This window comes from Cnephaeus nilssonii (genome assembly GCF_951640355.1).
Source record: "Cnephaeus nilssonii genome assembly, chromosome: 13".
Classification (NCBI taxonomy): Eukaryota; Metazoa; Chordata; class Mammalia; order Chiroptera; family Vespertilionidae; genus Cnephaeus; species Cnephaeus nilssonii.
In genome coordinates this window covers 7,327,977-7,466,109 of record NC_137084.1, presented here as the reverse complement: position 1 = coordinate 7,466,109, position 138,133 = coordinate 7,327,977, and the positions used below count along the sequence as shown (strand labels likewise).

The following is a 138,133-nucleotide window of genomic DNA, read 5'->3' as shown; positions in this document are numbered from 1 at the left end:
GGGCCCGCGCTCCCCCCAAACCAGGAGGCCATGCCGAGGGCGGGCGGCCCCACGGGCAGCAGCGATGTGTTGTGGCCCAGACCACCGCTGGGCCCTGAGTTCCAGGCAGGGCTCTACCAAGTGCCCACCCTGCGGCCAGGGGCCTGGGCCAGGAGCTCAGGACAGCGGGGCGTCTCCTAGGCCACGCCCACACCCAGGGCTGGCCCTGCCCCCTCCGCAGCCCCCGAGCAGGCCACGCTCCGGCCCAGGGCCTCCCTGCCCTGTGAGAGGACAGCGCGGGGACGGCGAGCGGCCTCCGTGGTCAAGAGGCCCGTGCAGCATTCATCCGGAGCGAACGGCTCTCGGGGCCGACAATGACCGCATTGTCAGGGCCCAGGGCGGGTGGCTGCCCAGCCTCCCCTCTGCCCGCGCCCCCTGCTCGCCAGCGCTGACGTAATCCGCAAACGTCTCCGGCGGCAGCTGCTGGGCGAAGCTGGCCACCTTCTCCGGCTCTTTCAGCCGCCCACGCCGCTCTTCCGCCCCCGAGACAACGGGCCCTTTCTCTCCCCAATTAGCGATCACTCCGGAGGCCGCGCTGTCCAGCGCCGTCTCTGCAGCAGCAGCAGGCCAGTGGGGTGGGGGCAGGGACGCCGCGCGGTGGGCGCCGGGCCCGGTGGGGAGGCCAGGAGAGAGCTGTGCAAATGGAAGGGGAAGGAGAGAGGGGGAGAGAATGAGGACAGGCCCCTCGAGCCCAGGGGGACCCCAAACACGGCTCAGTTAGCACATGGGCTGCCAACTCCCGCCCGTGACAGTGAGAGGGTCGTGCAGTGTGAGACAACACAGCCCAGAGAAGGACTCCCAGCGCCTCCCTGCCCACCCACACCAGGGGACCAAAGCCGGGACAAGACCCACGGCCGGGGCTGGGCGGGACAGTCCTGCGGGGCCCCCTCACACCCCTCACAGCGACCCTTGGCCCGAAACCAGGTTCCACTGCAGACTCACTGAGTGACCTCGGACAAGCTGCTCAGCCACGCGGGGCCACGGACTCCTTATGGGGAAGCGAGGCGAGGGACGCGTCCGCCTGCGTGTCTGCGAGAGGATCGGGCAGAGAGTGTTCACGCCAGGACCACACGGTGCCCAGGGTCAGACTCTCCGGCCTCCCTCCTCTCCCCCAAAGACGAGGCCCTGAGAAATGTCTGCCCACCCTTCTCCGCCTGACACACACACACACACGAGCACACACATGCACATGTGAATGCTCACATACATATGCATGCACACATGCACACTCACCAGGACACACACCTGTGCAGACTCGGCCCACCACCAAGTTCAGCTCTGGCCTCTCAGAGCCAAGTTTCTTTCGGGGGAGACACAGCCCAGGCCCCTCCCCTACTCCCACCCTACCACCCCTTAACTCGAAGGGGCCCCATGGAGCTCAGGGCCCCACGAGGAGCGCAGGTCTCAGGCGCCCCGTCCGGGAGTCGGGTAGAGTCCGACCCACAGGTACCTGAGCCCGAGAGAAAGCTAAGGGACCCCCAGGGCTGCGGTCACCTGAAGCAGTGCCCGGAGCCCTTTGCCTTCAAAATAACAATGGGCTCCCACCCAGCCTTTCCAGAAGATTCTACAGAGCAAATGCAAAGGCTTGGGCGGGGAGCACACCTGACGATGGGCAAAGGCGCCGGCTGGCGCCCCCCTTCGTGGTTTTCATACGACCGTCCCAGCGAACCCCAGGCCCACGCCGAGCTCCCCACTGCTCCTCCACCATCACCCGGCCCTGGGCCCTGGCAGCCTGGCCACCACCCACTGGCAAAGGCCGTCTGGACCCTGTGCTGGGCCCCGCCTTGCTCTCTGGGGGGCTGAACCCTTTTCTGTCCACAGAGCCCCAGGCGTGCCCCTGGCGGGGGGTCCAGCGCATTGGCTGCAGGGCCCTCTCAGCTCACGTTCAGCTCTGGGTCTATTCGCACGCGCAGAGGTTTGACGATGACACACACACACACACACACACACACACACACACACACACGGGAACTCAGTCGGGATCACAGCCAGCTTCCGCGGGATGCGCGGCTGACGGGCTTCCAGGGCCTCGCGGAGGCTCCTCAGACGCCTCGCCAGTTGCCTTCCTGAGACACCCACCTGCCTGCGGGGGGACGGTGCCGGGAAGGCGGCCAGGAACTCGGGTGGGAGAAGAGGCTGATTCCCAGCGGCGTCTCATGTACCCGAGAGGCCAGAGTCTCCGGCGGGCGGCCTGTCGGAGCCGAAGGCGCCGGGCACACGCAGGGCCGGCCCGCTCTCAGCCGCCCACCCCGCAGCTCCGACCCTGCAGGTGCCTACAGGCGGCCCGGGATAAATCTGTTTGCCCAGCTCACGGAGCCAACAGTGCCCGTCACGTGACGTCGCACAAGGAAACTCAGGGTCACAGAGGCCCCCCCTTCCTGCTAGGACGTCCCCGGCTCCTGGGAGTCGGCGAGGCCAAGGTCAACAAGCCCTTCGGGGAAGGAAGTGAATGGCCCCTGCCCTGGGCAGGGTCATGGCCGTCCCGGGGCTGCCGTTCTGAGAAATAGCTACCTGCTGCAGGTGCAGGGGCCTTCAGTAGATAAGGGGGCGTCACCCACAAGGAAACCATAATGAGATGGCAATAAACGCACAGCACACGGGCCAGCTCTGAAGGCATTGCTCACTCGGTACCCAGTCTCCATGGAGTGGGCGCCCGGTGCTCCCCATTCCCAGGGAGGAAGTGCCCCAAGACACCCCACAAGTAGTGACGGTGGGCCTGGGGCACGATCAGGGCTCCACCCCATACCTGGGACCCCGTCACCCACCGCTGTGCCCCGCCCTCTGACTTCAAGGTCCCTTCACTCTCCACACAACTCTTCTTGGGGGGATGTCCTCAGCTCGGGGAGCCCCCTAGCACATGGAGCCGGAGCACCCCGGGCTTTCCACCACCACCTCCCCTCCCGCCCAGGCTGCCCTTCACCAAACACAGGCCACACGGCGGGTGATGAGAGCTCTTGCTGAGTTAGGACAAACTCAAAGGCCAAGCTTAGCTTCCAGAAGTCCCCTCGAGACCCTGGTGAGCCTGGGCTGTGCCTGAATCACACCCCTTCTTGGCTTTTCCCCTTTTCCTCCTGCCCTCCCCACCCCCATTGCCTCCTGGGTGCGCCACCCTCCAAGCACCTGCCAGCATGCAGCCGTGACAAAGATGACAGAGGGGACGAGCGTCCCTGTCAACAGGAGCTGGTATTGGCTACAACTCACGGAGCGGAGCCGGTGGGGGCTCCTGCCCTGGCCGCCAAGGACAGATTGGGGGCCCGGGTTAAATTCAGGGTGCAAATTGCTTGGAGGCCTTCCTACACCCGAACGTCCCCCCGGTGAAGTGGGCACCTGCATGTCCTCCCTAGTCGTCCCTTAACAAAATGCTCGGCAGCCGAGCCCTATCCACAGGCGAAGTCCGTGGTGGAGGGCTGGGGATGGAGGCACAGCCTGGTCCCCACCCAGGACCCGCTCTCGCTGGGGTGCTGTGGTGACAGTGCCAGCACCAGCCCCAAGGACCCCATTCGAGTTGCTTGCTCTACGGAAATCAGGTCTCCATCAAGGTGTCCCTGCCGTGCTCCGGGCCTCAGCTTCCTCATCTGTAAAATGGGACAATAGCCCCTCCCCCGTGTTCTGTACACAAGTCCCGGGGAGCGGCGGGGAGATGAGGGGGAGGGAGAGCACTCTGCAGGGGGGAGATCACTGCTCGGATGCCATAAGGACCCGGGGAACTTGCCAGACTCAGAGGCAGGACTGTGAGTGACATTGAGTCCTCTCACGCCGGTCCCATCCACCATCATATCACCCTGGCTTTTGGTTGGTTGGTTGGTTGGTTGGTTGGGGCTGGGGGCGGGGGTTGCTTTCATCAAAGCACCTGGGGTGTATTTCTGGAGTGGGAGCTCTCACCACGTCCCCCCGGGCTGACGCGGCTCCCGGCACCCGGAAGGCACGCGGGAGGAACGTGTGGCATGCACAGCGTGGGGAGCCCGAATTAACGGAAGCACGTGTGCTCCCTGGGCCCGATCTGTGGACCCGCCAGCGGCTCCTGTGCTCAGCCCGAGGTTCTCAGCAGCGTTGGGATCCCAGTGAAAACCATTACCATTGTTTTCTTTCTGCACAAACCAGACGTGCTGCTGTTACACAAGTGAGGCGGTCACTGGGGACGTGTGTGCGTTAGAGAGCCACGTCGACGGCTGTTTCTGCCGAGACGGGCGCAGGCTGCTGGGGACACCGAGGCCCGGGGCGAAGGTCTGTGGTCAGTTTGCCTCTCCTCCGCAAACACCACAGCTCCACACCCAGCACGTGCATTTCAAACCCAGTTCCCACTGGAACTCTGCTCACGGGCTCCCGTCCTCTGAGATCTTGTGTGTATGGCTGGAATGTGAACACTGATTTACTTTCTTCCCGCATCACAAAAGCAGATTACAATTCCAACACGGAGCGCTTCCCCGGGGAGCGAGAGCCCTGCAGCCCTCGCCTGCCTCCCAGGGCAGCCCCCCTCCCCGCCCCTGCCCCTCCGCATCCCCCACCGCGTCTGGGGCCGGAGCAGGGAGCCAGACGGAGAATGCACTTGAGAAAACCGGCGCTGCGCCGCTAGGCAGTTGAAAGCTGGTGTGTAACTTCGCTCGCGGTGATCAAACAGCTAGTCAAGGCCGCTGTCAGGAACAGAATGAAATTCCAAATAAATTAGCCATGTCCGAGAAGCCAATACAACACTGGATTAAGGCTCACAATGGAAACGCAATTTATTCAGCCTACCTTGTCAGAATCCTTAATAACCCGCTTCATGGTTCTCACCTCGGGCTGGGAGTCCCCGGCGGGAGGGGACAGAGCGAACCCCACTCGGAACCGGGGGCTACGGATCCTCGGGGGCACGGTGTGTGCTCAGGGCCTAAGGGAGCGTCTGTAAAACTGTGCCATTAGGGTCATGCCGCAGAAGCTGTGCATGGCGCGCAGAGAGGCAAGCTGTCGCCAGGCCGAGCAGCTCAGACGTTAGAATATGGACTTGGGGGCCAAAGAGAGGAATAAGAACCATTTTGGCTTAACTCTTCGGGGGGGCGGGGGTGAGGAGCGGCACCCTGCCCGCTGGCCTCGCCAGTGAAGTGCGTCTGGCAGGGGGTGTCTTTACCGGACCCTCATCTTTCTAGGCAACAAGTAGGTGAAAGGTAACCATTGCATTTTGCAAGTACGAACTGTCCTCCGATACAGCTCAATCATCTACTCAGGGGCCCTAAAAACAACACCTTTTCTAATCAGTGAACCCAGGCGGCTTTCAGAGCCAACAAACGCCCTTTGAGAGAGTGAGTCGGCATTGGCCTGTGTGTCCCAGGAGGCACCCTGCAGGCTCGGGGGGGGGGGGGGGGGGGGCGGTCTCTGCTTTGCCCAAACACCTCGGTGAGAGCCCCGCAGGGAGGGGTGGGATAAGGGGGAAGGCATTTGCAAGGATAAAAGCAGCAGGGGCTTGAGAGGAGCTGGAAGGAAGTGATGAGGTTAGCCTGAGAAGGAATGTCTAGATGCCTGAGAAATACACAAAATAAAGATTTCCCCAGAAAATTAAAAGAGAGAGAGAAAAAGAGAGAGAGATGACCTAATGGCATTAAGTTTTTTTAAAAATATATAAAAGAAATGTGCAGCGTGTAGAGGAAAAAGCCTCGGCCGTTTCCCACGTGTGGCCTGACCTCGGTCTCTGAGTAAAATAGGAAGCAAGTGGTGGGCACGGGGACGGGGACACCTTGAGGCCTGCCCGGCAGGTGCAGAAGGACTTTTTTGAGGTGAGTCTGGGTGTCCCTCGGATCGGGCCTTGTGCCGGAGGGCGGCGGGTGCGAGGGTTTGGTGACATTTGTGGGCTCCCGACGTTGGATGGAGCCACAGGATGGGATGATTCCTAGAGACAGAGGGTGAGTCACCCGCCAGCACATTTCTCAGATACAAACCAGCCACCCAGAGCGTGAACCCCAACCACCTTCCATGTGTGGGACTCCCGCTCAGGGCCACTGTCCCTGCCCTGATCATCCTGGGAGGGACCAGACCACCAGGACCGCCCTGTGCCCAGGGACCCCCGGAACTCCAGAACCAGCCGACCCCGCCTGCTCGCCCTGCTCGTGTGCTCCTTCCACGGAAACCACAGTCAAGGCTCCTGCCCGCCTCTCCCCGCCCCTCTGCCTCCTCACCGACTCTGGTGCTTCCACATGCGGCCCCCAGGGTGTGGTGTGGCCCCCAGGGTGGCATGCCCTCTGCTGGGGACCTCTGAGTCACAGGCTATCCTGTGGCAGCCGTCTCCTGGTCTGTTGGCTTTGCCACACCTACATGATAAAACCCACATTAAAACGTTCACTCCCTTCATGCTAATTCTTTGTCTGTCCTCAGTATCTCCTCTCAGCTTTGTGGTTTGTCTTTTCATGCCTTTTATGCTGTCTTTTGATGAACATAAGGTCTGAATGTAATGCGAATTTATCACGTGTTCTAGAGGCCCTACCTGGGACAGTATGGTAAGAAAAATAAGTTAGACCAGCCGGCATGGTTCAGTGGTTAAACACCGACCTATGAACCAGGAGGTCACAGCTCGATTCCAGGTCAGGGCACATACCCAGGTTGTGGACTCGATCCCCAGTAGGGGGTGTGCAGGAGAGGCAGCCGATCAATGGTTCTCTCTCATCATTGACGTTTCTATCCCTCTCCCTTCCTCTCTGAAATCAACAAAAACATATTTTTTAATTTAATTAATTAATTTTTAGAAAGAAAGAAAAATAAGTGAGACGGACCGAGATTGGAGAAGACACAGTGCTGTCATTATGCCCCACTTACAGAGTGAGGGGGACCCCATGACAAGCTCCCCTCGGGAGCGGCCTGCCCCACTTCTGCTCACACCCTCTTGGCCAAAGCAGGTCGTGTGTTCACGCCTGACACCAGTGCGGGAGAGTCCCTCCCGTGCCGTTATATCATACAAGACGCCGTCGTAGCAGAGGATGAGGGTCACCTGCTGGCTCTGAAGAAGCGAGCTGCCAGGTTGCGAGAGGAGCCGGCCACCCAGTAGGACCCGAGGACGGTGCCCCCAGCTGGCAGCCAGTGAGAAAACGGCAAAGGACTGAATTCTGTCCACAACCACGTGAGCTGGAAGCGGGTTTCTCCCGGAGCCTCCAGTGGAGACCACGTCCCCGGTGTCTGGTGAGAACCTGAGCAGAGAGCCCAGCGGATAAACAGGCGTTGCGTTAGCCACCGCGTTTGTGGCCATTTGTTACAAAGCACAGATGACGGATGCAGATTTCGGAGGGATTTGCAATCCCACCATGTGCCTGAGATATTTAGAGCCCCAAATATTCCGTGGACAACACTGGTGACCGCCACAGATCCCTGCCTCGCACTTTATACAAAAATCCATGCCAGGTGGTTTAGCAATAAAGGTGACAGACAAAACTATGCAACTTTGAGAGGACAACACAGGAAAACAATTTTATCTGAACACAGAAAATACAAACTACGCAAGGAAAGACTGATCAATTAAATTTAGACAAATGAAATTGATGTTGGCCACTCACAGACTACCAGCAATGATAATACCAAAAAGAAATAATCACAGAAGGAAGATGTAAAATGCAAGAAAGACATCATGAGCAAAGGCCATGGGGAATAGCTAGGTAAATCTAAAAAAACCACCAACTGCATAAAGCAGGAAAAATCAGGTCTAACGTGGGGACATTAAAATTAGAAATATACTATATGACACCATCGCATATAAATCAGAAGAGCGGGGATATACCCTAAGGTCTCCTATCATTTGGAAGGAGTATAAAATAGTGGTAGACTTACCAGTAGACAGTTAAAAGTTAACCACGTCTGGTAAAGTCTTTAGGGTCACCCCTGAGAGACTAGAAATTGAATATGTAAGTTTCAAACAGCAGAAGAGGAGAGAAGGAAATGGGAAAAGACCGAGCATGGGGCAAGCTCAAAATAAAGGGCAGAGATAAATCCCACTGCCCCAAGGTTACACTGAAGGAAACAGTGACTGCTCTGAACTTGACCTTGAGACGGCACCCTGCTGAGCCTTACCAGGCCTTCAGGGCCATTTCCTCCTCCACCTTCAGGCTGCGTCTTTAATTTCACCTTCTCAGAGAGGCCTCCGCTGACCTTCCTACTGGCCGGTCTCCAAGCTGCCTGTTTTCTCTGCCGAGGCCCCATTTACTGAGCTCCATCCGTCCATCCTCATTGTTTGTGCATTCCATACCTGCGAATTCGCCTGCTCACTAACATTTATGTGTAACCCCAGATCAAAACTCGTACCCGGTCATGGTCATTCGAGAACACAGGTTCCAGGGGAAGGCTGAGCCAAGCTGCATTCCGCCTGTTTCGGTGCACACTGTAAATAAGGGTCCTTTTCCTAGTCTATTTAGTACCCGTTTTTGCATTTTTGTGCTTTGTGTTGGTGGTTTTGGCATATGAGATGGTCCGAGGCACACTGCAACGTGCCTCACAGAGAAAACGTGTGTTAGATGAGCCTCATACAGGCATGAGTTATAGAGCTGTTGGCCGTGGGTTCAATAGGATGAATCAAAATATATATTAAATCAGGTGTCTTTAAACAGAATCACACGTAAAACAAGGTTGTGGGTGGGTCAGTGGGAAATGTGGCCTGAGGTTCGCAGGAGCCTCAGGGGCGGTGGTCCAGTGTTTGCAGAGAACAGTTACGCGAGAATAAACAAGTCATCTTTTCTGTCAAAGAACAGTTTAGACAGTCGCCATTTTGGACTGCGTGACTTGGCAGCCGCCATGTTGGCCGCATGGCTTGCAGCTCCTCTGGGGGCCGCCATCTTGAAACAGCAAAGGCCAACCCCTCCCTTTGAATTAGCCAATCACGAAGGACTGTGCGCCTGAGCTCCAATCAAGAGCAAGGGACAGGTCACATGCGTCAGGGGTTATAAAGCTGAACCGCCCACCTGCTCGGTGTACGCATGCTTCCAGACCACGTGTGCGCACCCTTCTATGTAGAAGTAAAGATGTTTGCCTTGCTGTCTGGCTCCCGAGTATGTTTTGTGTTCTACCAGGACCCCTGACTTGGGGGGCTTGCCTTATTTCTAATAGTTACAACCCAGGGACACTTGCAAAAGGAATGAGTTAAAGGGCACCTGAACCTTCATTCATACTCTCAAGGTCCCAGGACCCTGGACACAGGATCCCATCCCCTGTTTCAGGCCAGGGAGCTTTGAGGGGGTTCTGACTGGCCTGAGCACCCAGTGTGCTTAGTTTGAGAACCAGTCACCCCTTATTGAGCATAAGGCAAGTGACTCCCTCTCTCTGGGCCTCGGAAGCCTGGAAAAGAGTGAGTGTAGTTTTTACTAACTTTAATTAAGCATCTACTATATGCCAAACACTGCAGGCATCGGTTAGGGAGTATCTGAAACTCTAGAGAGGCTTAACCCCTGGAGGGTTAACTTTCTTTAACTGGCAAAGGTTGGGGCAGCATGCCACCAATGTGTAAATGCATCTGACCCCATCATCTTGACCTTGTCATTTTCGCCTCATGGCCCAAGATGGCTGCTGCACCTCCAGCCCTTACCCTAAACTCCAGGAAGAAAAAAACAGCCCAGAGGAGGCAGCGATGCCTGCATCAGGAAAGCAAACGCTTATGGGGAGACCTCGTACACTTCCACTTCTGTCCCCACTTGGGCAAGAATGATGTCACGTGGCCCTGGATTCCAAGGCAGCAGGGACGCCAGGGGTCCTCGCTGGGCACTTTGCAAGGGATTTTGCTTGTTTTCCTGTGAGGCAGTTCTTTTTAACAAACCCCAGCACCCAGAAGCTAAGTTCCTCGAATCAAACCCACAGAGCTGGGACCGGAACCCACATCAGAGTCTCCAAACGCTTTCTCGGTGCCACTGGCTCCAGCTCTGCCAACCTCTCCAAAGGGGGCATTATGTGAACTTTGAACTCTTCCCCTAAATCAGTCATCCAACCTGCGCATCCTGCTCCTCTCTGACCTCGATGGAGCCCGGCCCGCCTGCCCGCTCCTCGGCACGGTGACCTGCGTGCAGCCGCTGCACCTGGAAGAAACGCCCAAGTTCCCCGTCAGGCCCGCGGGCGTGGACCCCAGCCTGTCACGGCCCCGGGTGCAAGCGAGGCACCCCAGACTCCGAGGGCCCGTCCTAGGGCACACGTCCACTCTGTCCCAGAAGGTACCTGTGACCGTGGGCTGACGCGGCGGAAGGCGGCTGAGTGTCTAAAGCTGCAGAAACTGCAAACCCCTCGTGAGACCGCAGTCACAGCTGCCCTGGGGGCGTCCGGCCACCCCCGGGGCGAGGGCGCCTGCCAAGAGGAATTGTGTTTCCCTGCCTCCCTCCGGGGAGCCCCCCACCTCGTTTCCGACCCTCCTCGCCCAGGTAATCTGAAATCACACGTTCGCCAGGCTGAGCCTGGGTGCCGCTGCTGATGTTTCTGAGCAATCGGTGTGGACGTGCTCGTCTGTGGGCTCCCCGGCCAAGGCCCGTTGCGTAAGGCCCAAAGGACGGCTTTCCGCTCATCAGGAAATGGGCCTCCTCCCATCACAATGGGAGTCTATGTGGCCGGGGGTGCTTGGGCTCCTAAAATCTCTGTTTGTTTTTGTATGTACACATGTACCAAGATTTGTTTCCGGAGCAGGAGGGGCTCAGAGGAAACGCAAAGGACACCAGGGATTAAGATAACCCTCGCCAGGGCTGCCACTGCTCCCAGGACACTTCCTGCTGAGCTAAGGCCTGGGTTCTCACACGGCCCTGGGTGGCTCTTCCTGACAGGTGTCAGCCCCAAACCCAGCGAAGCTCACGGCCCCCCCTGGGGCGGGGTCAGGAGCTCACAGGGGCGGCCTGGGTGCCGCTGCACCCCAAAGCCAGCGGGAAGAGCAGTAGGCGCGACAGCAGAGCAGTGGCCTGGTGCCCAGCCACCCCTTCCGAGGACGTGCTAGATGGGACAACAGCATGGCCCTGCAGGTGCCAGCCGAGAGGTGGCAGGACCCGTGGGAGCGTTCCCGGCCCACTGAGACCCGGTCCATTCGGCACCTCCCACGATGCACTGAGAACCACTGACTTAGGCTCGACAGCAGTCCCTCGTCCTTCGAGGAGCTTGTCGAACGGCGTCACTCCATAAAGCCACACCCAGGTGGGAGCTGGTTTTCGCACCATCACCCAGCACGTCTGATTCTTCTTCCTTCAGACCCTCACAACCCGGGCTCCTGGTGGGTGGTCTTTCCCCTCCAATCCTCTCTGCACGGCCTTGCCACATTGATCTTCCCAAAACACCATGCACGTGACACACACACACACACACACACACACACACACACACACTCACACTCACACTCACACATCTCCAAACCCTTCAGGGATGACCCTGAGCCCCTCCCATTTTATCAGGTCCCTTGAAAAGTACCTAACTCACATTATCACGCTCAATCTTCCCGACAGCCTGGTGCGGCACCCATATCTCCCTTTCACAGATAAGGAAACTGAGGCTCAGAGAGATTAAGTGACTCCCCAAATCCCCCACAGAGGCTAAGCGATACTGCTTCCCTGATCAGTGAAGCCAGGAGGGGAGCCCAGGTCTCTGTGACAGCTCTGAGCCACTCTCTGCCCCGGGCCCACACCTCTGCACCTGGCCTTGGAGTTCCCGCCGTCTGGCCATTCTACCCCTCACCCCTTTTTATGCAACTTCACTCTCATAAACCAGGCTGCACTCCTGCCTCCCCAGACACAGGCCCTGTGCCGAAGCACTCCCCACCTGGAACGCCTCTCCGGCCTTGTAGCCAGTTTCCAAGATAACCCCCAGCCATCCTCACCTCCTGGTACTCACTCCTGGTGCAGTCACCTTCCACTCTGCATAGGACTGACCTGTGAACCAGCAGGATGTTGCAGAAATGATGGTGTGTGATCTCCGAGTCTGGATCATAAAAGACATTGTGGCTTCCATGAGATCACTCACAGTGGGGGAAGCCAGCCTCCATGGTGGGAGGATGCTCAAGCAGCCCTGTGGAGAGGTCCATGCAGTGAAGAACTGAGGCCTCCCGCACCAGTTGGTAAACACATAAGGAGCTGCCTTGGTAGCGAATCAGTCCAGCTCCAGTCGGGCCTTCAGATGACACCGCCTCAGCTTGGACTGCAATCTTAAGAAAGACTGAGCCAGAACCCCCTGGAGAGGCCACTCCCAAATGACCCACAGAAACTGTGAGATAAATGTTTACTGTTGGTTTAAGGTGTTACACTTTAGGGAAATTTGTTGTGCAGTAAGATAACTGATCCACTCTTCATCCCCCCAAAAGAAAAGTGGGGGGTGGGGGGGTGAAGAAGTAAGCGGATAGCAAGTGAAAAGATGCTCAGCACCGTTAGACAGCACTTGACACTCATTAAAATGGCTAAAATGTTAAACTGACAATACCAAGTGTCAGCAAAGAGGCGGGGCAGCCAGAACGCTCATACATTGCTGGTGGGAGAGCAAAATGGTGCCACCATGTTGGGAACCAGTTTGGCAGTTTCTTACAAAGTTAAATATGCATTTATGCAATCCGGCAATCCCGCTTTTACTGTCCACACAAAGACCTACGCCCAGGTGCACATAGCAGCTTTACTCACATTTGCCACAAATGAAAAAGACGCAAACATCCATTACCTGGTGGACGCGACAGCAATTGTGGTCTAGTTACCAGTATACAGTTGAGCATTCATGCCCTACTCCTGCCATGGAGGAAGTAAGAACTACGGACACAGGCACAGACGTGGGTAAATCGCAAGTGCACTGCGCTAGGAGGTGGGAGCCTGGCACAAAGGGCTGCATTTGCGTGGTTTCACTCACGGGGCGTTTTGGAAAAGGCAAAACCACAGGAACAGAGAACAGATGCGTGGTTTCCAGGGGCTGGGGTGGGAAAGGCTTTTGGGCATGGTGGGACAGTTCTCTACCTCAGCTGTGGTGGTGGTCACACAACTGTATGCCTTTATCAAAAAGGCATTAAACTGTACAGCAGGCAGCTTTTCCCGCATGGAAACTATAGCTCAGTCCCCTCCCCCCAAAGGCCATGGTCCTCGTGACTGGAAGCAATAGAGCTGGAGGAAGGGACGAGCTCATTCATGCAGCAGACACCGTGCCAGCGACTAAGGGGCGGGGTCTCCTGTGGTCAGCGTCCACGGGTCCCGTGAACCCATCATACAGATGCGTAGACTGAGACCTGGAGAAGGCAGGTCACGAGGCGGCAGCAGCAAGGATGCAATGGAGTTGGGACTCCAGCGTCCACAGCCCAGACCACTGAGGCTCCTGGGGGAGACGGTGGGACCGCTCAGCTTTCCGGGGAGACGGTGGGACCGCTCAGCTTTCCGGGGAGGACGAGACCTCAGGGAACTGACTGCCCAGGCTCGTAATTTGAAGGACAGAATCTGGAGGGAACCAGGTCTCATTGGTCAGCACCCACCTCCTACAAGCACCTTGGTAACAGGACAGACCCCAAAATGTGAGGTGGAATGGAGATCAGGGGCAACACCTGAACTTACTGCCCTCAGGAAGCTCCCAGCTGCATCTGGCCCCCAGTGACCTCCCAGACCAGGACAGGTGGCTGCCCAGACACCCCCACAGTTCCTCCTGAGAGCCACCCTTCAGCCCAGGGGTGACGGAGGCCAGAGCTGCCCTTCCCCCGAGGCTGAGGTACTGGGAAGGGAGGGAGGGTACTCAGGTCCTGTCCGGCCTGTCCAGGAGGGACGGCAGCCCCTGGCGAGGGTGGGGGGGGTGTCTGGGCACCCCCTGCAATCGAAGCACAGCCAAGTGTCTGCAGGGAGGGGCTACAGTGGGGGGCTCGCTGAGGGACCCTTGCACCCCATCCCAGTTCTGACTGAAAGTTCTGGAAGCAGGAAACTCCAGCACTAAGCCCTTCAGCCTGAGCATGCAGCTCGGGGTGCAAAGCTTCAGGCCCAGCACGAGCAGAATGCCCCACCTAGAGGCAGGAACGGCCCCGAGTCCCTGGGCCACCCGGCTCCTGCTCTCCCGGCTCGTCTGAACCCCTGGGTGGGGGTGGGAGGGGAGGGAGCGGCCTGCTCTCCCACGGTGACCTCTTTGCCTGGCTGTGCGGTTTACAGGCAAGACCAAAAGCCGCTCCGTGCCTCAGTTTCCTCCTCTGAAAGGTGAGGGTTGAAATCCTGTCTGCACCCGTCTCTCCAAGCTGCTTAATGGCGATGAGGTCTGAAAAGTAAGACGGTGTAGGCCCGGCACATGGTAAGTGCACCTGTGCCCGGGCCCACGGCCTGGAAGTCCGGAGCCTCTGGGCCGTCTCCCATGGAAGGTGGGCGTTGGCGTCGGTGCCAAGATGCCAAGATATCCCAGTCTGGGAACCCTTCTGGGCCACCCTGGGGGCTGGGACACTGCTGGGGCGTCATCCAGCTCATGTGGAGGCCCGGCGGCCTGGACAGGCCTCTGTCCCCGAAGCTTGCCAAGGCCCCCGGCGCTGGCAGGTGCCTGGCCTGGACACACGGCCAGAGGGAAGGGGCTTCCGGCGGGAGAAGCAGGGGGACAGCCTCCTGGGCCCCGTTTAGGACCCGCGTGGCACTGAGCTGACCGCGAGGACGAGACCCTCCAGGGACAGGGCCCGCAAGCTGGACGAAGGCCGGGAAGGACGTGCGGTCAGACTCTCCCCGCAGAAGGAGGTCGGCTCTTTTCAAACGCGGGAATGCCCAGGTAGGAATGTCCCCCTTTAAAGGGCCTCCCGGCCGCCGCCCACAGGCGCCGGCACAGCGACATGGCCCTCGCCACCCCCGAGCTGTGAAGCCGGGCTTCCAGAACACAATATTGACCTTTCTCACTGCCTCCTCCTCCGAGCGCCCTCCAAAGCAGGCAGCTAACAGAGACGGAAACTGAGGCTTAGCGAGGTCACGTTCCTTCTCAAGGTCACCCGGCCAGGAAATGTGGAGCCAGACCCAGAACCCAAGATTCTCACTACGGGGCCCATCTGTCCCCTCGACCCCCTGCACTGGTGCGGGGTCCCCTCCCTCAGGGAGCCCCCAGCGCCGCCAGCGCCGCCCCAGGCCAGGACGTGCATTCCTCGGAGAAGGGCCAGTCTTCTCACCTTGAATTAAGACTTCCATGAGCCTCAGGCACTTGTGCTTTCAAGGGCTCCTTCTCTCATAAAATAATAATAATAAAATAATGCATGTTCATAACTGCACTGGGACAAACGCAACTTAATAGTGTATATTGTGTTACTTTCCTGGGGCTGCAAACCAGAAATCGATTCTCTCACAGCCTTGAGGCCCCAAGTCCAAACTGCAGGGGTCTCAGAGCCCCACGCTCTGAGGCTCTGGGGTTCCTTCCTGCCTCGCCCAGCTTCCCGGGGCTGCAGGCGGCCCTGCCTGTCACCCCATCCCTCCAACCTCTGCCTCCGTCCTCACATGGACTTCTTAGAAGGACATCAGTCATTGGATTACAAGCCACTGTCCCCACTGCGACCTCATCTTAGCCAATTCCATCTGCAAAGCCCCCGAGCTCTCTACCTACAGTGAGACGTTTTCTTCAGTGTAAAAGGTTGTATTTTTATTCCGACTTTAAAACATTCTTTGTAAACCCAGGCACCGCGCTGCCTGGAGACGTCACCCTCATGTCTGGCCACCCCTGGACCCAGCCCGTTCACCAGGCGCACAGTAGGTGCTGGCCGGGCACCAGGCACTGGCAGGCAGGTCTTGGCCACTGTGAGGGGCAGGCCCGGCCACCTTTCTGCCCAGCGGGCTGTGCGCCTCTCCCTCCCCACAGCGCTGGGCGGGTGTTTCTCCGCCGTCATCTCTTCCGTCCGGGGCGCCTGCCCACTGGCCACCCTTCACACACAGCCCCGCTCAGGCGCCACCCGCCCGCTCCCGGCTCCTGATATGAATGCGGAGGTTAGATTTTCCTGACACCACTTTAATTTTTCACATAGCAATCGCGTTACCAAGCACATGGGCACCTGGGCCCGGTTCCACCACGACTTGGCAGGCCCTGTGAGAGCGGCTGGCAGTGATGGATGCGGTGCCCCTCGGCACACCCCCACCCTGCCTGCCCGCCCCGATCCACCCGGCCACCCGTGCCAGCCTGGTGACCGCACGCGGCCAGCCCCTGGCAGCTGCAAGGCCTGAGTGCCAGGACGCCGAGCGGGCTTCTCCCGGCATCGGGCTCAGGCGGGGCCGCTTCCTGGCATGGCCTGGGCGCCCCCCCCCCCCGCCCGCCTCCCGCTCAGCAGAGAGCTGCCTGCCCCCTGGGGGAGCCCCGCTGCAGGCCAGGGCCCCGGGACCTGAGCAGGATGCATAGCAGAGCAGTGAGTCAGCAGCAGCCGAGAGCAGGCAGGCTCCGCAGGGCTGCGGGGCTGCGGGTGGGGAGCGGGCGTGAGGGCAAACCGTCCACGCAGAACGGGGAGAACCAGCCCGGAACCAGCCCTCGGGCAGCGTCCTCCCCGCCTGCCGGGAGCGGGGCATTGGGAAGCACACGGGAGGGGAAGGCACTGGCCAAGGTCGAGCGAGGACTCCAGGCCGGGACCCTGGGCTCCCAGCACCGCGCTCCCTGCGGGCAGCCAGGCGCCCGGGCACAGCCACCCTCACACGCACACTGCAGGGTCTCAGAGGCATTTCACGCCCTGGGTGCTGACGCCAGACAGGGGGCTGAGGAACCTGGTTCCAGACATGGCCTGGCTCCGCCTCAACCCGGCTGTGTCCTGGGCGGCCACTTACATATCTGAGCCTCCGTCTCCCCATCTGGGAAATGGGACAACAATTCTACTTCCCCAACCAAGACGTTCGGATCAAATGCGATAAAAGTTAACGCACCCACTATGCGCCTGGCACCCTGTGGGGCAGGGCTGGGGAACATTGGGCCCGCGGGCCATATAAGGCCGGAGAAATCATTTGGCCTGGCCCTGCCAGGGTATTAGGGGCGAGTTAATTAAATGTCTGACCTAAGAGAGCAGGCTCATTTTTAAGTTGATGATTTTGTGTGGCCCTCAAATGATGCTATAAATATCCAAGTGGCCCTGGACAGAGAAAAGATCCCCACCCCTGCTGTAGGGGCTTCGCATGAGCTATCTGACCTGAGATCCACGTTACGGGGGTGGAAACTGGTGCCAAGATGCCAGGACCCACCTGACCACCGCGCCCTGCGAGGCCCTCGGGGCCAGAGGCGGACACGGGAGGTGAATCTGCAGGCCAGTCTCGCCCGAGGGCTCTGTGGGGCGGAGGACAGCGGACCCAGGGACTCACCTCCTGACGGGAGGCAGGCACCGAGGTGGAGACGGGGCGTGCATCCCAGCCCGACCTCAGTGGGCAAGTCCCTTCACTTCCCTGAGCCCCAGTTCCCTCGTCTGTAAAGTGGGAGACGGTGTCCGTATCACAGGACTGGGGCGAGGCTTCCGGGGACGCTGACACGCGCCTGGCACACTCGAGGTTCTCAAAAGTGACCCACAGGTCTGCCCCAGGAAGCCCTCGGAGGCCCTGGGCTGCTCTCTCCCTTGGCTTCCAGCGCACCCCACACCACCCAGGTGTGCTGAGACCCCTCCCCCCAAATCCTCATGTTCTGGGAGACAGGAGCCTGTGCCACGTGTACCAGTCAGGATGAAACGTCCACGTGTGGCTTTCCGTCCTGATGAAGAAGCCCAGAGGCAGGGGGTCCCGTGCACCAGGACCCAGCAGGGCCCACAGGAGAGAAGCAGCAGGGGTCCCAGAGTAAGTGCAGACGGCTGCTTGTCCGGAGACACGGGCCCTCATGTCATCACCCCGAGTCGTTAGCAGCCTAACACCCACGAGCGAGCCTTGGGGACGAGGAGCAAGAACACCCTGGGAACCCACAGGAGTTTGCACTCTGGGCCAGGAGCTGGGCGTCCCGGGCCAGGGCCCCTCTGTCCCCGTCTCCACCTCGGTGTGCCCAGCTGTGACATGGACCGGTTAGACCAGATCCAGGGTCCCAGGCAGGGTGGGAGGGAAGGTGCCCAGCAAACTGGTGAGTGCCCGCCCCATCCACAGGCCACACGCTTCTGCTGCCCCCCTCTCGATGCCACAGGAACGCCAGCTGGCATGGCCAGGTCCTCTGACTTCCCCAAGACAAATCGGAATCCAGACTGATTTGTGAAACGTCCAGGAGCAGGGTGAATGGTGGCCCCCAAAAACAGACACAACCAAGTTCTAACCCCTGAACCTGCGCGCGCGACCTTCACGGGAGAAAGCCCTTGGCCGAAGCAGTGAAGTTCTGAATCCTGAGGCGAGATGGCCCTGGAGTGTGCTTAGAGGAGACGGAAGACAGGGAACAGGGAAAGGGAGGCCTGTGAAGGCAGACGCAGGGGCGGGAGCACGCCCCACGCCCAGGAGCACCAGGAGCCCCCGAAGCTGGAGGAGGCAGGGAGGACCCCCGCCCCCCGCACCTTCGGGGGCAGCGTGGCCCTGGGACACCTTGATTTCTGTGGGTTTAAGCCCCGTTTGTGGTCCTTTGTTACAACCGCCCCAGGACACTCACACTCCACCCACATACATATGCAGAGGTTGGCTCCTCTCTCCCATTATCACTAAAGGAATCAAACATACACACACACACACACATACACACACAGGTGGCCCCGCGCCAGGAAGCCCTGGTCAGCAGGCCCTGGGGTGGCCCAGCGAGGCACCTGGGTGATCACGACTCAGCCTGAAACGTGGGGCCCCTCCTGCTCCTCGCGGGGCAGCTGCGAGGCTGGCTGTGGCCGGGCTCTGGACACCGCGTAGTGCCCTCCCGGCTCGCTGGTGGCCGTGACCAAAAGGCCTTTGGGTTCCCATCTCCCGAGTGCGATGGAGCTTGTGCATCCCTCTTCATGCCACCCTCCCTACCCCCACCCCCACTCCCCGGTCAGAAGTGGCAGCGCTCGGGCAGGGAGCGGGGCACAGAGCCGGGCACGGGCGGTTGGGCAGGCGCAGGCGCCCTCGGGCGGCACCTGCCTGCCCCAGAAGAGCGGCCGTCACATGGCCGAGGTGCCAAGCTGGTGAAAGGCCACCCTCTGGCCCCTGGCACCGCTGCCCACTGCAAACGCCCCGCCTGAGTTGGTGCCAGCAGCTTTCGGGGCTGTCATGCGGCCGGGCTGCTGGCGGCCAGCCGGTCAAGCGGCCCTGCCCTCCTTCCCGCTGGCACACCTCTGCCCCGCAGGAATGTGTGTGTGTGCTTTGTATTCCTTCAAGGGGAAAAAGCTCCCTCTCCGCAGAATTCTCCCCTGGACCCCGCGGCTGGCAGCCGGATGGCATCCGGGGGCCGTGGCTCCTCGGCAGGGACCCCGCCCCCATCTGCCCTCCTGTTCCCTGGAACCACAGGTGCCCTCACTCGGGAAGGATCGGGGGAGGGGGGCCCCAAGGTCACAGGGCAGGCTGGGGAGTCACCTCTGAGAGTGTAAGTCCTGGACGTCAGCTGTGACCTTGACATTCCTCCCGAGCCTCAGACTGTTCATCCCCAAAGTGGGCACAGCCACAGGGCATCGCACAGGGGCACGCACGTGGGAAACCGTGTTCTCGATCGTCCACACGGGGCACTTCCGGGTTTTCACTTTTCGGGGGGACTGTTCCGATGACGCCAGGGTGAGGGGCGTCCACCGGGACTCTGCGGCTTTCTGGGCTGTTTGTCGGGCGCTAATTAAACACGATAGCGCACATTAGCGCACACCAGTAAGATAGCGCACTTGGCCGTCCTCCTAGGGTAAGCGACGGGCACGCCTATTTCTCTGAGCCTCGGCTGCGTGCCCAGCGGGTCCACAGTCCCATCGGGCACAGCCTCCTCCCGGGTCACTTGGAGGTGCGTGTCTGTGGGGCCGGCCGTGTAGGGTCAGGCTCCACGACGGAAGGGCAGCCTCCCTCCTTCACGCGGAGACACCCGTGAGGGCCGGGGACACGGGCCTTTGTGTCTGGTGTTTCTCCTACTGGAAGCTGGAGCTGACGCCGGGTTCATCCCGGCACCCGGGGTCCCTGATAGCGTCGCCCTTTCCCGGTGGGCGGGCCTGTGGGAGGGGCTGGAGGTCCTAAGGACAACCCACAGGCTGTGCTGTGGTCACAAAGGGGGCCTGCCCAGCCTGAGGCGACTCCTAGGGAACCCCCGAGGGCACGGAGGCAGCCTCCGTGTGAAAAGTGGGGGCAGGGCCCCCCATCCCCATCATCCAGCAGAGACGGATGGGAAGCCGGTGCTAAGGAGAAGCAAGACAGCATCTTCCCATAAAGCCCCCTCCTGGGTGCCAGCTTGGACTTTTTACCCCAAATTACTGCCCCCCACTCTCCACCCCAGGGCCCTGGCCTCCCCTCAAGCCCAGGCACTGAGCACCCACTGGGCGGGGCCTCCGGAAGAGCTATGGCCACTCCTGCTTCCACAGTGATGGAAACATGGGGCACAGAGAGGTTAGGTAACTTGCTTGAGGTCACACAGCCGGGGCACAGGCCCGAGCCCAGGTCTGGCTGCTCCCCTGCCCTTGCTTTCCGCTGCCCAGCCACCCGTCTGCGCACCCCTGGCTCCCGGCGCCCGCTGCCTCTCGAGTCTGTCCCACAGGAGCGGGGCGGCCACCCGCACCAGAGCCTGAGGACAGGTCTCTGCAACCCCCACCCCACGCTGTGCACGTGTCTGCCCGTTCGTCCTCAGCAACGGGGCTCAGAGGTGGCTCTGGCCCGAAGCGCACAGAAGAGAAAGGGCGCCCGGGAGCCCCCCTCTCAGGAAGGGGAACAGAGCGTGGGGACTCAGGTGCTGGTGCCGCAGGGTGAGGTCCCAGAACCTTCTAGGACCAAACGAGGGGCTGGGACTATTCTCTTAGATGTGTATCCTGAGGAGCCACAGGAAGTTCCAAGTTCAGGTGATGAACTTTGCCATGCGGAAGTGTCCCCTGAAGGCCCGGTGCCCAGAGGAGAAGAGGCCTGGCGTGGAGCAGGATGGGGCGCTGAGCGGGGACGTGGGACCACGGGCACTTGTCCTAAGGAGGCAGGGCTGGCAGGCATGCAGGGTGGGCAGGAGCTCGCACACAGTAGGCACTTTTTTAAATGCCCTGCAATTGCCTTTGGGTTCCACAAGAAAAGGATGTTTCTGGAAATTTGATAGAAAATTTGAAGAATGCAAAAAATGAGCAACGGATTATGAGTGTGCCTCCCCTCCCCCCCGCCCGCGCCTCACCCTGGCTGAGAATTCGGGAAGCCCCTCTAGGAGGCCTCTGACCCAGCCGCACGCTGTGCTGGGCCAGGATCGGGTATAGAAAGACCATGGGAAACGCCGGCGGACGAGGAAGACAGAGGCCCGGGGCTGAGCCACCGAGAGGAGACCAGGCCCGTGGTCGGCCAGGACACGTGTCCGTGTGGGCTGACCAGACTCCCATCGCACGCGGCTTCTCAGGGATGCATGCCCACGTTGGGCAGCTGGCTCATGGGCAGCAGGACCCACAGAGAGGACACGGAGCCCTCGTACCAGTGCCCCAGGGAGCTGAGGGCCACCTCAGGGCCGCCCGCCGGCATGGGAGTGGGGGGTGAGGGAATTTGCCACGCCCACAGCAGGGGGGCGCCGCCCGGCCATGGCCCAATGGGCAGGTGGAATCAGCACGCCGGGCTGAGCTATTTGGGCCAGAATTTGGAATGCCACATGTAGCAAACAGTTAATGATCAACTGCTCCCCCTGTCCATCAGGCCCGGGCTGACAGGGCCATAAAATGTGTAAAATATCTGCCCCCCGACCAGACTAGACATGACAGCTCGGGGGTGGGCATTTCTCGGTTTCCCCTCCCGATGACCGGGTTCTAGAGGCAGGCGCGTGGGAAAATGCTCCCTCCAAGCCATTTACCTGGAAAGGATCCCCACGCCCCGGCTCACACCTCCCCCTCCAGGGCCAGGACCCCTCTCCCCGCGAGGCCGCCGCGGAGGGGACACCTGTGCTCTCCCAGGTGGCATGTTTGTGGAGAAAGCCTGGTTTTTCAGCAGAGCCTGCCGTCTGCCGCTTGAAGGGAAACGGAAGGGGCTGGATGGGCAGACGATGCCGCGCCGCGGCCTCCGGCCACCCTGCCCGCCACCTGGGGAAGGGCTTTCCAGAGGAGCTGCTGACTTTGGCCAATTTATATGCTAATTCCAGAAATGATTCTTCCTACATCAAATAAAAGCTGAGGAATGTTCCAAAGGTCTGAACAGATTGTACCATTAACAGACAGGGGAGAGCCCCGCCGCGGAGCTCGGGGCGTGTGAACTCGCTTGCCGCACACACGCGCCTCGCTTTAAGCCCGCGTGCTCCTCAGCTGACTTGGCCAAAATAAAACTGCTTCGGCATCCAAAGCCTCCAAGTGCCCATCTTGACCTTGAGGTCCCCTTTCAAGCAACCTTCTGAGAAAGCAAAGCTTGTAAACAAAACTGGACGGGTCCGCCCTGAGCCGAGCCCCCGGACTGACTCTGAGTATGTCAGCGTCTTCCCCTGATCCTGAGCCTCCTCCTCACTACCCCCCACACCCCCGACACACACACATGCATGCACACGCACCGGCTTTCTCTCTCTTGTTATCTCACCCAGACCATTCTGCTTCTGAGGCTTTGCACATTCTGTCCCCCCATCAAGATCACCCTTCTCCACTCTCAAGAGTCAGCTTAGAGAAGCCCACCCTGACCACCCAACGAGGCAAGGCCCCCGCTACACACCCAGTGGGCACTGCACCTTCCTTCCTGGAGCTCCTCGCACTGTGTGTAATCATCTCTTCAGTGTCTGTGGCTACCATTCAACCGTGGGAGAAGGGACCAGCGTCTGGAAGCATGCTTGCCATGGAATGCAGGGAGGGAGGGCAGAAAGGAGGGAGGATTATTTGGATGGATAGACATTGGATGGATGAATGGACATTGGGATGGGTGGAGGGATGGATGGATAGATGGATGGATGGGTGGATGGATGGATGGATGGATGGATGGATGGATGGATGGATGGTTTGATGGATGGACATTTGGATGGGTAGGTGGGTGGATGGATGGATGGATGGATGGATGGATGGATGGTTGGATTGATGGATGGACATTTGGATGGGTAGGTGGATGGATGGATGGATGGATGGATGGATGGATGGATGGACATTTGGATGGGTAGGTGGATGGATGGATAATGGATGGATGGATGGATGGATGGATGGATGGATTGATGGATGGACATTTGGATGGGTAGGTGGATGGATGGATGAATGGATGGATGCTTGAATGAAGAGAGAGAAGGAAGGGAGAGGGGAGAAATAGGAGTTTGAATGGATGGATGGATAACACTGATCATCCCCCAAAAAGACCGTTGTCTTGATAGAATAATTAGCATTTCTTGCTTCGTCCTTCCTAGAGCTGAGCAAGGATCTCAGTTGAGGAGACCCCAATAGGCAGTGTCTCCCACTCCTGGCCTTGGAGACAGAGCTCCCACCAGGCCACCCCCTTGTCCCCGTGTCTCCCTGGCTGGGCACTGCTCACATAATCCCCTGCTAGAATGCCCGCACCTCCATTACCCCATCCGAGCCCTGCCCGCAGCTCAAAGCCCTCTTGCCCAGGGACTCTAATCTCTTCTCCCATCTGGGATGATCACATCATTCAACCCCTTAACTGGATCACATCTGCAAAGACCCTTTTCTCCAAAAAGGTCACCTTCCCAGGTTCAGGAGTTGGGATGTGGACATCTTTGGGGACCTCTACAAAAGTTGTGGGGAAGCTTCGATCCTCCCACAGCCAGGGAGTGGGGCACAGGTCCCTGTCTCACAGGTGCGAGCCGCGGGGAGGATGCTATTGTCCGGAGCAGCATTCAGGCAGCGTCCGCACCTGCCACCTCACCACAGCCCGCTCAGTGCCCAGCACACCGACAGCACAAGTGCCTGGACAGCGGGGCCCGACCGTCCCAGCCTGGGACCCTCCCAAGTGAGCCCTGGGATTGGGGCCAAGGGGGCCTCTCCCAGCCGGGCAGCCTGGGCGGCTCCCTGCCTCCTGGTCGCGGCTTCCCCAGCCCAGGGGCCTGCGTGCAGGTCTCTTCGGGCCCTTCCCCCTCTGCAGGTCTCCAGTTCCGAGAGCTCCAGGGACTCGCCCATGAAAACCCGCTCACTCACTGCCTTACCCTATCTCCGTGGTCGGCAAACTGCAGCTCATGAGCCACATGCGGCTCTTTGGCCCCTTGAGTGTGGCTCTTCCACAAAATACCACAGCCTGGGCGAGTCTATTTTGAAGAAGTGGCATTAGAAGAAGTTTAAGTTTAAAAAATTTGGCTCTCAAAAGAAATTTCAATCGTTGTACTGTTGATATTTGGCTCTGTTGACTAATGAGTTTGCCGACCACTGCCCTATCTGCTCATTGGCTCCCTGGGCAGCAGCCCCACCTCTGCCTCCTCTACCCCCACCCCAGCCACACACACTCACACACAGACACACACATACTCACACAGAGACATACACTCACACACCCACACACAGAGACCCACACACATACACACATAGTCACACACAGAGACACACACATACTCACATACAGACACACACTCACACACAAACACACAGACACACCCCAGACCCCCTTCTTCCTCTCCTCGGACACGCCCTCTGCCATCATCCTCTCTCAGAATCCTTTCTCCCCCCCAGAGGCTGTGGTCCCCGAAAACCCCAATGCTGCCATTTGCTGTCCCTGCCTGCCTTTCTGTGGCCGGGCCCCCACGGAGCCAGACAGAGTCTGACCCCTGCGGCCGGGAGCTGTGGCCTCTGCATGGCCCCGAGCGGAGACAGGGAGGGAGGCCAGGCCCCGGGGCTGGGAGGCTGATGGGCTCAGAGAATCGCCCCGAGGCACCTTCCCACGGAGCCCGCCCCGGGCGGCAGGGCCCGCGGCCGGGGGACTGGACAGCGAGGTTTCCCATCGTGGATCCGGATGGACTGGAAATGCAGGAGTCCACGCCGGGCACCACACCAGGCCGGCAACTGGAGCTGCTTCAAAGAGCCGGGAGCAGGGGCGGCCAGTTCTCACGGCCACGGCCACGGCCATGGCCGAGCCCAGCACAGTCACTCTCGCCCCTGCCCCTCAGCCCCCAGCCCCCAACCCTGCAGGCAGACGGGGCAGGGGGGTGCTCCAACCACCAGGCCAGGCCTCCTCTGCGCAGATATTCACCCCGATAGTGATCAGTGGAGGCGACTCAGCCCGCGGCCTGGCGGGCCTCCAGGCCACCTCCAGCTACAGGAAAGACGAGGGTGGCAAAAGGGATCCTTGGCAAGGGACCGCACATTGTCCCTGGGTTGTGGGAAAGTGCTCAGTGTGCAAACATTTCCTCAGAGCGGGCTTACAAGGAAGCGTTCACCGTGGCCTTATTAAGATCATCAGGCCGCCGAGCGGGACAAAAATAGCCGGCCATCCGCTTCCCAGACTCCGGCCGGAGAGGTGGCCCCGTCAGGCATCGCTGCACCAAAGCGGGTGGGGTGGGGCGGGGGTTCACCATTTACACATGCTCTTAGTTGGGGGGACAAGCCCACACCCCCTCCCGCCCCAGTGCCCTGAACGCTCACGGGGGTGCGGCTGGCAGAGCTGGGTTGTGGGCCTCGGGCAGTGGGGGCCTCCAGGGCCACCACACAGGAATGCCGGGGCCTGGCTCAGGTTCTGAACCTGCCATATGGCCCTGCGTCCTGGGACCCAGGCGGGGAGCCAAGCCGAAGCCTGGACTGGGTCCACAGCCCCCCAGGCCCTCCATGAAGCCATTTGTCAAAGGTGCTTCCACAGGCTTTCTCCAGGGAGCTGCCCGAGAAGCTGGCTTGGGCCAGAGCCAGGCAGAGGCATGGGGGGGAGGGGGGCTCTTGGCACAAGTGCCAGCCATCCTGAGATCAAAAGTGCTCCCTTGGTCGTCCCTGCTTCTCTGTGCCAGGTGAGCCAGCCGAGGGGCACCAAGGCCTGGGCTCAGGTGGGACTGTTCTACCCAGACGACAACATGGGGTGGGGGCTGACCACGGGGTGCCGGCTGATCCATGAAACAGTCACAAAAGCACGTGGCACGGCCCTCAGAAAGGAGCTCTCCTGGGACACGGCTCTGCTTGTTCGGGGGCATTAGCTGTAGAGGGTCGGGGCCTGCCAGCTGACATGGCGTCGGCATCTGGAAGGGAAGACGGTCGATGCGGGCACGAGGGAGTCCACTGGAACTGGCAACAAATCACTTCCACCCCTGGAACGAGGGGGGCTGGGTGCACGTGAATGCCTTCTTTGCTGTGCGGCACAGGCCCTGAGGACCTGGCTGTCACGCCGTTTCCTGCAGACAAACCTGGTGGGGACTCCGTGGGCATGGACGCTGCATGGCCCCGGGTCCGAGGAGCGGGCATCTAAGAGAAAGGCTCTGGGATGTCACTTCTGCCGGAGCCCTGCATCTCCCGACGTCCCCCTGCGGCCCATCTAGGACCAATTTCATCTCCAGATGTGGCCGGGAACGAAAATGGTCACCCCGGTCTGCCTCGACGGCCAATGATGCCAATGAAACCTGTGTTGGGACTGAGGGCTCTGGGGCGAGGGGCAGATTGGCAGGGCTCTCCTTGACCGTCTCCAAGGGGCTGGGACCAGAGCCGGGCATGCAGCGAGCTGACCTGCACAGGGAACCGGCCCTGTGGCCAGGCACCGGGCACTTGTCTCATCTGTCCTCAGTGCAAGCGGACCAGGGGACTCCTGTGACTCATTCTGCAGATGAGGCGACCGAGGAGCAGAGTTTGTGCAGCCAGTGGGCCGTGGGACCTGGACCCCGGCCGTGCCCGAGGACGGTGCTCCTGGTCTCACACCAACCATCTTTCTCTGCCCCCCCCACCCCACCCCCAACCCCCTGCTGTCACATTTGCTCCAGAGAATCAGCCTGGCATCAGGGCAGCAGAGGGAACAGCAGCCCACTTTACAGATGCAGACACTAAGGCCCAAGTGGATTCAACAATGCACGCGAGGCCATGGCAAGGCCAGGAGTGGGCCCCAAATCAGGCACCCGAGTCCATCCTGCCTCCGTCCCGATTCCTGCCACCCCTCCTGTCCAGCACGTGGCCGCCGGCAGCCTGCTGGGCTCCGCGGTCACCACATACAGCAAGCTGAGCTGCCCACTTATGGACGCTACGAGAGAAACACCTCTTCCGGGGTGAATCCGGGTCCAACCAGGACCTCGGAGCGGGGATCTTATCTGGATACAGAGTCTTCCCAGATACAGTCAAGATGAGGTCACCCCGGTTAGGGTGGGCCCTAAGTCCCATGACAAGAGTCCTTATAAAATATACTGAGAAGGAGACCATGTGACCACGAAGAGAAGACGGCAGCGACATGCCGGTCAAGGATGCCTGCACCCCTGAAGCGGGAGACGGTGGGAAGGAGCCTCCCCCAGGGCCGGTCTCGGGCTCTGGCCCCGGATGGAGAGAGAGGCCCTGTTGTTTAAAGCCCCCCATTTGTGGTGCTTCGTCACAGCGCCCAGGAAGCTGGTACAGAGTTTCCCTGCCTCCTAGCTGTGCAGGGAAACTCTGTACCGATGGAGAGCAGGGCCCGACGGCCCGACGGCCCCCAACACGTCCTCTGAATCTCAGAAACGTGCTCAAGGCGTCTGATCAGCGTGAGACTGTTTCCCGGGAGGGCTGTCCGCCGGCCTGTGAACCTTCCACAAGCCCAACCCCGAGGCTTCACCAGGAGCCAGTGCCAGGCCTGACCCCTGCCTGCCGCCCGCTCCCGGCAGCCCGGCCCACACGCCAACTGGGACACCTCTGCTGGTTCCGAGCTGACATGCTGGCCCGGTCCTCCCTGGGTGAGTCAGCCCCGACGGTCCCCCAGCCGGGTGCAGCTCCTTCGGTCCAGGGTAGTGGCCACTCCTTTGGTTTCTGGAAGCAGCTAGCCCGGGCCTGCACAGGGAGTGGGGTGTGAATGCTGCTGGGGAGGGGGTTCCAGGACATTCTGAGCCCCAGCTCCTCCTCCGGGAGACAGGGATGAGAAGGCAGGGGCGTGCGTGGGCACGCTGACACACAGGAGAGCGGACGCCGGAGAGCCCTCTGACGCTGGCCCAGCACCCAGAGGTTTATTGGGCCATTTCTCCAAGAATGTGGGTTTAGGGGGCCCCAGGGCCAGAGGGGGCCCTGCCACCACCCCGCTCTCCAGGCGACCCGCTGGCTCCGTGGGCGAGGGCAGCTGCGCACTGTCACACTGCCCCAACAGACAGACCCAACCATCCTCCGCCCACAGCTGCAACTCGGCAAATATTTATTATGGGCCCAGGGCAGGTCACGGCCACCGCAGGTCCCCAGCCTCCGTTAGACCAGGTAAAGCAGTGAGGCGTGAGCGCCAATGGAGGTAGAAAGGCTGCAAGGACCAGAGGGAGTTCCCAGAGCTGGCCTTGGGGTCAAGGAAGGTGCTGAGGAGGAGACTCCTTTGCAGAGGAGGAAGAAGTCCAGGCTGGGGTAGCTGCCCCCGCCCTCAGGGCTGCACCTCCTGGGACACCTGCTGCGGAGCTCTGCTGCCCTCCGCTGGCCGGCCCTGGGACTGCAAGTGAGCCAGGCAGCTGCCCTCCAGGTGTGTGTGTCTCCTACTTGGCCCTGCCTCCGGCCACTCAGGGCCGCCGCTGCTGCAGGGCCCTCACCTGTATGCAAATCACCTCTGGGGGCCCCATCCCACTGACAGCAGGGGCAGCATAAAGATCCTGCATTTCCTGTCACCTAAGCTGGCTCTGCGGGTGTCTGGTGAATGGGCAAGGTGCCCGCGCCAGGCCCACAGGACCCCCTCGCCAGCTGGGGCCAGGGCAGGTGTCAAAGCCCGCCCTCAGGTGCCGGGTCTGCACAGGTGCTGCGTCCCTGGTGCACACCTCCAAGGTGGGGGGCGAGGGGCTCAGAAGGTGCCACCTCACCCCTGAAACAAAGGCCCAGCACCTGTGTGCAGACCCGAGAGGGCGGCGCCCAGTAGGGAGAGGCCGGCCCGCACCCTGGCAGTGCCTGCCTGGTGCCGGGTGAGGACAGCAGCACCCCAGGGGCTGTCACCTGGGAGCTTGTCAGGGACAGACTCCTCCCTCTGCTCCGTGTCCAGGCTCAGGGACAGCAGCCTCATGAGGAAGTGCCCGGCATGGCACACAGCGCTTTAACTTGCCTCACCCCCTTTTTATGTCCCAAAACCACGTGAGGTAGATCACTTCCGGTCCTTCTCACCCCCAGGGAACTAAGGGCAGCAGAGAGAAGGGCCAGTTTCCAAAGCACAGGCCGCGCCTGCAGGCGGGCCAGCACTGAACCCCGTGTCTGAGGCGGAGCACACACCAGGCCAGCACTGAACCCCGTGTCTGAGGCGGAGCACACACCGGGCCAGCACTGAACCCCGTGTCTGAGGCGGAGCACACACCAGGCCGGCACTGAACCCCGTGTCTGAGGCAGAGCACACACCTGTGGGCACCTCGGCTTTCTCTGGGACATTCTTCCAGCCCCCCACCCACCTCCTTTTCCAAACAAGGTCATGGCAGGTGGGGCCCAGACCCCGCCGAGGACGCCGGGTGCCCCGGGCTAAGACGGGGGACAGTCACCAGGAGCCCCGCCTGCCCCCTGAAGCACATCATACCTGGCACCTACCACCTTCCGCGGGGCCCACAGAGCCCACCGGGACCGCCGGGACCTTCCCGTGCGGGACGGGCAGCCCTGCGAGTGACGCTCACGCTGCGCGTTTGCTCGGCACATACTTATCTCAGGCACATGGCGCCCAGGCCGACGTCCGGCCAGAGGAAACCAGAGGAAAGGCTGGGCCAGGAGCGGCCGCCATGGCAGCTGTGTGGCCTTGAAATAGTTACTCAGCCTCTCTGTGCCTGGGTTTCTCCATCTGTCAGTGCTGCCACGCCAGTGGCTCCTGTAGGATTAAACAAGCCAATATCCTGCAGAGAGCAAGCATTCAAACACGTGGCTACTGTGACTACTACTCATCGCTGTGACACTACTCCCCCAAGAGTGCCTGTAAGGGAACTAAAATGCCGACAACCTCCGCGTTCGCTACGCCGCAGTCTAGATGCCGCTTTTGCCTCCTTCACTTCGCAGGTTCCCCACGAGCAGCCTTCAAAGCAGGCCGATGACAAAGCCACGGCTGGGGAGACTGCGGTGGGTCCCGGCCCACTTCCCGGAAGACGTGTCCCCGCCCCGCCCCGCCCGTCTCCACCAGGAAGTCTGCCGGGCCTCCCGGGCCCGGTGTGGGACACCGCTCACCGACAAGCAGCCCACTGCCTCCTCCAGGAGAAACCTCTTCCCTTTCCCCAAAGGCTGCCGGGAAGCTCCGAGCTGGCCCGCAGCAGCAGTGGGTCCTGGGGCATGGGGGCAGCCTCGTGCCCCCCCTGCCAGCCCAGCCTTTTCTGTCCATCCCACTGCACCTCCCTGCCCGGCAGAGGAGCCGGTCCGTATCTGCAGAGCACGTGCCGAGTCATGAGCACTCCTGTCCCACATTCTCTCCCTCAGATCCTCACGGGGCAGCAGCTGCTCACGACGCACCCAGGCCCTGGGGCAGCGGGAACGGAAACACCCCTTGCTGCGCAGGGCGGGCCGAGGGGAGCAGCCAAGGGAAACGCAAGTGCGGGGCTGGGGCAGGCGGCCGGGCCCCATCTCTGCTCTCTCTGAGCCCGTTAGTGTCCCTGCCTCTACCCACAATGCAATTGGGCCGCTGGCCCGATGCATGCTGCTAGAGAATGGTCCCCTGGCTATGGATTCCGGCGTGGGTGGTTCCTACCCACCCAGGTCTGTGAGGGAAACGAAAGGCCAGAGGTAGGCAAGGCAGGTCTGCCTCACCTGCGACAGGTGTGGCCAAGGCCCCAAAGCAGATCAGCCCGCTGACGTGGGTCCCAGGCAGCAGGGGGCACCCAGGCCCGCAGGTGTGGGCCCACCACCCCGCGGGGCTCCGATGGTGTTACCAGAACAGCTCGGCCCCCAACGTGATCAGAGGGCTGGGGGCGCGATGCCCGCAGCGCCTGCTGGCCACTTTGATGTGCGGGCGTCTGAGCCCCACGCCCCCTTCTGTAATGTTCAGAGCAGTGCGGTGTGCCTGCTGCCCACGCTTTTTTAAAGCAAGGAATTGTCTAACCTTTTAATATGAACCAGCAATTATCTCCAAGGCAGGAAACCAAACCCGGGCTGTGCTGGTGAAAGACAAGATCCCTCCCTGCTGTGCCGAGCAGAGGAGACCACATGAAAGGCCCAGCCCGCTCGTCGGGGCTGCGCTGAGGTTCCAGCGACAGATTGGGCCCCGGCTTGGCCCCCGCCCAGCTGCCAGGGCCTGGGCAGCATGTGGGAGGGAGCCCCGGAGGGGACTCGGGGACACTGGGCCCCCTCGTGCAGACCCTGACCCGTGGCAGCTCTGACCCAGCCCTCGCCTCTGCGCCTCCTGCCACCGCCCACGGCCCTCGTCCACTGAAGCCAAGGCTCCCTGCATCCTGGGCCTCCCTCCCCCAGCGGTCCCCACCACTCTCCACGTGCGTAACCCAACGCTCCTGACCCCACGGCCCGGCCAGGTGTCACCCGTTCACCGCTCTCCTTTGCAGGACAATTCCTCCCTCCTGCCCCCTCCCTCCTTCCACATTTAATAGTTGGCATGTACAAAAGAAACGTGTGACATAAATCTACGTTACCAAGTTCTTAACACAACGACCGTGAACCCCACGCAGCCAGAACGAGGACACCGCCCAGAAGGTGCACCGTATGCCCACGGGTCCTTCCCACGGTCCTGCCGCCCCCTCTGCGAGTCTGCAGGCTCGCGTGCCCTCGGGCTGTAAGTGCCTGTATGGCCAATGGGTGCACGCCCTGAAGGCACGTTAACTTTGGTTCTGGATTTTACATAAACGCTGCCTTTCTGTGCGGAGTCTCCTGGAACTTGCTTTGCTCTCTCAGCATCGTGTCTCGAAGGTTCCTTCCCGCAGCTCTTCGGGGCCGGCGGTCGCCGCACTGGGTGCTGTGCGATGCTCCACTGTGAGTCAAGCTCCTGGACGTGTGCACTCTGTCGAGGAGGTTCAAGGTGTGCCCGGCTGCTGCTGGTACTCACATTGCTCTCTGGGCATTCTACCCCCGGCACACATGGGCAGGGGTCTCTCTTCGTGTGTGCCTAGCAGAATACCTCCAGGTGCCATGCCCAACTACCGTCAATGATGCCAAACTACTTTCCCAAGAGGTTGTGCCCATTAAATTTCCTCCAAGCACGTCTGAGAGTTCCAGCCCCTCCAACGGCCAGACCTGCTCACGGCTGAGAAACACATCAGCGTGGCCTCGCCTTGCGTGTCTCGGATTACCGGCGAGGTTGCACGTCTTTTCACGTAACTACGGGACTTGTAGGCTTCTCTGTGAAAAACCCGTTCACGCCCCTGTTTTCTATTGGTTTGTCCTTTTCCTGCTAATTTGAGGAGCTTTTCACAGGGCCCAGACATGGGTCCTTACTCAGTTATACCTGCTACAGACACGTTTTCCCAGGCGGGGGCTTGCCTGTTTGCGGTGCCTTTTAAAGAAAGTTCTTAAGTGTCCTGAGTTTATCAGCATTTTCTTTTCTATACGTGCGTAGTCTGTGAAGTGCTTCCAAGTTTGCCTTTTACACGTAAGGCCCCGGGGGTCCTCCTGCCTCTGCTCTGTCGGGGCAGCGACCCCAGCCCAGGGGTCCCTGACTTCTGCCGCTATGCTGGATGACTCCATTGACCCCGTCCCTGATGCTGGCCACAGCCACGGCAGCCACGGGAAACCACGGCTGAGACGAGAACACACGATCTTTGCCAGCAGACTTCCTCCAGTGCAGCGTGGCGGCCTGGGCGGGGGCGGGGACACACAGCTCTGCGGACAGGGCCACCCAGCGGCCCGCGCCTGCACCAGCAGCCACGCCGAGCTCCATCCAGCCACAGTTCTCACTGGAACGAAGGCTCAGAGGCTGGCACCTTGGAAACTGGCAGAGGGCGCCCCTCCGAGTGTCAGAACCCTGCACACAGTCAGCAGGCACCAGAATGGCCACACCCGAGGGCGGAGCCAGCCTCTCCAACCAGCCCTGTCCCCCTGGGCCCAGCACAGATCATCCAGAGTCATCTGCTCGGACGGCAAACATCAGGGAGACGTCTCTGTGACAGGACGTGAAGCGGGGCGGGGTGGACGTACCGTGCGGCTCTGGCACCTGCACAGAACATCCCACCCAGCGGTGCCTGCTCAGCCTGCAGCCCAGACGCTGAGCCAGGGTCACAGCCAGAGACTGGCAGCCTGCGGCCGGCCTGGGAAAAGCAATGAGCCGTCCTGGGGGTCACAGAGTCCAGCGTGCATTAAAAATGAGGCCAGCAGAACCCGATCCCGCCATTAGATGGCGCTGAGACCTGGGAGAAAATGTGTAGGAGGCCGGCAGCAGAGCAGGGGGCCAGGGCGGGGGGGAGGAGTGAGCAGTGTGTGGAAGGCCAGCAGTGCAGCAGTGCAGGGGGCCTCGCCCTGACCCAGACAGCAGGCCCTGCAAGGCCAGATGGATGTGGGCTTCTAACCCGCGGCTCCAGGACCTTCTCCCGCCCCAAACCTGCCTTCCGGAAAGGCAGCTGCAGAGGGGCCCAGGCTGGGAGTGTCCTCACAGCCCCCAAAGGGCCCCCAAACCTGAGGGATTTCAGGAAAACGCCCGGGGTTTCAGATCAACCCCAGGACCAGGAAGTACAGCGTGTGTGGATACAAAAACCATGCCCAGGGCTCACAGACCCGAGCACTGGGGTTCGTGACGTTTCAGAAGTTACTTCTTTGGTTAAACTTTCCTCTCATCCCATTGCCCAGACAGACCGATATCCCTTCCCAGGAGGTCAGCACCTGTGCCCTCGTGGCCACTGCAGGGCCCTCAGCAGACATCACTAATCCATCTCGGCAATGCTTTCCACGGAGATTCGGCCCTCAACAGAGGCCTCCAGGAGCGATCGCCAATCACCGACTGGCGGTTCACAAGGGAACCACTTGCCATCTGGATCTGTGGTGGATCACACGGCAACGTGGCCTTCCACATACTGCTCACTCCTCCCCCCGCCCTGGCCCCCTCCTGCCACACCCGGAGGACACACAGTAGGACCACTCCTGGCTTATACATGCCTTTATGCAAATTAGAAAAAGGTGGCGCTTGCCTCGGGTGGACAGCCCCCGGCCACAGTGCACCCCTGTGCCGTGCACAACTTAAAGCAGGCGTCCTCAAACTACGGCCCGCAGGCCACATGCGGGTGTTTTTGCCATTTTGTTTTTTTACTTCAAAATAAGATATGTGCAGTGTGCATAGGAATTTGTTCATAGTTTTTTTTAAAACTATAGTCCGGCCCTCCAACGGTCTGAGGGACAGTGAACTGGCCCCCTGTTTAAAAAGTTTGAGGACCCCTGACTTAAAGGACCGGAGGAGCAGGACAGCTGTAGCGCAGGAAAGACGACACCTCATTCTTTGCAAGACGTATTGATATTGGCATTCTGACCCGTAAGGAAACACCCAATCACATTCATGTAACTCGTACAATAATAAAACAGCCAAGGCTCGCTGCGTGTGAAACCAGCAGGATCCACACTCACTGGCCTGGGAAGCTGCCGGCCGGCCTGTGCGGGCCCCACGGGGCCTCTCGTCCCTGAAGGCCGCCGGCAGCAAAGGCACCACGGGAACCGCAGGCCAAGAGGAGGCCCTGCTTCTTGCTTTCAGACCCTCTCCAGGGTCCCTGGAGTCACCCTCTTCCCGCACGTAGACAAGTAAAAGCAGCTCACATAAGAACGTGGCGTGGCGTGGCGCGGTGTGGCACGGCGTGGCGTGGACGCTGCTGACGCACCGACCGAGCTGCGATGCTGCAGACAGAAGCTGCCGCGTTCCGCTCGGCAGCGCACAGGGCCTCAGTTCTGTCGGTTCTGTCACAGCCTCGGTGGGCCGAGTGGCTCTGTCTCTCCTCCGGGCCGCAGCGGCCTCTCCCCGGGACCCGCGTTGGTGCCCAGGCCACATCGCCATCCGCCCAGCCAGGAAGGCACACGGACGTCACCTGCACAGCTGCAGGTGGGGGTGATGCCGCAGCTTGGCCATCAGCTCCTCCTCCGTCGGCTCCTCCAGGACCTCCCTGCGGGATCGGGAGAAGGTGTGCATGGCCCTTCGGAACAGCGAGCGTGCAGTCCGGGGCCCCTGCCAGCTCCCTGCGTAGGACAGCCTCACACACGTGCACAGGGGACGTGGGAGGACGGGACCCGGGCTCAGCACATCTGCGGGAGGTTTGTATGGCGCTCTTAAAAGCCCCGGTGGGCTGCTGGGGCGGACAGAGCACCACTGTGGCAAGGCAGCCAAGGCCCACGAGGGAGACCGTCACCTTTCTCCACTAGGAGAGGAACCAATGTCCTCAGGTCCCTGTCCACGTCCACCCACAGAACCACCGGGAGACTAACAGCACCTGCAGGATGTTTCCACGAATACGCTCGATGGAGAACAGGACAGAACGGCCGGGCGGCAGGAGCAGCGGAAGCAACAGACCCCAACCCTGGACCCCGACCCCAACCCCAGACCCCGGGGAGCTTCTTGAAGCTCCCAAGCAGCAGGCAGCTCTACACTCGCACCCTGACACCAATCCCAGCTCGAGTTCCACAAGAGGGAGGCCAGGAGCCCGGCTGGTGGGGAGTGTCGCTGTCACAAGACGCCTGGCCAGCACCCCCTGCCTCCCTCCTCGCCACCTGCGCACCTGAACAAGAGGTCCACGGAGGTTATCTGGTCCCCTGAGAGGGACTGCAGCTCGCCTCGGCGGTCCCACTTGTGAAGGAAGTTCTGGGGAGCGGGAGGGTGGAGGGAGGCCATGGGTGCCGGCCCTGCGTGAAACCAGCCTCACCTCCCCACCCCCCGCCCCCGCCTGGTGCCCACGGCAGGGCCCGGGAGCCCGGGTCCAGGGCCTGCAAGGCCACCAGCTCCTGGGAGCCACATGCCCCCGGGCCCTGAGGACACCCTCAGGTCAATGTCAGGGCTGTGCCCAGACCCTCCCAGCAACAGGGGAGCCGCCCAAACCCCCAGGGACTCTCCCTGTACCTCCAGAATCAGAGCCAGGAACAGGTTGATCCAGATGACAGACGACACCAGCCACCACAACACGAAGTAGATCTTGGACCACCTGCGGGGGACCAGGAGGAGGCACGCGCAGGGCCCACCGTGAGCACAGCGAGACCACGGAGGAGCGCAGACCCCGCCGCGAGTCTGAGACCCGCGAGTCGGGGACAGCTCTCCCTGGTCCTGCCCGGGAACCCCGTGGCGTCCTCCCGCTTTAGAGGTGACCAGAAGCTGAGACAACGAGCTGCCCAAGGCAGCAAGGCCAGCAGGAGGTGGAGCCGGGGCTGGGACCGGGACCGGGACCGGACCAGGACCAGGACCAGGACCAGGACCATGCCGGGGGCTGGGCTGCACTCCAGGCTGAGCTCCTTCCCCCTACTCCCCCCCCCCCCCCGGCTTCCCCTCCTCCACCCAGGTCCCTCCAGGCTCCCCCCAGATGCCCACCAGGCCCCCCAGGCACCCAAGGAGCCCCCCTGGTGTTTCCAGGGCCTGTGCTGCTCCCACACATCCCCAGTGATGCCAGGTGCCACCCAGAGCCCCAGGCAAGGGCGCAGGAGGAAGGGCGGGAGCCGAGCAGGTCACTCACGGGCCCGAGTAGCGCTGATAGGCGTCCAGGAACACCTGCCAGTTGTTCACGACCATCACGTTCCACAGCGTGACCAGGGCAGCCTGTGGACAGCGGACAGCGGGCACGGTCCAGGAGGGTGCAGGAGGCAGGGGGCCGGGGTTCCGGGGAGCAAGGGGGAGGGACTCACCGCAAAGTCGTCGAAGTTGTTGGCCCAGTACTCCAGCTGCTCGTAGCTGCCGCAGGGCGCCGAGCCATTAGGGGCCAGGCTGGGACACAGGCGGGTCAGGGCGGGGTGTAGGACACGCACACCAGGCGTGCCCTACACCGCCTTAGCCCCTGCACAGCGTGGAACCCTCTCTGGGCCCCCAGAAACAGGCAAAAGAAGAAATGCCCCTGACCTCCGGAGGGTCGGCGAGGGCAGCTGGGAGCTTCTGGAAGCTCCCGGGCAGCCGTCAGCTCTACACTCACACCCCTGCCGGCTCCGGCCCAGTGGGGGGCCTGGGGGGAGTCTGTGGGGGGAGCCCAGGGGGAGCTGAGTGGAGGAGCTCAAGGTCCAACAGGGTTGGGGGGGCTGCTCTGAGCAGATATCGGAACAGTCAGCACAGACGCTAGGCCAGGGGTCCAGGGGGAGGAAGGGCAGGGGACCGGGGAGAAAGAGAAAGGGCAGGAGACTCCTCTTGGACAGCTGACCCCCACGCCGCCGAGGCCTCGCCCCTGTCCTTACTTACACCTGTCCCGGTCCCCCCCCCCCTGTCCCCGCCCCGCCAGAGCTCCTTCGGCACCTGTAGGCCCCACCTCACCTGCTGTTTCCAGGAGGAGGCACAATGGCACCCCGGAACAGGTTGATGCCAACGATGGCAAAGACGTAGTACACCACCTGCGGAGGCAGGGCTCGGTCAGCGGGGGCAGCCCCGCCCACAGGGAGACAGAGCCAGGCTGGCCTGTGAGGGTTCCCAGCCTGGCCACGGCCCCCAACCATGGGCGCTGCTAGCCCCCCACAACACTTGGCTCTACTCCCAGACACCCCCTTCTGGCCACCCACCTGCCCCAGAGACACAGGACAGTGGCTGACTGGGAGTAGGCGCTCTTAAAAGCCCCGGTGGGTGGCCAGAAGGGGGAGCCACCGCCAGGGAGCCCCACAGATAAACGGGCCCAGGGGGAGGCCGAGGAAGTGAAGGCTGCCTGCCCCGTCCAGGACCAGTATGGCAGGGAGAGTGACGAGGAGGACTCCACAACAGGGCAAGAAGCTGGGCCTGGGAGGAGCTGGGTCCGGGAGGAGCGGGACCCGGGAGGAGCTGGGGCCCGGGAGGAGCTGGGCCAGGGAGAAGCTGGGCCAGGGAGGAGCTGGGTCCGGGAGGAGTGGGGCCCGGGAGGAGCTGGGTCCGGGAGGAGCTGGGCCCGGGAGGAGCTGGGCCAGGGAGGAGCTGGGCCCAGGAGGAGCTGGGTCTGGGAGGAGCGGGGCCCGGGAGGAGCTGGGCCAGGGAGGAGCTGGGTCCGGGAGGAGCTGGGCCAGGGAGGAGCTGGGCCCGGGAGGAGCTGGGCCCGGGAGAAGCTGGTCCTAGGGAAGGTAGAAGGCCAGGCCTCTCCAGGAGGAAGTCTCACCATGCTTCCCACATCCACCAGGGGGTGTCCAAGGAGCACCACCCAACAGCCTCGGAGAGGGGCTGCTGCCTGAGCCCTGGCCTATCCCAAAGGTGCCGGGGGGATTGGGGAGGGGTGCACACCCCGGGGTAACCCTGCCCCCTCCTGTGCCTCAGTTTCCTCCAATGTGCAAATAGGGGTCTGGGACGGGGCCTGATCCAAGATCCTATTTCTAGCCTCCTGGAGTGCCTGGGCTCCCCCCAGGGCTCCCCACCCCCACGGTGTTGTTCAAAATAATGGACAAAAAGGCCGCCAGCGGCACCACCTGCGCGGCAGGGCTCTGCCTCGTCACTGTCACCGAGTGCGCGGCCCACGGGCCTTGGGCCTGGAGCAGCACCGGGCCCACCTGCTCACAGCCCTGACCCGGCTGGGCCAGCCCGGAGCGGATGGCCCAGAACAGGAGGGACTGGGAAGTGACTGAAGAGCTGTCTGCAGGACGGGGATGCTCTGGCTTCCTGCCTGGTGGTGCTCCCCCCGCAGGCAGCTCGCCCCACCCACAGCCCCACTCCCACTGAGCGACCACCCCACCCAGGCCCACAGGGCGGCCAGACTCACCACCAGGATCCCGCCGAAAGCCCGCATGTTTTTGATCAGGCCCAGGAGGGTGCTGGCCACCACGGCCATCAGCTGAGGACAGGGAGAGAACAGAGCCTCTATTCCTCCTGGTCTCACTAGGTGGCGCCAACCCTGCCCATCACCCTCCCTCTGCAAGGGCAGGTGAATTAGCACCAACCCATACACCTGTGCACACACCCCACACTCACAGACACACACACACACCCCTGCACACACCCGTCTCCCCTACATGCACTCACACATGCATACACACACCTGTGCACACACCCCAGTCACCCCTACACACACACGTACATACACACACACACCTGTGCACACACCCCACAGCCACCCCTACACGCACTCACACACACACACAACCTGTACAGCAGTACACACACACAGCTGTACACACCAGCCACCCACAGGCACCCATTCGCCCCCACACATCCAGACACCTTGCCCACCCAGCCTTGGGTCTGGGTTCCAAGTCGCCGCAGTGAGGCCCGCGTGCAGGACAGGCCATGCTGCCCTCCAGCCGCTGAGGCCAGGCAGCTGCTCTGGCCTGGAGGCTCCCAGGTCAGCCCCTAGGGACCAAGTCTGCGAAAGGGGGCCTCAGAGACGCAGCCAGACCCCCGGCTACAGGGCTGCTCCCCACCCACACAAACCTGAGCCCCATTTCCCAGCTGATGCATTAGAATATCATAGCTGGATGCTGGCAGAGGGAAACCAGTGTGCATGTGCACGTGTGCATGACTGTGTGTACATGTGTACAAGTGTGTGCATGTGGGGGGCTTGTGTGTATGTGCATATAGTTGTATTTGTGTATAGTGTACAAGTGTGTGATTGCATGTGTGTTGTGTGACTGTGTTAGTTATGTGCACATGCATTGCTGGGTGTGTATGTATATACAGTTATGTTTGTGATGGCATGTATAATCATGTTATTGTGTTTTTACGTATGTGGTTACATTGTGTGATTTATTACATGTGTGTGGTTACATGTGTAAATGTGTGGGCTGTAGTCATGTGTGTGGTCACAACTTGTGTGGGTATTTGTGTGTTCACACGCACATATGTGACCACATATGCCTGTGTGGCATGCACAGAGATTTCAGGGCAGCAGCCCCAGCTGCACCCAGGACCCCGAGCTGCCCTCGGGGGGGAGCCCCGGTGTGCAGGGGAAGGCCCTGGACACACAGAAAGGGGCTGGTGTCCTCGGTGTCTCTTCCCCTGAAACGTCCCTGGGAAAACAGATGGAGCAGTAAACTCCACTTCCGTGCTGGGCTGGGCTGGGCCCGGGCCGCTGACCACCTCCTCCCCGACCCCTCCAGGCTGATGTCCCTCCTGGTGGGTACCCTGAGACACGGAGGCTCGGAGATGCTCACAGCCCCCATCCCTGCACTTGGGGTCCTGGAAGTGAGCGCTGCGGTCAAGCCTTCCTTTGCTCTCGTGACCAGGAGCCCCTCCAGAAACCCTGGAGGAACCTCGGGACCTGGGAACATGTGGCTCCGCTCTGCCCTCACCCTGCCAGGGCCCCGAGAGCTGGACACGCCCCCTGCACCTGGCCAAGAGCCTCACCCAGCCCCACCCTGCTGGCCTGGCGCCTCACCACCCAGCCAGGCGAGGGCGGGGCCCACCGCAGGGTCTGGTCCCTCCCTGCCCAGGCTCCCCCTCTCCAGGGAGCGAGGAGCCGTGTGAGCAGGACGGGGCAGCGAGGGGCGGGTCGGCGGTGCCCACGGACCTTCATGCTGGGGATGATGCGCAGGAACCGGAAGACGATGAGCATGTTCACCAGGCGAACCATGTCCCACAGCGACAGCAGGCCCCGCAGCTCCGGCTTCCTGGAGAGACACGTGGGAGATGCGTCGGGAGAGGCCCAGGACACCAGCAACGAGAAGACAGGACACTCATGGTTGATAACGGGGAAAGGCAGATGCAGAGAGTGAGGGGGAGCGGAGAGAGTAGGGGGAGCGGAGAGAGTGAGGGGGAGCGGAGAGAGTGAGGGGGAGCGGAGAGAGTGAGGGGGAGCGGAGAGAGTGAGGGGGAGCAACGAGAACTTGCCCCGTCTCGGGCTCCAGCCAGAAACCCTCACCGAGACCGAGGGCAGAGTGGTCACGGACCTTCCACAGCACCACCCCGCACGGCGCCCAGCCACCTGACCCTCCGTCTGACATGGGACACCACTGAGGTTCCAGACCCCGGACACCCAGCTCAGGTCCCAGCAGAACTGGGAGACTTGGCCCCTGACTCCATCCCTTACCCCCCAACCCATATTCACACCCCTACCTCCGACCCCTCCTAACCATGTATCCGATTCCCTGACCCCTTCCTTTGACCCTATATCCTGCCCCTGACCTTGACCTATCATCTGACCCTGTGTCCTGATCTGACCCTGTCCCCAACTCTACCCTAACCCCTAACCACACATCCTATTCCGACCCCGCCCTCCAACCCCAACTCCTGACTCCACACTGCCTGTCTCCTGACCCTCTCCCTTGCCACCAACCCCTGACCTTACCCCCTGAGCCTTAACCACATGCCCTAGTCTCACCCCTTCCTAACCCCATCTCCCGGCCCTGGATCCTGTCCCATCCCCGTCCCGACCCTTGGTGTCCCTCGTGGCCTCACCATGCTCTCGTTTCTATTTAAATTTAAACCCACTCTCACCCGGATGTCAGCCCCGTAATTCTCAGACAAACATACACTTCAGACACAAGGAGAGCTGGCCCCCGTGAAGCGCATGTCACCACGGGCTCAGCCCCTCAGCCTCCAAGGACAGCGCCAGCCCAGCGACTTCTGAGACAAACCCTTCCCAGCGGCTGCCACCGAGCTGACCCTGAACAGCAAGCCGTTCAGGCCCACGCTCCACCGAGAGCAAGTCCCAGCTGCTCAGCCCAACAGAGGTGCCCAGAGACCCGGGCCGCCCAGGGCCCGAGGCCAGCACGTGTGTTTGCCGGGCGGCTGTGTTCTGGGCAGCACGACCCGTGGCTGCCACAGTACATGGCAAGGTACCCGGGGACCCCTGCCCGGGCATCATCCCTCTGTGTGGCCAGAACCAGGGGCCCTGGGGCTCAAACAGCAGCGTGAGATCGGCGCGCCCCAGGCCCGTCGCCGTATGGAGAGGTAGACTCTGCACAGCCCCAGTCACAGGCCTTCCAAGCCAGAGGAGGGCAGCAGCCCAAGGCCAGTGCCCACGTCACCCAGCCCTGAGCTGGGGCCCCCTGGGCCACACGCCCGCCCGTGCCGGGGCGGGGCCCACTTCATTCGAGGGGCACCGACAGCCTCCTGCCGCCGCCCTGGGAACTACGTCCTGACGGCGAGTCAAGAAACATGGCAGAGGCCCTCAGGGGGCGGGGCCAGGAGCCCCCTTTCCTAACAACCGGGTGTTTCGCCCTCGAGTCCCGGCGGGACGGTGGGCCACCCTTCCCGGGTGCTAGCCGGGCAGGTTGCTGTAGCGCCCTCGGTTCTCCAGTCACATACCAGCCTGGGTGTGGGAATCGGTACACAGCCAGAGTTGAGATCTCCAAAACCTTTAATTACAAAAGAAAAGAAGGCATCGCTACAGCAACGCTAACCCGGCGGCTCTCGGAAGATCTAACTCTCAGCCCAGCAAGGCCTCCCCACAGGGCCTTCGGGGAGAATCGGACCTGGTCCTGTCCCCACGGGCTGGGTCCACATGCTGGGACTTCCTGAGGCTGAGAAAGACACTGTGGTCTCCGATCGGGGCACACTCGTGAGGGCGGGCAGGGGAAAGGCTGGGCGGGGAGAAGCCACTTGGTCAGAGACGGGCTGAATGAACCCCCACCGTCCCGGGGGCCCATGGCTCTCAGCAGTCACACGGGAGCACGTGCCACACTGACATCGCTGTGACCCATGGGCGACCCCACCCCCTGGGGGCTCTGGGGAAAAGCGATGGGACGTGTCCGGAGCACACGCAGGTGCCTGAGACCTCCCCCCTCCACCCACATCATCTCACTGTTCTGAGTGGTATCAGAGGCTGTGCTTGGGAGGGGGTGACCGGGGAAGGGGGCTCTGTGGGTTCCATCTGGGCCTCCCCAGGAGAGGCAGCCTGACCCCCGCCACGCTCAGACACTGCAGACCCTCCCGTACCCCCATCCGCCGCCCACCCAGCAGCTCGCTGGGGAAATCAGCCCCTTGGTCCCTGGAGGCAGGAGCCCCAGGACCGAGGCCCTCGGGTCCCTGGCGCAGAGCCAGCGTGAGCGCCCATCGCCCACCCAGGGAGGCGGCGCCGGCCCGCGGACTCACCAGCAGGATGGCGGTGAGGAGGCCGTCGAACACGTTGCTGGGGTAGGACAGGTACCCGGGCAGCCCCAGCGCGAACACCTTGAGCAGCATCTCCGCCAGGTAGTACAGGATGAAGACGCAGTTGAGAATCTGAAAGGGGCCCGCAGGTGCCCGGCGTTCAGTCCCAGCGCCGCTGGGCGCCCCGACCTTCCCCCTGGCCATTCGGTCTCGAGCCCCCGCTGCCCCCTCTGGTCTCTTTCTCCCCAACCCCCCCTCAGCCGTCCGCCCCACTAGGCCGACCTCCCTGCGCTCATCGGGCCTCTGCACCTGGCTCCCGGCCTGCGCCAGCCTCCCCCTGCGGCCTGCCACCCCCAACTCTGGGGACCCCACGACACCAGTCCCTCGGAACTAGAATGGCCCTCCTCCAGCGGACCCCCGAGCGGCCTCAGAGCTCACCCCCAGCACGAAGTCGTCGCGGTCTTGGGGCAGGACACCTGCGTCGTGCACCAGGAACACCTGCAGAGCCAGAGGGAGAGGCTCGCAGCCCGGCCCAGCGCCGGGCCAACCCCAAGGCCACGGTCGGCCGTCGGGGGCGGGGGGGAGGGGAGGGGGGAAGGGCCAGGAATGAGACACCTCCTGGGCCACTGGAGGGCAGGCCTGCGCTCACACAAATGGACACGAGGTTCGCCAGGACGATGACGTTCCCCAGGTAGTCAAAGTAGCGGTGGCCGAACAGGAACTGCGCGCTCCGCAGGAACGGGGACTGGTACTCGGGCTGTGGCGGGTGCTGGAGGGAACACGTACTCAGAAACGGGGCCGTGACCCTTATCCTGGGACCCGACGTCCCTCTACCTGATCTCTGCCCGTCTACCCAGCCCATGGGCATCATCACAAACCCAGGCGCGGCCCCTCACACGGAGACGCCATCACAGTCTGTGACACAAGAGGCAGCGGTACCCTGGGCAGCGCCTGGCACCGTAAGGAACCCAGGACGAAACATCACGCAGCCTCTTAAGTGTTTGCCATGATGTGAAAAGCGTTACGTGCAAAAACACGGGTAAGTTCTATGCTGGTAACTACGAAAACGTGGCGCAGAGCCAGAGACGGGTGGGAAGTGATGGAGGGCCATTTGGCAGGAAACACGGACACGAAACACTGGGAAGAGGTACGGGTCCCTCACGCAGCAGCAGGCACGACAGGAACCACCCCAACGTGCCTCCAAGTGGTCAGGGGCGCAGAGGTGAGGAGCACGAGAATGCCCACACCCGCCCCGTCGCACACAGCGGCCAGACTGCATGGGGTTATTGAATTCACAGGCAACAAACAGAACAGCCTGATGGTGTGCTCAGTGGTTGAGCATCGGCCTATGAACCAGGAGGTCACGGTCCATTCCCGGTCAGGACACAGGCCCGGGTTGCGGGCTCGGTCCCCTGTGGGGTGTGCAGGAGGCAGCGGATCAATGACTCTCTCTCCCGCTCCCTTCCTCTCTGAAATCAATAAAAACCTTTTTAATGAAACACCCAGCGCTCTTCACAACAGTCACGTCTCCAGGGCTGACCGCGGAGCGTGACCTGTGGCCGCTGCGTCAGAGGTCATAGAACATTTCATCCTCACGAGCATGACGGCCTAGAAGACGCCTCCGAGTGCAAGGCAGGTGCCCTCGTGCAGACGTCACAAAGCAGTGTTTCTTCAGGGGCATATGTTGGGCCCCAAACACGTTTACACACTGTGCCAGCTGAGAGCTCAATTCTGAAAATGAGCTGTACTTTGATAAACACCGCCTTTATAATTATCCAATGTGTGTGTACATGTTTTGGGGGGGACGCCCTATATAGGCCTGCAATTGCAGGGGACACACTGAGATGCACACTGACAGCGTGGCCCTTCTGGGCGGGACCCCAACAGGCTATGCTGCTGCTCAACCTATCGCCTCTCGGCTCCCGATTCGGCCGTGATACCTGCTCTGCCACACAGTGAGCACAAGGCCAGGCGTCCACTAGAGGACACGGGAGGGACGCCGTGGAGGGACACCGCGGGATAAACGCCGCGGGAGGGCGAGCTGGTCGGCGCTGTCCCAGCCACACACCCAGCACCTGCCTGCCCCCTGCGATCAGCAATGTCATAAAACCAAGGTCAGCACTGCTCCCCAACCTCCAGCACCCACACGCCCACCTCAAACCACAGCTCTGGACTTCAGACCCAGGGCGCCGTGCGGGGACACAGAACATGCCAGGGGCCATGGGAGGAAGACGTCTGATGGGCGTGAACACGCCAAGTGTCCGCTCCGGTCCCCACGCCCGCTTCCCGCGCCCCATGATGATGGGCCAAGTGTGCAGCCCCCCACACGACAGGCCGAGCGGGGCTGGCTCAGGTGACCTGCAGGTGCCCCAGAAAGACTTCAGGAAACTCGTCCTTAAGGAAACCGCCTCTGACAGGGGCCCGAGGCCCGGAGGCAGACTGCGCATGCGGAAAAGCTGACCATTTCCGTCGGCTGAACTGTGTCCCACCGAAATGCCTTGTGGGAGTCCTAAGCCCTGGGACTCAGAATGTGCCGAATGTAGAAAAGGCTCGCTAAAGCAGCGGTCGCCAAGCGGTGGCCCGCGGGCCACTGGTGATCCGTGCGGTCCGAAAGGTGGGCGGCCGCTGCTCTAAAGAGTATTAACGCAGGAGGTCAGTGGGCGGCCCTCACCCCACAGGACTGGGTCCTTATAAGAGGAGGTCAGGACACAGACACACGCAGAGGGACACGTGGAGACACAGGGGCAGACGGCCGTCTACACACCCAGGAGAGAGGCCTTGGGGGGAGCCAGCCCGGGACACCCGGGTCTGGACTCTGTCTCCAGGACGGGGACAGTAAACCCTGCTGGGCAAGCCGCCAGCTGTGACACTCGCCACGGCCGCTGAGCTGACTGAGCAGCGGCACAGAGCCGTGCGGAGTCCGGCCAGCAGATGGCGGACTCCCCGCTGCCTGCTGCCCACACCCCATTCTCGAAGGCCGAGCGGCTGGACCAGCAACCCCTCCGGACCCTGAACGGCCTGTGAACCTCAGCATCTCCAGGAAACCCACATAAAACGCAGGCGGGGGCCGTCTGGACACGGTGCTGAGCGGGACGCCACGGCCCATGTGGGGGCTTCCCCAATCGGGTCAGGACCAAAGGCCACGGCTTTAGCCAAACCCGGAGCCCCCGCGGGAGGACCCGGGGAAGAGGCTGTTTGTCACGGAGACAGAGAAAGCCATTCGGAAGGTTCCTCGCTGGCTTTCTGAGGGCAACCACACTCCCAGTTTCCAACAGCCAACCATCTCCGTGCCATTTGCCGTCCTAGGGGCCGGAACCCCGGGGCAGGCCAGTCCTGGCACCGGTCACTAGTCACCCAGGTGGTCAAGCCCTCTGCCTCTGCCAACGACCCCCTAACCCTGGGAGCCCTGGCCCAGTTACCTCCTTCATCAGACTTTTGTCCAGCTCACTGAACAGTTTCTGGAACTCGTCAGCTGACAGCAGGCTATCGCCATGGGCACGCACCTTCTGCGAAGCAGGGAGGCACAGGTCGGCGGGGAGGCCGGGCCAAGGCCAGAGCCCGAGGGTGAGCCCCCCACCCCATCCCAGACCGGTCCGGCCCCCGCTGCTCGGAGAGGACCCCGTCCTGATCAGGGGCTGCTGGCCCACAGGACCATCGGGGGGAGCATGGGCGGGGAAGCCGGGGAGGGCGGGAGGCCAGGGTGGGGAGGGTGGGGCTGGTACCTCCATGATGACCTGCTTGTGGGTGCTGTCCACCTGGACTTTCTGAAGCACATGCAGGAGGTCCTGGGCCTTCACCCCAACTCTGTGGGGAAAAAACACCCACACCCAGTGAGCTCACTAGCTCAGTCCCCGGGCGCCCGATCTCTGGCCTGAACCGCACAGCCCTGGGCGATAGCAAGGCCTCCACAGGAGGAGCGACCGCGGGCCATCACAGCCATCCTCTAACATCCCAGGACACTGTCAGGGCCTCCCCGAGGAGGCGGGAGGCGGGGCGCAGTGGGGACATGGCCCAGGTCCCTCTGTTCCCAACACCCAGCTTGGGGCCCAGGTGTGTGGGAAGGGAAGGGCCGGTGGGTGAGCAGGCAGAGCCGCTGGTCCCCCTGGAGCATGGGGCAGGCATGGTGAGCAGGCGGCTGACGCAGGAGCAGTGAAGTCCACAGGGAGCTTTCGGAGTGGTGCTGAGCTCCAGCCCTACTGAGCACCACGGCCCCCCAGCGGCAGCCCCGCTTCCCCAGGGAGCCCACACTCACCCCTGGGGGCGGGCTTCTCCCTTTGCCGTCCAGGAGAGGACCTCGTAGGCAGCCCGGGTCCCCAGCCGCTTCCGGAACAGTGAGGCCTGGACGGATTTCTGCAAGGAGGGAGGGTGCCTCTGGGTGGCCGGCCCAGCCCAGCAGGACGGCACAGCCCTCGGCCCGCAGCCCGAGGGCCTCCCCGGTCGGACAGGCACAGACTCTGAGGACGGTTTCTGCAGGGAGGAGCTGAGGGCACTGGCTGCGCCAGTCCCTAAGGCATGCGTTTCCTCCCGTGTAGTTGGGGTCCTGGCTCTCCCACACAGAGGCCCAGAGTCCGTTGCCCCGGGCGCTGTAATCTTGTCGCTTCCCTCGGAGGAACAGGAGGCAGCACAGCTCCAGCTCATCCACAAGAGGGAGCCAGAGGGCAGTGCAGAGACCACAGTGGACACTACCCCCATGGGGACCTGGCCAGGCCGCTCCCTCCCCCCCCAAACAGGCTGCTTGGCCCCGGCCGGCCGGCAGCCTCGCTCACCAGCAGGTAGCCCCGGAACTGATTGTAGATGATGGCCGTCAGCAGGTTCATCAAAAACAAGCTTCCTTCAAGAAGAAAACGCCTCGGTCAGTGAGGAGCAGCAGCTGTGGGGCCGAGGGGCAGTGCCCAGAGGTGCAGAGGGTCCCACGGGCACAGCAACCGCAGGGGTGCCAGCAGAAAGGGCCCGGACGATCGCAGAGCAGGAAGGGGGCCTGGGCACGTCACTCGCTGTCCTCATCTAGACAGCGCAGGTGCCACCGGCCTGCCCGGCGTGGGCACTGAGGACAGCGTCTCCATGGTCACAGACGGCAGGCAGGGCCCACCGCCCCCCGAGGTGAAGTCACAGGGTCGGGCAGCACACCTACCCCTGAGCGTCACAGGGGACAGAACCTCACCCCGGGACCCCTGCAGACCCGCCCAGACTCACCGATCAGCGTGAAAACTATGAAGAAGATGGCAAAGGCCCGGTTCTTGGAATACGCAGGAACCATGACTGAAAGAAATCAGGAAAACGGACACAGGCTCACAGCCTCAGCACTGGTCCCACCCCTGCTATGACCAGACCCTTCGCCTTCTCTGGAGGGGGCTCTGCTCCGGGAGAGCTGGAGGCCTTCCGGTCCAAACTCTGACCCTCCCGCCTCCGCTCGCACACCCTGGTCACGGGGAGCTCACTACCCTCAAGGATGCCCACCCCTTATGCTGAGCTGACGCCTGCTCCTGCGACCATCCCCACAGGCCGGAAGCCCAGCTCTCCCGTGGTGACAGCCACCCGTCCTGCCCACCCCTGGCCCGAGCAGACACAGGCCCCATCAGCAACCCAAAGGGGACACCATGGCCAGGGACAACCCGGGGCCTCACACACACAACTGCTGAGCCGCACCCCACAGCTGGGGAAACGGTGGGGCCCAGAGGCCAGCGGGGACCCCCTGAACACTGCCGTTCCTCACCACATAAAGAACAGTATTTAGCTTCTCAGAGGAGTCGGGAGACAAGGGCAAAGAGGAGACAGGGAGCAGTTATAAAAGGAGGGAGCGAGAAAGTACAATGAAAAGGGAAGGAAAAGTAGAAAAAGGAAAAGGGGGAAAGGAAAATGAGAAAGGAAGGAAGGGCGGGAGGGGGGAATCCAGGTCACCCTGCTTACCCGCCGCCTGCTGAGCTGGAGGCCTTGATCACCCCGGCTCTCGGCTCCATAGAAACCAAGCCTCCCCCCCTTGCCCGCCGGCCACCTCATGCCCGCCCAGCCCGCTGCTCACGCACCGTCGGGGTTGTTAGCCGTGGTCAGCAGCACCAGGAGCGAGGTCAGGGACTCCGCCAGGTTGCGGAAGTAGGTCAGCCTCTCCCTGTCCTGCCCATCGTCCTGCTGAGAGCAGAGGGGGCAGCCCTGAGGAGCCACGCGGGCCTGCTCCCCGCCAGCTCAGGCCGCGGGCCCAGCCAGGGGGACCCTCCCACCCACGGCCAAGCATCGCTTTCTCAGCCCAGCCCCCTCCATGAAATCAGCAACCCTCTGCGCCCAACTGTCGTGGGCTCTGCAGGAGAGCAGCAAGGGCGGCCACTGCACGGCCCTGGGGCCTGAGAGTGTGCCAGCTGGTCACACACACACACACACACACACATACACACACATACATACACACACATACACACACATACACACATACACACACACATACACATACACACATACACATACACACATACACATACACACATACATACATATACACACACATACACACACACATACACATACACACACATACACACATATATACACACACATACACATATACACACACATACACACACATATATATACACACACATACACACATACACACATACACACATACATACACACATACACACATACACACACATACATACACACACATACACACATACATACACACACATACACACATACATATACACACACATACACACACATACACATACACACACATACACACATATATACACACATACACATACACACACACACATACACACACACACACATACACGCCGGGGGGCGGAGGGGGCAGTCCTCAGTCTCCCTTGTGGGCAGCTCAGCACCAACCCCCAAACACTGCCACAGGCTAATGAAGACCAGCCCTGGCCAAGCGCTGGCCACATTGCTCAGACAGAAATGCCAGGACTCTGGCCCTGAGGAGGACAGTGGCCTGGCCAGGAAGTGAGGACAGACACACGGGACCACAGATGTGTGGGCGTAGGCGCAAGCCGGGTGACAGGGGACAGGCACCTCCACACAGCATCAAGCTGCGGGGGCCGGAAGCAGCAAGGGCAGGAACGGAGGGGCCAGGCAGAGCCCACGGCTGGAGAAGAGGGCCATGGTGAGAGGTGCCTGCTGGGCGGACGGACAGGTGCTGTGAGAGGGGCCATCCTGCTGAGCCCAAGTGCCAACCTGAGGGGCCCGTCTAGGAGGGTGCAGGAAAGCCCAGTCAGAGCCGGAGTGGGGGGGAGGGAGGGGAGGGAAGAGGCTGCCAGGCAGAGGCAGAGCTACCGGAGCCCAGGAGGCCCGGGCAGGGAGCAGTGGGACTCCTCTAAACGCGGTCACCTGAAGCAAGACAGCGGACTGCAGGTGGGCACCACTGCCCTGCCCAAGTCCTCTTCTCTGCTGGCCGAGAACTGCCCAGCGGAGTTGCCACGAGGCAGACTAACAGAGGGCCCACCCCTCCATCAAACCGAGCAGAGCGGCTGAGGCCGGTACCTTCTCGCCTGTGAAGAGCAGCATCCCGAGCATGGTGAAGACGCACAGGTGCAGCGCCAGCAGCAGCACCACGCTGCAAGGACGGGCGCGGGCTCAGCACCAGGCAGGTGCCCGCATGCCCAACGGGATGGGGGTCCAGGGACCCAGCCACCCAGGGAGCTCCCGCAGCCAGCCTCAGGGCTGGTCCCCTCCGCTGCCCCACCGCCTGCCATGCACCCAGCCAGGGTCCTGCCCTAGCCAAGCCTCGCTCTTTGGCAGGGACAACCCACCACCCAGGGGCATGCCCCAGGAGTCCAAGGACCCCAGGGGCCGGAGGGTGAGGGTCAGCCAAGGGAGCCATGAGGGGAGCCCCAGATGCCGACCGCAGGGCAGGGAACAGGACAGCCCGCCCTGCCTGCAAGCCCGGCACAGCCCACCTGGCCATTTCCGGCAGCGACCACCTGATGCACTTGAGCATCTTCTTCATCATGGAGGAGTTCTGCAGCAGGAAGAAGGGCCGCAGCAGCCGGCGCAGCCGCAGGGGCTGGAAGAGACCAGGACACTGAACGCCAGGCCAGGCTTCCAAGCACCACCCACACCCCACTCCTGCCATGGGAGGTGGGCAAACCAGAGACCCTCCCGGGCCACACGCCCCAGCTGCTTCCCTCCGGGCTCCGGGTCACAGCCTGACCGAGGCTCAGGCGTCCTCGCCGTGCCAGCGCGCCCAGCCCTGCAGACACGCGGTGCCCCTTCCCGAGGGGGCGGCCCACCTCCCAGAGCAGCCTGCACCTGGCTCTGGCCGGGGCTGTCCCACCCCACAGGGAGCCTCCCCGCGCTCTGGCCTGGCGCCCTGGTGACCTTCATCTTATGCTCTGGACTCCCAAGTTCAACCTCGAATCCAGGCTCTCAACCCAAATCAACAATCCTACGGAGTGACCTGTCAGAAACGTAAGGCTGGCCATGTCACCCTCCAGCCCAGCCGCTGCCCCTCGCCATCCCCGGGCACGCACTCAGCCCCGTCTGCTCAGCCAGCTGGCTGTCCCTGTCACTGCCCCTCCATCCCGGTGGAGAGCCACCGCCTCAAGTGCTGCCCTGGGTCCCTCTCCCCGGCACTGAGACCCCATTACATAGCCGGTGTTTCCTGGACTGCCAGTCTCTCCCCAGAGGACAAGGGCCCGCAGCACTGGCGCACAGTAGGCCCTCCACCTGGCAAGGATGCCCTGCACCTCCCTGCGTGGCACTCCCCGCAGAAGGGCCCCCGCGGCCCGCACAGCACCTCGAAGGCCAAGGAACCCGCAGCACACTGACACCCACGCCCCCACACCCTGCCCACGGCCCACTGCACAGGAGCTCCCGTCCCAGGCCCAGACCAGGCCTTCAGCCTCCCTCCAGGCGCTGCCGGCACCCCCCCTCCCCCCGGTCTCGGACCCTTGGCTGTGGTCAGACACGGACCAGAGTGCGGCTTCGTCCAGACAGCAACCCAGTCCCAAGGGCTTCCCAAGCTGAGGCCACGTCAGGGCAGGCACACGCGGAGCTCACGGAGGTGGGAGGCACCGCCCGCGGCTCACCTGAGTGGGGAGCCAGCCCAGCGCCGGGGAAGCCTGGCAAGGCCACCTGAGCCTGCAGCCCGGGTCCCGAGGCTTTGGGAGGAGCCACCAACTAAGCTACAAACAACTCATCTCCTGTGAGAAACAGCCACGCTGGGCCGTGACCATGGCCCCTTGGTGACCTGCAGCCCACATGTACCCCGCCCCACTCCGCCTCAAGTTGGGGAACAGGCGGTCAGGTACACATGGAAGTGAGACGGGGCTCAAGCAGGTCAGAGGCCCCAAGGCCTCCCCGAGGGCCCCCGATGCCTGCGGGAGTTCCTGCTGACCAGCCAGCTGGCCACGGAGATAAACCTCGGGCCTGGTTTGCAGACGGATCTGGGTGTTGGGCCAGCCCCAACCAGGGGTCAGTCCCTAAGAGACGGCGCCGAGGAAGAGCTCGGCCGGGGGAGGGTCACTGTGCTGAGAAAGGCTACGCTTCCTGGTGGTGGTCAGGGCCTGGAGGGAACAGACTCGCTGACCGGGGACAAGGACGTCTGCGGAGGACACGAGTGGGCAGGAGGGAACGCACCCCAGGGCACCCCCAGGAGAGGCTCTCTGGACAGGATGACAGGCCGTGGGTGTCCCCGAGCCCCTCAACACCCCGCTCCGATCTCCAGGGACGGAGGCCACTACCGAGGGCCCACCCTGCCAGAAGCGGAGCCCGGCCGGCCCCCATGTGGCCCCTGGTGGGCGGTGACTGCCCAGCCCATCCCCTGCCGGGCGCTGCTCTGCCCACTCTGGACAGACAGGTGTGCAGGTTGCGGCTCTGCCCGCGCTGCCTGAGGCCTCTCCCAGGACCATCCAAGCCTCAGGGCCAACCCGCTTCCGGCCAGGGCAGAGCTCACAGCACTCGCCGGCCTCGCCGCGGACCCTCGCCCAAAGCAGGTGGCCTGTGGGAGGGCCAGGGCCCTAGGCAGGAACACAGGCGAAAGGGATTGCAACACCTCCGCTCCCGCCCCAAACTCGGGGCCTGCCGGCTGGGAACGCCTGCTTCTGAAGGGGCTGCTTCTACCAGGGGCACCATGACTCTTGGCGAAAAGGGGTTGGGTGCCAGCGGGGTGAGTGGGCCATCTCCAAGGACAGACTCGGGGGCTACTGTCCAGTAGCCAGAGGCAGGACCTCCGAGCACTGAGGCCCCTCAGGAACGAATGTGGCCCCCCACCAGGTAACGAACCCAGACCAGCTGGGAGCACGGGGGTGGGCGCAGGAGGAAGTTACAGGTTTCTGTTAGGACCGGCGACCAGCAGCACAGACACGTCTGTGTATCTTAGCCAATCTTCCTCCCAACGTCATACCAGGACTGGTGGTGGGAGGGTCACCATTTACGCTGAAGTGACAGAATGTTCGAGTGGCCGATACGACGGACGCAATGACTGCACTCGGAAATGGAGCCAGTGGAGGCTCCTGGGGGGAGGGGGGTCTTCCTTTGTGGGAGGGCAGCACCCTATAAGGGAAAACCGTGAGCTGCGGGTGCTCCCACAGGGAAGTGGGAGGCGGCCTGTGGGTGCTGGGACCCACCGCTGACATTTCTCCTCCATCAGCTGCTCCCCACTCTGTTCTGCCAGCGGGGGCCCTGGAGGGAGCCAGGAGGCAGGAGGGACATGGGACCTTTCTGTCTACCTGTTGTCCCTACAGCGCCCGAGGCTGCCAGCCCCACCCCTGCTTTCAGTGCTCCCAGAACCAACCTCATCGAGCCTCTGGGCGGCACCAGCACCTGCTGTGCAGGGTGCCCTCCCCAGAGGCCAGAGGGCAGGTCCCAGCTCTGGGAGCCCGGGGTGGGGGAGGAGGGGTGCTTCCTGCAGCTCTGAGTTCCAGGGGCCCCCTTTTCGCTCTTTCGGTTACTCAACCCGCTTCAGTCCCTGTGAAATCCCTCCACTAAAGCACCTGGCGGGCCTCTGGCATGTGCCCCCCACCAGCCCTGATGGGCACAAAGTCCCCAAACCAACTCTTCCCAGCTCCGTCCCACCAACCACAGGGCAGTGCTCCTGGGTGTTCTGAGGGGAAGCGAAGGGGCTGCAGTCAGACGGGCAGGGCCGCCTGCTCCCATGGGATTTCTGCTGTCGGGGTCACAGAGCTCTGGGCGTGTGGCCAGGGTGAGGCCCTGGGGTGGTGCTTAATGGGGGACCCATCCAGTCAAGGAATCAGCTTAAAGGAGGGGAGCAGAAATCGGAACCCTGGAACGTGCTCCCAGGTCCTCATGCCTTCTCCAGGCCTCAAGGTCATCACCAGGTGGGAACAGGCTCCCTGGGCAATGGGTGACTCACGGCCAGGCAGGGAGGGCTATGCAGGGCAGGCGGCGCTGGGAGCTGGGAGCTGGGAGCTGGGTCTGTGGGTGGGATGACTGCAGGACCTCAGGACGCCAGCTGTTCACCTGGGCAGCTTCACTGTGCAGCCTGCCCAGAGCTCCCCACTCCCGCCCAAGCCACCTCACCACCTACCTCCTGGCAGACGAGACTCAGCGACACCATCCAGTCCACGAAAGACACGACCAGCACCACAAGGTAGGCCAGCAGCCACAGGCTCTTCCGGAACTGGGGCCACCCAACCAGGTAGCTCTGCAAGAGAGACAGTGGGTGAGTGGGCGGGCGGGCGGGCATCCGTGCGGACGGCCCTGCACCCAGTCGAGGCTGTCAGTGCTCACGGCAAGCAGCGTGGTCTCTCCAGGACGTGGGGAGCAGGAAGCAGAGCTCCCTCACAGCCCCCAGCGACCTCAGGCAGCTGAGGACCTTGAGCTTGGCACCCAACAGCTCGGGCGCCAGTTTCCTCATCGATAATTCGGTCCCTGCCCGCTCTGCCCATCTGTTAGGGGCTAAAACAGAATATTGGGAATAGAGCTATAAGAACTATTAATCATGCTCTGTTAACCTTGATTGTCTCGTTCTAACTAAAGAACGGACATGCTAACCTGGCTTGGAGTTGTTCGCCCCCTGGGACCTGAGAGTCAACCTTGGACCTGGCAGTAAGACCTTGGGATGAGATCCATTCTCACTCAAGAACTGCCTGTTATCATGGAAAGATTAACAACCCAGATGCCCAAACAATGGAGTCCCACCCGACCTGCTTGGCCCACTTCCCCGTGCCTGTAATACCCATTTGCCTACCCATCCGTATTCCTTTTGCCTACTGCCCCTTGTGACCCTTATCCTACCCAACATACGCAGCTGGCTTATTGGGGGGGCGGGGTGGGGACAGAGCAGATTTTCGTGGATGACCTGCTGCTCTCCCACGCTGCCGGCATTACTGGAATAAACGCTCATACGTGATTCAGCCCTGTCTCTACTGGAATAAACGCTCATACATGATTCAGCCCTGTCTCTACTGGAATAAACGCTCATACATGATTCAGCCCCGTCTCTGCTGAATTGGCTCAAGTAGTAGCAGGCAGCCCGGACCCATTGGTTGTCCAGTGTCACATCCAACCATGTGTTTAGTTTGTGCGACAAAATGCGAAGGCACAGGACTCGTTGTAGAAAAGACCAGCAAACAGCACCCAACTGCTATTTCCCACCATCACTAGGCCTTCAGAGCTCAGGGCTTGGCAGATACCCTCTGAACTGTCACCTTTTGAGATCTCCCCAACATCCAGATCATTCAAGAAATGCTAATGAGTACTTCTCACCAGTTTCAGTTCCAGTTTAAAAACCCCCAAGACCTCCTAACCACAAAATGAGCTAAAAAGAAGAAATAAGAAACTGCCCGGGGCCCTCAGTCACGTCGGCACCCACGCCGCTCTTGGTCAGCATCCCAGGCTGACCCACCCTTCCCCCCGGCAGGACGAAGGCACCAGGCACCGTGTGACCCGGAGCCCACAGGCAGGGAGCAGCCCACACTGTGGGCCAGGCGGAAGCGCTGGACTCCTCCTTTGAGGGCCCAGTCCCTCCTCGCTTTAAGGCCCAAGGCTCTCACCCAATCAGAAGCTCACGTGAGCAGGGCAGGGCCAGCCCCAGCTCTGCATGGACTCGGGTCACAGACAGAATCGAGAGTCAGACGCTAGGCGGCAGCTGCTACCTGACGGACCCCTTTCCACCCTCCCGCCTCCTCCTCTGAGCTTCTCTACTCTCCAGGAGGGAGGGAGGGCGGGAGGGAGGGAGGGCGGGCTGGGATCTACCCATCATGGCTGCAGCCCTTGATGGCTCCACCTGGACTGTTTTCACTCGGAGAGCCACACAGCCTCTGCTCCAAGGCCCAGAGTTTTCCAAGAAACTGAGGCCTCTGTTCAGCGGGTCAAAGTGCACAGGCAGCAGATTTGGCGGATAGCTCTGGGGGCGTTAAAAATAAATCAGAGCCCTGGCCCGGTGGCTGAAGTGTCCTGTACACCAAAAGGCTGCGAGTTCGATCCCTGGTTGGGGGGTGGGCACAGGAGGCAACCGATGGATGGACACACCAATAACTCTCTCTCTCTCTCTCTCTCAAATCAATTTTTAAAAAAAACAAAAACATCATTGAGTGAGAACTAAAAGTAAAAGTAATAGATAAACCAGAAAAGCAGCTGGCAGGTCAGGAAGGTGCGGGGTCCCGGGCTCCGCACCGGCCGCCGCGCACCTTCACAGAGAGGTCGGTCGCGAAGCCCAGCAGGCAGAGGACCTCGACGCTCTCCGTCAGGCCGCAGGGCGGATTCCAGGGCTTCGAGCGGTAGCGGACGTCCGAGGTGCTGGTGAACGAGGAAGGGGTCTCAATAAAAGCCAAAAACAGGATCAAGAAAATGGTGAAGCCCAAAATCCTGGAAAGGGAACAAAACAAAACAAACCAAAAAAAAAAGATTAAAACGTGAGAACCAACCACACTCTGGGCGAAAAACCAGATGGGCAGGCACAACACCCAGACAGCAGCGGGGCAGACGCCGGGGTCCCCAGGCAGAACCCCAGCTCCTGCTCCAGCTACACGTGTGCTCAGATAACTCGAACGGAGTTGAAACCATCAGCAGGGCTGACCGGAATGTTCGCCCTCCTGTCTACCGTCCACTCCTTTCCAGTCAGGAGGACAGAGAGCATCCTCTCCACCTGGGGACAGGGGCCCGCCCACCTGGACCCTAAGACAGCCTCCCCCGCCCAGCCAGGCTTCGAGAACCCCGAACTCCACACGTGCATCCTCACCACTGGCAAGTGTCCGAGTAATACCATCGGTAGAGCCACATCGACCTGGTGTCCATGCGGTGGTTAATGGAGCGATACTGGAAGTGAACGGTCACAGAGGAGAGCGTCAGTGAGGGTCCCCCCAGTCTCGGTGCCACACAACACAGCCGGCCACATGCGGGCCCAGGGTGGGGGGACAGGTTGTGAATCGCAGGGTGAGCTTCGACTCAGCAGGCGGGCAAGATGCCCGCCGTGACCCAGCAAAGCCACACTGTGCCAAGCTGTAAGATGTGCCCAGCATCCCAAGGGGCAGACCCCCTGCCAGGCAGGTCCACCGAAGGGCCACTCGTGTCCTGAATGCACAGCTGGGCCCATGTGCCTGGGAGCTCTCTCCCCTGTGCGAGGCCCACACCCCGCCCCCACTTCAGCAGTCACACCCCGGAAGCCTGCAGCCCAATTCCACAGATTGGGCACTGCCCACTTCCATGTCCTATTTCCCTGTTCCAGCCTGTGTGTCATTTGCAGGCAGGGGATGGTCTTGCCATCTCTGGGCATCTTTCACAGGATCTGGGATGAGGCGGCAGACAACAGGTCTGCAGTAGGTGGTAAATCAATACAGCGAATGACTGGGGACTCAGAATAAGAAATCCCAGCGCCCACTTTTAGGGTTATGTGGACCACACGGTCTACCAACCCCCGCTTTGACCCCAGAACAGCGAGGAGCAAAGGGCCATCGGGGCACCCATCGCCCAATCCCCACAGCCCCAGGCAAGCCCAGGCCCAGCCCAGGAGCGGGCGCTGCCCACCTGGATCGCGTCTTCGATAAAGATCACAGCCTGTTCAAAGCACAGATCCCGCCTGGCCTCGGCACCTGGAGCAGAGAAGGAACACGCTGGGCGAAGAGGGTCACAGATGCTCACCGCCGCAGCATGACGGGCGTCCAGGGAAGAACCTGGCTCGTTCCTTCCCAAGATGCCTTTCACCTGCTGCGTGTCCACACCCGCCCAGAGGGGACCCCGCTCGGCGCTCTGCCCGGTGTGTGGCAGGGCCTGAACAGGTACAATGGCTTTTCACTGGGTGCCATGCTCCGGTGCCTGCCCCGTGACCAAATCCCTGGGGAAGAAGTGGAATCTGGGCCTGGAGAGATGGAAGGCTACAGCTTCTGAGAGAAGAGACCAGCAGCCGGGGGCCCAGGCTCCGCCAGGCCCATGACTAGGGGACAGCGGAAGGGGCTCAGGCCGGGGCAAGCCATTCCAGGCCAAGAGTATGGGGCACCTGGGAACCATCCAGCGCTCATCCAACTCGATCGCCTGGCTTTTGGTTGTTGCTTTGTAAAATTCTGGGTGTGGCCACCTTAGCTCACCTGGCCTTCCGCCCTCCCCCGGGGAATCGAACCTCAGGAAGGCCCCTCCCACCCAGCTCTGCAGCCCCAGCACCGGCCTCCCTTCCCCATCCTGCAGCAGCCAGAGGGATCTTGTCGCCAACCCTCAGGAGCACACCACAGCTTCCCGCGGGTCCCCACTGCCACAGGAGACAGGCTCCACCCCAGCCCGGCACTTCGGCCTCCTCTCCTGTTGCTTCCTCCACCCTGTGCCCTCCGTGACACGCACCCTGAACTTGGTCCCACCAAGGCCACGCCCTCCACGCCCTCCACGCCCGTGAGCCCCACCAGGAGCACTGCCTTCCACCTTGGTGGTCCAGGGACTCATCACCCTGGGTGGCAATCACCGGGCAGCACCCGGCACCCCAGCACCCTGCTGGCCACGGCAGGTGGGAACGTCAGGGTGGAACAGAGCACAGAGGACACAACTGGAGCCCCAACTGCATCCCACCTCAGATTTGGGGCAGCCTCCCTGCCATAAACCTCCCCTGCCCCCCTCACTTCAGGCTCCACGCTGCACAACCTGGCCAGCTCCCTGTGTGACCCTGAGCAAGCCCCTTCACCCCTCTGTGCCTCAGGTCCTCGAAGACCCTATGCCACAGGACTGCCGTGCAGACTGAACGGGTTACCGTACGGAGTTCAAGCGCCGTGCACGATAACATCATAACAGTTGCCAGCCTAATTATTAAAAAGCCCCTTTTATAGCATAACAAGTCCTTGTCCCCCGCCTTTTCCATACCCAGGAAGAACAAGGAGAAGAGGAAGCCACTATCCTCACCCTGTGGCCCTGGCCCATGAGGTGGGGCTCAGTCAGAAGGACCGACCGTGGGGTTCGCTGGGGTCAGCGGGACACCCAACAGCAAAGGGCCCCACCCCTGCTGGTAGGAGAATGCGGCTTTGGGACAGGCACCCCCGACCGAGCACAAGGCCCCATGCAGAAGCTGGGCAGAGACTGAATGAGCCGTTCTCAGTCCCCACTGCCCCCGGGTCTCCAGAGGCAGCCAGGTAGCCTGGCAGGGAGATCCTGCTCACATTCTCAGGGGCCCTCGCTGAGGCCACAGCGTCTGGACAAAGAGCATTTCCCCCCCAACGCCCCCCCACCCCAATGTCATCGGGGACCTGCCTTGTCAGGGTACTCCTCCATTTAGAATGGCCATCAGCACCAGCTCCCGGGCTGTCCTGGCCCTGTGCTGTGGGCATTCGTGGGTCTCCCCAGACCTCCAGACACGAAGTCCATGCCCCCTGAATGCCTCCACGCGTCCCTGTCCATGGCCCTTCGAGGCCTGGCACGGGCTGGATGGAGAACTTTCCGGGACAGTCTCTGAGATGGGCAGGCAGGCGGCCACCTGGGCCTCCAGTTCTCCCATCTCTCCCGTCAAGATCAGCCACAGGCCGAAACCGGTTTGGCTCAGTGGATAGAGCGTCGGCCTGCGGACTGGAAGGTCCCAGGTTCGATTCCGGTCAAGGGCATGTACCGTGGTTGCGGGCACATCCCCAGTAGGGGGTGTGCAGGAGGCAGCTGGTCGATGTTTCTCTCTCATCGACGTTTCTAGCTCTCTATCCCTCTCCCTTCCTCCCTGAAAAATCAATAAATATATTTTAAAAAAAAAAGATCAGCCACAGCTGAGCCATGGGTGGGTACCCCCCACAGACCCCTCCCAGACAGAGGAGAGTGGGCCAAGAGAGGGACAGGGGCCCGGAAGGAGCACCCAGCCTGGTGCTAGCAGCAGCAGCACGAGATCCCCGGGCTGTGACCTTGGACAGGTCCCAGAGACGCTCTGGGCCTCAATTTCCTCCTCTGTGAAATGAGGCTGAAGCCCTGGGGGAGAGATGGACTCCGCCCTCCCAGCCCTCCTCCCTTCTGGGGATTCAGCAATCTCTCTGCGGGGTAAACAGGAAGGCCAGGAGGGAGAGCCAAGGGCAAGGGGAGGAAGCTGCCCTGGTTGGGAGAGGCCTGCCCCAACCCCAAACTGAAGGGGACCAGCCCCGCGGGAGCCTCCTGGGACCCAGAATGAGAAGGCAGAGCAAGAGGAATCCCACCTGGGCCACTTCTTGGCTGTGTGACCTTGGGTAGGGAAATGGCCCCCTCTGTGCCTCAGTTTCCTCCGTAAGGATCAGGGGGAAACGGAACTGCTGCCTCCTCGGAGTCACCACGGCGGCCCACGAGAAGGACGTGGTCCGGGTCCACCCCGGCACCCCGCGGGGGCTGCAGAGGGCTGGGCTGATCGGACGGGGGCTGCGCGAGGCTCGCGATGCGCTCTCCGCCCTGCGGGTCCGGGGCAGGCACGACCCCGCAGCGCCTGACCGTCGCCGGCGTCCCCAACTCCGCGCCCGGCCCCGGGTCGCAGGGCGCAGCGCCCCGCCTTCCGGAAGGCGGTCGGCCTCGCGCCCCGCGCTGCCCGGGCCCGCTCGGACCTCGGCGGCCAGGCGGGGCGCGCCCGCAATGGCAGCAGCGACCCGGCGCGGGCCGCGGGACCCCCACGCATCACCCCCGCGGGACCCGGTCCCTGCCCCCGGCCGTCGCTCACCGGGGCCGACTTGGACGCACGCGTGTGAGCCCGCCGGGCAGTCGCGCCCACTGCTGCCGCGGGCCCGGCTCAGAAGGGGCTCGGACTCCGCCATGGGGTCTCCGCGCGCCGCCGGGACCCTCGCAGACGCTCCGAAGGAGTGAGCCGAGCTCCACTGCGCAGGCGCAGTGTCCCCGCCCCTGGAGTTCGAGAAAAGTGAACAGCACTGTGACGTAGGGGATCCCTTCGCTAGCAGCCAATGAGAACGGAGTTCTTGAGTGTGAAGGCGGGGCCTCCAGGGAGAGTGGGGCTCAGCTTCCCTTCACCTGGGAGGGGCCTAAGGACCCTCCTGGGCCCTGGAGGAATGCGTTCTTTCAAAGAATGGTACCACCCACTGCCCCAGCCCTGCAACCAGCCCTGCAGCGTCAGAAAGGCAAAGCCCTGCCCTCCCAGACCTACTGGATCAGCAACTCTGGGGGCAGGGCCTACGATGGGTTTTGCATGGAAGTTGGGTATGTGGGGGTGACGGCAAAGGACATCTCCCAACATGGAACACTGATGATGAAATTGGGAAGCCCGAATTTATTTGAGGGTGAAGTTTAAAGGACAAATGACACACCTGAGAAGATATTTACAATATGTACGAAAGCGTTCGCAGCGTGGATGTAGAAAGAGCGTGTTTTCTGTTCCTGCTGGGACCCATTACCACACGCTTGGCTTAAAGCAGCTCCTGTTGTATTCTCTCTCCGGCCAGGAGGTCAGAGGTCCAGCAGCGCCAGGTGCTCATCCCAGGCCTGAGTCAAGGTGTCAGCGCCTGGGGCAGGCTCAAGGAGGCGGCTGGCAGAATTTACTGCCCTTGGGGTTAGGACTGAGGTCCCCACTGCTGAAGGTTGGCCAGGGGACATTCCCAGCTCCTAGAGGCCACTGCATCTCTTCACTCATGGCCCCTCGGTCATCAAAACCATCTCGAGCGCATTGCATCCTTTTCATGCTCCGAATGAGAGGCTTCAAAATGCCTTCCGAGATCTTTCTGGCTTTGCCTGCGGCCACATCTCTTTGCTTTCAAGGTCTCATGCAATTATACTGGGCAGCCCGGATAATCCAAGGTCATCTTCTTCTAGTATTTAAGATCAGCTGATTAGTAACTTTAATTACATCTGCAAAATCCTTTTTTTTCCCCCATTCTTTTATTAAGGTATTACATGTGTACATATCTTCCCATTGCCCCCCACCCCCACCCCTGCAAAATCCCTTTTGCCTCTAACCTATCATAACTACAGGCCTGATGCCAGTGGGTGAAGGTCATGGGGGCCAAAATTCTGCCTCCCAAGCTCAGAAAAGTCAGTTAAAAAAAAAAAGATTAAATTCTCCATAGATAGGAACGGGGCAAAGAACATGAGCCAGAAGTTCACAAAAGCCCACCAGAGTGGCTCGGTTGATTGAGCATCATCCTGTGCAACAGAGGGTTGCTGGCTCAACTCCTGGTCGGGGCACATGCCTGGGTTGCAGTTGCAGTCCTTGTGTCGGGCCTGTGCAAAAAGGCAGCTGACGTTTCTCTCTCTTTCTAAACATGTCCTCTGGTGAGGATTGAAAAAGTAAAAAATATTTTTTTTTTAAGTTCACAAAAGAAAATATATCAACAATGAATGTGTGAAACAAAGCTCCGCCTCAGTAGAAGAGATGCTGATTAAAATAACAATGAGCCCTAGCCGGTTTGGCTCAGTAGCTAGAACGTTGGCCAGCAGACTGAAGGGTCCTGGGTTCGATTCCAGTCAGGAGCACATACCACAGTTGCAGGCTCCTCCCCGGCCTGGGCCCTGGTTCAGGGCCAGTGCAGGAGGCAACCAATAGATGTGTTTCTCTCATATCGATATTTCTCTGTCTTTCCCTCTCTCTCTCCCACTCTCCCTAAAAATCAATGGAAAAATATCCTCAGGGCCCTAGCCAGTTTGGCTCAGTGGATAAAGCGTAGGCCTGTGGACCAAAAGGTCCCGGGTTCGATTCCAGTCAAGGGCATGTACTTAAGTTGCAGGCTCCTCCCTGGCCAGGGCCCTGGTCAGGGCGCATGCAGGAGGCAACGCCTCGATGTGTTTCTCTCACATTGATGTTTCTCTGTCCTTCCCTCTCTCTTCCACTCTCTATAAATATTTTTTTTAAAAATCAATGAAAAAAATATCCTCAGGTGAGGATTTAAAAATTTTTTTTAAAGAAAAATATTCTCAGGATTAAAAATAATCTATATATATAAAAGCCTACTATGTAAAGTGTCCCCTCAGGAGTTCGATGGGGAGACTGGGAGTTTGATCACTCGCTATGACTTGCACGACCACCAGGGGGCCGCACAGAGTGAAGGAAGGCCCCCCAGCCGGCAGCCAAAAGGCCCCAATAGGCCCTGATCGCTGGCCAGGTCTAGGGACCTTACCGTGAACAAATTTCGTGCACTGAGCCTCTAGTAATAATAATAGTGAGATCGGTGAGCACATCAACTGGCCAAGGTTGTTTCAATTATTATTGAAAGATGATAATGCTCAGAGGGCTAAGAGGGCCAGGGTGTGGCTAGCCACGGGATGTGTTCTTGGTTTGATTTTATTTTTAACATTTTTAAAACTTGACAAAAGTAAGTTATTTTTATTCTGAAAAAGGAATTAATAGATGCACGCAGCTCTTAGCAACAATGGCCCATCCCCTAAGGACTTGTCTTATTGCAATTAAAGAATTCCCTCGATGTTTGTGTACAAACTCGCAGAGGCCGAATGAGCTAAGCACAGTGTGTGCATTTGCCTCGACTGCGCGGTGTTTGTGTTGAAGCTGGTGTAAATATAGGGGGCTAACAGGATCTCTCACCAAAGGGGAGGTGGAAATTAACTAGGGGGAGGGGGGCTGGCTTGGTCCAGTAGGAAGGCCAGCATATTGTCCCTGGTACAGCCAGACTGTCCCCGGGGTGCAGACAGATGTCCTCTGGGCTGTGTCCATCACTAGCTTTCAGTAAGTCGGCCTGGTACTTAGGGGTGCCTGCAAGGAGAGAAAGGGCTCCTGAGGCCCTCTGGGTAGCTGGGTGCTCACAGCAGTCCCGTGTGGGGGTCTCCTAGGCACTGGGGCACTGGCTGAGCCAGCGGTGTCGAGGGATCAATGCTGGTCTGGAGGTGAAACCAGAGAGACGTCTAACTGGCCTCTGTGTGACTGTAACAAATAACCCCCAAGCTCCATGGTTTAAAACAGCACTTGTTATCTCCCAGTTGGCTGAGACTGGAATGGGAATGTGGCTCAGCCGGATGCCCCCGGCGCTGGGTCTCACAGGCCGGATCACGGTGTGGGCCTGGGCTGCTGCCATTCCCAGGCTCTGCGGGTCCAGGCGTGCTCCACGACTGCGGGCTGGATTCAGCTCCCCCGAGAGGCCGCCCTCAGTTCCCAGACACAGGGGTCTCTCCTTGGGGCAGCTCAGGACGCAGCAGCCGGCTCCGTCAGAAGGAACAAGCGAGAAAAGCCAGAGGGAGAGGACTAACAAGATGGGACTCACCATCCTTCATAACCTCATCTCAGAAGAGACATCCCACCACGCTTGCCAGGTTCTAGTTGTCTGAGGCAGGTCAGCAGGTCCAGCCCCTTCAAGGAGAGGGAACCACATTCCACAAGAACACCAGGAAGTGGGGAGCCTTAGGGCTCATCCTAGAAGGCTACCTACCGCCACAGGTGACAAGAAAGGCTTTGTTTTCATGTGAATGTCTGTGCCCTTAAGATCACCTGCCACACCACGATTCTCATCCGGGTCTCACATCTGCCCTGTGAGCTAAGACAGAGGTCCCTCTCCCCATGACAGATGAGGAAACTGAGTCTGGAGGGGCTCCGTGATGTTCCTCCCGAGGCTGCCTCACCCAATGGGCTGGAAGCACCATGTCTAAGAACAGCCCTGACCCCCCATCAATGGAGGCCAGGAGCACAGGACCCGCTCAGGGGAGGATGAAGCCCAGCGGGCAGCGGGCAGCGCGCAGCACAGCAGGCCTGGGAAGGGCCAGCTGGGTCCTGGCACGGGCTGGCCCTGCAGTCATAGAGCAGCAGCTTCCTCCTGCAGGGGCGGCCAGCCCAGAGGGAGGACCCAGCCAAGTCAGAGCCAGCGGTTTGCAAAGCAGCTGAGAAAGGGGGTCCTTGGCAGGAAGTCCAGTCCCTGCCCTGCCCCCAGGCAAGAAAACAAACCTGAGATTCATTAGGGCACAGGGTCCTCCTCTCCCCTCCCCCCGCCCAGTCCTCCTGCCCCTCACAGCAACATAAATGAAGAACCCGCCCAGCGCCCCGCAGCTGCAGCTGCGTTTCCAGTGTTGCTTCGCTGCCCGAGGTGTCCCTTGGAGCCTGCAGTGGAGAAAGGCACCCTCTTGGTGGGGACATTGCCTGGCTCAGCCTCAGGATCGCTCCGTGCACAGCAGGGCCACTGGGGAGGACCCCTCAGCAGAGAGCTCTTCCTCCCAAGACGCCCAGCCAGAGGTTGCGCCAAACGTGGTTGGAATGCCAGAAATGTGCCCTCAGCTCCCAAACATGTGCCCCGAGCTGTGGGCAAAGTGCCAACCGCCGCCCTGTTGGGTTCCCACTTTGTTTTCTAGGGGGAAATAAAGGAAACGTCCTGGGTAGACTGTGGGGGTGCATAGGAGAGTCCAAGAGGGGCCAATGTCCTCCCCACCTGGAGGCACCGGCCCTCACCGGCCGGGCACCCTGGGCCTGCCCTGCATTCTCGTCATATTCATTTCCTTCCTGGTGCCTCGGGCCACGCGGGGCTGGTTTCCTTGGCGTGAGCAGCACGCGTGTGCCCATGTGGGTCTTTGTAAAGGTAGCATCAGGGTTTTTATTCACTCAATCATCACGCATCTATGGAGCGCCTGCTACATGCCAGGAACTGAGGGAGGCACTGTTAACTGATACAAAAGGTGCTCAACTTGATTCTAAAAGCACATGGAAAAAGGTAAAAATCATCCAGCCGTGCAGTGACCTGGGAAAGGCATGGGCCCTGAATCCTTCAGATCTGAATTCACACCCCTCCCCATCCCCATCCCCAGGCCTCTGTTTCCACCCCCATGAAGCGGGGTTTGCAGCAAGATGGGCACACAGTAGGGCCTTGTCCCTCCCTGCCCCCTCACCCACTTCCCTCCACACCATCTCTGGAGAAGAACGAGCCAGTGTTTAAGGTCACAGAGGATTCTCAGATCCCTCACATGTCAGCCCCGGAACTGCCGCCTGGGGCATCTCAGCAGTTATCCAGCTGCTGCTCTTGGGAACGCGGAGACTCGGAGAGGCCATTTGCTTTGTCCAAGGTCACACAGCGAGTGAGGGGCACAGGGGGCACGCAGCCTGCCCCGGGACTGGAAGGACACCATGTCTCAGAGCACAGGCCGCGAGCCGGGGCCTTGGCGAGCAAACCCCTCGCCCATGCCCTGGGGACAAGTGTGCGGAACACCGAATGCTTCCCAGGCTGCACTTGCTATTTCCAGTTCTCCCACGTGACACCAGCAACAGGAATCTGGGGAGACCCAGATCATTGCTGCGTTGGGAACTGAGCTTGTGGTGGGAACTAAGCGGGGGTAGGGGGTAAGGGTGGTGAGGGTCAGCAGGGGGGAGGCAGGAGAGCAGGGGGCTGAAGGCCGAGCCCAGAGGCCTGTGGGGTTGGGGCGCAGCTGAGGGCAGAATGTCCACGGGGAGCCTGGGTGAGGGCCCAGGACAGACTGGCCAGGATGGCGTCTGGGGCCTTGCCAGGTCAGATGGAGGCACAGACTCCCTCCTGAGCCGGCAGCTGCTGAGACAGGGCCGAGGAGTCAGTGTGGATGTGGGTACTGAAAAGTAGGTCAGGGCTGGCAAGAAACCGAGGAAGGTGCATTATCCGCTGGTAGCAGCCAGCTCAGTCCCGTGGGGCCCTCGGGGCACGGAATCTGGGTGCTCTCCCCACCCCCTGCAACGCTGGCCATTAGCTGGGGGCCACTCCTAGGGCACGGAGCTCCCTGCACGGAGATGGGGATGAGCGAGAAGCAGCAGGACGGAGACGGAAGCCGCCCCGTGACTGCCTGGAAAGCAGCCCAGGCTTTGAGCTTGCTGCCAGGCCAGCTGCCCAGAGCTCCTCGGCAGGGCACAGGTCCAAGGGCAGAGACGACCAGGACCAAGGAGCCTGGAAGGGGAGGCCCCTGGGTTCTAGGCTGAAGGGGGACTGGTGTCACCCAGGCTGGGGAGAGCTGGTCCCCGGCTGCAGGGGTAAGCCAGGCTAGGGGACCTGGTAGCTCATGGTCAAGGTCTGTTTGCAAGACAGAGGAGAAGTCCCCACCTGGCTCGGGCGGCAGTGGATGGTGTGAGCCCCTCAGAGCAACGCCCCAGCAGCTGAAACCAGGAAGCCGTTCAGAGAAGGATGCCCAGGGACCTTCGGCTCCCCTCGGAGCAGGCTGAGTGCCACCCTGGGACGCTGGAGCCATATCAAGTGTGTCCTGTGAGCCAGGTCCTCACGTTGGGCGGGCAGAGGCCAGGCAGGGGACCATGGAGAGTTCACGTTTAATGGAGACAGAGTTTCCGTTTTGCAAAAGAATGAGTTCTGGGGATGATGGTAGGGATGGCTGCACAACACGGTGGGTGTGCCTACTACCCCTGCGCTGGGCACTTCAAAACGGCTCAAGTGGCAAAGTTTACCATAATATTTGTAAAGATCCTGGTGGGGTTTTTGTTTTGTTTTATTGATTTCAGAGGGAGGAAGGGAGAGAGAGAGACAGAAACATCCATGGTAAGAGAGAATCCTCGATGGCTGCCTCCTGTACGCCCCTCACGGGGGAGCAGAGCCCACAGCCCGGTCACGTGCCCTGACCGGGAATGAACCATGACCTGCTGGTTCATAGGCTGACGCTCACCCACTGAACCAGGCCAGCCGGGCCCTGGTGTTTTTTTAATGACCTGAAACACACACACACACACACACACACACACACACACACACACACACACTCAGGACAATCTGTTCCGCTGGCAGATGGAACAAAACCTCGGGGAAGTTCCAGATCAAACCGCTGCACCAGGAGCTGACAGCCGTGACTTTCATCTGGAAAACAGCGGCTGCTGCCAGAACGTTTAGGAAGCCGGGCCTCCCACCAGCAGGAGACACCGGGTCCCTGGGACTCGAGAACAGCTCTGCCATTCTGCGCTCGTCCCACGGAAAGCTGAAGCTAATTAGGACCGGGGTCAAGGCAGGCTTTCATTGTACTTGCACGTGTGTGCGCCAGCGGCCGGCCTGGACGGAACTGCACGACATGATCCCAGGATTTAGGGCAGGGTCATCCCTGGCCTCCCACCCTCCCATTCCCCCCAAGTCAGGAGTCGCCGGCACCAGTCCCCGTGAGGGTCTGACCGCCGCCCTGGCTGCCTGTCTCTTCCCCCTCGCCAGGGACACCTGTGTAGGTGTCACAATAACCTACGGAAGGGGGCTGGGGCGATGGGGAGCTGAAGACGAGGCCCATCAAAGCAAGGCAGGAGTGAATTCTCGTCCTCTTCCTCCCCTGCCTCACTCCCCCATGTCCATGTGGTGCTTCCCAGGATCACCACCCGAGCACGTGATGAGGCCCCCACCACGTGAAGTATGGTTGAAGGGGTGGTGGTGTGTGCACGGCACAGCCACAAAGGGGTGGACTGTGCTAGGCTGTCTGCCCCCCATCGTGTCTTCCTACGGCTGAAAACGGTCTTCCTGAGTTCCCTCCCGGAGCGGCACTGGGTTAGAGCTTGCCTGCGAGGAGGGCTCCTGGGAGGCCTGGGAGGTGGAGCAAAGTGGAGGCCGTGGCTCTGCAGACGTCTCCAGGAGCTCCTGCTTCGGGCTCCGGATGGCCAGATGGGGCAGCCTCCCCGGCTTCTGCAGCTCCTGTGCCGATACCTGGCCCCAGCCTGGTTAGTGACCGGCTCTCCTCTCCTCCCGATTTCCGTGCCCCAGCCCACACACGCTCCTCTATGAAACTCCTTATTTCCCTGGGAGTGTGATGTGTCTGTTTCCTGATCCAGCTGGGGGAGAGAGAGGGAGGGGGGAAGGGAAATAAGGAAGCAGGGAGGGAGGGATGCTGCAGGGGAACCCTAGATTAAAATAAGGGGCAAGAAGCATATCCAGCAATGAACCTTGTCTGGACCCTAATTCACACACACAATTCTCTAGTAAATAGAGATAGACAGATCTTTCCCGCCTCAGGGCCTTTGTACCTGCTGCTGTCAACCTTGGAATGCTTTCCTGTGGGCTCGGTGAGTACCTGGCTCCTTCTCCTTCCCCCTTTCAGGTCTCAGCTCAAGCAGAAACAGCCTCTAGCCCACCCTCAATCAGTAGGCTTATCTGCCATTTTGTATGAGTTTCTAATTGCTGCTATAACAAACTAGAGGCCCGGTGCATGAATTTGTGCACTTGGGGAGGGGGAGGTCCCTCAGCCCGGATTGTGAGAAGGCACAGGCCAAGCCGAGGGACCCCACTGGTGCATGACTGGGGCCGAGGAGGGTCGCATCAGGTTGGCCAGCCAGGGAGGGACTGCAGGAGGGCTCCAGGGTGTGTCCGGCCCATCTTGCTCAGTCCCAATCAACTGGACCCCAGCAGCAAGCTAACCTACTGGTCAGAGTGTCTGCCCCCTGGTGGTCAGTGCACATCATAGTGAGTGGTTGAGCGGCCTTAGCATATCATTAGCATATTATGCTTTGATTGGTTGAACAGTCGACCAGACGACCGGACACTTAGCATATTAGACTTTTATTATATAGGATGAGCACAAACTTAGTGGCTTAAAACAACACACATGTATTCTCCTGTAGTTCTAGAGATAACGGAGCCTAAAATCAAGGTGTGTGCAGGGCTGGTTCCTCCTGGGGCCCTGAGGGGAGAATCCTTTTCCTTGTCTTTTCAGCCTCTAAGGCCACTGCATCCTTGGCTCATGGCCCCTTTCTCACACTCCCCTGGCCTCTTCCTTAGGGCATCACATCTCCTGCCTGACCTCCTGATTGTCTTCCATCGTCACATCTCACTCTGACCCTCTTGCTTCTCTCTTATAAGGACCCTTGTGATTATATGGGACCCACCTGGATTATCCAGAATAACCTCCCCATCTCAAGATCCTTCACGTCATCAAATCTGCAAAGTCCCTTTTGCCATGGAAGGTCACATATTCTCAGGATCTTGGAATTCAGACATCAACATCTCTAAGATCATCCAGCCTATGACACACCCACCATATAATTTCCTATCACCACACCTGTTCGTCTTCCTCCCTGCAATGATCCCAGTTAGAACTCTTTTGTTCATTTGTTTCTGTTTATCACGTGCTCTTCTTTCCCTACATGTCTGGTTCCTCTACAATTCTTTCCCCAGGATCAACATTGTTGGTGTTCAGTAACTATGTGTTAAATAAAGATAAGAATGAATGAATAAATGATGGTTGGATGGATGATGGATGATGGGTGGGTGAATGGATGATGGATGGATGGGTGATGGATGGATGAATGGATGAAAAATGAATGAATGATGAATAGATGGAAAAAATTGATGGATGGATGGATGGATGGATGCCTGGCTGGCTGGCTGATGGCTGATGGATGGGTGAATGGATGATAGATGGATGGTGGATGGATGATGGATGGATGGATGGATGGATGGATGGATGGATGGTGGATGGATGATGGATGGATAATGAACGAACGTTGAATGGATGAACAAATGAACAGTCTTCCACATCAGGGACAGAGGAAAGTGTAGGCCTCTGTAAAGATTCCCACGATGCAGCTTCTATCACAGATGCTCCAGCTTGGCCAGAGCAGGGGAAAGAACAGAAGAGGGTCCCACTCGCCTCCCATCAGGAAAGCTAGCTAGACCTTGGAGAGACCCTTTTATCTCAAGGGTTGAAGCCAAAGGGCCTCAGGCATGGACCTGGGAGACCCAGACCGCACACACATTTGCCTTGTCTCCTCCTGAGAAAAAAGAAGAACCAGCCTGGTAGCGCTAACGTGGAAAGTGAGGACGGGGCAGGGAGCACAAGTATCATCAGATCCCACCACCCTCCCCATGGCACAGCTGGGGAAACCAAGGCTCAGGTTCCCTCCGTCTGCCAGAGGCAGAGCCAGGGCTAGATCCCAGGGTCCAGAGCTCTCCCCACATCTTGACGTCTCCATGCCCAGCACCGGAGATGTGGACACGGAGAGGTCCCAGCCCCTGAGCGCAGGTGCTACGGACACACACACAGTTACTCCCTGGGCCTCAGTCTCCTCATTTCCAGAATGCGGGCCTCACCTTCATCTGTGTCATTCACCATTGGATTCCCAGGGCCTAAAACAGTGCCTGGCACATACTAGATGCTCAGTAAACACATGCTAGATGAATCTGTAAACTGGGCGGGGGCAGGGCAGGGAGCTGTTGTGAGGATTAAGAGATTCCATTTATGCAGGCTCTGGTTCACAGGACACAGTGAGTGGCCTATAGCTGCCATCACTGCACCTGTCCCCCGACAGATGGGACACATGGCAGCAGAGAGGTGAGAACACAACAAGGAGGGTGAGACCTTGGACCCGGTGAGCTGATCAGAGCGGCCCAGCTTGGGCACCTCATCCACCGGGGCCCTCTCTGCGCCCCTCAGCCTCATGCAGCCCCCATTCACACGTGCACATGCCTTCCTGCCCCAGGGCCTTTGCTCACACCACTTCCTCTGCTGGATGCCCTCCTTCCCCTTCTCACCTGAGTCCCTCCTGCCCAGCTTTCCTCGTGGGCTCCATGATCACCTCCTCAGAGACCTGCCTGGTCTCCCTGGCCGTGGTGCTGTCTGTTCAGTGTGGTTTTACATGTGTTCGGATCATCTGGCTCCGGTGTGCCTCTCCACATGCCTTCAGCGGGTTCATCAGCCTGGAGCACGGTGCCTGGCGCCCCACAGGTGTTCTGGCTTCCACAGTGTGCGAGGAGCGGGCAGAGGCTCTGCCCCACGGCCACCGTCCTGCAGGGGGCAGATCTGGCAGCAGGCAGCCCTGCCCAGAACCTCCTGCCCCCAGGAACCCCCAGCAGAGGAGGGTCCTGGCCTGAGGGGGCGTGGGGTGTGCTGTGGGACCACAGAGTCCACCTGTGAGGCCCATGTGGGGGGCGATTAAAAACCAAGTTCCTGAGCAGAGCCTTTCTGAGGTGAACACAGCGCTTTGCCGCCTGGATTGACCCCTTCCTCGTTGCAACTCTGTGAGTCACTTCTCCTCCACCCGACAGGAGAGGACACCGAGGCCCAGGACCGCCCAGGACTGAAGCAGCCACAGGAGCCCCACGTGCCAGCCTGCCGGCTCGCTCCCCTGTCCCTGCAGGAGCCCAGCCTCCGGTGGCAACAGCAGCAAACTGGGCAGAGGATGGCTTCCCCACGCACAAGCACCTCTCGTTAGTTTCAGAGGAACCCAATTTCCACACCAAATAAGGCGGTGGACCTCGGAGCCACCGCCACTTCACACAACTCCTTTTAAGTGTCCAAATGCAATTACACTTGGAACTTGCCTGGACTCGGCCTCCTCCAGCCTCCCCCACCTCCCCTTGGCCTCCCCACATAAACAAGTGGCCCAGCTGGGCCCCAGCTGGCCTGCCCTGGGGATGGGGGGCTGGGGGGTCCCCGCTGCCTGCTGCCTGCCCAGCCTCTCAGCCCAGGCGTGGCCTGAGCTTCAGCATCCCGGAGCCTCCTCCTGCCCCGCCCCAGGCCAGCTGGGCTCGCAGGGAGCAGTCCGCCCTCCCTCCTCCCGTGGAGGTTTGCACTTGGGCAGGGACAGCCGGTTCCTCGGTTCCTCCGGGGCAGAGACCCGCAGCCCCAGGGCAGGTGCAGGGGGAGCTCTCTTTCCAGGGTCCCTTCAAGATGCCCACAGAGGCACCCACACACGATCTGGGCGCCGCTTGCTCCTGTCGGGAAAACGCTGGTTGGAATTCCCTCAGGCTCCCCGGCCATGAGAAAGTTGGACCAGGGCAGGAGGGCCTTCCCAAGGGGCTCCCTGGGAAGCCACTCCTCCCCGCCCCCGTCCTCATGCCACCGCTGGGGCGCCTGCACCCCCAGCCTCTGGTTCGGGGCCCCAGGACCCCATGGTGCTTGTGGGGGGGAGTAGAGGTTGACTCAGCCTCCCCGTGGACAGCGCACACACCAGGCACCCGCAGCCGCCAGTTCCCGGCTCGGCCCCGGCGAGCGCAGTGATTTTCCACTTGGGCCATCTGATTGCTATTAGGGCCGGGAGCAGGGGATTCCTGGTTCCAAGGGCCCGTGGGGGCCCTGGGCAGATTCCGGGGTGGGCGGGGAAGAGGCGTGCCACCTGGGTGGCCTCCCTGTCCCCTGCCAAGTCTACCTCTCACACGCCCGCACCTCCCCCTCCGCGGAGCCCTCGCCTGCTGTCTCCTGGCTTCTCATATCAGCCCCTCAGTACATTGGAACAATCCGTGGGGGCCCCCCCTCCTGGACCTGTGCCCCCAAAAGGCCCAGCGGGAGCTGCCGAGAGAAGGCCCCCGCAAGTGGACAGCGGACGCCCCTGTCTCCAGGATGCGCGGGAGATTAACAGCTGGACTCTGGCCACAGTGCTCTGGCCAACTTGACGTCACCAGGCAGAGAGATGAGTTCCCAGTGGGGCTCTGGGTGGGAGGGGGGGCTCCTGAGCAGGGCATTCCTTCCCCAAGCCTCATCCCGCTCCGCCCCTCCTCCTCCTCCCTCCCTCCCCTCCTGCCGGGCCTGGAATTGGGTTTGGGGCGGGTTCTGCTTCCAAAGCCATCTCCCCAGCAGCAGGCGCGGGCTCTCCACACTCTGGCTCTCGTTTGCTGAGGCTCCAGCCCTGCTCCACACTGGCCGGCTGCCTCGGGGATCGGGGATCGCAGCCGGAGGCGGGCATCACCAAAGCGCCCTCCACAGAGGGCGGCCCTGGAGGATCCGGACAGCTGCAGGTAGCTCCATGGGGCCCAGGGCCCAGGGGAGGGAGGGCCAGGAACCAGGCTACAGGGCGAAGGCCAAGCAGGGAAGGGGGATGAGGTGAGCACCTTCAGGGCAGGCAGCTCCCAGAAACCACAGCCCCAAGGAGGAGCCCTGGGACCCCAGAGAGGGCTGTCACCCACCCAGCAGCCTGCGAGGCTCCAGAAGTCCCAGGGACATTGGGGACCTTCGAGAGTCCCCCTTCTGTGGGGCTGGCCCTGGTGTTCTGGCAACTCCCGACTCCCAAGCTGTCCTCCACCCCCAGGCCCTGCTCTGTCGGCCAGTGGGTGTGGGCTCCCCCTCTGTCCCTCCACCACCCTCGGCAGCAGCTGTCCAAGCCTGGAAGGGCGGGGAGGGAACACCCAGCGGGCAGCATCCCAAGCTCGGGGAGAGGGCTCCCTGCTCGCACGCACTCCGCACTCCGCACACCCCACTGCTGCGCTGCCTCCTTCCCTGGGCACCGAGCTCAGGCAGCTCAGTGTGGGGCCAGCGCTGGGGTGGACAGAGGGACCAGCCTGGCAGCCACAGGAGGCTGGACAGCTGGGTCCCCCCTTCCCAGGCCTGAGACACCTGATGTGGAGTTGGCATTGGATGGAGGCTGTTGGTGAAATTTTCTGGAAGGTATCACTCCCCCAGTAAGCCTTTCAACATGCGTTGTGAGCAGAGGATTGGCGGGGAGGGAGGCTGGAGAGAGAAAAGGCAGGCTCTCGTCCTGCCCAGGGGGCAGCCTGGGACATGGAGAGGGGCTGGCGGGCAGACTGGAGAACTTAGTGTCCCACCTGGGCCTCCTGGAGGGCAGCCTCCCCTGGGGCCCGCACGGGTTTGGGGCTGGGGTGGTGAGTGCGGGTGGGAGGAGATGAGAGCTTCCTGAGGCTGAGGAGACAGACAGGTGGTCAGGGGCCTCTCCTTGGGTGCTGGGTTTTGAAAGGAGGGCTGGGAGGGAGCTGAGCTGGCAGCTTTTTTTTTTTCTGTCTGCTTTAGCTCTCATAGGCCCAACCCAACCTGAGGAGCACACGCACTCACACATGTCCCATGCACATGACACACACATGTCTTTCTAGGGCCCATCTGGGGTCCACTTGGCTTCTGGTCCCTCTGTGTGAGTGCAATAGCCCTTCTCCGCGGGCTCAGAGACACACACGGGCACCCACCCCTCCATCGGTCAGCAGAGGGCGGGGGGGGGGGGAGGCTTGGGGGCCCACTCCAGGCCCCGTCCAAGCCAGGCACCATGCGCAGGTCCCAGCCAGCTGCCCTTGGGGGCCCTGCGTAGTTGGGGGTCTCACCTGCCTAGGTGAAAGGGCAGGGCTCTCCAGCCTCCAGACATCCTGGGTCCAGGCACTGAGAAGCGAGGGTGCAGTGCAGGGGGTGTACCTGGGGCCGGGTAGGATGGGGGGGCGGGTGGGTTGGGGTTGCAGGCTGGCGTGGAGAGCTTGGGCAGGCCCAGCAGGTGGCGAGACATGAGACCTACCCCTGGTGACGGGTACAGTGGCCCAACTAGAGTCAAGACTGGAGAGGTGGGGGGGTACGGGGGGGGCGGTTAAGACGCACACCTCCTTGCACTGCCGTCTGCAAACCCACACCACACCCACACGAGGGACTCGCCCACGGGACTCCCACCCACCCCGCCATCACCTCTCTGGGGCACCTGCGCCGCCGCCACGCTGTACCGGCTGCTGCCCAGGGCCGCTTGGCCAGCCACATGTGGTCTGGTGTTCTGAGGGCTGCACTGGCGCCGGGGGCTGGGATGGTGGGGGCTACCGAGGGTTAAGGAAGGGTGGCAACCCACACAGACAGCCGCCCTCTCCAGCCAATAATGGGCCCGGCTGCTGCGGGGCCTCCGCCCCTGGCCGGCGGGGGCGTGGAGGGGGCTGCCCAGCCTGCGGAGGAAGGAATTCCGGGGGAGTAGAGCTGTGTGCGCTGCCCAGCGCTCCCTCCAGCTGAGGAGAGGCCTAGCCTTTGGCCGCGCCTGTGCCCCTGCAAGACCCTTCCTCCGCACACAGCCTCAGTTTCCCCCCCTGCACAGCAGGACTAGGTGCTTGCCTGTGGAGGCAGAGCTCAGGCGGGGGACCCGGGGCAGGCGGACCAGTGAGCTCTGCCCTGCCCGGTGAACCTGTCTCCGGCAGGGAAGCCCCCTCCCGAGACTGTCGCCCCTTCCAGGCCCCCCAGACCTGCCTGGCTGAGTCCAGCTGCCCCTCCACCAGCCTGGAGCCTGGGCCACGGCAGAACCCTGCTGGCTTGCTCCCCGCAACTGCTCCTGCCTTCACGGCCGCTGGAGTCCTGACCACAAGCCTGCAATGCCACAGCACACGCCGTGGAAGTGGCCTGTGCCCCTGGGCAGGCGACCTCACCCCCCCTGAGCCCTGTGCCCCATCAAAGGGGAATGACAATACCTGCCTTATAGCTGATCACAAGGACAAACGGGCCCTAGCCTGTTTGGCCCAGTGGATAAAGCGTTGACCTGTGGACTGAAGCGTCCCAGGTTCGATTCCGGTCAAGGACACATGCCTGGGTTGCGGGCTAGGTCCCTGATGGGAGGCGTGCAGGAGGCAGCCGATCAATGACTCTCATCATTGATGTTTCTATCTCTCCCTCTCCCTTCCTCTCTGAAAGCAAAAAAATAATTTTTTTTTTAAAGACAAATGGGATGATGGATGTGGGGCAATGGGTGTAGCTGAGCTGGCACAGTACTCAGCTCCCAGCTGGCAGCCATTGACAGAGGGGTTGATGGTGGTGACAATGATGCTGATGATGACCGAGCTGGCCTACCTTCAAGGGAAAGACCAGACCCCTTAGCATGTTACAAACACAGGCCCAGCCAAAGGCCACCTCCTCCAGAAAGCCTCCCTGCCTTCTGGGTCTGACTTTGGGGAACCCGTGTCCCCCGTGGGCTGAGCACAGCAGTGGTACCCAGGAATATGTGTGGGTCTCACTCGCACGTCAGCATGGTGTGAATGAGGGGCCCAGGCAGGAGGAGGTGACTGCTCTGTGCCGCCCACGTGGCCCTGCCTCTCAGGGAGCCAGGTGACTGCTGGTCACCTCTCCTCTAGGGTGAGGCCCTGGGGACAGGGCCTGGGAAGGGACAGAGACCGCCGCTGCCCTGACGCGGCCCGTCCTGCCTTCGCAGGTGGGGTGCGCCGGCCCGTGAGCTGTGAGCAGAGCCGTGAGGAAGCTGCACTCCCCCGGGCCCGGAGATGGCTGCAAACTGCTCCTGGGAGGCCCATCCCACCAACAGGAACAAGGCAAGTGCCGGAGGCCTGCCCGTGGCCCCGGGTCTGTGGGGCAGGTGCGGGGGGAGGGGCAGACCCGCCCAGCATCTCCCCACCTCCACCCTCTGCTCCACAGGCCGCAGGTGGGCAGCAGGGCCCCTCGGGCCACACGGCCTGGCACTGGTGGCTGGGTCCCTCGGATCCCCGGGGTGCTCCTCAGTGGGGCCAGCGCAGGGGACTGACACCCTTGAATCCCTGGGGGCTTCAGTTACCAACCCAGAGACCGCCTTTCAGCTCTTCCCTGTAGAGATGGGAGGTTGGCTACTTCCCACGGCCACCCTCGAAGGCCAGCTCCAGGGAGCGTTGCCTGCTCTGAATCACCCTGCTCATGTCACCACGGCCGGGGTCTCAGTCACATCTGCCTCCTGTCTTCAGACACCAGCGGTGGCTGAAACCCACCACCCCCACCCCACCCAGGACCCCTTCTTCCCAGAGGCCCCCGAACATGGAATTCCCTTCTGATCCAGGCGACGTGCGCTCACAGTGGAAGAAACTTCGAGTCAGAGGAGGAGACAGACTCCCACTAGCGCAGTGGCTTGGAGGGGTGAGCCCGGAGGTGGGGGCAGAGCCGGGACGCCTGCCCAGGGCCCTGACCTCCAGCCCCTGGCATTTCCCTCCTCTGGCAGGGACCGCGTGGAGCGGCAGCCACGGGGGAGCAGGGATGGGACTGGCTGGGCGGAGCCTCCAGAAACCCCTGACAGAAGGCAGGGTGGGGAGGGGGCCAGGCTCCAGGGCGGGCATTTTACAGGCGGCATGTGTCTGGGGATGGCAGCTCCCCGCCCAGTGACTCACCCGGGCCTCCCGCTCTGACTCCAGGGCCGGATTGCAGGCTTTTTCCAGCCTGTGATCCGCTCCGACCGACGCAGACCTGCAGCCAGTCCCCTCCCGTGACCAGACCGGTCCTCCACGGGCTGGCTCAGGCCCCGGTCTCAGAGGAGGCTGGCAGGAGGCTACTCTGGGGCCTGGCGTGGTCAAGGCCTCCAGCAGGAAAGGCTGAATAAAGAGCAAGCTCGGGGCTTGGGGGCTGACAGACATAAATGTATTCATAGGAAGATAGGTGGAAAACAGGACCCGCTTAAAGTGACCTCACGAAGGCTCCCCAAGGTTTGGCCAACACCCTCCAGTCCCTGTTTGTAGATTCCCCGCGACCTGACTGAGAAGGCCCCTCCCTCTGTTACGGGGTGTCAGGCCCAGAGAGCAATCCTTCAGGCCCAGCTTCCTGCCCGAGCCGGGCCATCTGGAAGGAAGGTGGCAGAACCGTCCTGCCTCAGGGACCTTCCATTTGTTGTTGTTTTTTGTGTCTTGTTTTCTGAGTCATGGCCGATGGGAACTGATACCCGGCCTTAGAGGGGGAGGAGGGGGAAGTGGGGCCGGGGCGAAGAGTCTGAGATGGATTAGTGATGCCTGCCCAGGTGTGGGACGCAGTGACAGTGCCGGGCAGCCTCTGGAGTGCGAGGTCAGGGTCAGAACCGGCAGCCTGAGAACTGCATCCGGCATGCAGACAGGGGGTTGTATGTGCCCCACAGTGTGTTTTAAACGTGAGCATTTAAAGATCACGACAATCACATCACCATCTAGAGATCTGGCTCCTCTGGCGACGGGGAAGGCTGATGGGCTGGAGCCCAGCGGCTGCCCGCGTACTCAGGGGGGAGCTCTGCAGTGTGCCTCCGCGCCCCCACTCCTCCTGCACCTGGCTCACCTCACGCACATACAGGCCCGCCCAGACCCTGCAGGCCGGGCTGACGTTCGCTGGGCACACGTGAGCAGTCAGATCCCCTGTTAAAACGCTGATCAATAGTTAAAGTGCTTCCCTGGGGCCTGATAAATACATGCTGCCTCAGCACCCCCCGCCCCAGGGACCCCCACACCAGACCCAGACCCCCCACTATCCAGACCCCAGAGGTCCCCTTGGCCCAGCAGAGGCCGTCTCTGACTCCCCAGGTCTCTCTGATCCCACTGTGAGCCAGGCCCACTCTTTGTAATTTGCACGTGGTTTTATTTTTTAAGAAGTATTTTCACATGTTAGTGTGAAATAGGGCAGGCGTACAGAAAGCCTGGGGGAATAGGACAGCGCACAGCACACACCCTCAGCGGGTCCCTGTTGGCCTTTCTCCAATGAGCTCGCTCTCTCTATCCCTATCCCTACCTCTTGCTGCCCTGTTCCTCCCAGAACTGTTTGCATGTGAATCGCAGACACCGAGCCCCTTTGCCCCCAGATAGCCTGCATCTTCGAAGGAAGGATGAGGGCATTCCCATACGTAGCGCCGCCCACTCTCCCGGCGATGCGGGGCCGTCATGGGTGCAGGGTGCCCCCACCTCTCCGCAGCCATCCCAGGAACAGCCTTGGCAGCGGGTCAGACCCCTCGCAGTCTCAGACCCGGCACTGCATTTCCTGGCCCTGTCTCTTTCGTCTCCTTCCGTCCAGAAAGGCTCTCGGCTTCTCTCTACCTTGCACGCATGGAACGCGTTTTGACGGGTGTCTGTTCTGGCAGGTGGGCGACCCGGTGCCCTTGTGAGGGATGGGTATTCCCCTTGCCACCTGTAGGCGGCTAGCTCCAGACTCCGGGTCACAGAGTGGAGGCGCTGGGCGGACTCAGGGGTGTCGCCCGCTCTAGTGAGAGTCTGTGACGAGGACCAGCACACCTGGACGCACGTGCGGGGCGGGGCGGGCCCCGCGGCAGGCCTCACGGAGCCCCCCCCCCCTCTGTGCCCGCGCAGATGTGTCCGGGCGTGAGCGAGGCCGCGGAGTTCCACAGCCGCGGCTTCCTGACCATCGAGCAGATCGCCACGCTGCCGCCGCCGCCCGTGGTGAACTACATCTTCCTGCTGCTCTGCCTGTGCGGCCTGGTGGGCAACGGGCTGGTGCTCTGGTTCTTCGGCTTCTCCATCAGGAGGAGCCCCTTCTCCGTCTACTTCCTGCACCTGGCGGGCGCCGACGTGGGCTACCTCGCTAGCAAGGCCGTGCTGTCCGTCCTGAACACCGGCGGCTTCCTGGGCACCTTCGCCCAGTACGTCCGGGCCGTGTCCAGGATCCTGGGGCTCTGCACGTTCCTCGCCGGCGTGAGCCTCCTGCCAGCCATCAGCGCCGAGCGCTGCCTGTCGGTCATCTTTCCCGCCTGGTACTGGCGGCAGCGGCCCAAGCGCCTGTCGGCGGTGGTGTGCGCCCTGCTCTGGACCCTGTCGCTCCTGGTCACCGGCATCCACAACTACTTCTGCGTGTTTCTGGTCCGCCAGGCCCCCCGGGCGGCCTGCACGCACATGGACATCTTCCTGGGCATCCTGCTCTTCCTGATCTTCTGCCCGCTCATGGTGCTGCCCTGCCTGGCGCTCATCGTGCACGTGGAGTGCCGGGCCCGGCGGCGCCAGCGCTCCTCCAAGCTCAACCACGTCATCCTGGCCGTGGTCTCGGTCTTCCTCGTGTCCTCCATCTACCTGGGGATCGACTGGTTCCTCTTCTGGGCCTTCCGGATCCCGGCCCCCTTCCCCGAGTACGTCACCGACCTGTGCATCTGCATCAACAGCAGCGCCAAGCCCGTCGTCTACTTCCTGGCCGGGCGGGACAAGTCCCAGCGGCTGTGGGAGCCCCTCCGAGTGGTCTTCCAGCGCGCCCTGCGAGACGGCGCCGAGCTGGCCGAGGCGGGGGGCGGCACACCCAACACAGTCACCATGGAGATGCAGGGCCCCTCTGGGAACGCCTCCTGAGGGATGGGCACCTGGAGGGGAGGCAGGGACCAGAGGGACCTCCAGAGACCCTTTGCCGGGGACAGGGCCTGGGCAGCTGCCCTGGTGGCCGAGTACAAGGAGGAAAGTCTGCTTCCGGCCCCTCGGGCCTCCTTCTCCCGGGGCTGGAGGCTCTGTGAGCGGCCAAGAGGCTGAGCAGCCACCTGCACACAGACCCTGTGGTCCTGCCAGGCTCCCCCCAGCGTCCTCCTGCATCAGCAGCACCCACTGTACAGAGGTGTCCCCCCGTGGGGGACTCTCCTCACCCCAGGCTGGTCTGGAAAGGAGAGGAGGGGGCCGCCAAGCCCTCTCCACCTGCTGCCCCTCGGAACGAGCCCCCCCCCCCCCCCTTGAAAGTGACACAGCCATCGCAGCACCGGCGGGCCGCCAGCACCTCCCGCCGTGGGGCACCTGTTCTCGCCACGCCACCCGCTCGAGGCAGCGTTGGTGGCCGACCTGAGCAAGGGGAGCTCTCTGAGAGGGGGTCCGGGGTAACCGGCCTGTGGCTCAGTCTTCCTGCAGGTGATGGCCCTGGCCCCTGGGTGAGTCCTTGGTGACGTTCATGGGTGTGTTTCTGGGCTCAGCAGGCAGGTGGGGACAGGAGGACCTTCAGCCAGCTCAGAAAGGTCACCCTCCTTTCTGGCTCCACGCCCGCCTCGGCAGCCTTCCGGAGCACACGGCGTGTGCCCGCTGCCGCCGCCTGGGCCTCGGGTGCCTGCAGACCATCCGGAAGTGGGCACGGGTTCTACCTGGCCACCCAGCCCAGCTCCAAGCACAGTGGCCCAGCGCAGCCAAAGGAAGTTTTATGAAATAAATGTACATCAATAAACGTTTTATATCTTACTTCCTCCGTCCTATCCATGGTCGTGTTCCTTTCTTTAAAAAAAATATATATTTTTATTGATTTCAGAGAAGAAGGAAGAGGGAGAGATAGATAGAAACATCAATGATGAGAGAGAATCACTGATCGGCTGCCTCCTACATGCCCCCTACTGGGGATCAAGCCCGCACCAGGCCTGTGCCCTGACTGGGAATTGAACCGTGACCTGCTGGTTCATAGGTCAATGCTCAACCACTGAACCACACTGGCTGACCTGGCAGTCTTGTTCCTTTCCATGCACCCTCCCTCCCCACCCTCCCCACAATGCAACCTGCTCTGTCCCAGCCCCTGTGTGTCCTCTCCCGGCTGGTCTGTCCTCCCTCTGAGGTGCTCCCTCTCCTGGTAGGGAATGCACCCTCCTCGGAGGTGAGCTTTGCTCCTTGGCCACACCACCCTCCCGTGCCCTCTTCCACCCCCCACCCCCCTCCCCCGCCAGGCGCCCTGCTCCCCCGGAGCCTCGGTTTTCAGCACGCCCACCCGGCGCCAGGCCCTGTGCCGGCTACTGAGGCCCTGCCTGTGGGCAACACGGTGTGTCCGCATGGAGGCCCCCTGGGTGGGGGCGGCATCCTCTCCTACCGCTCCCCGTCCCAAACTCCATGAAGCAGAGCCACCCCTCTGCCCGGCACCCCCCTACTTCACCGCATAGGCCGGGGTCCCTCCCAGGAGGCGGCTTCCAGGCCCAAAAGCATCCTGACTGCCCCCCGGCCTCCAGTCTGCCCCACCGTGGGCTCCTGGTGTCCAGCACGGGCCCCGGCCCCTCCGTGGAAGCTCCGGGGGAGCCTGCTCACTGCACAGGCCCGAGGAGAGACCAGGGCAGGGCAGGCCCCTCCTCGGTGGAGAGCCAGGAGAGGGGGGAGGGCTGTGCCCGCGCTCTGGGCAGGGCGGTGGCTAACGGAGTGGACGGCCCAGCAAGGCAGCAGCAGCACCGCCAGAGGCTGGCGTCCTGCCCACATGCACGTCCCTGAGGACGGCCCCCAGGCGGCCGCCGCGTCCCTCCTGGCCACTGCAGGCCAATCCTCCCACGCTCCCCTCCCGACAGTGCCCGCCCCGCCTGCCCGCAGGCCCTGCTCTGCAGAGAGAGGGGACCCTGAGCTGTTCCAGAGCCTCAGGTGATGGCGGTCGGGGCCGGCCCGCCTTTCTCCCAGCAGCCGGGGTGTGCCCTCCCCACGCCACTCAGAGGATCCAGGACAGCAGAGTTCAGCCACCACGTCTGTCACGTGTGGGGACTCAGAGAAGCCAGGAGGGTCCTGGGACATACGTGAGGCGGCGGACCAGGACCCTCCACCCAAAGGCTCCCCTGGTACCTCCTGGAGGCGGAACCCCTCCCAGGCCTGAGGGGCCGAGGGGGCGGTTGGGGGCCGGTGGGGCTGGGTTTTCAGCGCCTGCATTCACCACTTCCTCAGGAGCCCCCACCCGGCCTCCAGCCCTGAGCCCTTGTGGGGAGCTTCCCCAGGAGCGTGGAGGGGCCTCCCTGCGAGGTTCAGAGCCCAGACCCAGTGGGTGCGTGGGTGGGCATCCCTAACCCACGACCAGGGCCTGGGCGTGAACATGAATCCGCCCTTGGCAGGCACCAGGCCTGGGAGGGTGGGGGGTGAACCCCGGGAACGGGGCCTCTCCCGGCCGGCAGACACTTCCCCTGTGCCGATGGCTATAGGCGGCTGGGGAGCCAGCCTTCCTCTGCCCGACCACCCACATCCTGAGCATCTCCGCCCCTCCCGCCACGCCCTGGACCACCTCACCTCTGGGCTAATGGAGGGCGGCGCACAGATGACCGCCAGGCAGCAACCGCAGGCCTCCACCACGCCCTGCTCCGGTGTTTAATTATTCAAGCGGCCAGAGAACCAGGCAGGGATGGGTGACGGGCTGTCCTCCACCCCACCCCACCCCACTCCCTAAGGCAGCACAGCTGGGCCCCAGTGTCCCCCCACCCCCAGCTGCCTTCTTTCCGGGTGTCCAGTGAAAGCAGGAGGCAAGGGCTCTGAGCATCACTGCTGTTCACCCTGAAATTGTCTGGAACCAGGGTTCTAGCCACTCTCCCTGACACCCGCTGGTCCGCAGAATGACAGAACTGAGTTTCGGGGAGTGGGTACCGCCATTCCTACAAGAACAAGAAAGACCAGTGGTCCCCTCCCCGGCTCCTCCGGTTATTACTGAGCCTAACTTTCTATCCCACGGGGCATGCAGGATTGGGAGGGGGAAGGGACAGGGTGGGCCGGGGTCAGGACAGAGCTCTGTGCTTTCTCGTGCTTCCCACCACCGTCCCGCAGAAATGACACGAGGAGAAGCCACAGCCAATGCCAGGGATGAGCAGGGTACGTCCAAGGCAAGCTCGGGGAGGTGGGCCACCCACCCCCCCCACCACCACCCACCACCGGACCTCAGTGCTGCTGAGCCTCAGTTTCCTCGAGTTCTGCGGTCAGGCATTGGGGCAGAGGAGGGAAGGGAGAAGGTGGTCACGGAAGGAGGGCCCTGCAGGTGACAGCCCATCCCGGGCACAGGTGATGAAGGCAGTGACTGCCCTTTATGGAGGGCCTACTGTGTGCAGTGGGCCCTGTGCTGAGAGCCCCGCCTACAGACCTCATTTGATCTTCACCACCGGCTCACAGACGGAGATCCTCGTCCATGGTCAGCCCCAGCAGGTGGGCGGCCCTGGCTGAGCCCGGTCACCGTCCACAGGCCCTGCAGTGACCCGCTCGCTTCCCTGGAAGCGCAGGCCTCTGCCCTTCGCGTCTCCCACCAGCAAAGCCCTGGGAGCTGGGCCCTGGGTGATGCCGTCACAGCCCAAGGACCCAGCCCATCCTGGTTGGATTCCACACGTGACCGAGACTGAAGGGACGGCTTCGAGGGCATCTGCAACCGGGGGAGGGGGGGTGATGGGAGGCAGACACGTGTTCAACAGGCAGCACGGGCGGGCGGCGCACAGCCTGCCAGCCGAGGCCTCTTCCTGTCTTCATCTTCCGAGAGGGCGTGCACGCTGTCTGGCACCCGCCCCGCTTTCTCGAATGCCCCGCCCGCTGTGGGTTTGCGATAACCTGGCTGTTCTGTTGTATGCCAGAATTTTAAAACCCAAGATCTTCGGCAGGAGCACAGCTTCCCCGGCCCAGAGGACTCCTTCCCGGGAACCACGGGCTTCGTGCCGAAGGCAGGCTGGACAGATGGTGCCGTTCTGGCCCCGCCTCCCCGTGCGTGGGGAGAAGCCAGGTCCCGGGAGATGCACCCCCCAACGCAGGGTGACCGGGCCAAAGCTGTGCCAGCGCACGGCAGGCCCTCCGGATCAGGACAGCCGAGTGCGAGAGCAAAAGAGCATATTTGGAAGCCAGTGGGCTGGAAAGCAGCCCGTAGGGGCTCGGCGGAAACAACAGGGCACAGTTCACAGAGCGAGGACTCATGGAAAACTCGGCTCAGGGAGTCGGAATGCCAGCGCGAAGTTTCCTGGCAATCCCGCAGGCTTCCCCGCTCAGACATGTTTTCAAAGGTTTTCTAACTGGTTTCATTGCCATCTGACTTACATACACGCACCCATTTCATATACAGTCCAATGATCTCTGACACGTGCGCACACTGTGGCTTCACCAAATCAATACAGGGATGTTTTCATTCCCGCCCCCCCCTGCCCCCACCGCCCACAGAAAGAACATTTCCGTCGTCCGGCAAGTCTCCTGGAGAACCCAGGCAGCTGGAGGCAGCCACTCTGCTTTATGCCACTGGAGAGTATCGATTACCGATTACAGATCAGTTTCCTACGCAGATGTCTATACCACAGCAGTCAGGATGCTTGGTGACGAGCACAGAAACCTAACTCTAATCTAGCCTGGGGGTGGTGCAAGTTGGGGGTGAGGGGGCAGTTCTAGAAGTGATCTGCACCGGAATCTTGGTTGGCCAAGCCCTGTCACACTTGGGCCCTGGAGCGGGAGGCGGGGCCAGGGGCGTGGGAAGGATGCCCCGCCCATCTCACCTAAACCCACCCCCTGAGAGCTGCAGGCAGCTTCTGGCTGGAAGCAGGCGGGGAACTGAGCCTCTCCGTCCAATAGCCTGCAAGGAACGTAATAGTGTGTGGCTTCCTTGCTTGCCATCAGCTCCATGAACTAGTAACCAAAACCAGGCCCCTTGTAGAGTCACAGGCCTTGATTCTAAACCCAGGCCGGACATGCTCACTCAGCACAGGTCTCGGGACTCAGCCCCCGCTCGGGCCTCGGCTGAATGGCCTCCCTGAGACCTTGGAGCAATGAAAACAACCGCCCTGGCGAGGGGAGCAGAGCTGAGCGGCCTCCTGTCGCAGGGAGTATGTCACCGTGTGCATCATCCCACCAGGCCCAGCCAAGCGCACGTCTCAGGGATTTGCAACCTATCTCTCTACCTCCTCCAGGTAGGTCTGAGCTCCCCTGCTGGTCAGGATTCTTGGTTGCAAGTGACAGAATCCCCATTGGAACGCACATGCATGTGGGCGTGCGCAGACACGCGCGCACACACACAGAATGGGTTGGCCCGAGTTACGGAAAAGTCCAGGTGTGGATGGGCTCCAGGGACAGCTGGATCCAGGTCCATGCATCCATAATTAGTAAAAAAAATGTGAGCCTCTGCCGGGCCGGCGTGGCTCAGTGGCTGAGCATCGACCTATGAACCAGGAGGTCACGGTTCGATTCCCGGTTGGGGCACATGCCCGGGTTACCGTCTCCATCCCCAGTGGGGGGCGTGCAGGAGGCAGCCAACCAATGATTCTCCCTCATCATTGATGTTTCTATCTCTCTCTCCCTCTCCCTTCCTCTCTGAAATCAATAAAAAAATATTTTTAATAAATGAAACGTGAGCCTCTGCACACGCCAGGCACAGGAGGTGCGAGAGCATGGGAATCCCTGCCTGGGGAAGCTCACCCCGTCCTGGGCAGTGTGTCTGTCTCCGGTCTGAGGTCCCGTGTTCCTCCGCCGGCCCATTCTCACGCTCAGCTGAGCGGCCTCCGCTGGCGCAATGAAAACCACCGCCTGGGAGAGGCTCCTGAGGCCAGAAGTCCTCCCGGGCCTGCACACCCAGGAGCAGAGCCCCTGGCAGTCGGCGTGGTTCCAGCAAGAGCGGGATCACCCACGCCCCCTGCCTCCTGATAACAGAGGCACCGCTGTTATCAACGTCGCTCTGAGTCGGTCGCAGGTTCAAGGTCGGAGGCCCCACCTTTTCCCTCCTCACTCACGTTTGTTTCCAAGGCTGGCGCCCAGCGTGCCCCACGCTCCCCGCTCCACTCCAGGGCAGGGCAGGGAGGGTGAACACGCAGCTCCAGGGCCTCAGACTTCAGTCGCCCAACACGCAGACCTTGCTCGGCCCAGCAGGTTGCCTGGCATGCCAGGTGACACAGGTACCGTGTCTGCCTCCATCCTGCCCTGGAGGGACCCAGTTTCATCCGGATTCTTCACTTACCAGGCAGGAGAGTGGGCTCAGCAGATGTGGGGGAGGGTCCCCACAGGGGCTGAGATAATCCCGCTTCTCCCAGTCCCCTAGGACCCCATTCTTGGGCGGAGTTGAGGGCGGCCCGGGAAGGCCTCCGAGCAATTCGGTGAGGACGCGGGCGCTCAGGTCACCTGAACTACATGGTCCCCAACGAGCACGTTGCAGAACTCGGACGTGAAATGAGGTCCTGGACTCGGGGTCCAGTGCTCCTTCCTCCCCACCCCGCAGCCGCAGAGCCCTGGGCGAGCCCATTAGCCAGCGCCTCCTCGTGCAGGCGGCCGGGCGGGCATAATGGGCTCTCCCAGCCCACAGGAGCCCTGGCTGCCGACGAGGGAGCCTGCTAATGCTCTGAGGGCTCCGAGGCTGTCCCAGGTGGCCTCCAGGAAGGACGGCGGGAGAGAGGTGAGCCTCCCACTGCTCCCCGAGGGCCCCGCGTCCCATCCATTTCCCTGCATCCCAGCCCGCCCCTGAGCAGGAGCTGAGGGCACGCCTGGCAGACCATTAGCCCCGGCTGCTCTCCCACAGCCCGGCGGGGGGAGGAGGGGGCCTTTCTGCATTTATATCTCAGCTCCCCTTTGGCTCAGAAGGAGCAGGAGAAGGTTTTTCGAAGGGTCCGGGGGACAGGGCTCCACTGAGGCCCGGGTGGGAGACGGAGGAAAAACAGCTCTGAGGCCCGGGCCAAGGGGACCTGCCGAAGGGTCCGGCCAGCAGCGCGCGGAGGGGCCGCCCACCCGTCCCTGAAGGACAGGGCGCCACATCGGGAGCAGGTGAGAGGCCCTGAGTCCGCCCTGGGCGGGGGCGGGACGGCATGATGGGAACAGGCGAGGCCTTGCAGCCCCGCTAGCCGCAGGTGAGCTGGGTGAGCTGGCAGGTGTCCCCACTTCTCTGATCCTGCATCTCTGCACGGGGCTGAGGACGCCTGCCTCCTGCCCCTTCCGCGTTTGCATGGCCCACGGGGCTGCCGCACGGAGCACCTCCAGCAGCGAGATGGCAGAGCCAGGACGGAGGTGCGACAGGCAGCTGCCGGGGACCCAGTGGAAGGAAAAGACATACAACTAGGTTTTGGAAAAGCAGCTTATGAAACAGCCGGGTAATATCTTTTCATTTATGTAAAAACAAAGTTATATGTAAATGCACAGCCAAAAACCTCCAAGGACATAATCACACCATTGACAGTGACGTGAGGGTGAGATCAGGGCAGGAGCTTACTTTTTGCTTAGCATCCAGATCTTTCCAAATAAGACTGGTGTTTCACGTATGCAATTGTTTAAGATCTTTAAAGCACAGGGAGAAACGGACACTACGATAACAGTCGTGGGAAATAACACATTTCCCCCGGTCTTCCGTGGAATCCACAACCATTCAGACAAGGCTTTGGAGGGCAGGAATTTAGAGTAAAGCTAACGGGAGAGTCTGTATCTTAAGCCCTCGTCCATCAGCAGGTCATTACTGAGCGTTTGCTACGTCGGCTTCGTGCTAGGGACCCGGGGACACGGAGATGGGTCAAGTGAGTGCAGGCCCGGGGTGAGCCCCATAGTCCAAGGGGCACACGGCCTGAGCAGGCGTGGTCGGGCCATGCAGAGGGCAGGAGGGCCTGGGAGTCTGGGGGCACAGAACAGAGCACTTAGCTTAGTGGCCACTCCACATTTATTGAGCGCCGACTGTGTGCCAGGACCTGATTCAGGCCTGGCCGGGACACGCATCCCCCCCACCCCCCACCACCACCGCACCACCACCGTGCAGGTCCCATCACTGTGGAGAAGCCAGAGTTAAGAACCGTGTGGTTCACCTCTGCTGGGCCCGGCATTCCAACTCTGGCTCCATGAGAGGGACCCCACTCCGGATGGGGCCCTGAGCCTCTGGGGGCTCTAGGGCAGGACTGTGAGACAGAGCCCAGAGGGAGCCAGGGCCCTGGCAGAGATTAGGGGCTGGGGCGGGGAGGGGGTTCAGCTCCTTCCCCTCCTTCCCCAAGTGCCTTCAAGCCCAGGAGAGCCCATTCTTCTGGTTCCTCAGGGAGCTGGTGCCTGAAGGGTGACTCCCCCAAATGTGTATGTTCTGTCTCAAAGTCCGGGGCCCGTCCCAGACCACAGGGTCCACAGGCAGGAACCCAGCTTCCCCATCCCTTCCCAAAGGCTGCTTGGGGTACCTCTGCACCCACTGACCCCCCCACTGGGTCCAGCTCCACCCACTTTTCAACACTGAAAGGTGAAAATGGGAGGTTGCAGGGTCCCCCTCTCCTGTACCAGCCTCCGCAGAAACCCCAAAGATCTGCCAAACTCATGCCCATCCAGTCTACAAAAATATTTATTGAACACCTGCTGTATACAGGCACAGCGGTAGGTACCAGGGAATACAGACACGTCCCTGCTCGAGGAGCTTTCATTCCCATGGAGAACACACAATAAACAAGTAAAATATATTTTAAAAAGAGAGAGAGAATCGTGTGGTCCGTTCCCACGCAGTGCATGTGTTGTTTGCTTTTATTAGGAAATATTCACAGGTCCTGAGTTCCTGCCAGTTAGTGCATTAGTCGCTCGGGTGCCATAACAAAACAGCAAAACACAGCAGGCAGTCGCTTAAAAACAGACGTTTGTATCTCACACTTCTGGAGGCTGGAAGTCTAAGATCGAGGTGCTGGCCATGGAGAGCTCACTTCTTGGCGTCAGATGGCCACCTTCTCTCTGTCCTCACACTGGGGAGTAGGAGGGTGGGAGGGCTGGGGAGGTTGGGGAAAGATGCACACATGAGAAGGAGGAAGGGAGCGCCCTCTGGTGTCTCTTCACAAAAAGACACTAATCACATTAGATCAAGGCCCCACCTCTATGACCTCATTTAACCTTAATTACCTCCTTATCTCCGAATACAGTTGCATTGTGGGTTAGAGCTTCAACAGGTGAATTGAAGGGGACACAATTCAGTTCACAGCAGTCGGGGTAAGGGCTCCTCTCTCTTCAAACCTCCCAAATCCCTCTTCTCTTTCCTCAATCCCAGTCTTTGACCTCCCTTCTACTTTTGCTGAAAAAGGGGGATGCCTAAGAAAGAACAGTGTCACCTTCCCACTTCCTGGCCCACCACCACGGCTGGATCCTCCGCTTCTCTCGGGTGATGCCGCAGCTCCCAGCGGGGCCCACCCTCTGCGATGCCAGGTCCCCTCACCTCCCACCCGCCAGGAGCCCCTCCTGAAGCTGTGTCCTCTTTCCTGTACCATCCGTTTCTCCCTCTCTGCTGAACCCCTCCCATCCACGTACCAGCATTCAGTAATGCCCTTCCTAAAAAAAAAAAAAAAAAAGCAAAAACAAATAAAACCGCTGCCTCCTTATCTCATTTCTCTGCCCCCATTTCCACAATCACCTCCACGATGTCACCAAGTCCCTGACTCCACAGCGGGCTCCTCGGTGCGTTTGGAGGGTCTCGGCTGCTGAGTGTCACCCCTTGGGCGGTCTTCTGGAGCCACCCCACTTTAAGTACCAGCCCCTCCCCCCTCGGTGCTCCATCCCCTCGTCCAGCCATCCAGCCATCCAGCCATGACCTGTGAGAGTTTCCCTGAGCAGCTCCTCTGTGACAGCGCCCCCGCTCCATGGGGACATTATCTCGTCGGAAGCCGCGCTCTTCCTGCTCACCGACAACCTCCCCTCGGACATCATCTCCGGGGAGGCACAGTGTCCGTCTGCTGGTCCCTCTGCCCCGGGACCTGGAACAGCCCTGGCCCGGTCTGTCCTCAGGCAGCACTTGCGGGTGGGCAGCTAGTGACCACAAGGAAGAGGCCCAGGTGCTCCAGGGCCCCTGTCCAGGCCGAGGGACCCCCTGACCCGGGGCAGGCAGGGCCCCATGGGAGTGGGGAGGGGGAGGAGGTGTTGGCCTGGGGGCCCAGGGTCATAAGGACTGGGGGTGGCAGTGTGCATCCCCGCCCTGTCCACTCTTCCCGCATCCTCCATCCTGGGAGAGCTGCCCAAACACGCCTGAGTGTGGCCTTGGAGTGGCCTTGAAGGAGGGGTCCCGTCTGCTAAGGGGGGCCAAGAGGGTGCTTGCTCGCTCCTTCATCCCTTCGCCCGGCTTCTCCCAGCTGCCCTCACCCCTCAGGACCTCCGAGTCCCCACCTTGTTCGTTTTCTGCTGTGGTCGTAGCAGGTAGTTGCGTCTACACGTGTGTTTCCTCCCTGGATTGTGCTCTCTGAGAGTAGGCTTTGTCCATCATGGTCACTGCTGTATATGTGCTGAGTGTGTGTGTGTACGCATATGTGCATGTATTGTATGTTGTGTATATGTGTGCATGCATGTATGTGCTGCATGTATTGTGTGTTGTGTATATGTGTGCATGTATGTATGTGCTATGTTTACCTATGTGCTATTATACGTGTATATTGCTGTGTGTATATATGCGCATTATTGTATATGTACATACACCGATTGGCCAGATTATTATGATCTCTGAACGCATAATAATCTGGCCACTCAGTGTATATCCTATATAATAAAAGGCTAATATGCAAATTGTCCCCTCGACCAGGAGTTCGACCAGCAGGCAGGCCAGCCAACTGCCCATGTCCCCTCCCCCTGGCCAGGGTGGCCGGACCCCACCCATGCATGAATTCATGCACCGGGCCTCTAATATATATACACTGAGTGGCCAGATTCTTATGCGTTCAGAGATCATAATAATCTGGCCACTCAGTGTATGTTCTCTCTATATAGCACTATGTATCTGGCACATAGTATAAGTTTGATAAATGTTATTTCACTTTGTCTTGAACCTAAGGAAGAGGCTTCTGATTGTAGCCACAGGGCACCTATGGAACTTGGAAGCAAAGAAACAATAGAGATGATTTTTGAAACAAAACAATTCTCAAAATACAAACCTTTAGTAAAACAGATAAAGGACAAAAGAAGCAAAGGCACAAATTAAAAATGGCAGATAGAACTGAACTTTTAAAATTATAAAAGCATTATACCAATAAACATGAAACCAGAGAACAGGAACAATTTTCTAGAAAAATAATGTTACCCACACTAAGTCAAGAAGCGATTGGAAATCTGAACACACCCGACACAGTAAGTGAACTGGAGTTGTAGGGTTTTATCACAGCTCTGCCTGTCCGCAGCCACATAAACATCGCCAGGCCAGATGGTCCCACCTGCTGCCAAACCTTCAAAGAAAGATAATCCTCACGTGATAGAAATTGTTCTGGATGGGAGAAAAAGAGGGCAAGCTCTCAGAGCCCTTTCATGAAGCCAGAGGAACCTGACAGCTTTGAATACAAAACATACGAAGACGGCACCAGAAGGCAAAATCACGGGCCAATTCACTTATGGACATGGATGAAAATTTGCTAAAAAAAAAAAAAAATCCGAGCACCCAGGCAGGGGGCAAACAGCAAATTGGAAATGATTTATCCTAGACATAGAAGGATGAATACGCATCAGAAAGCCTATCCCCGTATATTCACCACAGAAACAGATTCAGGAAAGGGAAAAAATGATTCAGCAGATGCAGAAAAAAAAATTGTGATAAATTTTATCATTCATTTATGTTAGGTCAGAAAACCAGAAAGGGAACTTCTTCACCTTGATAAAGATAATACCACAGCCCTAGCCAGTTTGGTTCAGTGGATAGAGCATCCACCTGTGGACTGAAGGGTCCCAGGTTAAATTCTGGTCAAGGGCACATGCCGGGTTTTCGGGCTCAATCCCCAGTGGGGGGCATGCGGGAGGCAACTGATCAATGATTCTCTCTCATCATTGATGTTTCTCTTTCTTTCCCTCTCCCTTCCTCTCTTAAATCAATAAAGAAATATATTAAAAAGGAAAAAAAAACGATAATACCACAGCCCTAGTCAGTGGCTCAGTTGGTTGGAGCAATAAAATTTCAAACCACAAAAAACTGCTCTTCCATGCCATCATCTGTAACTATCCTAAAAACATAGCGTTGACCAAAAAAAAAAAAAAAAAAAAAAAAAAAAAAAAAAAAAAAAAAAAAAAAAAAAAAAACAGCAAACAAACAAAACACAGCAAGCATTCATGTAAATTAAAAACCCTTCCAGGCCAAATGCTGGGGGTGGGGGACCTGGGATGGAGACGAAGTGGAAAACTAGATGATTTTATTTTTTAAAATATATTTTTATTGATTTCAGAGAGGAAGGGGAGGGAGAGATAGAAACATCAATGATGAGAGAGAATTATTGATCAGCTGCCTCTTGCACACCCCACACTGGGGATCGAGCCCGCAGCCCGGGCATGTGCCCTGACTGGGAATTGAACCGTGACCTCCTGGTCCATAGGTCAATGCTCAACCACTGTGCCAGGCTGGACGGGCTGCTTTCACTTTACTTTAAACAGCCTGGTGATCCATCCTGTGTGCTAGAAAGTGAGGGTGAAACTCATCCTGCTCTTTGCAGCTGACGTTCACTTTAAAAAATTCACAGGATTTGAAGATTATAGGAGAAAAATGATGTTATCAATAGCTGTAGGAAAAGCCTTTGAGAAAAGTCAATTGATGCCTCTTCGTGAATGAAAAAAATAAACTCAAAACTGGAAGAGCCTCTTTTTTTTTAATACATTTTTATTGATTTTCCACAGAGAGAAAGGGAGAGGAATAGAGAGCTAGAAACATTGATGAGAGAGAAACATCGACCAGCTGCCTCCTGCACACCCCCCACCGGGGATGTGCCCGCAACCAAGGTACATGCCCTTGACCAGAATCGAACCTGGGATCTTTCAGTCCCTAGACCGACGCTCTATCCACTGAGCCAAACCGGTTTCGGCTGGAAGAGCCTCTTGACGTGGCTAAGGGCCTCTAGAGCGCTGGGCACCTCCGGGTGGCCTGGTGGCCGTTCAGGAGGGCTGGGAGCCGCTGGGAGGGCAAAGGGTCGCCTCCTGGGCAAGGCCTGTTGCCAAAAGCGTGAGGGCCCTGAAGCATGAAACTCGGGGTGGGGCTCCCCGAAGTCCCCAGGGGGTCCACGCAGCACAGACCCTCACGCGGGTCCATCTTCTTCCACAGGATGAACCAGACTCTGAATGACAGCCAGACACCCGCGCTCGACCCCAGCAGCCACCAGACGCTCGGGCGCGGCGTGGCCTACTGGGTGCTGAGCGCCCTGACCCTGCTCGCCTGCGTGTGCGGCGTGGCGGGCAACGGCCTGGTGGTGCGGCTGCTGAGCTGCCGCGTGCGGAGGACGCCCTGCACCGTGTACGTGCTGCACCTGGCGCTGGCCGACCTCCTCTTCCTGCTCTGCATGGCCTCCTTGCTCAGCCTGGAGGCCAGCCGCGTCGTCGCGCCGCCCCTGGCCTACGAGGTGCTGCGCAGGGTGAAGTACTTCGCCTACACGGCCGGCCTGAGCCTGCTCACGGCCATCAGCACGCTGCGCTGCGTCTCGGTCCTGCACCCGGTCTGGCACCGGCGGCACCAGTCCCCGCGCCTGTCCTCCCGGGTGTGCGCCGCGCTCTGGGCGCTGTCCCTGGTGATGAACACGCTGGCCGCCCTCTTCTGCGGCAGGTACTGGAGCTCGGACGAGAATCAGTGCTTCGCGGTGGACGCGGTGCTCAGCGTCCTCATCCTGGGCATCTTCACCCCCCTGATGACCGTGTCCAGCGCCACGCTGTGCGTGCAGGTGCGGAGGACCTCCCGGCGGTGGCGGCGGCGGCCCACGCGGCTCTACGTGGTCATCCTGGCCTCCGTGCTGGTGTTCCTCGTCTGCGCCCTGCCCCTGGGCCTCTACTGGTTCCTCCTCTACTGGCTGCACCTGCGGCCCCAGGTGGTGCTCCTGTACAGCGGCCTGTCGCGCCTGTCCTCCGCCGTGAGCAGCGGCGCTAACCCCGTCATCTACTTCCTGGTGGGCAGCCGCCCGGCGGGCCCTCGGGAGCCCCTGGAGGCCGTGCTGCGGAGGGCGCTGGAGGAGGCCCCAGAGCTGGAGGGGAGGGAGACCCCCTCTGTCTACACCAACGAGGAGGGGGTCTGAGCCGCCCCTCCCCAACGAGCAGGGTCAGGGCACTCAGCACCCAGTAGGCCTGAGCAGAGTCCCTGCAGGCCTGCCCCAGCCCAGCGCCTGGCTGGCCTGCTGCTGGGAGCCCCGGGGACTCTGCACTTCCCCTGTCGGGGTCCCTTTCCTACGAGCCAGAGCCCCCCCCCCTTCCCCCTTTCCAGCACGGTCCGGACCTCACGTGCCACTCCACTGGAAGATGAAATGGAATCTCTTGGTGTCTGAGGATGTTCCGGCTAGAGGACAAAGGTTAGCCGTCAGCCCTGGCCTAGCACATTCTCTCCCCTCCTCTCCCTCAGGTGCGGCCCCTGGGATCTCCTGGCCCTGCTGGTCCTCGCACATGTGCTGGCGGCACCCACTGGCCTCCAGACGATGCCCCTGGTCCCCCTCTACCAGCGTCCTGCTGACACCCTCCAAGCCTGCAGCCCGTCAACCATGTCCCCTTTGCTGACCCAGCCGTGGCTGGCTGCAGGCCACGAGACTGCCTCGTGCTCCTTGTCCTCGACCCCTGACCTTTGCCTTCGGGTCGCCGTGCCCCACCCCTGCACCCATGGCAGGCCAGCTCGCTTTTCCCTGGAGGTCACACTGGAAATGCTCAGCTGAGCTTGGAGGGCCTGCGCCCGGATGGTGCCTGGAGGCAGCTTCCTCCCAGAGGCCCACGCGATGCCAAGCAGGGTCGGCGGCTGCCCCTGATCAACCCCCCTTCCCAGAGTCCCCCTCAGCCTGCCCCACACCCTCTGCCTCTCTGGGGACAGAGCCCAGAGGGAGATGTCGGCACGTGCTCTGCCGTCCTCCCTGGGTCCGAACAAGGAGTGGACTTCTGCTGCCGTCTCGTGTCCAGCCTCGGGGCTGGGGGCTCGGGTGGAGGGCACCTGGCAGGGGGTCCCCACAGAGTTGCCCTGCACAGAGTGGAGGAGGAAAGAAAGAAGTGGAAAGATCATCTCTCCAGACCGTGGCCCGGCCCACAGGGCTGGCATCTTGCTGTGTAATCCCATCAAGAGCGTCAGAAGCTAGAGGGTACCTGTTCTTCCATTGAAGCAATTTCCAGTCTTCTCCCAAAAGAGGGAGGCTTCGAGCCAGCTGGGGCAAAGGTCAGATCCTGAGAGAAGCTAGAGAAACCCACTAATGGCCCATAGATGTCAGCCCGTGGCAGCAAGCGCCCCAGCCTGCAGACGTGCGTGGCCCTGTCTGCACATGCCCGGGTTGCACCGCTCCATCCCCAGTAGGGATCTCATCACTGATGTTTACATCTCTCTCTCCCTTCTCACTTCCTCACTGAAACCAATAACAATACATTTAAAAGTAAATAAATAAAAGTCATGGGATTGTAAAGTGCAGCACAGAGAATATAGTCAATAATATTGTAATAACTATGTATGGTGTCAGGTGGGTACTAGACCTATCAGGGGACCACTTTGTAAGTTACGTACATGTCTAATCGTTATGTTGTACACTTGAAACTAATATAAACTAATTTTGAATGTCAACTGTAATTTTTAAAAATTTAAAAATGTAAAAAGCTCATTAAGAGGAAGAAGCCATTTGGGAATAGAAGGCATCGATAGGCTCTTGGGTTTTTCATAATAAAGTAAATGAACAGGAGTGCATCGTATGAACAAGGGGGGGAGGGGAGAATTTCAATCGTGTGCTGATTCGACAACGCCCGTGCACACAGCTTCCCACGACGGCCGGGGCACTGGCAACAACAGAGCGAAGGGTGTGGTCAACGCAAAGTCCCCTTCAGGTTAAACACGCACAGGACACCCTCCTCTGCCCTGCAGTCTCGCCGTTCACTATGAGAAACCTTGAGAGAGGTCTTCCCAGGTTTGTAACAATCCTGAGAAAGTAGAAGACGTGACCCAGACCCGGGGCGAGGGTGAGAAACACCGTGAAACTAGTAGTAATGCAAAACACATTTCGGTCAGCCACGCTGGAAAAGGCTGAATCGCCTTCCAGCTCGCTCTCTGGGAAATATCCCAACCTGTTGACATGTGAAAAGGCAGTCGAAGCGTGTGCGGCCAAGGAAGGTAGAAAAAATATTACACTGTTTTGTGTTTCGTATTAGTCGTGGTATCAGCCCGCTTTTTAAAGTCCGTGATCTGCTGTGATGACTTTTCCCATCCTACATAATAAAATGGTAATATGTAAATTACCATCACTCCGCTACGCCCACGATTGGGCCAGCAGGAGGCGCAGGGGGCGGGAATCAGGGTGGCCGGGGTAGCTGATTGGGCCAGCAGGACACTGAGCTCGCGGTGCCACTGGCGCCGCGAGCTCAGCGTCTGTGCCATGGCTGCTGGAGGCTTTCGGAAGGCCTGGGGCACCGGCGGACAGCCGGCCAGGTCCCCCACGATCAAAGGCCAAAGCGGGGGACCTGGCCGGCTGTCTGCTCCGGCGCAAGGCCTTTCGAAAGCCTCCGCAGCGCCGGAGGCTTTCGGAAGGCCTGGGGCACCCGCGGACAGCCGGCCAGGTGCCCCGCGATCAAAGGCCAAAGCGGGGGACCTGGCCGGCTGTCTGCTCCGGCGCAAGGCCTTTCGAAAGCCTCCGCAGCGCCGGAGGCTTTCGGAAGGCCTGGGGCACCGGCGGACAGCCAGCCCGCTGGTGCACCAGGTGCATGATTAAATCATGCACTGGGCCTCTAGTTCTAAATAAATAGTCATGGTTATATCTAACTTGGTCTTCCTTTTCTTTAAAAAAAAAAAAAGTTTTTGTTTTAGAGAGAGAAGAAGGGAGAGAGAGAATAATATCAATGCGAGAAACATCGATCAGTTGCCTCCTGTACCCTGATCTGAACCCAAAACCTGGGCAAGTGCCCTGACCGGGAATCGAACCCGCAACCTTGCGGTGCACGGGGCAGTGCTCCAGCCCAGCCACAGCAGCCAGGCCGTGTCCTTCTTAAGGAGCACCCTCCCTCTTGCTGAAGAGCTTTGGGGCTCCACAAAGGTTAGCATGGGTGGAAGGCAGAGGGATTCCCATTCGGACCCCAGACGGTCAGCAGGACCCTGGGACAGCTGAGGGGCCACCACACAGCCCCGGGGCCCTGGGCAGGCTGCTTCCGACAACACTGAATTCTTCAGGTCAACAGAATGGCAACCCAAATCCCCAATTTCTTGTTTTGTGATCTGGACTGAAACGCGAGGACGTCTGTGCCGATGCTGAAAGCAACGCTGTGGTTGTTGTTGTTGACTGGAGGTTGATGGACTTGGGAGAGCCACGCACTTCTGCAATTCGCCAAATCTGTGCGATTCACAACCTCACAATTTTGTTATTCGCTCAGCAAACGTTTACGAGCGTTTACTGTGAGCTAGGCGCGGCTCCCAGAGGCTGCACGTCTGTCCGCGGGAAAAGAGACCTCGAGAAGGTTCCAGGAGCCACAGAGCAGAGCCTGGCCCCGAGGAGCCCACGTCTGTGGCACCACCAGCGGCTTCTCCTCCTGCCCTTGCTCCAGAGGGAGCTCCCTTCAGCAAATGAATGCCCCACGCCTCCTGCCCCCCCCACCCCCTGCTGAGGATGGATCCCCACGTGTGCAGGGTGGGGCGGAGAGAAAAGCACACGTTCAGACTGCACCAGTAAGCACCCGGGTGACTTTTGAGGGAACGGGTTTAGGGGAGAGCATAACGGGGGAGGTGCTCGCTTACTAAGACCAAGAGGAATGCCTTGATACGCGTGTGTTTATAGAAACCGTACCCGAGTCCTCGCCCACGCGGTTGGACGTGGTCCTAGGCATTTGCACGCCAGTTGACACGAATCCGAAACTCCCCCAGGCCAGGGGTTCGGGTGGCAGAGAACAGAGTTCGCAGCTTCATGTAGATGGGAGGACCCCAAGTCCTTGGGGGGAAAGGAAGGCATGTGGCCTGGGGTCCCCCTGCACCCACCACAACCCCAGGGAGGACCCCGAGGGACCCAGAGCAGGCAGTGCCAGGACTCTCCACGGCACTGGGCAGTGAGTGGATTAGGAAAAGGGCGTGCACATGGGCTTGTCGCCAGGTGGTCCAACGTCCAATCCCCTTTCGAGAGAAACCACAACCTCCTCTGCGGGAATGGCTTCCCAGACTTTTTTTTTTTTTTTTTTTTTTTTGGTTAGGTTGTATGATGTGGTTTTTTAAAGGAGCACAGCATAGTGATTTAATATACACTTACACTGTGACATGATTACCACGGTCAAGTCAACATCCATCACCCGTCCACCACCACTGTTGTGTGCGTGTGTGTGGTGAGAACACATCTGAAAGAGCAACGTTCAAGTTCACGATGTAGCATTGTAAGCTCGAGCCCCCGTGTGTACATCACGCCCAGCGCTCACTCATCTCATACCTGGAAGCTGGTACCTTCTGACCAGCATGTCTCCAGGCCCCCACCCTCAGCCCCTTGGCAACCCCCACCCGACTCTCTATGGTTGGACCTTGGTTCTATGAGTTGGACTTTTTTAGACTCCACCTCTACGTGAGCTCCTACAGTCTCCGTCCTTCTGTGTCTGGCTGATCACGGAGCATGACGTCCCCGGAGTTCACACGTGTGGGTGCAGACGGCAGGGTCCCCTCCTTCTGCGGCTGAACGGTGCTGCACTGGGTGCATGCACCTCCGTTATCCCTGTATCGGTCCGTCCGCGGACACTTACGCCGCCTCCCGCCTCCATGTCTTGGCTGCTGTAACTAACACGGCGATGAGCGTGGGTGCAGACAGGTCTTGGAGATGCTGATTTCACTGCCTCTGGGTACAGTCCCAGACGTGGGACTGCTGGGTCCTAAGGCAGGTCCAGCTTTCATTGTGTTAGGAGCCTCCTCACTGCTTCCCACAGTGGCTGCACCAGGCCCATCTCCCCCGAGTCTCGATCTGGCACCTTCTGCCACGGGAACCCAAGGGCCCCTTCCTGCAAACCCTCTTCTCATCACGTCAGACTGAGGGCTGCGGCCGTGGCCTCTGAATACCGTCCCCCAAAATTCATGTTCACCTAGAGCCTCAAAGTGGGATTTTTAACTTTTTTAAATGTTTTCATTGATTTGAGAGCGAGAGGAAGAGTGAGGGAGAAACATCAGTGATGAGAGAAAGATCAATCGGCTGCCTCCTGCTCGCCCCCTAGTGGGGATCAAGCCCACAACCTGGGCATGTGCCCTGATGGGGGAATCAAACCAGTGACCTCTTGATGCATGGGACAACGCTCAGTCCACTGAGCCACACCGGCCGGGCAAAGTGGGACTTTAAAATAGGGTCTGTAACTAGTCAGGATGAGGTCACCCTGGGTTGGCGTGGGCCCGAAACCCAAAGACCGATGTCCTTAAGAGAAGGTCATGTGAAGAGACAAAGAGGCACAGAGAGGAGGCAGAGCAGGGGGTGAGCGGCCACAGCCAGGAACTGGGGGGAGGGAGGCCCCACGGATCCTTCCTGGCCTCCGGAGGGAAACAACCCCTGGCACCGTGGGCCCAGACTTCTGGCCTCCAGGACTGGGAGAGAATGAAACCTTCGTTTTAAGCCGCTGGGTCTGTGGTCACTTGCTGTGGTGGCCCCAGGACACGCTTACGTGGACTCAGGTGGCCCTCTCGCTCCCGGGGAACTGAGGCTCGAGGCAGGGAAGGCCCCCGGCCGCTCTGACCCCGAGGGGTTCCTGTACTTTCTCCAGACTGTTCTCTGGGCGCCGATCAGTTCGGCAGCGCCCACAGGCTTTAATCAGGTCTTCCTTTCCCCGCGTAGGTCAGACAGACAGAGTGCTGAGCAGGGATGTAAACGGTGTCCCTCAGGGACGGGAGCTGCCTGGTCTCCCGGCACCCACATGGCTGGCACCTCGCCACCTGAGGCTAGTGCTCACAGCCCAGATTTACCGCCACCTGGCGGACACCCAGGAGCCCCAGGAGACCCCGGAGCCGGCCCTGCCCGGGGAGCAGCCATGGGCACTGGCAGGAGCCTGGGAGTGGCCGAGACCCTCCCCCAGGACAGGACGCAGCGCCAGCACAGGTGAGAGGACTCGGCGCGCAACTCCCCGTGGTGGAGTGGGAGGCAGGGGGGCCCAATGGTTAGGAACATGCCACTCACTTGTCCCCTGGCTGACCCTGGGCCGCTCCTCGGACATTTGCCAGTGTCCCCTCCTCTTGTGCCCACAGGACACTCACGGCACCCTGCGGGCCGGCCGGCTTGTCCACGCTGCCGCACGCAGGAAACGCCCGCTGAGAAAGCAGAGCCCTGGCGAATGCGCCTGCGCCCAATGGTTTCCAGCACACAACAAGCTTCTCTGCGTTCAGAGAAAAGATAGCAGACTCGAAAGAGTGGAATGATTTTCTTCATCTACTTTAATGGAGGGGGGATTGATTTGTGAATAATTGGGGGGGGAATCAATTTCAGGCAAATGTTGTTCTCCTTGTAGACGGTGCTATTTCACCAGCACAAACAAGGGACGCAGAACCCTGTCCACGCCACGGCTTTCCGCGTGGTTGTTTATGCTGGAAGCAAGGGAAAGGCCTGCAGCCAGCTCCCCGCTTGGCGTGGAGGCCGAGAACATTCCTCCAAAGGCAGCTGTGAGGCTCGGGCGGGAGGGGTTCTCCTGGCCCGGGGCCCACAATCTGTGCTCCTCTTCTTCCCTCGCTGAGCACCCACCGTGAGCCTGTGTGCACGAGGCTCCGTGCCATGCTGACAACACTCCCGCAGGGCAGCGGCTGCCACACAACGAATCACACGGTTCATTATTGGACCGGCATTGTGCCCAGTGCCTCTAACAGGAAATGCGGGGCGAGGTCAGCACGGAGCCTGGGATGGAGAGATGAGGAGATGGAGGTGGAGATTCGGGGAGATGGAGAGGGAGATGAGGAGCTGGGGAGCTGGGGATGGAGATGGGGATGGGGATGGAGATGGAGATGAGGAGCTGGAGAGATGGGGATGGGGATGGGGATAGGGATGGGGATGGGGATGGGGATGGAGATGGGGATGGAGATGAGGAGCTGGGGAGCTGGGGATGGAGATGGGGATGGGGATGGGGATGGGGATGGGGATGGGGATGGAGATGGGGATGGGGATGGGGATGGGGATGGGGATGGGGTTGGGATTGAGGATGGGGAGATGAAGATGGAATGGGGATGGGATTGAGAATGGGGAGATGGAGATGGAGATGGGGATGGGGATGGGGATGGGGATGGGGATGGGGTTGGGATTGAGGATGGGGAGATGGAGATGGAGATGGGGATGGGATTGAGGATGGGGAGATGGAGATGGGGGTGAGGAGATGGAGATGGAGATGGGGATGGGGTTGGGGATGGGGAGATGGAGATGGAGATGGGGATGGGGATGGAGATGGGGATGGGGATGGAGATGGGGATGGGGATGGGGATGGAGATGGGGATGGGGTTGGGATTGAGGATGGGGAGATGGGGATGGGGATGGGGATGGAGATGGGGATGGGGATGGGGTTGGGATTGAGGATGGGGAGATGGAGATGGAGATGGGGATGAGGATGGGGATGGGGATGGGGATGGAGATGGAGATGGAGATGGAGATGGAGATGGAGATGGAGATGGAGATGGAGATGGGGATGGAAATGGGGATGGGGATGGGGATGGGGATGGGGATGAGAAGATGGAGATGGGGATGGGGTTGAGGAGATGGAGAGGGGGATGGAAATGGGGATGAGGAGATGGGGAGATGGAGATACATTCCCAGGTGATAACTAGGTTGTCAGGGGTGGGATAGAGGTTGGAAACAGCCCGCTGGGCAGCACATGGGAGAAAACTGACCGAATGTGGGCCTGCCGGGGGCGGGGGGCAGAATTGAGCCGGTGTTGGCCAGCTCCTGGGTGATGCCCCCGCAGACACACAGGGCCCCACACTTGGGAGGGCACAGGCTTGGCTAGTCCCAGGCACTCAGACTGGGACACACCGAGTTAGAGATCCTCTTAGCGAGGCATGAGTGGCTTCTGTTCGGAGCTGGGGGGAGACGGCAGAGCCACGAGGCTGCGGAAGCGGCTCTGGCCCAGTTTCCCCGAAGCGAGCCCAGCAGGGCCCCGGGTGCATGTGGTTTTCGGGGACAGGCCGCTCAGAGGAAGAGTGGGGAGCAGCCTGGGGACACCACGTCATTGGCCTCCGGGCCAGGGGCCGCCTTTTGAACCTCTGAGTCCCGCTGCGCTGTCCCAATTCCTGAGCCCAGAACCAGGAGCAAACCACAAGGCTTTGGGTAAATCTGTTATGCAGCCATGGTAACGGGCACAGCCATCTCTCCCTCTGACGCGTCAGAAAGCCCTGCCCTCGGGAACCTGGCCCCAGTCCCCCTCTGACGGCTGAAGTCTTCCTCTCTGGCTCCAACCCCCTGGCCCTCCGTCCCCGTCGCCCACAGGAAAACAGCCCTCACGCGGCCAGAGCAGGGCTCGGCCCACACTCCCACCCTCCGCCTGCCTGGACCTGTCTGTTTCCCGGGATACAGGGTCTGTATCTCCCTTTGAGAAAGGCTCCATGTTTTAAAAACATTTTTGGTTTTTGGTATCACGGCCGAGGGTCACATGTGAATGGGGGTGCTGTGTCTCTAAGCAAGATCTGCATTGCCATCCTGACCAGAAGTCTCCATTCTGTGCCTCCTGCACACTGGCTGCCCGCCCTGGTGGGGGCCGGGGGGCCCCCAGTGGGGCCTGCGCCTCCCCGTGGTCCTGAGCATGCCGTGCAGCAGGGCCTGCTTTGGCGTATCTGTGCATGGGGCCACAGCACAGGTTCACCCCAGCTCAGAGACCCGCGGGCTCCTGCTTTAAGGCGCCCCCCAGTTCATTCGGAGAGAGAGCCGGCATTCTGGGGGACTTGCCGGGCCCTGGCCCCACGAATCGGGGGGAGGAGACGGCACCAGCAAGCTGCACACTCCGTCCTCTCGACCTGAGGATGGGGCACCAAGACACTCCTTCATTTGCTAACGATGATACACCAGAAGTTTCCAGCACCACTGGGCTGTGGGATCTACCCTGGGCGCCCCCATCCCCGCCCACAACTTCCTTCCATCCATCCAGGGCCCCAGCTGCCTGGGTAGCATCTCTGCACAAATCAGAGGCTAGGAGCCCTCCCTCCGAGTGACTTGATGGGCAGGGCACAGGGGTCCTGCAGCCCAACTCACCCCCAAAAAGCCCAACTGCATAGCCTCACGCAGGGCCTGCTCTGTGCACCCCGAGAGGCAAGCAGGGCCAGCTCGGGCCAGGACCACCCGACGGCTGAAGTCTTCCTCCCTGGGGCTGACCCCTAAGTTGAGTGACAGGACAATCTAATGGTGCGGGCATTGTGTTTAACAGGAAATGAAGGGGCGTGAGAAGACCTTTGGTGGGTTTCTGCTCCTCTGGGCCCTGAGAGCTCTACCTCATTTCACGAAAAGAATCTAAGGATGGCCTCCCCATAAAGAGATTCACCTCGGATTGGGAGCACACCCCAAAACAGCGGTTTCCAGATATTCCTGAACACCCCCATCAACAACGTAAATAAAAATGACACACCGAGACCAAGTGGGACGTATCCCAGGAATTCAAAGTTGGTTTAACATGCAACAATCAATTAATGATATTCCATCTTAATAAAGGACAAACCCCACATGGCCATCCCAACAAGCTCAGAAAAAGCACATGACAGAGTCCAAGACCGATTCACGATTTAAAAACAACAGCTCTAGTAAAAAATGTACAAGTAAACAGCAACTCTCAGCAAAGGAACGATGGAGGAAACTCCACCGTCTGCACAGGGGCCCAGGGGCTGTGGGCGAGCCTGCACATCCCTGACGTTCCCTACACTCGGCGCCGCACACAGGCCCTGGGTGAGGCTCGCGGCATGATCGCCGCACCTCTGCAGGTGGCACAAGAGGGTGGAAGGGAGAGCTGAGCGGGGCTGCGGAGGAAAAGGGGAAAACGGCTGCTAAAAAGGCAGGCAGCCAAACACCAGAGAATCGACAGAGCAGTTCACAAACGGGGCGACCCTTCCTGGCAGCGTTCAAACTCTGCCCGCCCAGAGGAGAAGCCTGCTCACTCCCTCCGCTTCTCCTCCAAGCACAGAAGTTTCCAGACCAAATAAGGCCGCAGCTTTTCCAACGCTCCTGGCACAGAACGCAGTTCTTCTTAAGTGCCACGCTGTCGCTCTGCCCAAAAACACCCCGAAGCAGCATGGTGCCCATCAGCCCACAGGTCCCTCTGGGTAACGCTCCAAACAAACCCAGGTAAACACGGAGCAGCCAGGCCGGCTGCTGACCTCCGCCCACGGGCAGGTGGTGAGGACAAACCCTGCTCAGGGGGAAGCCCGTGCCCACGCCGCGGGCAGGTCTCCCGAACCAGCCACTTCTGCAGGCAGCTGCCCGGCTCCTGGGGCCCTCACGCCGGCCTTGGCCTTGAGCAGCAGAGGCTGTTCGCTAAACCCAGGTGAGGAGCCATGCGTGCTTCTTCCATCGTCACTGCAGGGCTCTGTGATGTTTCAGGCATTTCACAGCCATCCCGATAGGCCCTGTGACTTCCCTGTTTTACAGACGGGGAGACCGAGTACGAGGCCACGCAGGCTGTGAGTGGTAAATCTGGGAATGAACCCCACAGGCTCCAACACCGGGCTCCATCCTGTGCCTGTGGCCCCCGCCCCAAAAGAGGGAACCAGCAGGGCTGGCTTCTAGGCACCTCCCCAGGGGCCAGGAGGCACGCCCTCTGACGGGAAGCCTCAGCCGGCTCCGCTGCGCCTGCAGGTCACCGGTGGTCACACCCGGTCACACTCGCTGGCTGGGAAGATGTTTGGCTTGGGATGTTTTTTCCTTTTTTTTTAAGGCTCCCCTGTCCAGGCCAACTGGAGACATTTTTCAAGCAACCAGCTACAAACATTTTCCTAACAAGGTCTCCCTGGATGAGAAATGGAAACGTTTTGCATTGCCATCGTCAACTCTGACATTTTAACGATGCGTCAGTACTGGCTGGCGTGGAGGTCAGTGGTGGAGGGGTGAATGCTCCGTGCACTGCACCAACACTGCACCAGGTACCCCGAGGAGCCCACTGACCCGGGCCCAGGCCAACACAGCTCTGCCGGCTGCTCACCGCGGGGACTCCTCAGCACAGCTGGCGAGGTGGAGGCTGTTCCCGTCCCTGTGCAGAGGAGCAGGCAGGTCGGAGGGGGGGACCTGCTGAAGCCGCGTTCGTTGAGGGCGCCAGCATTCAGACTTGGGGTTCTCCATTTCTGGACCTTCCAGCAGCCCCGCCCATGCTCTTCCTGGCGGAATGGCCCGTGGGAAGAACATGTGGATGAAGGCGCAGGTCCTGATCTTTCTCTAACACTGATTTGGCCCTGCCCACCATGCTGGGACGGGGTACACCAATGACATATACAGATGTGGGCACAACTGGACCAGCAAGGACCCTTTTAGCTGCAGAGACAGAAACCCAAGGCGGACTTTCTTCAGCTAAGAAAGGGAATTTATTCAGGACACTGGGAAGAATGGGGTAGGGGTCAGGTGTGGCTGGATCCAGGTGCTCAGCAATGTGATCAGGCGACCCCCACCCCATTGTTGGCTGTTTCTGCGTTGGCCTCCTCTCCTGCAGACAGGCGCCCGCAGTGGAGGAAGAGCGTCTGTGCGTGGGTGGCAGGGTGGAACCCTGGTGGGCCCTTTTGGATGCCGGCCCACCCCTGAACCTGTCCTGGCTGTGGCCAGGCGGGTGTGTCTCTGATCCGGCCAAGGACACACAGCCTCCCTGTGGCCAGGGCATCAGAGTTTCTCATCACACAGACGGGAAGATAAAGCAAGCACCCTCAGCAGGCACAACGGCTGCCCCGTGCACCCAGCAACCGTGACGTCTCAAACGCATGTGGGCAGGCTCTGGGCTCACACGCGTCATCGGATGGATGGCGTGGCACTTAAATACAGGGTCCCTGCCCCGTCCCCTCCCAAACAGTCTAGTTCCAAAGACACTTGATGGGAGCGAGAGGAAGGCATGTGGGCAGGAGGACGGGGTGCCCGTGAGAGGGCGGCCCAGCACTGGCGAAAGCAAAGTGGTCCAAGTGTCGGGCTGGCGTGGAGGACACATAACTGTGCAGGACAGACAGGCTCCTGAGGGACACGGCCTGAAACACGGAGGCCCTGATGCCTGGTCAGGAGACAGCCTCACAGAGGCCAAGGGACCTGGGAGGGGAGGGCACCCCGAAAGTGAGACCTGGGCCGTGCAGGTGAGGGGGAGGCAGAGCTGTGACACAGGGCAACCCCCCAGGCCCCCAGACAGGCCGCCTCTCTGACCCCACACAGCCCCCGGGAAAAGGCCTGCCTGGGCTCCTCCCCAGGTTACAGACCTGCCCGGGGGGTGGGGAGGGGGTAGCCAAGCAGAACAGGAAGTGGTTTCTTCCTGTCACCTGTTAACAGGACAAGGACTGCCCCCGCAGCGACCCCGTGCCTTCAACCTCAGGAAAGTGAGCAAGACGGGAAAGAAAGCCATGACCTACTGTGGGCAGTGTGCACGTATCTTTAATTCTTAAATAATTTATATTCCTCTGAAGCAAATAAAACTCTGCGCTGAAATATACATCCATCGAGGTTCTCTTACAGCAGTTGGCGAGGGACCTCAGAGAGCCCCACGGGGCCTGGTGCCAGCAAAGCTGAGACCTGGGGCGGCTCTCTCCCAGGAAGGTCCAGGGAACAGCCACTGAGCAAGGGAGGGCGCGCTGGGCCCGAGGACCACCCTGCCCAGAGGCCCCGCACTCGCCCATGCGGCCTGGCCACATGTCCCGGAGCAGCTACAAGGCACAGGACACCAGGACGGCCGCGTGCCTCCACCCGCATTTGCAAAGACCAGGCCGGAGGGTGAGGATGGGCTCACGTCTCCTTCTCCCTCCTTTTGCTCCTCCTCTGGCTGCTCAGCTCGCCCAGCTTCTTGTCCAGGCTCCTCTGCAGCTGGGCCCTCTTGGCGGGGTCCAGGGACCGGTCCTTGGTCCCACTGCCGGCGTACAGCACTCCTTCCCGGCTGATTCTCTGCCGGGCGTGGGCGCGAGCCCTCTCCCCACAGCCATGGATCTGGGGGTTCACGAGAGTCAGTGCCAGGCGAGTGGGGACAAGGCCCCGCCGCTCTGCCCATCTTGGAGCTTGGGGACCATGAAGCCCCAGCGTGAGACCTCGGAGGGGCTCCGTCCTCCCCCACACACGGATCCTTCACCCCCAGGCTCCCTTCCTTCGCCCGTGGCCTGGCCCCAGCCCGGACCACCCTCGAGCAGAGGTGAGCGCAGGCCAGTCCGCAGCCTCCCTGACGGGGTGACGCAGTTGTGCACGGTGATACACAGAGCTCAAGCCCATCCCACCGCGCTCATGCAGCAAAATGCGCCCAAAGCAGAGTTATGACCTCCTCTGGGGAAAACACTATTTTCCATCATCTGACCCCAGTGCTAGACCCGAGGGGGTGCTGGCTGGGGGTGTCTGGAGGACGCTGCCCCACACTGGCAGACTTTGTCAGAGGCGTGGGACGGAGGAGTGGGACCAAGGGGAGGAAGCTACGCCCAGGGGCCCGCGCACCTCGGGCAGGCAGTGGCTGAGGCAGTAGCGGTGGCTGCAGTGTGGGCAGAGCTGGCCCAGGGTCACGACGCTGGCCCGGCACTTGGCGAGGCCACAGGTGTTATCAGCCTTCATGGCGGCCGAGACCAGGGCGTCGAAGTCCTCCGTGGAGGGCAGATCCAGGGCCGCAGGTCCTGGGGAGAACAGCGCCACTCAAACAGGGAAGAGCAGGGTCGGACAAGTCTCCGGGGGCGGGGGAGGGGGCATGGCTGCCCCATGAGCAGCTGCGCCTGCTCCCTGCTCTCGGGGTCAAGGCAACGAGCAAATGCAGGCTCACGCATGCTCAGTGTCCGTCCTCAGAGCTAGAAACCAGTCGCCGCCAGGAGGGTGAGCACGCGGCCCTTCGGGGTCTGAGTCAGGAGCACTGTCGCCACGGCAGAGGTCTGGGACTCTTCCCTCCCGTCCCTGTCTGCTCCTCCAGGCCCTTCCCTGCAGGGAGCGCACCTCCTCTGCCAGGCCCTGCGCAAGCCTCCAGGGATGCGAGGGTCACTGTGACCAGTCGCCACCCTCAGGGACTCACTCCAACCCGTTGAACATAAACCGCAGAATGCAGAACCGGGCCCCCCAGGAGGAAGTCCTGATTCTTGCTTGGGGGGCAGGTGCGCTGCAAGTGGGGCTAACAGCCCAGTTAAGGGGACACCAAGCCTGTGTTCTCATTAGCTGATCCGACTCACCTTTTGCATCTTTCTTCTTTTTCTTTTCTGGTAACTTCCGCAGCCCCGGGCCCACGGCCCGCGACCCCTCCTTGGCTCGCTGCTCCTGCCTGCCCCTCTCCCTCTGCAGTCTCTCCAGGTGCACAGCCCTCAGGTCCACGCCGGGGGGCTCCGTCTGCGTGGGGCTGGGGGGCTCGGGACAGAGAGGGGCTTTGCTGTCAGTCCCTGCCAGCACGGGTGGGGCGGGTGGGACCGGTGTGGCTGGCGGGGCCGGTGTGGCCGGTGTGGCCAATGTGGCCGGTGTGGCCGGCGGGGCCGGTGTGGCCGGCGGGGCCCTCTTGCTCACGGTTACGAACCTGTGCTTGCCTTCCCCGGAGCTGTCGTGCCGCAGCCCGTGCTCTTCCGCGATCTGGTGGACGCGCATCCTGTCGTGTGAGTTCAGGGAAGCAGGAAACTCCAGCTGCACTTGCTCACTGGCCACAAACTCGGCGATCAGGGCCCGGAAGTGGTCCGCACTGTCCCTGCTCCCCGCGCCCCCTGGGCTGCCTCCGTTGAGGCTGGGCTGAGACTGGGCCTCAGAGGCCACGGACTTCCCGTCCCGCGCCTTCTGGCCCAGCCTGGCGGTCGCTCTGGCCGCCCCAGCTCCCTCCGGCCGCCGGCTTCCGGGCTTCCTGGCGGACCCGGCTGAGCCTTGGGGCTTCGCACCAGCCTGGCCGTGTGCCTGGGACCTCTCGTAGGAGTAGTTTTCAGGGACGATGTCCTCAAGATACTCAAAGGCCGTGCGCACCTCCCCGTGCTCCGTGAAATAATCTACCAGGGTCTTCAGGAAGGCGTGGTTGCTGACCGTGCGGGAGTCGCAGACGATGGCCACGTGGCGCCGAGCGCGGGTGATGGCGACGTTGATCCGCCGGTCCTCGGCCAGGAAACCAACTTCACCTGGTAACGAGGAGGGCGAGCGGGCGAGATCTAAGCCTGAGGAACAGGAAGCAGACTCTCCTGCCCTCTCGCAGGCACCCCTACGAAGGACCCGCTCCAGGCTGCTCCAGGCTCAGCACCGACGGCCTCCTGCTCCGCCTCCCACGGACTCGAGGCCCTAAGGCCCCGCCGTGACGCCGCGGCTGCTGACCCTGCTGCTCCCCACAGCGCATCAGGATGGTAGACGGTACCCGGCTAACACTGCGGTGGCTCTCCTACTGTCGCTCATTTCTCAGTAAGTACCACTCCTCCTCCCCGAGCCAGAGCTAGGTGACGGGGGGGCGTGGACGGGGCTGCAGCTGACACACGAGAGAAGTGGGGCCATTCCAGTGCCTTCTCCCGCCCAGCACAGCTGTCCCACCTCCCACCTGTTTCCAACCTCCCACTGGAAACGCTTTTCCAAGCCCGTTAGCCGCAACACTGTTTCCGGGTACAACTTTCTTACCTACCGGAATCCCACAAGCTCTGTGGGCATCAAGGCCGGCCGGAGGCTGAAGCAGCCTTGAGGCCAGAAGACGAGCTCTGAGCCTGAGGGGCTCCACCTCCTGGGCGGTGCCCGGCCGCCCAGCCTGCCTGGCTCCCAGCCCCCACCCCAACCGCATGCTCGGGCCCTAAGCCTCCATGCTGCTCCGTGCCGGGAACACCTTTCCCACCCCTGGCGCCGCTCTCCCTGCTGTGCACGCAGGGCCCAGGCAGGGCCCTGTTACTCGAGGCCCCGTCACGTCTCGCTCCCCACCGGCTCAGTCTCTCCTCACGCTGAGCTCACAGGACAGCCTGCACTCCATGCTCACTCTCCAGGACGGCACGGCCGGGAAACCCAGCCGCCTCGCGTGCGTGACTCACTTCTGGGACTCTGGCGAGCGCTCCATACCTTTCCTGTTGGATCTGACGAAGGACAGCACCACCGCCTCCTTCTCTCGGCCTTGGAAGCCGTCGACTGACTTGATTTCAAGCTCTGGGTGCCTGTGAGCAAGGCTCTGTCTGAGCAGGTCCACCTGAAGCACCAAGCAGACCGGGGCCTCAGTCCGGGCCCCAGCACAGCCTGGGCCCAGGCGGCTCGGACACGCTGTCCTTCCACTCAGCAGAGGGCCTCGCCTGCAGAACCGCCCCGGCCTGGTTTCCACCATGGCCTTCCTCACAGGCATGCAAAAGAGCCAACAAAATCCCCACCACCACCAGATAGGACCCCCACCCCCACCAACACCGACACCCGAAGGGAAGAACAGCGTCACTTCTGCGGACTCACCACCTGCCCTCTGCAGGGAGCCAGCACCTGTCTTCCCTTCAGAAACCGCCCCCTCCCACCTCTGTCCCCCGGGTTCCAGAAAGCCTGGCCGCCGGTCCCAGGGACGGGCGAGGACCCAGCTCCAGGTCATAGCAACTGGCTCGGGCAGGGGGACAGCCAGATCAACAAGACGGGAAACTGAGATTCTCGTGGCAAAGGCCACAAAAGGACCTCTGTTCCCGGGGGCTGCCTGTGTAAGGACAACGTCCCCGAGGTTGCCGGGGACACTGGGAAAGCTGGCGGGAAACAGAAGCCAACACAGGGAGCCTGGCCGGGAGGACAGGATGAGGCGGGAGGTGCAGAGCGAGTGAGATGGACAAAGGGACAGATGGAGGCTCTTGCTGATGTCATCTGAGCCTCAATCCAGACGTGAGGTGGCCGACTCCAGCCCGGCGTTTTTGGTCATAAGAACCAATAAACTGCCCTTTTCCTTTCAGCACGGAGGGATGGCTGGGCCCCACTGACAGACACGGAGAGAAAGGGGTGCTCGCACCTGGAGGTTGTACGGCGTGATGACGGCAATGTCGCTCGCCGCGACGCCAGCGTCCACCAGAGCCTGGACGTGCGAGCTGACGAGGCGCACCTCCCCTGCAGGCACAGAGAGCAGGCTTCCAGGACAGGGCACGCGACACCGAGGTCAGCGCTGCTTCTCCCAGCAACCCCCCCCTCTATTATGTCGAGCTGATCTGGGTATTCCTGGGACCCCACACCTGAGTTGGAGTGTCCCCAGACTCAGAAACAAAAATGCAGGACGCCCTGCCCCCACTGGGTGGCCAGTGGGTTGAGGGTCATCTGTGCACCAAAAGGTCACCAGTTCTATTCCCGGTCAGGGCACATGCCCGGGTTTCGGGTTCAATCCCCAGCTGGGATGTGTACAGGAGGCAACCCATTGATGTTTCTCTCTCACATCAATGTCTCTCTCTGTCTGTGTGTGTGTGTGTGTGTGTGTGTGTCTCCTTTCCTCTCTCTCTCAAATAAACTTTTAAAATGAAAAAACTACAGGACCCCCAGCCAACCTGAATTCCAGAAACAACAAACACTCTCAGTGTAAGCAGGGCCATATGTCCTGTCAGTGGCAGCCCTGGAGTGGAACCGAGTGGACGTCCCGCGGGCTGAGCAAGAACCTCATCCCAAGACCAGCCAGGCAGCGCTGGCCACGCTGCTTGGACAAGAAGATAAAACGCTGCCCAGGCCATGGCTGCCTCGAATTGCCTCGAATCCGCCCAGACCGCGGCTGCCGCGAGCATCTCTTGCTCATGGAGAATATTAAACGCGCTCAGGCTCAGCCTCCGGCTCCTAACCGCCCAAGGCTCCTCGGTGCTGCCCTCCCCTCGCTCCCAGGTTGGCAACTAGAGGGACGTGTGTGTTTGGAGGAGCCCGGGGTCTGTTTAGACAGAAAAGCTGACCCTCCCGAGCGAGCTCACCTGGGTTCCCTTTAGACTGGTCCTCCTCCCCCTCCAGCTCAGACAGCCCACAGCCGGCCGTGTCCACGAGCAGCAGGGGCAGGCCCGTCTCCTCCGTGGCAGCCACCCCCGGGAGGTCCCTGCACAGGTGGAGACTGAGCATAAGGCCCTGGCGCCGAGGTCCTGAAAGCAGAACCCGCATTTCCCTTCCCGCCTCAGCACTGCCCCGCCCACAGGAGAACGGCACCACCCACGGGCAACACGATGGACAGGAAGCATGTCACACTGGAGGCCCCCAAGCCCACTCTCCTCCCCAGAAAACTGGTCTTGGAGGTGACTCTTCCTCTAAAACCTGTAGACCCCTCGGTGGCCCAGGGCTCCATCAGGACACGGCCGTGGCCACATCACTCACCGCAGGAGGTGCTCTGCCACGGAAGGGTGTGCCGTGAGCTGCCCGCGGTACAGGGCCTCCGAGGCCCACTGCATGATGGCCCGGTGCATGCGGTACTGCACCGTCAGCGTCCGCACCGCCCCCGCGCAGCAGCCCTGGGCCAGCCGCTCCATCAGGCTCAGCGACAGTCCCGCCCGCGCAGCTCTGCACCGAGAGGAAGCGGAGGGAGGCCAAGCCCGGAGTCTGGCGTGAGACCAAGGCCCAGGGAGGAAGCTGTCCTCCAACCTCGAACCCGACTCGCTCCCCAGTTCTGACCAAGAACTAAGGTGTGGTCGGCGGTGAAGCTAGGGGTCCGAGGCAGGAGCTGACCGGGGACCAGCCTGCAGGCCCAATGCCCCCAGTCAGTCAGCCCACAGAGGCCGCTCCGCTGTGGCGTGAAGACTGGAGGGCCACGGGAGCCTGTGCTCAGGGCGGGGGGGACGACACTGTGCCCACAGCGGGCAGGCCTGGAAGGAGGTGTCCCCGTGGAAGGAGGTGCCCACAGACCAGGCCTCGGGATCCACGCTGGGCCGTGTGCTGACCCGCCCCGAGGGCAGGCAGCACAGCCCACAGAAGCGGGTGAGCGCGGACGTCCACCCCGCGGCCCGTCGGGGTATTCTATCCAAGCACGGGCCGCAGGGACCATGACACAAGCCCTGGCCTCCAGGAGCAAGGCTGAGGTGCGACGTCTAAATGAGCAGGTGTGGGGGCGGCACACCAGGGCCTCCTGTGAGCCGGGACTTCTGGGCCGGCCCTCGGGGGACAGAGCAAAGAGTGACCGGGAGGGGCCAAGGCGCTCGGCAGGGGGGCTTACTTGGGAGAGACGATGGTGGGGGGCAGCTGCTTGTGGTCCCCGGCCAGGACGCACTTCCTGGCCTTCAGCAGGGGGACCCAGCAGCTGGCTTCCAGGGCCTGGGCGCACTCATCAATGACCACCACGTCGAAGTAGCCGTCGGGCAGCAGCTTCAGGGGCCCGTCGGGAGAAGCGCCTGGTGGAGAGGGGAGCCACGAGCTTTACAGGGGCTCAGGCTGTGAGCGCAGCTGCCGGGGCGCTAACAGAGACGCCGACAGAGACACCGACAGAGGCACCGACAGCCCGCAGCTCCACAACCCAGCCTCGCGTTCAGACTAACAACGTGCAGCCCAGAATGATAACTTGGCGAGGACGGCAGAGGCCCGTAGCGCCTGCCCTACGTGAAGCGGTGTGTCCCCAGCCACGGGCCACTCAGATGCCTCAATCGCCAAAACCCATCACCCCTTCGGGGCTGCGACCCAAGTCCTCGGAAGGCAGTCTTATTTGTAAACGTTCCTGCATCATTTTCTGAATTTAAAATGTAACTAATTCTCTTCTAAAGTGTTTTCAGAACAATTAACTGCTGAGCCGACACCCAGAGACAAAACCTCCACGAGTCAGAACCAGCCCACCAGCTCCTCCCCGTCCCGCCCCCACTCCACTGCTCCGAGAGAGTTCAGTGCGCAGACCTAGCCCGAGAGACAACCGCGAGGGCCTGGGCAAGCCCCCACCCCCAAGCCTGCTCCTCATCTTTAAGATAATAAGACAATATTATGAACAATATCACATCAATAAACTCAACAACTTAGATTAAATGGATTAATTCCTTCAAAGACACCAGTTCACTTAAAAAGGGCTAACCTGAACATAGTCCTGTATCAGTTAAAGAAATCTGCTGTGCAGTTAAAAACCTACCCACAGAGAAAACTCCAAGCCCAGAAGACTTCCTGGTGAATTCTACCCGGCAGGGAGGACCATCCGACACAAACGGCTCCAGAAAACTCAGAGGGGGACACCTGAGGCCCGAGGGCGGGGCGGAGACCGCCCGCCTCACCTGTGTTTGTGGCCAGGACCACGTCGGCCGCCCGGAGGCTTTCCAGCATCGCGGCTTCTTCCCTCGCCTTCAGCTCCTTCCTTAGCAGCCTGATTTCATTTTGAAAAGTACTTTTCTCTCTCTTATCCTGGGTCTTTCTAATTTTTACCTACAAAGGAAAGCAAAAAAAAACATAATCCTTTTTTTTTATTGATTTCAGAGAGGGGAAGGAACAGGGGAGATAGGAACATCAACGATGAGAGAGAATCATGGATGGGCTGCCTCCTGCACGCCTCCTACTGGGGACCGAGCCCACAACCCGGGCATGTGCCCTGACGGGCAATCGAACTGTGAACTCCAGGTTCATGTGCCAACCACTACACCAGCCAGGCAGAAAATATAACCACTTTGACACAACTTTGCACTTATTTAGCTCTTTTTAGTTCACAAAGAGCTTTTATTTATAATCACTTGGTCCACTTCGCTAAGTTTCTTAAAAGGCAATAAAGTCAAACTCTTTCTTGAAGGAGCAACAGATACACAAAGTGCTAAGCACCTGCCACCTGCCTGGCCTTAGAGCCAGTGTCGCTGCACAGGGCGAGGCAGACGGGACGCCCGGTCCTCGCAGCAGATGCCGCTGTAACTGTGAGCCCGGCCCCGCCCCCAGTCACGGACAGGCTCCTGCCCCTCAGGACCTGGTTTAGTAGCACATACACAGAGAGGCTGAGCTTCCTTTTTATCCCACATTTGTCAAGAGATTTAAAAATGTTTTGTTTAACCCATTAAATGGCTACGTAAACCCCAACTTACTTTAATACTAAAAAAGAGCTGTAACCCCTGCCCTGGCCGGTTGCCTGCAGACCAAAGGGTCAAGGGTTCGATTCCCAGCCAATGGCACGTACCTTGGTTGCAGGCTCAATCCCAGGCTTCGGACGGGGTGCGTTTGGGAGGCAACCAATCCATGTGTCTCTCTCATTGATGTTTCTCTCCCCACCCTTCCCAGTGGAAAAGCATCCTCAGGTGAGGACTAAAGAGACGCCGCCCCTGCCCTCCCTGTGACGTCCGCTCTGGAGGACAGGGTGCGGCGGCAGTGACAGGAGGGCCACTGTGCCCAGCTCCGAGCGGACAGCACGATTTAGACAGGAGCAGGGCCAGGCCCTCTTGTGCATTTGTGACGAGCGCCAGCACGCCGAAGACGTCTGCACGCCTCCCGTGCTGAGGGACCGCGGGTCCTGTCCCCGCCCTGCTGCCCCCGCGCTGGCCGCCCTGCGCCACCCGCTGCCCTGCGGGAAAGGCTGACTCCAAGCACCCGCCCTGGGAGGCCAGGCCCCGAGGAGCGCGGGGGCCGCAGAGAGACCCGAGCTCGGAGAGCACACGCAGGGCAGGACGTTTCAGGAAACCAGGGCAAACGCGGGAGCTGGAGAACCAGAAAGCTCGCAGCACCGAGGACATGAGAACCATCTCAAACTGCAACCGCCGTGAGGCGCATCCGGCCGAGACATACGTACCGAGACCTGGTCGATGTCCCTCCTGATGTCGGCCACGATCTGGGCGCCGTCGCTGCGTGCCAACACCGCGTCCAGCGAGTGCTGCTGGATGGACTCCAGGAGCCGGGCAGGGTGCCCGAGGCGCAGCGCCCGCCGCCCGCTTCGCGCCAGGCGCTCCACCAGGTTGTCCACGGCGATGTTGGAGGGCGCGCAGCACAGAACCTGGGGGCGCAAAGCTCAAGGTCGGGTGTGGGGATTCGTGTTTAAGGAAACCACCTCGGTTTACACTGAAGCAAACGGAAAGCCTCTCGGAGAGGAGAGAGGGTGCAGTGCGGGCGCCATGATGCCAAGGTGTGAGCCTCAGCGGCGGGGACGGGGACATGTCACTGCAAACTGTCACAGTGTCTACACAACGAGAATCTGGGCTGGAGAACCTACTGGTCCCCGAGCACCAGGCGTGCGGAGACTGGTAACTGACCCATAGGCCCGGACATAACCCGCTGGGGCGCCGTCTCATCACCAACCACGTCGTGCTACCACCCGACAAGTGGACGGGGGCGCTCTGAACCGCTCAGCCTTGCTTCCAGAACAGCAGTCCCACCGTCACAGCAGGCGGCGGAGAGGAGAGTCCCTCCTCAGTCAACGCCAAGAACAGGGGCCCGGCCTCCCCCGTGTCCTGGCACCGCCACCCCCATCGAGGTGGCCCAGGGCGCATCCCGTGTGCCACTCGGCTGTCAGGAAGCAGAAAGGGCCCACCAGTGCTCAGCTAACGTCAGGGACGTCCTGACCCGCCCCCCCCCCCCCCCCGCTCCTGGGGCGGGGCAGTGCGGGGAGAGCCCGGCCCACCTTGCAGCCCTGCTTCACAGCCTGGAGGATGAACTCCACCACGGTGGTGGTCTTCCCGGTGCCAGGAGGCCCGTGGATGATGGCCAGTTCTTTCTGGGCCAGCGCAAACGAAACCGCTTCCTGCTGGGAGGCGTCCAGGGCGGCGTTGTAGAAGGTCGGCGCCCCTGCGGGAGAGGCGACAGGGTTAGGCCGGCTCTCCAGGCACTGAGGAGCACAGGAGGGAACGGGACTTCGGGAGGCACCCGATCAACACAAAATCAACCTGCTGTGTTTTCTAAAGATTCCCCTAGAACAGGAAGCAGCAGGCTGAGGACCAGGCCAAACCCAGTCTGCCGCCCGCCTCCCTGAGCCGGAGTCTCCTGGGACCTAGCCACGCCGCCACGCCCCCCTGCCTGCTTGCTCCTGCACCAGCCCGCACAGCCTAACGTTGACCTTCTGTTCCTTTACTGAAAAGCCTCACCACTCATGCTCCAGGATAACAGACTCTTCAAGGTAAATGTTTCTTGGAACATATTGTCCCTTTATACGTGCCCATAAAATGGCAAAAATAAAGGATTAAAGAACCCTAGCCTGTTAGGCTCGGTGGATAGAGCATCGGCCTGTGGACGGAAGGTCCCAGGTTCGACTCTGGCCAAGGGCACATGTCCGGGTTGCGGGCTCGATCCCCAATAGGGGGCGTGCAGGAGGCAGCCAATCAATGATTCTCTCTATCATCATGTTTCTCTCGCCCTCTCCCTTCCTCTCTGAAATCAATAAAGATATGTTTTTAAAAAAAAGGGTACTAGCAAAAAAACAAAGGAAAAGAAAAAAGAGGACTAGCAAATTCCAGCTCCGAGTTCCGATTCCGACTCTCATGGCCACACTGATTACTTGCTCTGTGTGCCCTGTGCTCCGGGAGCAGGTAGTGCTGTATCCGGCCCTGCTCCCACGGCACCCGCCCCACGGTGTGGCGACGCCGAGACGTGTGAACTCACAGGCCCAGGTGCAGACCCGAACGGGTTAGTGATGCCAGGGGAGCCTCCGTGCCCAAGCACATCCCACCACTACACACTGTGCCCCTTTCTCCTTAGGTGTCAGCCACCATCAAGACATGTCACGCTCCTTCACAGGGGGTAAACAAATAACGTGTGTGCGTGTGCATGCATGTAAAACACACTGTCGGATGTGGATGTGGGAAAAGAGTTGAAGATGAGACACAGGTACTGTGAGGTGAACTGAGTGGCAGGTTTCTGAGTGACTGACGCCCTGCTTTTCTGCCTCCGAATACCCTAGTTTTCCATGACACGTGTGTCACTCTTAGTGTCTACAGCGTGCTGAGCACACAACCCCGGGAGGCTCTCACTCCGAAAACCATGCTCTCAAGCACAGGTGAGGTGGCCTGACCCTCCAGTGTGAGGGGCTGCCACCCACTTTCAGGGCTCCGGGCTGGAAGAAACACCGCCGTCTCGAAAGGCAGCTGGGGTCAGGGAGAACCCAGAAAAGCCAATGGAAGCGCTTTCTCCGACGCTGAGCCCCGGAAAGAGAGCCCAGCTCATGCAAGTCACTCCCAGGACTTGATCTAAAGAAATTAAGGTGATTTCTTCTACCTGAACCTCCTCAACCTCGTGACAGAACAGCCCCACGGCCACGTTACTCCCTACAGCTTCCCTCGTGGTTTCATCCAGAAGAGAAAAAGCATAAGCTCTTACGTGTGTCGCCGGCAGGGCTGGGCGCTGCGCCGCCGAAGAGGACCTCTATGAGCGAGAACGCGGGGCCGGCGTGGTACTTCTTCAGGGCGATCAGGGCTCTGCCCGGGGAGAAAACCCAAGGGCGGGGCTTAGGGAGAGCCAGCCATGAAGTCAGGGCGGAGCCCCGGCCCCCCCTCCGCCTGCAGCGCCCAGCTCCGGAGAGGGCGCACGGACAAGCCCAGCCCGAACCCACTGCTCTCTGCCCAGCCCAAGCATGGTGGGCTGAGCGAGCCATGCTTAAGGAAAACGTTACATGTGAGGTCCAGTCACACGCTTACTTCTTCAGGCGCTTGTAAGTGACGTCATTGGCAAGTTTTAATAGTCGGTAGAAATTCTGTTGGTCCAAGCTCAACTGGAAATCACAGGACTGGTCAAAGGCCACTGTGACCGATTTCTGGGTGATCCGGGTCAGGACCCCAGTGGCCAGCTGACCTCCTTCATCATTTAGACCCACAATATCGCCTGCGAAACAAAGACTCAGTTATGTAAACGTTGAGCAAAGTTAAATGTGAATTATTTTATACAATAAGTCCCAGGTCATTTCAAATATCCTGTTACTTTCTTTAGAAAATAAACAGTTAACATCTAAATCACACACGTGAGCCCTAACCGGTTTGACTCAGTGGACAGAGTGTCGGCCTGTGGACTGAAAGGTCCCAGGTTCAATTCTGGTCAAGGGCATGTACCTTGGTTGCGGGCACATCCCCAGTAGGAGGTGTGCAGGAGGCAGCTGATTGATGTTTCTCTCTCATCGATGTTTCTAACTATCCCTCTCCCTTCCTCTCTGTAAAAAATCAATAAAATATATTTAAAAAAAATTTTTTTTAAATCACACACGTGAGGTCAATGAACTGTTTACAACAAACAGGACCGACCGTGGATAAAATACCGTATGTCCAGGGCCCGCTCTGCGCCAGGCACTGTTCTGGGCGCTGCTCTGGTGAGGAGTCAGCCGGCCCCTGCGCTCCCTCAGCGGGGAGAGACCAATACAGCGCCTATCAGGCCAGTGCCAGGGGCCTGAGGAAACATGAAGCTCAGGGAGGGGACAGGGAGGGACGAGGGCGCCATGCTAGAAAGACTGTGAGGTAAGGGCCTCCCTGAGTGGTGAGTGCTGACAGGTGGGGGCCATGGATGAAGTGGGGGCCACGAGCACCTCTGGGGGAGAAGACCAATGAAAGAGGGGCAGTGTGTATCTGCCGCCCGCTCCGCAGCGATCTCCCTACATCCTATGAAAACTGTTCGGTGATTCCCCGCCTCAGGGATGCAGAGTGTGTGACCCGTGCCTGAGCCCATCAGCGCTCCACACGCCCCTGGCCAGTGACTGCTCAGGGACGGGCATGGGACCAAATCAGAGGCCGAGACACAGCGAGCCTTTCCTTGGGCACCGGGACAGAGGCCCTCACTCTCTCCACCTAGACCAGGACCTCAGAGGACGTAGGGCCGGAACGGCTCCCGCCTGGTGCCTGAGAAGGAAGCCAACCCAGAAGAGGGCGAAGCCAAGAAATGGAGGGAGACTCAGCCCAGCGCCCTCCTTCGAGCCCCGGCGCCCACCTTGCAGCGGTCCTTCAACGCAGGCCTTCCTGCCCAAGCCCGTTTGGCTTGGGTTCTGTCACTTGACCACAGTTCCAACCGAAACAGAACCCACTCTGAGATAAAGCCAGGGCCACCCGCACATTTACACCCTACTTATTCCATGTCTGCAAGAGTGTGCCAGGCATGAGCCAGGCATGTTCTCGGACCCAGGGGTTCTTCTTGTAAGCAAAGAGTTCCGTCTGCACCTTGTATCTTTTCTCTGCCTCCTTCCCCAACTTTTAAAGGGAAACATCAGGTGGCAACAGTACTCTTGGGGCAGAGGTCAAGTTCTGTGCATGGGGCCCGCCATGGGGACCTCCCCCCCGAGACTGCCCCAAGAGTGCCCGGAATAGGAGCCCCTGTTTCCGAATGCATCTCGAAGCTACTGAGCCTCAAAACCGCTCCTCAGAAGAAACAGCTCCACCTGACTCTGTCCATAGCTGCAGCAACACACCGAATTCTCAGCAGGCTACTTCTCAGCATAAATGCCACTCGCTCTGACTTCCTGTTTGTCGAGGAGCCATCAGTCTCCACGGCCATTCCCTCCACAGAGCTCATTAACTGAACACACACGTTTACCTCTGCGTTTCCAGAGTTTCCAAGACACCTGCACAGACAGGCCCTGCTCCATCACTCCTGAAAGACACTCAGCAACCCCCTTCGCCTGCTCATGGCAGCCCACGGCAGCTGGCCACGTGAACACAAACTCTGGCATCAGGTCCTGACTCGCCGTGTCACGCTGGGCAGGTCCCTGACCCTCTCCTCTCAGCCTCCTTAGACAAAACGCCCAGCTTGAGGCTGCTCATACTCAGTTATGTGGCTACGTCAGAAATACACAGACCGGAGGAAAAGCTGTTACTGGGAAGCACTCCTGCAGACGCGCATTTCCGGGGCTCGAAGGTGACCAGCAGCTGTCCGTACAGCCCGGTCCGCTGGCTGGACACCTGCAGCTTCAGCAAGCAGACGCCGCGGCGCTGGAGCTCCTTCAGAGAGACGTTCTCCTGCCAGGACCTGGAAGACGCCAGGAGGAAACGTCAATCTTTGTCCTCACCGTGTTCATACCCACCCTGGGTCCTCACCGTGTTCATTCCCACCTTTGTCCTCACCGTGTTCATTCCCACCCGGGCAGGAGAAACGAAAAGGGGAGAAAATGAAGACCTGGCACAGGCGCCGAACACGAGCCAGTGCAATTCCGGCTCTGCCCCTCTCAGACCTGCCCCTCCCGCCTCCCTGAGGGCAGTTCATGACGCGGCCCTTCCCCCAGTCACCTGAGTCAGAACCTTCTGCCACCTTCTCCTTCGCTACTCTCTCCCCCATCCTGGTTCAAGTCACTGAGTCCTATCGGGCCCTTCCTGTTTACAGCCTGGATCCACCTCTCCCTCTCCCTCTCCCTCTCCCCTCGAGAGCCCTGACTCAGATTCAAGCCCACATCACTGTCATCCTGGATTAAACAGAGCTTCCTGGCCCTAGCCGGTTTGGCTCAGTGGAGAGAGCGTCAGCCCGCGGACTGAAGGGTTCCGGGTTCGATTCGGTCAAGGGCAGGTACCTGGGTTGCAGGCTCCATCCCAGACCCAGTCAGGTGCAAGCCAGAGACAACCAATCAATGTGTCTCTCACATTAATGTTTCTCTCTCTCTCCCCCTCCTTCCACTCTCTCTAAAAAACAACAACAAAAAGAAGCTCTCAGCACCCAGGTGATCCTCCTAAAATGCAAATCTATTCACCGCCCCCCCCCCCCCAAACCTGCTTAACTTCAATGAAAGCCATCCTCTGCACCAGAATATCATACAAGCTCCTCTGCCAGGCCCTTCTCAACCTGATGCCCATTTACCTTCTCACAGGGGCTTACTCTGCACTTGGTACCAAGCTGGGCACTTGACTTTTAATAAAATCATTTCATTCTCTCAGCAAACCTGTGAGGTGGGAATGATCCCATTTTACAGATAAGGTAACTAAGGCTCAGAGATATAACCTGCAAAGCGACACAGCCATAAATGAAGGAGCTGGGATTCCCCACAAGCTCTTCACTGTCACGTCAAAACCTCTCAAACAAACCCCACCCACGTATATACTGCACCAGTGGAGTGTAAGCTCTGGAATCAGGTCCTGCCTCTGCCTGCACTGCGTTGGGCAGGTTCCTTCACCTCTCCCCTCAGCTCCTCCGACATGAGAGTAACAGTAACACAGTAACGTGCTTTGTAGACTAGGCCTGAGGGTTAGAGGAACTGGGATGGGTGGGCAGGGTTTACAGCCTCCATCACTGTGCGCTTAGTGTTTCGGTGAAATGCCTATTCCTGTTCCGACACAGGGCGGCTCTCCCGGCTCCCGCTCCAGGACACCTGCACCCCGGTTTTCCCGAAGCTGTGCTCAGGCTCCACCTCCGCCCTGAAGCACCCCTCGCCCGCTCCCGGCTCAGGGTTTCTTCCCCAGCTCCGCGCACAGCCGTCAGCATGGCCACTTGTACGCTGGAAGCGGGCTGCTTAGGCGTCTATCCAGCCCTTGCGCTCATACCCCGGCTCCCAGTGCCAATCACTCTCTAATGGGGCCTGGCACACACAGGGGCCATCATCTACAGCGCGGACGGATGAGGAAGAGGGCTGAGCAGGCGCTGGGAGTCGAACTGGGCAGAGGCAGGATCTCGGAATGAAAGTTCGGGGAGGAGAACTTCGGACCCAAAAACGAAAGGGTCCAAAACCAGAACGGGCCGCCCAGGGAGGTGACGAGGTTTCCACCTCTGGGCTGGGGAACTGCCGGACCGACCCCGAGAGGAGGGCCGGCGGCCGTACCTGCGCTCCTCGACCTCCGCGTCTCTCTCAAGCTCCAGCAGGTCCAACTGCTTGGTCACGAAGGTTTCCACAGCCGCCGAGGCCATCGCCGCCGCCGCGCGACCGCGCCGGAGCCGCCGAGGTCCCGTCGCCGCGCGGGGAGATGTTCCCCGCCGGGCCCGGTGCGTCGACGCACCGGGTTCGCGGCGCCTCCACTTCCGCTTCCGGTTGAAAATGGCGGCGGCCTTGGCGGCCTCGGCCCTGCCAGTCGTCTTCGGGCGGCTGGTGTCCGCGTGCGGCCGTAGCATCCTCAGACCGTCGGGGCCCGGAGCGGGTGAGGCCAGGGCCGCGGGTGAAGGGAGGAAGTGGGGCAAGCGGTGCTTTCCGCCACCCGCCATGTGTGTATGTGTGTGTCCGACCTGATGCCTTCGGTGCTGGTCGCCTTTTTTGATAACACCGGCTTTGGAGTTGGGGAAACCGAGGTTCAGATCCTGGTTCCTTAGTTAGTAGCTTAACCATTGAGGATAGCTCTTCCACTTGTGTATAGGCCCTGTGTTAGTGGGGAGCACAGTGAGGGCCAGAGAGGTTAAGTAACTTGCCCAAGGTCACTCAGCAGGAAAGTGGGAGAGGAGTGATTCAGACAGAGTGGGTCCCGCTACAAAATCTATGCTCAGCCATTACCCTAGGCTTTGAGCCACTCTCTGAGCATCATCGACCTCATCTGGAAAAATAGTGATGAATGCCCTTGCCTAATCTTAACCCATTCAGCAAAAACGTAGCTGTATTTTAGTCACTGGGTTATGAAGCTCCAAAAAGGTTATATTCGGCCTGAAAATGGTTGGAGTGTGTGTGTTTGCATTCAGGAGTGCTTATGTATGTTTTTTAAAATGACCTAACTGTATATATGACAACTTTAAAGAATTTCGTCTTTTTCAGATGCCATAATAGTGTCATGGTTACGTTGTTTTGTTTCTTAAATAATCATCTTTTGAAGGCCGACTTGTCTTTAGTGTGTCCACATAAATGTCCAAACCTGTAGAAAATTTTCATTATAAGTTTACTAGAGGCCCAGTGCATGTGATTGGTGCACTCAGGGCAGGGGGGTCCCTCAGCCCAGCCTGTGCCCTCTTGCAGTCCAGGACCCCTCGCTCCTTACCGCCTGCCTGCAGCTGCTGTGCTCGCCAGCTGTGAGCCTGTTTTCTGGCTGAGCTGCGCTCCCCCTGTGGGAGTGCACCGACCACTAGGGGGCAGCTCCGGCACTGAGCACCTGCCCCCTGGTGGTCAGTGCACGTCATAAGGGACTGGTTGTTCCGCTGTTCAGTCGATTTGCATATTGGCGTTTTATTATATAGGATTATATAAGATTTGAGCCAAAGCGACAATTACCAGGCAGCAAGATCTCAAATACTCTGGAGAATAACAGTTTTGCAATTTCTTTTATGCATTTGGACTTAAGTAGGAAAGTAAGGAAGGTTACATAAATGTGGGAGAAGGCGAGGCAGGAATTGGGTCATGAGATTATGTGCTTTCTTGAGGGTGGTTATGCCTTCGAAGAGCATTACTTCTGGCTTTCAAAGGGTGTAACCTAGAAGAACAGAAACGATGGGCAGGCCTTGCTTAAAACCTTTCAATAAGGAAGTGACAGGCCTGGACTGTCTGGCCAGTTAGGAATTTATGATTTATTATAGCACCCCTTTTTCATCCATACATAGAAATATGACCTCTTTACAGATAAAACGATGCCTGGTTTGCTTTAAACTAATTGCAGAATTGGGCAAGAGGCCATGTACATCAAACAAGATTAGTCATGAGCTGATATCTGTTGAATCCGGGGAGCGGTAGCTGAGGGCTCAGTGTTGTGCACAACATTTTCCATAATAAAATGTGGGTTGAAGTAGGCAGGGAAGTTTTTACAAAAGCAGTGGGACTTCCTCTGTTCTGCTGACGTAAAACCACCTCTAGAATGCTGTGTTCAATTCCAGACGCAACTTTTTAAGGGAGAATCACAAAGTGTAGTGAGTTCAGAGAAGGTGACGGTGACCAGGTGGGACCTTGAAGAGTGAGTGAAGGAAACAGGAAGGAAGGACCAGTCTCTGTCCTCAGAGCTATAAAGACGGTTCTGTGGAAGACAAGGGGCCACTTTTTTTCCCTGGGGGGCGGAGGGGTCCAAGGCTAAGCTAAGACCATAAGCAGAGGTACAGAAACTTTCTAACTGAGCTTATAACAGTGGGATGGCTCGCAAGAGAGGTGCTGAATTTCCAGTCAGAATTACAACAGGGGCTTCATTTAAAAAAAAAAAAAATGTATTTCAGAGAGGAAGAGAAAGGGATAGAAACATCAATGATGAGAGAGAATCATCAATCGGTCGCCTCCTGCACGCCCCACACTGGGGATCGAGCCCACAACCCCGGGCATATGCCCTGACTGGGAATGGAACCATGACCTCCTGGTTCATAGGTCGACACTCAACCACTGAGCCACACCAGCCGGGCCAGGGGCTTCATTTGATGACTGAGCAGAGCAGATTTCATTCGTCATTCATTGAGTACCTGTTACGTGTCAAACACTGGTCCAGGGTGGGGACACACCCATAATAAACAGACGATAGCCCCTGCTTATAAGGGGGCTAGCTAGCATTCTGGTGGAGAGGGGGTGTGCAGGCAGGCTTTCTAAATAAGCAAATGACATAGTGTGTTACGAGCTGATTAGTCTTGTGGAGAAAAGTAAGTCTTGGGAGGGAGGGGTTCCGTTTTGAATAGGATGGTTGGGAAAGTCCTCCACTGAGGTGGTGTTTCAGTGGAGACCCAGAAGAAATGAGGGAATCAGTCCCTGGGGGGAAGGGTTTCAGGGAAAGAGCAGTCCACACGCAGGCTTCTAGGCGGGTGCGTGCCTGGCGTGTTCCGGCAAGAGTGAGGAAGCCGGGGAGGCGGGTGCCCAGGGAACAAGGGGAAGCGTGTTGGAGGGATGGGGTGGCACTGCCACCGCGCTGTGGGCCCCTGTACGGGCTTTGGCCTTTTCTCCGAATGAAATGGAAGCTCCTGGAGAGTCTCAGCAAAACACCGGTACGGCCCTGGCCGGGCGGCTCAGCTGTCCCATCACCTCAGTCACATGCCATCGGTCACGGAAACCAGCTCCGTATGGGGGGGCAATGGGGTGAGAATACCCGGAGGCCGGCTCAGCAGGGCCTTCTTGGAGGCTCCCGCACTTGGACAGAGCAGGGTCTGAACCTCCCGGGCACTTGGGGGTCAAGGAGTGGGTTACTGGGCGGGCGGTGCGGTTGTGGGCCCTTGAGGTGGTGTGATGAATGAGTCGTGATGCCGATGGTAACAGCCAGTGACCGCACGTGATGTTCTTTGAGTTTTGTCGGCCTCGGTTTTCTGTAGATACGTTGTGATGCGATTGAAAGCGACACCAGCGACCGCTGTGCGTTGCGTGTCTTCAGGGGAGGTTTGCATTTCACGGAGTCACTGCCCCTGTTTCTCTATTCCCCAGCCTCCCTGTGGTCCGCTTCCCGAAGGTTCCAGTCACAGAGCACCTCGCGTCCTGAAGGGTAATGTCGACGTGGGTTTGGGTGACTCTTCCTTTTCACCATCTTTCTGACGCAAAACTTCAGACAGTTGGGTTTTTAGGAATATTTCTATTTTCTGACTGTTTAGATAGTATTTTCTCAGACCCTTGACGTAATAAACATAGACAGAACGTCAAGAGTGCAAAGAGCAAGGTGTCCTGGCCTCCCAGCGCTCTGGTTACCAAGGGGACGGTGTCGCTCCCGGTGGGAGGTTTCTAACCCGGAAGGTGCACCCGGGCATGTGGGGTCAGAACCTCTCGGAGGAGCCGGTGGAGTTTGAAACAGCAGATTCCGTGTTAAATGTCACACTGAGGGAGGAAACTGCGCTGTAAGCTGCAGAAGGTAGATTTGGCCAAGTGCCCCTGGCTGGTGGGTGTACACAGACAAGAGCAGGACAGGGTGGCAGGTACGCGTGGGAAGCCCCGGGCCTGCCCGGCCCCGCGCCCGGGACTCTGCAGCCAGGGCCGGAGCGAAGCCGTCCATCTGAGCTGTGCCTCCTGGTCCGCAAAGTGGATTGTGCGTGTGTAGCTCAGTGGAGTTTTATGAGACTAAGTAAATTCTACATTTAAAGAGAATGGACAAAAAAAATAAATTAAATTAAATTAAACTTAAAAAAATAAAGAGAGTGGACAGTGGAGCATTCACACATCGCCGCCGCCGCACCAGTCTCCGCAGTGGGAGGCTCAGCGAGGCCGACTTGGAGGCTCCCGCACTTGGCACAGAACAGGATCTGAACCCACGGGCACTTGGTGCTGTGGTTTGAGGCCGAGCCAGGGCCTCCATTTGACTGAGCAGAACAGGTTTCATTCATCATTCAACGAGTACGTGTCAAACACTGGTCCAGGGTGGGGATACACCCATAATGAACGTACAGCAACATATACCCCTGCTTTTAAGGCGCTAGCTAGCATCCCCGAGCATTCCGGTGGAGCAGGGGTGTGCACACGTGACCGGGTGACGTGCTAGACCCTGTCCTTCCCGGCAGTTGCACACAGCCATGTCTTATGATTTTGAACTGCCTTTTCACACGTGTGACGTGTGTATAAAATGTTTTTTACAGATACGTTCCTAAGACATCCCTGAGTTCACCCCCTTGGCCTGAAGTCGTTCTGCCAGACCCCGTCGAGGAGACCAGACACCACGCAGGTAAGGAAGGGGCAGAGGCGGGCGGCACCCCCACACAGGCGGCCACCTGGCCGCGGAGCCAGGGTGTCGGCTCTCCGTGCTCCAGACCCGCACAGGAGGGAACCTCTGCTTCATTGGCCACTGAGCAGCGGACTCGAGAGCCGCTCTTCAGCAGAGACCCCTGCGCACCCGCCGTGTTCGAAGCGGGTGGCGTTCGGGAGGGAAGGCGCTTGTCCATCTGTCTTCCCGCTGTTTGGGAGAAACGTGGGTTTGGGACAGGTTTCTCCCCACACAGAAGAGAGGCTGCGTGACCGCCAGTGGCCGCCGGCCCGGCCTGGCTGTGGGAGAAGCCGCCAGGGTGTCAGGGTATGTCAGCCTGGAGCGCCTGTCGCTGCAGCCTCCGCTGCCAGGAGGGAGTGTGAGATCCTCAGTTTCCCCAGAAAGCGGGAAGTCCACCTTAATGCATGGAATCATCTAGTTTTTTTATATATATATATTTTTTTATTGATTTCAGAGAGGGAGGGAGAGAGAGAAACGTCAGCGATGAGAGAGAACCATTGATCGGCTGCCTTCTGCACGCCCCCCCACTGGGGATCGAGCCCGCAACCCGGGCATGTGCCCTTGACTGGAATCAAACCCGGGACCCTTCAGTCCGCAGACTGATGCTCGATCCACGGAGCCAAACCAGCCAGGGCTGGAATCATCTCGTTCTAAACACTGTTTTGGAGACTTAGAGAAAAATAAGGCGCAGTCTGGGCCCCGGCCCTTGGCCTCGTTCCGCCTCTGGTGGGACTGTCTCCAGGGCAGGAACTGTGCAGGTTCCGCTCCTGCACCAGCCCGAGGCGAGGCCGGCCGGTCGGGTCTCAGCAGACGCTGCTCAGACAGTAAACGGTCAGGGGACAGAGGGTCGTGACCTGAGCAGAGCAGTGACCACAGAAGCGGAAAGCAGGCAGCCGTGCAGGAGGCGTGCAGGGCGTCGTTCCGGGTTTCCCCTGTTTGCAGAAAGGCCTGCTCTCCCTTTCAGGGTTTGCACCCTTCCTAGCCCCCAGCTCTTTATTGAGAACAACTGGGAACCGAACAGGGTGCGAAGTTTCCACCCAGAGTCAGAACCGAGGCAGGCACGCTGTGCGCTTCGGCCAGAGAACGGCGGGAGGCAGGGCATCCTGGGAAGCGTGGGGATCTTCATCTGTCAGGGCCCGTGTGCCCTGCACGCCACGCGGCCACTGCTCCTGGAATAGCAGGGGACCCCGTGCCCAGGCGCCTGTGCCTGCGATGGGGAGCGCGAGGCTCGGCCACCAACTGTCACCGCCCTGCGACCACACCACCAGGCGCCCCCTCCTCCCTCCCCACCACACTGCTGCAGGAGAGCGGGGGGCGGGGAGGGGGATATAATAAAGCCCCCGGGGCCCGTGTGGAGGTGTGGATGCTGCCTTTCCTCTGGGGTGATGCCCGCGGCCTTCTCCCCGCAGAGGTCGTGCGGAAGGTGAACGAGCTGATCGCCACGGGCCAGTACGGCCGGCTCTTTGCCGTGGTGCACTTCGCCAGCCACCAGTGGAAGGTGACCGCCGAGGACCTGATTCTCATCGAAAATGAGCTAGACCTTGCGTGTGGAGAGAGGATTCGGTTGGAGAAGGTAAGGTTTCGGTTTCTTTGTGCATTCGGGGACTCGGTCCTGGAATGTGCGATCCCCGCTCCCAGCATCATCCCTGGAGAGGGTTCCTCAGATCAGCGTGACCACGAGAAAACCAGGGGACGGGAGAGGGAGTGAGTGAGGAGGCAGCTGGCCGGGCAGTGCAGGCAGGCCCCGGGAGACGGCCGAGCAGTGACGGCCCGGCTCGGGGTTCACTCCTCAGCGGAGACGCTCAGCAGTGCCCATTGTCTCACATCTTGCTGGCTAGCATATCCCACAGAAAAGTACTCCATCGCAGATACAATAAAAGTCCCAGTCGCATATGTAGAGCTTTCAAGCCCATGTTTATAGTAAGTTTCGGCTAGAACACTCCTCTGCCGTGCAATTTGCCGGCCTCTCTGTTTTGTAACCGAGGCCTGTTCAGAGGCCCTTCCCTGGGCGCTGGCTCTCCCTGACCACTGGGAACTGCCTGCTCCGTCTGTGTATTTAGCTAAGCGTTCCTGCCCTTCCGTTACGATTCTCTTTGCTGTGGTCAAAATGTATTTGGTTTTTGCCGGCTCTGCTCCTACTTATAACACTACGTATAAAACATAAGCGCTCTATACTAGATCAGCTTCCCAGGGTATATACGTTACGTCAACATGATGGAATATGACACGCAGGATTTCCTTTATTGATGAAAACCCCTCCGTCCTTTGTGGTTGTCAAGTTTTTGCGTATTAACTCTTGCTGAGGCGGCCCCGCAGCCTAGGATCTGAGCGGGACGGCGGCCACCCGCGAGCGCTCCTCCGCACGGCCCTGCGGCTCCGCCCTGAGCTCATGGACAGGAGCACATCCGCTGTGTGTCTAGAGCAGGGGTGGGAACCTTCCTCTGCTCAGGGCCTTTGGATATTTATAACATCATCCGAGGGCCATACAACATCAACCTAAAAAAAATTAGCCTGCTCTGTTTGGTCAAACATTTGATTACCTCACCCCTGATGCCTCGGCAGGGCCAGGCCCAATGATCTCTCCGGCTTTATAAGGCCCTCGGATCGGACGTTCCCACCCCTGGTCTAGAGGAACTGGCTTGGGGAGTGGCTGTGGAGGTTTCTGAGGAGGTGTTATTTGGGAACATTTCACATTAACAAAACGTGAGGGAAAGCCCCATGAATGCAGGTTGCTTTTTGTAGCGTAGGCAATCCAGGAGTCGAGAGCATGTGCTGGAAGTGACTCTAAAACAGTTCGTCATTTGTCACTAATGCACGAAGGCCACCGGTGTTATAGATGTGCTTTCTCTTTAGACATTTAATTTTAGTACAACTGGATTTTTTTCTTACCAGTAAAATTTAAGACAGTCTTCCAGCGTCTAATAAAAACGGCGGCACGGCGTTCTGCTGGCAGCAGATACACCTGAGCCTGAGCCTGAGCCTTCACATCTTCGCAGTCCTGTGACCAGCCCCAAAGACACGCTGTCTGATGTGTGTGTTTTTCCCTGTGTGTTAGACTTCACTAAGGTTTTGTTGTTTAAATTAAAACGCCATCCTTTTCACAGGAGGTTGACACAACTTGGTAAGTGATCGCCACATCAGATAATCAGTTTTACCCGTCCTGCGTCCGAGTCCCCTGCTGTTCACAGTTTGTTTGAAGCGACAGTGAGACAGCAGATCCCGCCCGCAGCACAGTTTCCAGACGATACCTTTCCCACGTCCCCGTGCTTCCGGGCCCTCCCTGTTCTGCCACGTTCGTTGCTCACGGGTAACGCCCTGTTTCACGTCGCAGGTCCTGCTGGTCGGCGCTGATGACTTCACGTTGCTGGGCAAGCCGCTCTTGGGGTAACGTGCTCTCAGATGTGGGGCTCTGCCCAGGGCCGGGCGGTGAGACTAGGCGGGGGCGTCCATCACTCGAACCATCGCCAAACGCAAGAGGCTTATACTTCACGATGGCGGATGCGAAGCGTCCCCGGGGGCAGGACACCCAGACCAGCTCACTGGGCTGTTACTAACTCGTTCCCACATGGCCCGTGAGACCTGTGCACAGGCTGCACTGTCTTTGTTACACTTCTTTGTAGCTTTCAAAACGTCTACAGGGGTCACATATCACTTTTATGATCAGCAAAAAGGAAAGTAAACCTCATTTTCGAAAACCTTACGCACAGCATCAGCAGCGTTGCCAGCTCATTGGGAAGGTCTGTCGTTTATTTCCAGGAAGGATCTTGTTCGCGTAGAAGCCACCGTCATTGAAAAGACAGAATCGTGGCCAAAGATCAACATGAAGTTTAAGAAAAGGAAAAACTACAGGAAGAAGAGAAGTAAGTTACAGAAAGCGGAGCTGGCGCCCTGCGGTCCCGCCTGCTCTGGGCGTCACCCCTGTGGGTCTGACAAGGAGGGGGGCTGAGACACAGGCGGGACCTCCCTGCATGTCACAGACCCCATGAAGCAGGGCTCCCCCAGGGGACCCTGCAGGCTGAGCTGTCCTGTCTCAGGACATGCGTGTCGTGTACAGCCCTTGGTCACAGCGGGAATCCCTGCCTCGTGGAAAGGGGGGTGTCGGGCGGCGGGTCTCTGGTGGCTGGTGAACAGGGTCAGAGTTGTGGCCAGGCTGTGACTGAGTTCTCTCTCCCAGTTATTGTGAGCTCGCAGACTGTCCTCCGGATAAACACCATTGAGATTGCTCCGTGTCTGTGCTGATCGTCGAGCCGGCATTTGCAGAAACATAAAAATAAACCCATTTTCCAGAAGTCTGTTTCTGTGTCCGATGCCGAAGTTCGGTGCCTGTTACGGTCTGGCTTGCGCGCCAGGTCTGAGCACAGCCTCCCTGAGTCAGAGGCCGGGAATTGGGGGAGAATCACTGGCAGGGCCTCCCCGGGCAGGCTGGTGCTGCCTAAGAGACGGGCTGGCGTGCTTGCCCGCCCTCCACCCCCCTCCGCAGGCGCAGGCCGGGGGACTCTTGGGGAGACGCCGCTGGGACTCCAGAGCTGATACCAAGAGACACAACCTCGATCCCACTTCTGCGGAGACGGACAAACACGTGAGCAGATTCTGTCTCAGAATCACAGGAGGAGGGAGGAGGGAGGAGGGAGGAGGGAGGAAGGACTGCCGCGTGGGGCCGGGGCTTGAGGGCCGGTGCTGAGGAGCAGCAGAGACAGCAGGGCCAGACGAGGCTTGAACTTGGTCCTGAAAGCAGCGCCTGTCCCAGAGGGTTGGGCGGTCAGGCAGGCAGCCAACAGGAAAGAAGGGGCGGGTCTTGAACCCTGAACCGGAGTGGCCCAGGGAATGGAGCGGAGGACTTTGAGGAGTGAGTGTGGGGAGGAGGGGGCTCTCAGACGCCCAGGCCCTGGCTCTGTGCTTCCTCCAAGACAGTAGTTGGGGCTTTCAAGTGGCACAAACCAGAGTAAATTCTTTCTGGCAAGATTCCTTCAAGAGTCCCTCTGAGGTGGGATCAGAACATGAAGACAGCACTTCCCAGGAGGCCTCGCCCCTCTCCTGCTTCTCTCTCCCTCTCCCGCACCTCTTCAGGTACCAGTCACCCTGGGAGATGCTGGCCCGGGCCTTGGGGACACTCCCTCCCCAGCAGTACCCTCTGTGGACAGCAGGGGGCGGCGGCCATGCTGTTTCCTGGCTGCGGCTGCTGGGCTGGGAGGGTGGTGGGCTGGAGCACCTGCTAGTGCTGCCAGGTGGGAGTCTGAGCCCCAGCTCCGAGTGAATGCCTCCCTCCGAACCCCTAATTCCACACTGCCAGTGACGACCAAGTCCCAGGAAGAGCTGGAGTGGCTCTTCCCGTGCAGTGCAGACCTCTGTGGGGTCCCCGGAGGAGGGGTCAGGGAGCCTGCCCAGAGGTTTGTGGGAGAGATGGAGTCACTGGTGTCTCCCGGAACCACAGGAAAATGTGGCTCTGAGAGTGTTAACAATACAGCCTGTCCCAGCGCAGCTCCCAGAGGGAGGGCACTTCCCCGCTGCACCTGCACACCCGGCGCTGCAGACTCCTGGGGCCACCTCAGCTGGGGTGGGCGGAACCCCCACCTCCCTCTTTACTCCCTCTGTGACCCTGAGGAAGTTCATGCCACGTGCCTCAGTTTCCTTATCTGTGAAGTGGGGACTAATGTGCCCACTTTTTCTTGCCCTGGTGGCGGGGTGCATGTTGCCATCGTTGTCATCATCGTGGGGGCTGCTAATCGTTAACAGCACACTGACATCTCTTTTTTAGATATTTTTTTTTTTATTGATTTCAGAGAGGAAGGGAGAGGGAGAGAGAGAAACATCAATGATGAGAGAGAATCATTGATTGGCTGCCTCCTGCACACCTCCTACTGGGGATAGAGCCTGCAACTCAGGCATGTGCCCTTGACCAGAATCGAACCGGGACCCTTGAGTCCAGAGGCCGACGCTCTACCCACTGAGCCAAACCGGCTAGGGCAACGCTCACTGACATCTCTTGCCTTCCAGAAAATTCTCCTTGCCCTAGCTGGCTTTGCAGTGGTTAGAGTGTCCGCCCACGGACTGAAGGGTTGTGGGTTTGATTCCGGTCAAGGGCACATACCTCGGTTGTAGGCTCGATCCCTTGGCCCTGGTCGGGGCGCATGAGGAGGCAACACATTAATGTTTCTCTCTCTCTGTCTCTCCCCTCCATTCCACTCTCTCTAAAAGAAAATCAATGGAAAAAAATATCCTCAGGTGAGGATTAACAACAACAAAAATTTCTCTTCTCCCAGGATGCTCTGATGCATAGAAACAAACTAATAACTGTCAACCTAAACCTTGACATTAAAATGGACGTTTCATCTGAGAAGGACTGTTATCCTTGAGAAAACTTGCCAAATCTCCGAAATGAGAAGATCTCCTGAAGGCCGGCCTGAGGCTGAATCTGGAGGCCTGGCTGCCTCTGCCGTCCCTCCTGCCCACGCCGCCCGGCCTGTGCGCATACCCGGCTGCCAGGCCTCGCTGAGCTCACTGCGGGAACGGAGCTGCTGAGGCCTGAACCCCCCGCCCCACCCCGCCGCCCCCGAGTGTCTGAATTGCACCCGAAGGTCCCAGGAGGCTCAGAGGACATCCTGGGCAGTGGGGCTATTCAGTGACCCCAGAAGACTGACCGCTCTGCACCCGCGCCTCTCACCTCCCACGGTCCCCTCCCCAGTTATAATGTTCCTATGGTGGCACAGCGTTAATGGAGTTCACCATGCTTGCTCTGCCGGGCGTGCGGAGTCCTCTCCTGGGACCCCTCCACCCGCCCAGGACAGGTGACCTGGTCCGGAGCCCCAGCTCTGATAGGCAGGGCCACCTCTCTGAGCTCTGGCTTCCTCCTCAGCCAAACGGGGCAAGAGCACTATTGCTTCCTGGGGCACAGCCTTGGGCATCAGCCTCCGCCTGCGGGAGGGCTCGGTGGCGCCTCCACCCGGTGCCGTCCAGTTTTAAAGTGTAGGTTTTCTTACCGTTCAGGTGCCGTGAGGCCTACAGGTCAGCAGACGGCGGCCACTGAAACGACGGTTTGTCACTCACAGTTCCCCACGGGGGGCAGGGGCACACGAGCAGAGGGAGGCCGGGACCTGTGGGCAGCGCTGGGCTGTGTTTTCCATGGGAAGGAGCCGGTGAGGCAGGGTGAGCAGGTTTAGGCGTGGCTCGTTGGGAGGATTTCAGGGGGCCCTGGGGCCTAAGGGGTGTCCCTGGTTGTCGGATACCCTGCCTGGGTGCTTAGGGCGGGGGACAGTGTCCTGAGGGTGTGGCGTGGGCGGTGGTCAGGTTCAGCGCTGGAGGGTTGGTCTGCGCTGGAATGGGGGCTCTCAGCAGGCTGTTGACCGTCCGTAGAAATTAGCTCATGTGGGCAGGGCCGTCCCTCCACGTCAGCAAGGCCCCGGATGCCGGAGAATCAGAAGACGGAAAGTACCAAGAGGGAGGTGCCCTCGGGCAGCCGGGCAGTGGGGAGAGACACTGCGTTTGTGTCCGAACCCAGATTCCCTCCCGGCCTGACCAGTGCTGGTTGCACAACAAAACGGGACCTTCGGCGCCTCCATCTCCCCACGCGCCCAGGAGTGAACTATCCCACGCAGACTTGTTTGAAGCAAGTGTCACATGAAGGTGCCCAGCGTGGGGAAGCCCTGTCCTGGCCTTTCTCCTGAGGGCAGCCCCCCCCCCCCCCACACACACACACACACACACACACACAGCACCCTGTGAGGCTCCCCGTCTCCCTGGGACCCCTCGCGGTGCCACGAGGCCTGTGCTGCGGATTCTGCAACGGATGGACAACCAGCGGGCAGGTTACTAAGATCATAGGCCGTGGCAGAGAATAACCAGGAGGGGACCCCAGAGGGAGGGTCAGGTGACAGTGAGGCCACTCGGGATGTAAAAGGCGTGAAGTTCCCAGCACTGCAGAGGCGGGAAAGAGCCAGAATGTTCTGGAAGCTGTCCCTCGGGCGGTCCCTACGGAGGAGATGGCCAAAGAGACGGACTTAATAGAATAAAATCGCTCTTGGTGGCAACAGTAAATTTGGGCTGGGGTGCGCACATACTTCAGGGGGACTTCTGCCTGGGCCAGCTCCCCGCCAGAGCCCAGCGAGGGAGGGTCCGGGTGACGTCCAGGCTGTAGCCCTGCAGAGCTTGGCCTTGGCGCCCACGCGGTCCCTCCACACCTGCTGGGTACCCATGTCCCAGGTGGGCGTCTCAGAGGCTGGAGAGCGTCTGCCTCTCACTTTGCATTTTAAGAAGAGGGGGCTGGGGGCAGGTGTGTTGGCCTCTCCTCTGATGGCAGCCCCGAGGGCGTGTTCTGTGCCCAGTGAGGGGGGTCAGAGCCCAGGCAGCAGGTCTAAGGCCTCTGGCTGCTCACGGGGACGGACGCCGATTCCCAACCTCAGGCGGCCTGGGGCCCAGGGCGTTTCACAGACCACCCCCCAGAGCACATGTCTGCTTGTCACCAGGGCTGACACGGAGAAGGGAGGGAGCCAACAGGACAGCTGGGCTGGAAGAACAGCTGCTCTGGTCGTTAGGGGTGGAACTGTGTCCCCGGAAATGCCTGTGTGGAAGTCCTAGGCCCAGCACCTCGGAATGGGGCCATATTTGGAGAGAGGGTCGTTGCAGATGTTGTTAATTAAGATGAGGTCACACTGGAGAAAGATGGCCCCTAATGCAACATGGCTGGTGTCCTTCCAAACGGGAAGTTTGGACACAGGCACACAGGGAGAACGCCACGTGCAGATCGGAGCGATGCAGCCGCAGCCAAGGACCCTCCGGAGTCAGCAGAGGGGCGACGACCCCTCCCCAGTGCCTTCGGGGGGAGCATGGCCCTGCCAACACCTCGATCCCATACTTGCAGCCTCCAAAACGGGAGAGAGTGCTTTTCTGTAGGTGAAGCCTCTAGTGTGCGACCCGGGAGAGAGGCGGTGGTGAAGATGTGGGGCGCCCTGCCCGCCGACGCCTCAGTGTCCAGCTGTGGCTGTGCCCAGGCCCAGCCGGTGCCTCACGTTCCTTCCAGCGCCAAGCAGACTCCTAGTCAGCCGGTCCGTCCCCCTGCCCTGGAGACTGCACCCCTCCGGGGACTGCGCAGCGCAAGCTGGCTGGGGTCATGGGCGAGCCAACCCCACGGCCCTGCCTTGGGTGCTGGCCACCAGACCAAGCTTCCGGGAAGTCCGCTCTGGCAGCGCGTGAGGGCAGGAGCAGAAGGAAGTCCCCGCTCAAGCAGAGAGGAAATTTGCCCAGGTGTCAGGAGAAAACACTTGTCCTCTGCCCTTCTAGGTTCTTCTAGGTGGTCTAATAATTAAATTGCCATGAGACCTATTAACAGGAAAAACACACACACACACGTTTAAGGCCGCATACGAATATGAGGTCCAGCCCGGCCAAGGTGGCTCAGTGGTTGAGTGTTGACCTATGAACCAGGAGGCCCCGGTTTAATTCCCGGTCAGAGCACATGCCAGGGTTTCTATCTCTCCCTCTCACTTCCTCTCTGAAATCAAAAATATATATATTAAAAATAAAAAAGAAGACACTTGGCAAAATTTTTTTTCAGCTCAGTTTATGAAAGGATCCACAACCTAGCCCTTGGTGGGTGGCTCGGTTGGTTAGAGTATCATCCTGCACACCAAAAGGTTGCAGGTCCGATTCCCAGTCAGGGCCATACCTAGGTTGTGGGTTTGATCCCTGGTCTGCAGGAGGCAACCCATCCATGTTTCTATCTCACATAA

At 60.1% G+C, this 138,133-nt stretch overlaps 6 protein-coding genes across 13 annotated transcripts in view; 3 read left to right on the top strand and 3 right to left on the bottom strand.

Annotated features, from left to right (window-relative positions):
• The window catches only part of SMIM38 (small integral membrane protein 38), a gene marked incomplete at both ends in the record, with an annotated part of 159 nt that extends 127 nt beyond the window's left edge, over positions 1–32 (bottom strand). The window contains one exon of the mRNA XM_079787958.1: positions 1–32. This exon is cut by the window's left edge and continues 127 nt beyond it. Coding sequence (XP_079644084.1) covers positions 1–32 — 32 coding nt within the window.
• A 34,004-nt stretch (positions 33–34,036) lies between these two features.
• On the bottom strand, positions 34,037–61,175 carry TPCN2 (two pore segment channel 2). 5 transcript variants are annotated; one of them, XM_079787816.1, is made up of 25 exons: positions 61,021–61,175; positions 57,918–57,982; positions 57,133–57,209; positions 56,582–56,759; positions 54,478–54,594; positions 50,888–50,994; positions 50,472–50,544; positions 48,998–49,100; positions 48,168–48,233; positions 47,741–47,805; positions 47,227–47,324; positions 46,697–46,778; positions 46,394–46,480; positions 43,624–43,743; positions 43,413–43,472; positions 42,978–43,106; positions 42,192–42,241; positions 40,453–40,552; positions 38,710–38,781; positions 37,314–37,390; positions 36,701–36,779; positions 36,532–36,614; positions 35,928–36,009; positions 35,590–35,672; positions 34,757–34,980 (listed from the first exon to the last, which is right to left on the bottom strand). In XM_079787816.1, the coding sequence occupies exons 1-25, from the start codon at positions 61,112–61,114 to the stop codon at positions 34,902–34,904; spliced, it is 2,226 nt and encodes a 741-aa protein (XP_079643942.1). In that variant the 5' UTR covers positions 61,115–61,175; the 3' UTR covers positions 34,757–34,901. The 5 variants fall into 5 exon arrangements, 4 of the variants coding, with proteins under 4 accessions (XP_079643941.1, XP_079643940.1, XP_079643942.1 ...); XM_079787817.1 differs by having other exon boundaries at positions 48,998–49,097; XM_079787815.1 differs by lacking the exon at positions 35,590–35,672 and having other exon boundaries at positions 34,037–34,980; positions 48,998–49,097.
• Positions 61,176–73,694: 12,519 nt separating this feature from the next.
• MRGPRF (MAS related GPR family member F) lies at positions 73,695–81,744 on the top strand. Of its 4 annotated transcripts, none has more exons than XM_079788960.1 (3): positions 73,695–73,897; positions 77,047–77,161; positions 79,907–81,744. In XM_079788960.1, exons 2-3 carry the CDS (start codon positions 77,114–77,116, stop codon positions 80,888–80,890), a joined length of 1,032 nt encoding a protein of 343 aa, XP_079645086.1. In that variant the 5' UTR covers positions 73,695–73,897; positions 77,047–77,113; the 3' UTR covers positions 80,891–81,744. The 4 variants fall into 4 exon arrangements, with proteins under 4 accessions (XP_079645086.1, XP_079645087.1, XP_079645085.1 ...); XM_079788961.1 differs by lacking the exon at positions 73,695–73,897 and adding an exon at positions 74,412–74,543; XM_079788962.1 differs by lacking the exons at positions 73,695–73,897; positions 77,047–77,161 and adding exons at positions 77,661–77,732; positions 79,405–79,541.
• A 12,474-nt stretch (positions 81,745–94,218) lies between these two features.
• On the top strand, positions 94,219–95,175 carry MRGPRD (MAS related GPR family member D; the record flags this gene model as incomplete). The annotated part of the gene is made up of 1 exon (XM_079788002.1): positions 94,219–95,175. One exon carries the CDS (start codon positions 94,219–94,221, stop codon positions 95,173–95,175), a length of 957 nt encoding a protein of 318 aa, XP_079644128.1.
• A 12,425-nt stretch (positions 95,176–107,600) lies between these two features.
• Positions 107,601–123,832, bottom strand: IGHMBP2 (immunoglobulin mu DNA binding protein 2). The gene is made up of 15 exons (XM_079788670.1): positions 123,680–123,832; positions 121,736–121,905; positions 119,601–119,784; positions 119,284–119,381; positions 117,596–117,759; positions 116,771–116,971; positions 115,284–115,431; positions 114,251–114,425; positions 113,419–113,601; positions 113,028–113,146; positions 112,097–112,191; positions 111,190–111,313; positions 109,365–110,279; positions 108,652–108,824; positions 107,601–108,159 (listed from the first exon to the last, which is right to left on the bottom strand). The coding sequence occupies exons 1-15, from the start codon at positions 123,763–123,765 to the stop codon at positions 107,962–107,964; spliced, it is 3,033 nt and encodes a 1,010-aa protein (XP_079644796.1). The 5' UTR covers positions 123,766–123,832; the 3' UTR covers positions 107,601–107,961.
• A 44-nt stretch (positions 123,833–123,876) lies between these two features.
• MRPL21 (mitochondrial ribosomal protein L21) lies at positions 123,877–133,010 on the top strand. The gene is made up of 7 exons (XM_079788671.1): positions 123,877–123,992; positions 127,151–127,208; positions 128,287–128,372; positions 129,821–129,984; positions 131,743–131,795; positions 132,168–132,271; positions 132,586–133,010. The coding sequence occupies exons 1-7, from the start codon at positions 123,893–123,895 to the stop codon at positions 132,648–132,650; spliced, it is 630 nt and encodes a 209-aa protein (XP_079644797.1). The 5' UTR covers positions 123,877–123,892; the 3' UTR covers positions 132,651–133,010.
• Positions 133,011–138,133: the final 5,123 nt, after the last annotated feature.

Coding starts and splice junctions, on each gene's coding strand:
- IGHMBP2 (XM_079788670.1), bottom strand. CDS start 123,765: ATGGCCTCGGCGGCTGTGGAAACCTTCGTGACCAAGCAGTTGGACCTG. Junction 121,906..123,679: donor GCGGAGGTCGAGGAGCGCAG/GTACGGCCGCCG, acceptor GGCGTCTTCCAG/GTCCTGGCAGGAGAACGTCT. Junction 113,602..114,250: donor CCCACCATCGTCTCTCCCAA/GTAAGCCCCCCT, acceptor CTCTCGGTGCAG/AGCTGCGCGGGCGGGACTGT.
- MRPL21 (XM_079788671.1), top strand. CDS start 123,893: ATGGCGGCGGCCTTGGCGGCCTCGGCCCTGCCAGTCGTCTTCGGGCGG. Junction 123,993..127,150: donor ACCGTCGGGGCCCGGAGCGG/GTGAGGCCAGGG, acceptor TCTATTCCCCAG/CCTCCCTGTGGTCCGCTTCC. Junction 128,373..129,820: donor GGAGACCAGACACCACGCAG/GTAAGGAAGGGG, acceptor TTCTCCCCGCAG/AGGTCGTGCGGAAGGTGAAC.
- TPCN2 (XM_079787814.1), bottom strand. CDS start 61,114: ATGGCGGAGTCCGAGCCCCTTCTGAGCCGGGCCCGCGGCAGCAGTGGG. Junction 38,782..40,452: donor GCATCATCCCCAGCATGAAG/GTCCGTGGGCAC, acceptor CCCTGTCCTCAG/CTGATGGCCGTGGTGGCCAG. Junction 36,780..37,313: donor CCTCCTCCTGGAAACAGCAG/GTGAGGTGGGGC, acceptor CCTGTGTCCCAG/CCTGGCCCCTAATGGCTCGG.
- MRGPRF (XM_079788959.1), top strand. CDS start 77,517: ATGTCACCACGGCCGGGGTCTCAGTCACATCTGCCTCCTGTCTTCAGA. Junction 77,733..79,906: donor TAGCGCAGTGGCTTGGAGGG/GTGAGCCCGGAG, acceptor GTGCCCGCGCAG/ATGTGTCCGGGCGTGAGCGA.